This window comes from Bidens hawaiensis, unplaced genomic scaffold (genome assembly GCF_021521415.1).
Source record: "Bidens hawaiensis isolate Kalapana, Puna unplaced genomic scaffold, B.hawaiensis_p1.1 tig00012057_1, whole genome shotgun sequence".
NCBI lineage: Eukaryota > Viridiplantae > Streptophyta > Magnoliopsida > Asterales > Asteraceae > Bidens > Bidens hawaiensis.
This window is the reverse complement of record NW_027491968.1, coordinates 438,093-582,271: the sequence shown is the minus strand read 5'-3', so window position 1 is coordinate 582,271 and position 144,179 is coordinate 438,093. Positions and strand designations below refer to the sequence as shown.

Sequence of the window (144,179 nt, the reverse complement as noted above, 5' to 3'; positions counted from 1 at the left end):
CCAGCGGCTCACTAGAAATAATAATATTATTATTATATAATAATATTATGGGGAAAGTTAACGTACAAATGAAATTAACGTAATTACTCTATGATGTAATCACATAATTACTCTACTTGTATATATAATTACTCTACTTGATTCTCACGTTTAGCACATTAATTTCATTTGTATTTGATCCAAACCCATAATATTATTATATCTTATTTTGCTTTAAAATACACTAGTATGGCGTGCTGAGGCATGTAAAAATGTGAAATGCAAAATTCATATAGGAATGTTAAACAATATTTTAGAAAAGAAGAGTCAAGTCGTGATGGTAAAACCCTCGCAAAAAGGGAAAAAAGATTAAAAAGTTTTAATGACGTGTTCGTCCATACTTAGACGACATGTACACCATTATGCATAACTCTGTTTTGAACGAAACTTACATCACAACGTAGATAAAAATAAGCATGTGCCAATGTTATAGTTGAATTTTTATAAATATCACATATTATAAAAATTACAAGTGAGAAACTAGAAAGATGTTTTGACTTTTGAGAGTGACACTTGTTGGTTGGGCCTAAACACATTAAAAAGAAACTTCACATTTAAATTTTAAGGGTTATGTAGTATTGTTGTGTTGTGTGAGACAAATATAAATATAAATTATGTTTTTAGTGGGACAAACTATGACAAATGATTGGAAATTAAAAGAATTAATAATATAAATAAATAAATAAATATGTTCCAAATGAACGGTCAAATAACCCAAAATTGAAATATGTGTAATGAAAGTAAAGTGAGGTGGCATGATATCCCTCACCCTGAATGTGCCTTAAGCTTAAAAGTTGTAAAAGATAAACATTTACTCATACAGTCAAAACTTGCAAATCATGAGGGTCCTTACAAACTTGATTGTTTGGTTTACTGATTTAAGATTTAAAAATAACAATCTATACATCATTTTAAACAATGTTTATAAATCTAGACCCATCAAACTGGTCATACCGTGGACCACCAATGTGTAAAGTAGTCGAGTTTTTGATTTTGAGATTGAATGACAAACCATTGGGCCGGGTTGATATGAGGCTATGCAAATAATGTTTACAATCAAATATCGCCCCGTCGTTCTATTGTTTAAAACAAATGTTGCGGGTAACCCAATTTAAACTGGCCTGTTTTGACTAGTACCAATAATTGGTCTATTTTAATTCAAACTAATTTCGACCAGTTAGCCAGCCCAGCCATTTTGGCACCTCTAGTAAAAGCCAACCAGCCATTGCAGTCTTTTTAGACATCCAAACAATTGGCAATCAGGATACTAAGGTGGATTCTATCCAAATAGTGTCTAGTGGTTCTGCTATAACGAAAGCTATGAATGATGGTTGACCTACTTTAAACAAACTCGTTTTGACCGATTGACGATGCTTGCTTAGTTAATTTTTCCACATGATACGGTATATGCACGGTCCAACCTTGCCATCGACTATCCATGGTCAGTGCCGGTCCAACTAACCAACAGTCTTTTGACAAGTGAATGAACCAAACTCACTCAAACCACTCCCGACCCGCAGCAATACTTTTGATATAAACAAACAGAATATTTAAACATAGTTCAAAGGACAGCAAATGACCAAGCCATCAAAATTGTCTCGAACCAATTCTACTAGTTAAGCATCCTTACGTACAAAACAAGACTTCCAAGCATCTAAGATAACATTTGATACACAAAGTCAACAGAGAACAAACTCATCCTTCTGCTTCTCCGACATCAAAACAGCCAGTGTCAGTTGACCGAGCTGACAAAGCCTAGCCGGATTCTTAAATACAGTGACTCGAGCCTGTTTATCACTCAACAAAACTACACGAGCTATGCTAAAATATTCGCCTTTCTTGACTGCAAATTGCCACTCATTAACTGATATCTCAAACCAGTCCTTTGTTTCAGAATCGGTTGTTTTGACCTCAATGTATTCCTTTCGATTTTCATCATCACAAACTTCAATATCATATGGTAGCCCGGATTCACTAGCTTCATTTACCCATTTCACAACTTTCATACCCTTATTTTTATAGTAGTTAAACGCCAACTCCTCGCCCCGTTTCCCTGTAGGTAACGCTTGTTCCACATTGGCCAGACCATGAGAAAGCTGGTCCTTCTGGCTAAAACCCAACGAATCACCTTGGTCAACACTAGCCGCGTCAACAGTGTTGGTTCCCACATGACCCAATGAACCATCTTGGTCAACCAAGCCTGGTTCAACATTGACCAAGCCAACCGCGTTAGGAGCGGTTTCCCAACTAGCCGGTGGCCAGTTTCTAGTACTTTCAAATGACGAACTGGGCCTAAAGATTCTTTTAGTGCCACATTTTGTTGCTGATGTCATCGTATCCAATGACATGACATCCATAGATTGAATTGACCATACTGGTTCTTCATTTGATAGTTTTGGCACCTTTTGGCTATTTAAGACAAAAGTTTCTATTTGTTCCTCTGTGGAACCTGACTCGTTCATAGTTGTAACTAAGTGAAGAAAGTTTGCGAGGTGAAGTTCAGGATCACCTTTGACCAGGAAACGAGAAAGCTCCATGAATATGGAATGAGAATCTGAGTCACACGTTGCATACAAGATCTCATCCTGTAAGCATCAATACAGAAACGGATCAGGTCAAATTACTTGAAATTTACATTTGAAATGCATAAGTAAAATGTATGATACCTGAAGAAGGCAGATACTTTCATGTCTCTTATTTGACACCAAGTTGGATGCCTTAATAACATTCTTATAATACAGCATTTCAACTACAACAATCTGCAGTCGATTTATTTTTTCAAATCCAGCCACCTTCAGTTGATTATAGCTTTCAGGATATGTTTTAGAGATGTAACGTTGAGCATAAGGAAGAACCCAGTTCACCAATGAAGTTTCATAGTCATTGCCTATTGCCCCGTAATATATTGCTTTACAAGTAACAACCTGCAATAGATCACAAGTCATTTAAACCTCATAGCATCTACACTATCCACGTAAAATCATCTTTGGCGAGTGCACGTGTTTTCTTGTTACCAATGGTTGTTTAAAGCAAACCTATGTTATTTCTTTGGGATACTTTTGACCCATTTGACAGGATAAAACATAAACGATATTGATTCATTGATAAGCTAAACTAGAGATGACATGAGAAAAGTGACTACCTCTGAAAGAGCGGGAATTCCAAGATTTTTTATAAGAAAAGAAACCTTCACTTCAAGCATCTTCTTTTCTTCATCAGTTAGGTCACATAAACAGAAAAAAATAATATTATTCAACTCCTCAAATTCATCAGCAAGCTTTGCATCATCGCACCAACACACGAGCCCGAATGATGAATGTAATGAAACCCATTTATCTTGTGCGGTCGGAAGCACCTTCGTGTTCTTTTCTTCAAGATTTCCTTTTAACATTTCAACATCCACAAAACTCAAAGCCCCAGATTTGAGTCCATCACTCCACATTACAAAAACATCAAAAACCTGTCAAGATCAGAAATGAAACAATGCCATTAAGAAAACTTCTGCAATAATATTTGGCACACTTATTATTTAAAGTAAACTACTGTAACCGTCCCAGTAGTTTGGCAAAACTTACAGACTTCGTACCTAAACTTCGATTTTTTACATTGGACGTCCCTATTTTCAAAACTTTGTCTCGACGGTCCAAAGTAAAAAAAAAAAAATCAAACGTCACAAATAATAAATAAAATTCTCAAACGTCCAAAGTAATATATAAAACTCAGAGACCAAATTTATAACTTCTACCAAACGATAGGAACAATCTATAACTTGTTGACGGGTTTTACAACGACAGCCAATAGATGTTTTCATGCTTTAAACAGTGTTGCTTTATGGTTAAGAGTTATGGGCAGTTGATAATTGATTGTTAATGTGTCACTGCTTAAGCATAAAAACAGCCCTTAAGGATGTCATCATCAAAACCCTTTATAAAAAGTTCCATAAAACTCTTATGGTCAACTGAACCATATTGACCCCAAAAGCACCTCTATGTGACATTAACGTGAAGGGGTCTTACCTTTTTGGCGGCTTCCAATGGAGTATTTATAGTTGATAAATGGCGTAAAAACGCAAGGTAATCTAGAAGTGGTAGGTTCTCCTTTACTCCACATTCATTAACAAAAAAATCATGAAAACTTGGATACAAATGGCTTAACATTTTGCTCTTCTCACATTCTCTATTGATCATATTATCATGCCAATACACTTCCTGAGGAGATAGAAGTTCACCAGATACAACTTCACTTGAAGAAACTGAAGACAGTGGAACAACTATAAACGGTCCACTGCTTAAGTTTGCTATGCTTTCCTGATCTGAAGAAACCAATTCATCCCGTATGAATGAGTAGAATCTGGACATCTGTGATATGCTGGTGTGGAAAGCCATAAACTGTCAGAAAAGATTAATGGCAGAAAAACACATAATCCAATAAACACAACATACCTAGCTTTGAAAGATTTAGCAGATCTTTTCCATATTTCAAGTACAGATAAAGCATCATGAAGGGTAACACTAGTCTTGAAACCGATGCTAGTCACCAATTTCACACTTCAAATCTGTTGCATATACAAAAAAGGCACAATGTGACAACATTGAAGTTTTACAAGTTAAAATAATAATTTTATATGGGAAAAGGGATACACATATTGACCTTTGGAACGGCATAAGGAGCATTATCACCAAAATCAAGCACAACTCCTCACAATTATAAAACAAACATTTAGGACAATAAAGCCCATCATCCAAGCTAGAAACCACCCACTTAACATCATTGAGAACACTTACTAGTGAAGACTTGAAAGGTTTATTTTCTCCATCTATAATACAAAAAGCTTCAGCTTTATCACTAAAACAATCATCCCATAACTCATCAAAAACCTCCAACAAATACTTGCACTTTTCACGATCACCACTTAGTGACACTTTTGCTAATAACTCAATCAACTCTCGAGACTCCCAATCGATAACAGTTGATCCAGGTGGGAGAATCACTTTATCCCACATCATATTTGTGAGAAAAGCCTGAGACGAAACAGTTTTCTCAACTCTAACGATTTGCACAAAGTCAGTGACTCCAACTTCCTTCAAAAACTCCCTCCAGTGTTGCAGAGAACTATACTTCAAATAGGTTTGATCAACCTCATACCATTTTACATCAACACCACTAATCAGCCTACTGATATCGATATGATTCCCAAAATCATTATTGAAATGAATTGCAACCTCAGAAGGTATAACAAAGCCATGATTTGTCAAAATAACGGCTTTACTGTAAACCTTTGAGATTATGCGCTCCCTTTCTGTAAAGCAATCTGAGCAACCACTTTGTAGATGGACCATTATAAACGATAAGTACTCTATCATAAGATCTTTACTGACTATATTCTTTTTGTCACAAATAACTGGCAAAACATGTGCTTTTACTACTTGATGTGCAGATAACCGTTGAACACCAACTTTAGAAAGCATTCGAGTTAAATTACCAGTGACTGAACCGTCAAAAAGCGCAGGATTAACAATTCGAAGGTTAGCAAACAATCTTGTAGAAGCTTCTAGGCCGTTACATGAACCATCTGCATTCATCCAATTCACACCCTCGTTGATTGAACCGTAACTACCATCTAGAAGAGGAATGAAGGGTGTGTTTGCCAAAGTGTTCAAAACATCAGAGCCAACTTTAAAATCAACAGGATTTTGATGGGACATTAAATATAACTCGTTAAGCCAAGAAGATAGCCAGTTAAGGCCCATTGATGCTAAACCTTCTTTTGTACGGCATAAAGAAGACAAAATATCAACCAAAACTTTAGACCCGTAATTCTTGATACCTAAAGCGCGGGCGAGTGAATCAAATATAGCTATTTCTTTATTCAAGTACCCGAGACCAAGATGCTTGTGAATCAAGCTATCAGGCAAAAGAGTTCGAGCTTGCTCATTCCAGTTTCTTAAAACCCGACACGGTGGGACCCACTTGTCATTTTCCCCTTCTAGAAGCAAACAATTTGAGGTGCACAGCTTTGATATGATCATTCTGGGCAGTGGAGCAAAAAATCCATGCACTTCACCTACAAGAGGAACATAGCTTAAAAAGACGGAAACAGCCTTTCCAAGACAATTGTTAAAACCAGGAAGGCGGCAGAATGACAGCTCAGCACTAACAAACAAACTTGGAAACTCAGATAACAACCATTGGTTCCACGGACTATCACCGTCAACTTCTTCTCTTGAAGAAGGAAGAATAAAATCCCCTTGGATTATAAACTTCAAACCATATGTTCTAAGAGAAAGAAATGCAAAAACATATTGTTGATCTAACTTTGGATTGCAACTGCCATTTTCTAAAACTTCAAGAGCCATAGCAATTGAAATTTCAGTGAAGTTTACATCTTTTCGTATACCATTAGCCTGCAACTTCTGGGAGTCAACAAACCAAGTCAACGTTTCATTCCTAACAGAAACATTGGTTAAACCATTACCAATTATTTCTTTTCTCATGATGATGAATGAATCAGTAATCAAATTTCTGAATTTGATACACTGAAGACGATGAAGAAAAAGTAATAAAGATGGATGAAGATCTGAAAACATAGAGGTGATGGTGTCTACAGTGGAAGTTTCAGCTGGCTTTGACTTTGACATTGACTTCAAGGGAAGCACAAGGCATGTATTGTAGTGTGTATTCATTTGATTAGTGGTGTTTGATGAGACCAAGTTTGTGAAGAAATTCGTGTCACAAGGAGGCACAATTGTTGGCAAAACAAAACCAATTTGACCATCGGTTAAGTCAAACTTGATATGAAATCCATTAGAATGAACTTCTGGAGCATCGGTAACCTGCATATACATAAAAGAGATGTTTTCAGCAGATCATATATGAAGCAAATACTCACAAAATTAAATATCATGATAACAAGCTTAGTTGGTTATATCAAAGATTTGGTTCCAATCATCATGCAAGCAAAAACACAAGCTTCTATCGGTTGCAAAGTTGAATCGAGATCACACAAAATTTCCAACATACCAGCTGTCAGTCATCATCTTAGTGGTTGTAGTGAACAATTACATTTAATATGGCCTTATATTAGATTTATAAAACTTTGATAGATGTTTCATGCTGACAAAAATATATTGGTTATCTAAAATAAAAGTTGGACGAAAAGTTTAACAGAAATACCCGAAATACTGATTTGAATCCAATCCCTTTCTTGCCAATGTATCCGGCACTAGATGCTTTCTTGGTAGAATTCCCAACATCACAGATCGCTCTAATGTTATCAGCAGAAAAACCGTTTTCGTTATTCAATACAACAATATTTTTTCTTGAAGAATGAATGCCAAAGTGGGCTCCACATTTGCCGAATATGAATTATCATCAGCATTTTGAACCTACAAAATGAAGATAGAAAAAACATGTCATTGTTGCAAGAAGAAAGAGGATTATATGAAAGAATAAAACTATAAACTTACAAGCTCAAGAAGAAAATGTGAGTCTTGAGAATATAACTCTTGTGAAAGACAAAAAAGTGCTCTTCCTAAACGAGCATGTTGCTTTTTCAAAATGATATTTTCAGTGGTTGAAATATTAGAGTCCAAACCGAATTCTTGAACTCTAATAGACTCAATAATACTGGTTTGCATTTTTCTCTGTCACGGAGTCTAAAAATGGCTTTACACAGTCGTCTCTAAAACCACACAATTTATGAGGCATCACACGAGGTAGGTTGAATTCAGCAGACCGAGTAACTTCATTTTCTGAAACTGATCTTTTATTGTCAACTGATTCTTTGGACTCAGATAGAAGTAAAAGATGATTATTATCTGAAAAGGACATTTTATTTTCAACTGTTTCTTTGGACTGAGATAGAAGTAAAGAATGATTATCAAACCATTCCACTATGCCCAGTGATAATCCAAGTTCACGAATCATCATATGATCCTTTGCACTTTTGCATTCACCCAAAATCACCATGTAAGCATCTTTAGTAATCGAACGAAACGCAGAAACCAATAACTCTCCTGCAAAACTTCTGAACTCTTTGGGCAAGTATCCGAGACAATCAAGAATAAATCTTGAAGCAATTTGTGAGGAAGTCTTGAACGTTATTTCAAAACCATGTTTTGCATGACATTTTAAAAGCGATAGCGGTACGTTTCGTTTACCACCATATAAAGAAATCAAAGAAACAAGCTTTAAAGCTGTTTCAAAAGAAGACCCTTGAAGAAAAGCTTCTAGAAAGGAATCAATGGTTGCTAACTGATCAATCCGTAAAACTTTTCCATCTTTTGTTACTAAACAAAGCAACTCCTTGGTGGTTACATAACTTAATAACCACCCTACAAGAGGACCTAATGAAGGTTCAAATTTATAGTCCCAACATGACCATGAGGTTAAATCTACCAACATTGGAGCCCTGAGTAACAGTTCAACTGCGTCATTTGCACAAACATGAGTATCCAAGAGATCCTTTTCTGCCCGAAAGTCAGTTAAAGTCGAAGAAAATAACACAATATTTGAGTTCAGATTATCACTAATCTCTCTCCTGGGAGTCAAAAGATCTTCTGTAACATCACTTCTAGTAATGTCAGACCAGCAGAAGGAAATTGCATTCTTAACAGCTCAGAAACCATTAACTTATTTAAAGTTTCATTTTCCCCTAAGCTATTAGCAGCTTGTGATAATAACTCAAGCATATAATGTTGACTCATGCAAACCTTAACCAAAGGCTTCTCGGGTTTTTCAGTAATTATGAAAAACTTTTGCCATGCGGCAGGCAGTAGAGAAATATGGTCTGCTAAGAATGTGAAAATATCTCCAAGACCAAGGGTTTCACAGTCATTAACAGAAAAATATTGAGTTAGAGAACATTCTAACTTGCAGATCTACCTTAAAAAGATCATGTGGATTCTTGGATTACTTACATTGTCTGGAACAGAATTAGAAGACACAAAATACCGCTCAACATATTTTAGAACATCTTCAAGATCAATTCCTGTGAACGAACAGAACGAAAGAAAACTCACAAAAAGTTCAATAATAAATCATTTTGAAAAGCAGAAAGAAACATTAGATTTTTTAATCGAATTAAAATAAGAAAAGAAAAGGCTAAGTAAATCCCTTAGGGCTACATTTAACAGCTGATTTTTGTGACCGCTTTGAGATGTTCATGGTGATCTGACTGTGTATGATTAATCATACTAATTTTCAGATATGTTTTATTTTAAAATCGGTTATTAATCATAGCCCTATAAACATATTGTTGACAAACCCTAGAATGAAAGCCCATAATCCTTATCAAGAAAGACTCAGAACTGATTACAATCAGTTTATACTCAAATCCTAGCACCCCTTTTGGAACAGAGAAAGAAAACGAGAGAGATAGAACAAATAGCAAATAACAATATTTAGAAAGATATAGCACACAAAGGATGCAAATTACCAACACTACCCTCCAAAGCATGCTTATTGACAACTAAAGTGTTCTTTTCAGTTGGATGGACTTCTGTGTTAACATCAGCAGCACATGTATTTATAGCTACCTCTTTGTTGTTCACTTGAGAAGTAGAACTTATGCAGTCCCACAAACCAAGCTTTATAGATGCAATCTGTGAAAAAATTAATTTCAGATCCTTGTTTCACTTCAAGCGAAGCAACACAATCCCTTTCAGTATCCAGACAAACTTTTGATGTTTGTGCAGTATTTTGAGATGCAAAAAGTTTAGAATCTTGTACATCATTAGTTTTATCATTTTCATCATCTTTTGCTGAATTTCCATCATCATCCTCGTTGTCATCAAGAACCGGCCTTGCATCTAATCCATCAAGACACTTCTTAAGAATAGTGCTTCCAGATTGCCTTCCACGTATGATATGCCCAATGTGCATACTGTAAATGTACATCAGCAAAAAAATCAAGGTTTTTATAATAGTCTAAATTAAAATAAGTTTTTTTTGATAAAAAAAAACAAGCATGCTGAAGAGGAATCTTTGTTAATGAGGGTGCTTTCATTAAACACAATTACTTTGTCATTCACAGATTATGTAAGTCTCTTTTAGCTAAACCAGTAAGCATGTAATAATCAAATTATAAAAATCGTACCCCAGACTTTGAATTCGTACGCATAGATTTTCTCGGCTTATATTCCTCTTCTTTGCTATAAAATCCAATAACTCATCTGGTGTGGTCTTTCCTTTTTTGCGGGGGAGTTTGCTGAGGTAAGCAACAATTTGTTCGGTAGTAATTTTGCAGACTTATGTGACCTCGGGCTCTAGAGAAAAATAATGCACAACCAGTGGATGCTTCAAAATAGGTCCCAACCCAAGTTCTTCAAAGCTCCTAACTCCCTCACTTTCACAGATTGCCATCTCCAAGTCATGTAATGATGTGATCTTTTGAACTCCAACAAAGCAGTGTACAAATGAGTTGGCCTACAACATCAAAACAAGCTGTCTGTTGACAATCGGGCCCACAAACACGGAATTTGATCTCAACCAAGACCAACTGGTCCAACTCCATCTGCTTATTAACTTCTTGGCACACTTGCAATGACCCCTAACCTATCTATATATACTAAACTAAACAATACTAATCCTACTCAACTTTCTTTTAACTCGTCTCAATATTAATCTCCAACAATCAATGAGCTAACACAAGTGTGTTAGTTAGAATAATAAATATCTAACCAACTCAAAGTCAACACACTAACTATTTCAGGTCAACACACTAATAATGTGAACCAATTACAAAAATCATCAAAACACCAAAAACTGATTAAATAAATAAATAAAAAGCGTTGATCAGTCATCATAAAGTTTACTTACTACCTTTGATTCAGTGAGCATGAGACGATAGAGTGATGGAACGTTCTGCATATGAAACCCTAACGATTCAAACGAAACAGCGTTGAGCGTCGCCAATGCTGACTGTGAGATGCTCCACGCGGATACGGTTTGGCCGGTGGCCAGAAGATCCGAGTGAGCTTTCACTACTGCACGATCCACCGGAGATACCGCGTTGCGACTGCGTTCGCCGTACTGTTGACGACGGCCATTATTATTATTATGTCCGTACATTTTGGAAGTTCGCCGGAGAAACCGCGAGTTTTTGAAGTGGAAAGTAAATAAAAGGTCTCTGTTATTTGGGCCTGATGTGGAACCCACACTTTGTGCTACTGTGTAATCAGATTATGCCACGTGGATATTTTCTTTCTTTTTTTCAATTTACTGAATTGCAATTTGTGAAATTGCTGGTGGGTTGTATGTTTGAAAGCTAACACGCAATCCATCACTACCGCCACCATCCACCACCACCCACTGTTCGCCGCCACCACCACTATCCACCCCCACCGTCCGCCACTACCATCGATCACCACTCACCACCATCGTCCGCCACCACCATCCATCACCACCACAGACCACCACGTCTGTGGTGGTGATGGATGGTGGTGGCGGACGATGGTGGCGGGTGGTGATCGATGGTAGTGGCGGACGGTGGGTGGGTGGTGGGGGTGGATGGTGGTGGTGGCGAACGGTGGGTGGTGGTGGATGGTGGCGGAAGTGGTGGTGGTAGAAGGCGAACGGTGGGTGGTGGTGGTACAATCTCGTCTCTCAAGACGAGATTTATAAATTTTTTTTCAAGAATTTGAAAATATGGACGGATAAAGTATGAAACATAAATAGCAGTTTCTCAAGAGGGTATTTTGAGATAAAAAGTTTAGAAAAAATTTGAACTTTTGCTCTAACATTTCAAAATTATTTGGACTTTACCTTCAATATTTTCTCAAATCTGGTCTGCTTCCTAACTTTCTTTAAAGATTTGGCATGCTCCCTCATCTTTATTATTTTTTCCCAATGCGTTTGAAGAGTCCAAATTTTAAAAAATTTTGAGGAAAAAATAGCTATTTTGGGCTTTCTCTCTCTAAAAAGGGCTATTTTAGGAATTTTCCCTATTACCTTTTATATTTACAGACCAGTATAGTTATAGTCATATATTCGTATCGCATGGTAAGACTAAAAACCTGCAAGCACATGCAGATAAGGGTGAGCAAGAAACAGTTTGGAACTTGGAAGCCATAACCGAGGAACCAACACCTAATACCAAAACCATCAAAGTGTGTTACCTTACAGTTTATGGTTATCGCTTTTCGTACTAAAAGGTTTCTGCAAGGCGTGGAGCTGAAGAACTTGACTAATCAAATTCCTAATTATAATCCCTATTTTTAAATGGGCTTTTCTTATTCAAGAGCCAAAATGAAGAGACAAACGGTTTGTTAACAAACACTGATGACCTAAATAAAACCCCAATCTAATCTTCTCTTGCAACTGTTTGATCGCAAGTCTTCAGTTTTTGCAATCTCAAACCGTATGCAAGTTTGATTTAAATTTTTTATTGTTACAATTTGCAAAGTTTGGATTTAATAATAATTTACACAATGCGTTTTATTAAAACTCAAACTTGTGGCCATTTGATTTGAACTCAAAGTTGTGGCCCATTTGATTTGTGCAGCCATTTAGTAACATAACCGACAGAATCGGTTATAGCGCATAACCGATTTTAGCATTGTGTTTTTCTAAAATTGTGTGGGTCTTGATGAACAATTGCCTTTTCGTAATAAAAATGATGTTCTTTCACAAAGTATTCTGTTTGCGTGTTCATTTGACTTTGAGATCAAATGTATTAGTTTCATCGTCGAAAATAATATGAGAATTTAATGGAAATAGACATGTTAATATTCATATATGCCCAAATAAACATTGAATTTACCTTTCACTAATGATAATAACTAAATGGACCCTTTAAGAAAGTGGCACGTGAAATCTTTTACACTGACCATGTCAAAAACTTAAAAACATGTCATGTGACGACTTTTGATAACATGAACATTGATGCTTGTTTGCTTGGTTATCTATAAAAATGTTTTTATTAATATATTTTAACTTTTATCTACATATTACTCGCTCATGTTATTTGTTGGTTTATATGTCTTAAATTTTGATGATTGTTTGCGGTTTAAAGAATGGGCAAACACATGTTGTATCAATGATCCCAAAATCGGAACCTTCAATTCGTATTCACCTGCTTTACTCATAATATTCCATTTTCAGGTTATTTTAAAAGGTTTTTTTATTTTATCTCCAGTTTTAGCATTTTTCTTTCAATTTTTTAGCATATATTTTTTGAGCAAGAAATAAGGTCTGCAGTTGTGATTCAAGTTTAGGTTATACATATTGTTAGTTTGTTACCTCTTTATTTCCACTTTATAGTATGCGAGTAAACCCTTATCAATAATAGAATGATTTTACCAAAACAATTACTTGAGATTATAACAAAATAGTAAGTTTTTCCTCAGATTTGATTGGTATTTTCTCATTTTCCTAATGATAGATGATATAGCATGTCACGGTTTAGATGCATACATTATGAACCGGGGTTAGATATTTGGTTTTTGATATTGGCTATCTTTAGTAATCCAAGGTGAAAAATAACCAGGCATGTATATATAGAAGTGATTCATCAAATCTTGGTTTATGTGGTGAATTTACGGACTTAGATAAATTACTTGCATACGTGGCAATATATTTGGGTCGGCCCGTTAGGTTTTATTCAAATTGTGTTTTTTGTAAATTGAAAATGTAAGCATTTATGTTGTATCTAAAGAAGTTTTTAGAGATTTATATTTTATATTTGCAGTTATACGTTAATATATTAATTTTACTTTTGTTAAAAAAAATTGCGTTTAAAGATGACTTGTTTTAAATTTTGGCACAAAAAAATACTCATACGGTTCAAGTTTTTACATATAAACATTTTAAAATAAATAATAAATAAACAGGTCAACCCATGAACCTGTCAAGTTAACACGAAAACAACCATTTTAGCTAAGCGTGTTTATGGTTTGACCCAAATTTCACCCAACCCCCTTAGACTAAACCCAAACTGCAGAATATTGTGCTAGTATTGTCATCTCAGACATTCCACCTAATATGGTCACTTCTATATCTGTGTCATTTGGAGAATTAAAGGCCATAAGCATGCTCTAAGTTTTGATTTCATATGGAGATGAGGTAAAAATCAAAACAATTTAAGTGGTTAATAATAAGATGCGAGAGTGTTTTCACGTTCAAGGATGATATCGCAATTGATAGCGTGACTTTCTTTAAGTAGCCTGTTTCAATAGAAATCAGAAGAGATTCTGGACATTTTAGAATACTATATGTTTGTAAGTTGTAAATGTAATATAAATTGCAAATGCAAGTATTCAAATATAATATGTTTTATTTGTTATTAAATGTCCTTAAATTCAACTTTTTTTTGTACCCAACCACGTGTACATGTTTATAACCTAGTCAAATTTATAAAGAACATCAGGAATGACCAAGTGTAGGCTCCCGCTCATCTACAAGTTGTTTAGGCGATTTAGAATGTATCCAATCATATTGTTTAATCCACACTCGAGCGTGATTATCAAAGGAATAAAAGCCGTTAACTTGGATCCCCCAATGGCATGTATTACCATCATGATAACCTTGATAGCATGTCCTAAACATGGTGCGGTTGAACACCTGAAATGATTGATGATCAATGGATTCTTTGCGCCAAAAGTTACAGTGAAACATGGTGCTTTCTAAAACATTCTCACAAAAGGAAAAAGTATATTTCAGGTTTGAAAAATTAAGTACATGAACTCCAAGATCGTCTTCTCTCGATTTACAATGAACCATCACGTTGTCCCATTGGATTCCGGTTAACATGTGTACATTATAACCCTTTACTACAAAACAACCATCAACTGTAGAATAATTAACAAGATTCAACAACACATATACAAAAATCAAGACATAAAGATTTCTCATTGTGAAATACATTTCTTAAGAACGTACATACATGCAGATACATATATATACACGATGCATATCGTACATGTGTGTGTAAATATGTATGATAATTGAATATGTATTTATGTATTCACGTAATACAATTCGAATAATATTTTAAAAAAAAATCAATTTCTCATGAATATTTAATACAAATAGACATGTTTGATAGTTATATTCAAATGTTGAATTCAAAAAAATTATTAGCGTTGAAAATAGTAAAATACTATCTATTAAAAATAAAATTTAAGTATGTAATGCTGAATTTATTAACTATAACATTAATTTTATAATTGTATTAATTGTGTCTTAAATATATATAAACAAAAAATAAAAGCTTTTTGTTTGTTCCTTACATTCTCTCAGTCCTTAGATTGCTTTATTTGTAAATAGAGACTTCTTATGGATTTAACCCGAATTCGCGTGTATGTGTCTCACCAAATCTAGATAGCCTTTAAACGGGTTATAATATCTCATTAAATTAAAAATTAATCTTACCAAATATTTGATATGAAAATCTTATAAAATAGAGATATACTAAAAATTAATATCCGATTATTTAAAAAATATATATATTATTTACTATTAACTTTTTCATCATCAAACCGTAAGTATACTATTAATTTCCTTACAATAAATAAAATTAAAATCTAATATATATACATATATTAGAAATGAAAAATATAAAACCCTCTTTTAATACGGGAGATAAAAACTAGTTATTTATATATAACATTTATTCCTGTCAAAAATAAGATTCTTAACTCCTAGAGAAATTAATGTTTAGGAGTTAGGACATCTATGATGTTTGAATATCTTAATACCTGTACGTTATAATTAATAAATTAAACATTAACTTTAGTTTGTTATGTAAAATGCTAATTTAATTACATTACTTAATTGGTCTCTCATAATTGATGTCAATCCGTTATGACACATTTAATCAATTTATTATAACATGTAGGGCCGGTTGGGACATAGGGTAACGTGGGCAACCGGTCGGGTCACTTAATTTTCGGGGGCACAAAACTTTTTTATATATATATATTTTTATGAAAAAAAATATGTATATTTAATGTTTTACCCTAATTATATAATAACTAGTTTGGTTAGTGGCAAATGGGTATGATTTCCAACCAAAAGGTTGTAGTTTCTAGTCTCACTTGAAACATTTTTAAGCTTATTTTTATACAAAAAAATTTTTTACACAACCTAAATCATAACTAAGTAGGCTCATTTAAAAATTTAATTGTTTAAACCAAACAAAAAACCATTTACATAAAGCCTAAAATTTTTTTTGCTTATATTATTTCGTTACTTGTTAGAGTCTACGGGCCTTTTTATTTCAGCTCGGCCGATGCATATAAATTCTCAGAGACGGCCCTGATAACATGTTAACTTATTTGATTAATTTAGATAAATATTTAAGTGCTTTACCACCTGCAACCAAAACGTTGGGGGTTCGGATCCCGAAAGGTATAAATTATGCTATATGCTTATTATATAAAATCTGAAAATTGTTGTTAAAAAAAAAAGACATGGTTACGATAGTCGTGTTCAAGTTTCATGATTGTGCATCTATATCAACTGTATTAAATAATAAATCAGTCATCATAAACTTTACTTTGGCTTCAGTGAGCATGAGACGATTAAGTGATGGAATGTTTTGCATACGAAACCCTAATGATTCAAACGAAACAACGTTGAGTATGTATGCTGGCTTTGAGACGCTCCACACAGATACGTTTTCGCTGATGGCCAGAAGTGAGTTTTCACTAGTGCATGGTCGACCAGAGTTACTGCGTTGCTGCTGCTTTCGCCATACCAGTTCGCTCGAGAACGTGGCCGTCTCTTAGCCGGCGACTACTTTTGCCATATAGTGGGGGCAAATTGGGTTTTAATAATACAAAATAATCATAATTGAAGAGTAATTCTTCTAGCGGTTCTGCCTTTTAAATTTTTTTCTTTATTATACCTTCGTTAAAAACAATTTAATGGCATCAACTTCAAATTTTAAATTGATATTTTAGGACTTTTAATTGGAAGGGGACCATTAATCATCAATCCATAACGTCCTTCGCATTATTCCTCATCATTGTCTTGCAATTAAGGGTATTACGACAATTATTTGACCATAAACTATCAAACCAAAACCAACCATAAATCCTTATCAATTGACTCATTTTACTTCAGTTTGATTCGATTAGAACCTCTTAGACGATCCTCATATCATTTTGTGAGCACCATTGTACTTTAGCAAACAACATCATATCCTCCCCGTCCCCGTCGTTTAGTGAGTTATTTTAGTCAAGCCGAACGGAAGAGAGGGAAGCGGAGATGGGAAAGGTTTCGGTATTTGGCAAGTTTGCTTCCTAGAGTTTATTAGCTCAAAGTTTAATAAAACTTGATAAAACCAATAACAAATAAAGGATTAAACCTCTATATTAACTTAAGTAATTTAATTGAACGCTACAAATGGGACAGTCGTTTTGGATTTTTCCATTGAGTTCATGTTTCATTGCCAGCCATATACAATAGGTTATAGTTTCATATGTCTGCATAATTAGTAAACCATGTGCCAAGCTAACCGTCATTTTAAAAATGTAAAACACTCACATTATTTAGCCTTGAGTCAAAGCATTCTCATCCCACTCTCTATCTTCAAATCAAAAATTACACTAAAACTCACTTTATTTTCTCTCTCCATTTCAATTAAATAATACTTTTTATACCTTTTATCATTACCTTTTCTCTTTCCTTCACTCACAACCACTTTCAAAATATATTAAAAAATTATATGGGATGAACAGTAACTTTTCAAATATACAGAAAAATCACTATTTTTTCTAAAATATAAAAACCTTTCACTCACAACACCCGAAATCACTCTCTAAATTATAAAAACATCCATCACATAATATGAGGGGTTGGATAAGAATGCTCTCATTAAATGACAATATATATGTGACTAGTTGAATTCTTGAACTAGTGAACAATGCTTTCGTAACCGGATCGGACAACAAATCGGATGGGAAACCGGTTCACCGATCGGTTAGACCGGCCGAACAACTCTTCCCCCAAAAACGATGATTAAGGTTGAAAAATAGAATTTTCAAAAAAAAAATATTTTTTTTCATAATAAACTGGTTCAAGCGGTCCGGTTTCCCGGTTGAATTGGTGCAACACCATGACCCGGGGGGGAGGGGGGGTTCAGTCCCCAAGTAGTAACCATATTATTCAACGGCTTACCATGAGTTAATTGTTTGTGTTTATTGATGGATTTATATTTATGGTATTTAACATTTAATAAACATATTGCATTTACTTCTCAGTATAAATGCATAGCCCCTTTTAAGTCTGCCGACAATTTGGTTTGCTATGACTTATTTTTGTATTAACACAAAACAAATTTTTAACCCATAGTTTTTCCCTATAATTATTATTATATAATATAAACAAGAACTTTGGTGTCGCAAGTGGCCAATTGGGCCACTTTGTGGCACCGTATTGTTCGATAAATTTTGTTTTTTAGTTCAGTTATCGTAATAGAAACCGACCAAACGTCAATTTTTTTTTGTTTTAGTTCTGGTACCAAAACAAACTTGAAAAAAACCAACCGAGTTCACGCAGACTCGCGACCTTATTTAAAGACCATGACCGACAATGCTAGGGTTTTTACCAATGCTAAAGTTTACCGACCCCCCCCCAACTCCCTCAAAACAAACAAATAAATAAATAAAATTGGTTGTTGGTCCACCTCAATTTTTATATTTTTTTTCGTTTTTTAGTTCCAGCACCATAATGTACGTAATCTGGCCGAATTCGTGTCAAGTTACCGCCTCAATGCTCGGGACCACAACGCTTGGGTTTTACCATCGCCCGGATTTGCCAACCAAATAAACATCGTCTTAAATATTTTGGTTTCTTATATGCTAATTTGACAAATTAATTTTTTTGGGTTTTAACGCAGCCGTTACTGATTGAATTTGTATCGGCTCATCGTCGTAACGCTCAGGTTTTACCAACGCCCATGTTTCAACATTGAGGTTTTGCCAGCTGCTCAGCGCAACGCGCCGAGTAGAAAAACTAGTTGAAAACAATTAAAAATGGGTCGTGATACTCAGTATTGAGATAGCCGGTGGTTGAACCGAACTTGAACTGAGATCGGGTTGGAATACTAAGATCCTACTCTCCAAATACGATATAATGAAGTTTTGGATCTATTATAAATCTCGACTCGAAAACGAAAACACGTAAATAACAAATACGACTCATTTTACGGTTTAAAACCCGATATGCGGACATGTATTGTTAATAGCCATCTGTCACACCCCAACCTAAGATGGAAATGCCAGACGTGAACTGTTAATTCATAGCTCACAAAGCACTAACACGACAATATTACAACAATATTAGTGACAATATCTAATTATTTTATAAAGTTCAAATCAAGTACACATCATCTCAAAAAATACAATTTAATCCAAAACAAATAATCAAAAACATCTAAACAAATTTTCTTTTTATTTAGTAACCTAAAGCCAAACTAAGTTTTTCATATCTTCACTTCAATCATGTAGATAACCTGCAATATGCGTACAAAATACAATATGTTTGTCAACATAAAGTTGAGCAAGTAATCACCAATTTTTTTGTTGTAATAATATAATATGAAAGAAATAAGCAAAACAATATTTGTGAGTATAAACAATGAGCAAGTAATTGATGTCATTTGAGCATTGTCTAGCGAATCGGGATTTGGCTACTAAGACGTCGTATGTTCATACTTTAATGATAGACTTCTTCTGGACCTCTACGAATGGGATAAAATAAACAAGCAAGCAAGTAAACATGTAGCATCTAAACATTCAATTGATCAACCACACAATAATCATGATTTGCTAGTTTTGGATAATATATAATATGAATAAGTATGCATAAAAATTCCCTAATAAGGTTTTAAAAACAGTAAAATAGTATAGGTCCCCTAACACTGGATTCGACACCGAACAGATTTTTTTCTTGATAAACGATCAAGATGGGTGCTGTAAATCAAACGAACGAGTAAATAATAAACGGATAATATAATAATAAAAGATCTCATTATCGGTTGTGAAAGATTAAATATATAATAAACGAACAGACCCCATCCAAGGTGAGCTCCCCTTGGGTGGGTGATTTACACCATACGAAACACATGTAAAAACTAACAATGAAGTCTTATTTATAGCTAAAACCAAGCATTCTAGAAGTTCTTCTCCCCGTTGAAGCTAAACGCGTGCACTGAAGCTCTCGTCTCGCATCCGGATTTTTCGCGCACTTTAATTATTTTCTTGACCATAATATATTTAGCGGGTTTCGTTCTTTTTATATCGTAAGTCATAATTTTTGGCCTTACAAATAGGGGAGTGATTACTCACCTTATTAATTAGGTGAGATAGAGATAATAATAAAGAATTAGCGAAGCTCGAGTCTTTAACGTGCTGACTGATCCAACACGAATGAACCTGAAACTTTGTTACAGTAAAGTAGAATTAAAAACAAGAACATAGCCGCTAGAATCAAGTCAAACGGATGAATAAAACTCAAGATATGAGATTTTTAACGTTTAAACGAGCTGGTACTGTTTAGAATCCTAAACTTCGAATCAAGGGTCGGGTTCTGAGCAGTGCACTCAAAATTAGGGGTGTCAATCATGTCGGGTTGGTGGGTTGACAGGTTGATAGGTTTCGGGTTGGCGGGTTAGCGTGTTGAGATTTTTCAACCCTAACCCAACCCATATTTTTATTCTTGTCATGTCGTATCGACCCATTTAAAATCGTGTCGTGTTCGGGTCGTGTTTCGGGTCAACCCATTTTACATTCATATACGAGTATGAGTAATACCTATTGACTTGGTAATAAATTAAACAATTAATTATTTTTATTCATAAAAACTTGCCAATAATTTGTGATAAATCTAACTTTTTTTGTGTATTTATATCTCATTCCCAATTAACAAACTTAGGTTCACATATTTATCCCAATATAAGAACAAACGAATGAAATAACTAGAGAATAGATAATTAGAACTAATAAAATGAAAATATTTTAAGTAAAAAGTAGATAAAAATAGTGTACAAAGAAATTAGTTTTACTTTTAAAAGTGTTAATGACAAATTCGAAACAAATAATCCCACTTTTTTTGTATTGGCCGATAATAATCTCACATTTAAAATCACTACCAATGGTCCTGCCTTTCAACAATTTTGTTCACAATGGTCCTTCGTTAAAAAATACTTAACACCGTTAAGTTTTTCCAAGTTTCAAATCGTTGTTTTAGGGCTTTTGATCAGAAGAAGGATGCAAGGCAACTGATGTAAAACTTATCTCAAAATGGTGATCCAAACGACGAAACAATGTTTCAGTTCGGGTGCTTGAATTTCCAATTAACAAAAATCAAGCCATTTGAATCACCGTTTCGAGATAAGTTTTACATCAATCGACTCGCATCGTTTTTCCGATCAAAAGCACTAAAACATCGGTTTGAAACTAGGGAAAAAACTTAACGACGTTAAGTATTTTTTTAACGGACTACCACTAAGACAAAAATAGTTGACAGGTGGGACCGTTGGTAAAGGTAAGATTATTATCGGCCAATACACAAAAGGTGAAATTATTTATTTCTAATTTTCCAAAGTTAATTGATATATGAAAATTAAAAATATATGTAATTAACTTTAAAATTTAAAACTTCTTATCTCCAAAATTAAAATATTAACTTCTCTAAAATTGTTAAACGGGTTAACAGGTCAACCCATTTTTAAACGTGTTGGGTTCGGGTTGACCAGTTTAAGAAAAGGGTCGTGTCAGCCGACCCAAAATCTATATTTTTTCGTGTCGGGTTTCGGGTCGTGTCAGGAATTCACACCCCTACTCAAAATATCAAAACAAACATAAAACTATAAAAATCTTCTGGCCCGAAAGCTAGTTTTGACCAAAAGACATAGTAATTGAAAACATACCAAAATTGATTTTTATAACCCTAAACGGGTCGAAGAGCAATAGACCAACAAAACCCCATCAATCTATACAATTGATTGAGGCTTTTGTTAGTTGGATGAAAACAAATGTTTTATCAGAAGACAACTTGCCCGGAAAGATAAAGGAACGATGAGAAAATACGAGTCAAGTGTCTTGAAGCTTGAAAGTCAGACCGTATAATGAAGTTTCTTGAAGAAAAGCACCATGAACACTATATGAACGAAAATTAAAGATGGAGGTTGAGGATACAGAAGTTTTTTAGGAGTTTATGTTATGTTAGTTTAAATAATAAAGTCCGTAAATTCGTTTATTTGGTAAACAGGCTCGTTTATGAAATAAATAAAACAATAAACCCGAAAGATTCAACCTTATTGAACAAGAAAACGAGTTAGAGAGTTGAAATGGGTCTATGTACATTTACTTGGAGCTTACATGTCGTTTAAATCGGTTATAAAGAGACTGGGAGGATTGAAAACGAATGAACGAACCAAAATCGATATTTTGTTGATCTGCACGTTCGTCGCGCTACACGACCAACTGAGGGGAATCCCGTTACGCTACGCGTCGGGTAGGATTCTATCAGATTTCCAAAAATGTCATTTTTAGTCCGTGTACTTCTATAAACGCGGTTTTTTAGCCATCTTAAACGATTTTAAGGGTTTCTAAGAGTTGTTTAACGAGTTAGAAAGTTATGAGAATATATAATAAGTTAAGCAAAGTTAAATATAATAAATGCAAATTTTTATTAATACAAAAAATCCGAATTGTTACACCATCTTTAATCCGTGGCATAATTTTTTTTTTTATAAAAATACCAGCCTTAATAGCTGGTTTTAAAGTTTTCGGTTCGGTTTAGCAGTTATAATTTTTATAAATAAGAATATTTAAATTTTATTTTGTAAAATAATTTAATTATTTTTGTTTAATAAAATTCAGTAGGTTTTAATATTATTTTATAAATATATATATTCTTATATATATATATATATATATATATATATATATATAACATAGTAAAACCACTTTTTATTAACTTTCAAGTTTATATAAATAATTGTTAATTCATGTAACAGCCCAGCTACCGCCGCATCATAATATTGTCCGCTTTGGCCGTGACGTACCACCATCGTCTCACGAATTTGCTTTTGGTTGCCCAAGTGAATACTTTCCAGGAGGTCACCCATCCTGATACTACTTTCACCTGGACACGCTTAATTGTGGAGTTCTCCTCTCATCCACTACCATTAAGCGCCCAAAATGCGTTATGATGGGGGGAAGGTATCCACCTCCTTATAAAGAAGGCTTAGTTCTCCTCCCCAACCAGTGTAGGATGTCACAATTCATTAAAAAAGTGCCCACAAATGTTTATAAAATTTTTAAAAACTTTATAGAGTCTTTTGAACTTATAAAGATTCTATAAAAATTATTTTTATATTATTTTACTTTTTATAAATTAACATGCAGGAATTGTGTATCAGCAGCTATCAAGGACAAAACTTAGAAAGCAACTGCAACTTTCATCGTTGACACATTATTAGTTTACCTAACGCTATGCTTTTGCATGTAACATTTTGGCAAAACAAGCCGCCTAACCTGGCGCAACGCGCCAGGTAAAGAACTAGTTAAACATAAAAATAAAAGTGAGAGAATCAATCCAAGATGGGTAGTTTTGGCTCCAAATTCTTTTGAAGTATTAAATGAGACGATTAACATAATTACATTTTATATTTTGTAAAGTGGAAATGCACCCGGGTTTGGGCAATTGAGATCCCACGCCTTATCTTATCGATGAGGCCGGATGGCAAGTAGCCAAAGACGACCGGCAACCAAAAAGTTGGAGTTAATGCCATCTTAAAACATGATTCAACTCAAGTGTAAGTACCAAACAATACCAAAATCCCAGAAAGAATCATTTTAAACTTACAGTTGTGGCTTGAAATACACTGATATATACAAATCAAACATCAAAAGAAATAACATTTCGGAAAACCTCTGCCAATGGTCTTTTAAACTAGCCAAACTAGCTTCTAATATAAACAGAAAACCATCAACAGAATATCTAAACATAGCTGAGAAAAGACAACAAGAGACAAAACCATAGAAATCGTTTCGAATCAATCCTGCTGGTTAAACATCCTCGTGTACAAAAGAAAACATCCAAGCATCATAGATAAAAAAAACACATTTGATACACGAGATATGCAAAAACATAAAGCTAATATAAATATCAACAGAGAACAAACTCATCCTTCTGCTTCTCCGACATCAAAACAGCCAGTTTCAGTTGACCGAGCTGACAAAGCCTAGCCGGATTCTTGAATACAGTGACTCGAGCCTGTTTATCACTCAACAAAACTACACGAGCTATGCTAAAATATTCGCCTTTCTTGACTGCAAATTGCCACTCATTAACTGATATCTCAAACCAGTCCTTTGTTTCAGAATCGGTTGTTTTGACCTCAATGTATTCCTTTCGATTTTCATCATCACAAACTTCAATATCATATGGTAGCCCGGATTCACTAGCTTCATTTACCCATTTCACAACTTTCATACCCTTATTTTTATAGTAGTTAAACGCCAACTCCTCGCCCCGTTTCCCTGTAGGTAACGCTTGTTCCACATTGGCCAGACCATGAGAAAGCTGGTCCTTCTGGCTAAAACCCAACGAATCACCTTGGTCAACACTAGCCGCGTCAACAGTGTTGGTTCCCACATGACCCAATGAACCATCTTGGTCAACCAAGCCTGGTTCAACATTGACCAAGCCAACCGCGTTAGGAGCGGTTTGCCAACTAGCCGGTGGCCAGTTTCTAGTACTTTCAGATGACGAACTGGGCCTAAAGATTCTTTTAGTGCCACATTTTGTTGCTGATGTCATCGTATCCAATGACATGACATCCATAGATTGAATTGACCATACTGGTTCTTCATTTGATAGTTTTGGCACCTTTTGGCTATTTAAGATAAAAGTTTCTATTTGTTCCTCCGTGGAACCTGACTCGTTCATAGTTGTAACTAAGTGAAGAAAGTTTGCGAGGTGAAGTTCAGGATCACCTTTGACCAGGAAACGAGAAAGCTCCATGAATATGGAATGAGAATCTGAGTCACACGTTGCATACAAGATCTCATCCTGTAAGCATCAATACAGAAACGGATCAGGTCAAATTACTTGAAATTTACATTTGTAATGCATACGTAAAAAGTATGATACCTGAAGAAGGCAGATGCTTTCATGTCTCTTATTTGACACCAAGTTGGATGCCTTTATAACATTCTGATAATACAGCATTTCAACTACAACAATCTGCAATTTATTTATCTTTTCAAATCCAGCCAGCTTGAGTTGATGATAAATTTCAGGATACGTGTTAGAGATGTAACGTTGAGCATAAGGAAGAGCCCAGTTCACCAACGAAGTTTCAAAGTCATTGTCTATTGTCCCGTAATATATTGCTTTGCGAGTAACAACCTGCAATAGATCATAAGTTGTTTAAGCCCCATAGCATCTACACTACCCACACAAAAACAAGTTTGGCGAGTGCGCGTGTGTTTTCTTGTTACTAATGGCTGTTTAAAACAAACCCATGTTATATCTTTGGGGTACTTTTGACCCATTTGACGGAGATTAAAACATAAACAATGTTGATTATTCATTCATAACCTAAACTAGAGAAGACGTGAGAAAGAGTGACAACCTCTGAAAGAGCGGGAATTCCAAGATTTTTCATTAGGAAAGAAACCTTCACTTCAAGTGTCTTGTTTTCTTCATCATTAAGTTCACATAAACAGAAAAAATTAATATTATTCAACTCCTCAAATTCATCAGCAACCTTTGCATCATCACACCAACACACGAGCCCAAATGATGGATGTAGCGAAACCCATTTATCCTGTGCGGTCGGAAGCACCTTCGTATTCTTTTCTTCAAGATTTCTTTTCAACATAATAACATCCTCAGAACTCAAAGCCCCAGATTTGAGCCCATCATTCCACATTACAAAAACATCAAAAACCTGCCAAAATAAAACTTGAATTTACGATAATACCATCTTGAACACTTTTGTAATTATATTTAGCGCATTTACTATTTGGAGTAAACTACAAAAAAAGTCCCTTATAGTTACAGTAATTTTTCACCCTAGACTTTGATTTTTCTGTTGGGCGTCCGAAGTCTAAAAACTATGTTGAATTCAGTCCATCATTCAATTAAAACTACTAAAATACACTCATCTTCAGTAAGTAAAAAATAAGCATTAGAAAAGACATGTTAGTTTTTGTGGTACTTGAAAGAAAGATTCCTTGAGATAAACTCTCAAAATTAGAGACAAAAATTGTAATTACTACCAAACCATAGGAACAGCCTTAACTTGTTGACGGGTTCTAAAAACGACAGCAAATATTTGTTTTCATGCTTTATACAATGGTACTCTGTGGTTAAAAGTTTTGGCCGGTTAATGGTTAAAGAATCAAGTTTCAAGCACAAAAGCAGCCCTTACAGTGTCATCATCAAAATCCTTTACTAAATAGTCCAATAAACTGGTTAAAGTATGATGAAAAACACAGATGAACAGATGGCAAATTTAATTGTAACTTGGATTGAAATTGAACTGATAGATGATAGGAAAGGATTGTTTCATTGAATGTAAAGGAAATACAAGGAAAAGAAAAAAATGACAAGGACATGTAACAATTCCAGGGTCACACCCTCTCTCTTGGCATGTGCCAGAGCCTACTCAATCTTAACAAAATTCATCCTATCTAATCACAATATTCCCTTCCTATTTATATTAACTTTCTCTTCAAGATAACTCTTAGCCACTTTGCACTTTACCCCTTTGAGAATAGACAAGTAACTCTTTGGAACCAACCCGATTTGTATCATTTCCCACCCCTTCAAAATCAGTCTTGTCCCCAAGACTGAAATCAGGAAATTGAGCTTTAACCCATTCAGCATCTTCCCATGAAGCATCATCCCTCGTATGACCCTGCCACTGCACTAACCATTGCCCTACCAAATCTGACCCTTTCCGAACATCACGAGTGGCCAACACAGAATGGGGTAGCAGATGCGGGGAATCTGCCATATCTAATTCAGGAGGAAGAGCAGCCTCAATTAGACCCGAGACCGCCTTTTTTAGCAAAGAAACATGAAAAACGGGATGAATTTTAGAAGTAGCAGGAAGAAGCAATTTATAGGCCACAGGCCCAACCTTTTCCACAATCTGAAACGGGCCAAAAAATTTTGCTGCTAACTTTTGGTGAATTCGACTAACAACGGATAGCTGACGGTAGGGTTTCAATTTAACATACACCCATTCTCCCACCGAAAATTGCACGTCCCATCTTTTCTTGTCTGCGTGCAACTTCATTGCACCCTGAGCAGTAGCTAAGTGATTTTTGAGTTGTTTTAGAGCTTCATCACGGTCCTGGAGGTCTCTAGCAACGGACTCCACCCGAATTTCGCCCGGAAGGAATTGAAACACCGAAGGAGGACGCCGACCATAGACGGTTTCAAAGGGAGTAACACCTGTAGAAGCATGAAAGGAGGAATTGTACCAAAATTAAGCCCAAGGTAACCAAACAGACCAAGTTTTGGGTTGATCAACTGCGAAACAACGCAGATAGGATTCCAAACATCGATTAATTACTTCAGTTTGACTGTCGGATTCCGGGTGGTAGGCAGAACTCATGTGGAGTTTAGTACCCATGGAACGGAAAATTTCTTGCCAAAACTTGCTCAAAAACAAGGGATCTCGATCACTTACAATAGTTTTTGGAATTCCATGGTGATGGATAACCTCTTTAACAAAAACCTCAGCCACTGTTTTAGCGGTGTACGGGTGTTTTAATAGAATAAAGTGAGCATACTTCGATAGGCGATCCACCACCACCAGGACCACCGTGAACCCTTTGGAAGCTGGCAGTCCAACGATAAAATCCATAGACAGGTCTTCTGTAACGTCCGACTTTTAGAAATAATAAATAAAGTAATATTTAAATAAAGTTTGTTATTTAATCGTCGTATAATAATAAGTCATAAATTAAAATGAGAGATGGTAGGCTTAAATGGATATGGACTTAAAAATAAAATATGGACTTAGTGAATTAATGGGCCTAAGGTCCATGAGATAAGGGTATAAGTACCCCTTAAACCTTCCCTAAAACCCTAGATCTCATAATCTCATACATTTCCATTTTTACCAAACACACACTCCATACTTTGAAACCCGAGAACGAGATCCTAGTCGTTTTAGTGTTTTCGCATCCAAACAACAAGAATCAAGATCTAGCTCGTGTCAAGACTAAAACTCTAAACCGAATGTCGCTAGAGGTACGTTTGTAGTGTAAAGATAGTCCTTTTGATGTCGGTTCTCCATGAAAATTGGTAGAACCATAGATCGGGGCCTAAAGGTTAATAAAAATATAAACTTGATGTAAAAAAATGTGAACTTTGAGAGTCGGGTTCGTTTGACTCGTTAGTTAAGTTTGAGGCGTTCATAGATCTAACGAAATTTGGGTAAAAGATTGGAACTTGAAACAAACCAAGTTGAGATTTTTGATTAATAATGGTAAAGGAAGTAATAATAATAATAATAATAATAATAATAGTAATAATAATAATAGATAAATAATAATAATAGTAGTAGTAATAAAATAATAAATATAATAATAATAGCGACAGCAACATGCCGTGCATGTTTAGTGATAACAAAAATAAATATAATAATAATACTAATAATAATATAATGATAATAATAATTCTCGTGAGCAAAGAAGAAAAGAAGAAAGAAGAAAGAAAGAAAAAGGGAAAATCAAAAGAAAAGGAGCTCATAATGACCATTTAATTTGTGTATAAAAGGTGGGAAAGATAAACATTAAACACAAGACCATGTTGGTGGAGTGGTTGAGACACAATATGGGTAGCTAGAGGTCATGGGATCGAATCCCGGATCTCGCACGAAATACTTTTTTAAGCGAAAAAGTTCATGCGAAGCGAACCAGCTCATGCGATGCGAACTAGGGAGTTCGTGCTATGCGAACTGAGCCATGCGATGTGACCTGGCCATTCCTAGTTAAGCCAAGATAATCCAACAAGATGAACCAAACCAACTAACCTCGTCACCTCTGTATGACCCGATATATTTTTAAGATAAAATAATCCGTTAAAGCAAAGAAATACATAATATTTAATTAAAAGAAAGGTATATATATATATTGTATATACACACATAATAATATATTAATGAAAAGGAACACATTGTTATAAAGGGGAGAAATACATATATATATAATAATTGGAGAATGTGAACGGGAAATAAAGATCGTCGTTAAACGAAGTAATCCCGTTTGATTCGTTAGCCCAAACAAACGAACCTAGCCTATCAAGTACGCTAGATTAATAAATACAAATCTAATTAATTATGTTAGTACGTGGTTAATTAATGAATATATGTGTTAAACAGTTAGCCGCGCACAACTCAGGAAGGGCATTACTATAAACGGTGAACGTAACAGGATCCAGATGAGTTCTAGCCCCTTTTGTGTTATGTTTTCGGGGTTGTGTGCATACTACGATGTGTTTAGATTTATACACTTAACTTAAATGGTAAGTGTATATTAGATACATGTTTGTGTATGAATGTGAACGTTATGGATTGATTAATTAGTATGCACGTAATGTTATATTAGTTATGATTGAAGGAATTAGAAGGAAATGAAATGAAGTTAGAATGGTATGGTATGTTAGAGGGCACCAGGCCCTAATAATAACCGAGGTATGTAGGGCACTGGACCCTTATAATATCCAAGGTAAGTAGGACACCGGATCCTTATAATTCCGAGGTATGTAGGGCACTGAACCCTTATAATATCCAAGGTAAGTGAGGACCGGATCTTTATAGTATCCGAGGTATGTTGTTAGTATGAAAGTATGAATGTATGTATGTATGTATGTACGTATGTATGATTGAATGATAGACGAATGAGTAAGTAACAATACGTATCTTCGGACTGTATTGGTAAGTAAGTGGATGTAATGTACGTTAATTAACTAGAACTCACTCAGCGTAGCTGACTCTTAGTATGCACACAGGCAAGTAGAATGAGACAAGTTGCTTGATGAGGACACATGGCAATAAGAAGAAGACCGGCATCGCTATGAAGAAGACACCGTGTCGTTTAATGTTTTATGGATTTATGTTATGATGTTTAAGACAAGATGATTATGTTATGTATGAACGAATGACTTTTAATTCCGCGAAAAGTTTTAGTTAACTCTGATTTTACGAATTATGTGAATGAGTAAATCCAACCAGCAAGAAAGTAGGGCACCCGGGTCGGGGGGCCTTACATCTTCCCAAACAGCATCGGGGATGGCTAAAGGTTGTAACAGACCCCAGGCAACACCGAACTAGCCTTACATCGCTGAGAAATATCGCATTCTCGGATAAACCTTTTAACTGTAGATGTCATACCCACCCAATACACATTAGCCGCCAACCGCCGATAAGTCCTATAAAACCCCGAATGTCCTCCCGAAGCGGTAACATGGAACTCGTGTAACAAAGCAGGAATAAATTTAGAGTGGCGAGATATAATCAGACGGTCGTGATAAAACAGAACATTATTCTTGAGTGAATACTCAGGATACTTTGTCGGTGTCGTTTCAAATTTAGCAATTAAGGTTTGAATTTCGGAATCTTGTTTGGCCTCCTCTATAAGCAAAGCACCATGCAACCATATAGGAGCAGAAACCGCTTGTAGAATCTGGCCCGAATCCGCACGACGGGATAATGCATCTGCTGCACGGTTTTCCCGATCGGGCTTGTATTGAATGTCGAAATCATAACCCAAGAGTTTAACCACCCAATTCTGTTGATCATAAGAAGAAACACGCTGCTATAATAAGAATTTCAAACTCTTCTGATCCGTACACACAGTGAACTTGGAACCCAACAAATAAGGACGCCAATGCTGGACCGCCAAGACTAAAGCCATCAATTCCCGTTCATATGCTGATTTTGACAAATTTCGATCACTTAAAGCTTTACTAAAATAAGCAATTGGTTTCTTGTGTTGCATAAGAACAGCACCAATACCACACCCCGAGGCATCACATTCTACAACGAAAGGAGTAGAGAAATTGGGCAAAGACAAGACCGGAGCTGAACTTAAGGCTTGTTTAAGTTGTTCGAAGGCTGCCTGAGCCACCAGGGTCCAACCAAACGCATCTTTTTCTGTGAGATCTGTTAACGGCCGAGCAATGCTTCCATAGTTTTTAACAAATTTACGGTAATACCCCGTCAACCCCAAAAATCCACGAAGAGCCTTTAATGTTGTAGTCGGCCAATCAACAACAGCAGCCACCTTTGCTGGATCCATGGACACCCCTTGACCATTGATTACATGACCCAAATAATCAATTGACCGTTGACCCATACTACACTTGGCAGGATTGACTTTGAAGTAATGAAGGAGTAAAATGTCAAAAACCTCCTTTAAATCAGCCAGATGAGCCTCCCAAGTAGGACTGTGAATAAGAATGTCATCAAAGAAAATAACCACCTTGTGCCGTAGAAGAGGACGGAAAATGTCATTCATCACCGCTTGAAATGTAGCCGAAGCATTCATAAGGCCGAATGGCATGACTAAGTACTCATAGTGTCCGTCATGAGTACGAAAAGCGGTCATGTCAATGCTGTCCAGGCACATGCGAATTTGATTATATCCCGAACTGAGGTCCAATTTAGAAAAGAAAGTGGAGCCATGTAACTCATCAATCAGTTCATCGACCACCAGAATGGGGTACTTATTTGGAATTGTGGCATTGTTTAGGGCACGATAATCAACACACATACGCCACGAGTTATCCTTTTTACGGACCAATATAACGAGACTTGAAAACGCGCTCTTACTCCCCATACTTAACAATTCTTGCACTTGACGTTCAATTTCTGTTTTCTGAATGTGAGGGTAACGATAGGGACGGACACAGATGGTAGTAGGACTAGACAACTGAATACGGTGATCATGAGAACGGATCGGAGGAAGAGAAGAAGGTGGTCGGAAAATCTCTTCAAACTGCTGCAATAAGGCAGTTAAAGTAGTTTGTTGATCAGTGGTTAATAGAGGTGAAACCGAAGGAGGTTAAGTACTCACTGACGAAGTAACCATAGTACCATCCATGGATAACCACTGGTGTAAAGCTGATAACGAAGGCTGACCCGTTTGAACCCCATGTATTGCACCGACACTCCATGATGTTCAAACCGCATCCAAGAGTGTTGCCAGTCATGTACAACCTCACCCAAAGACTTTAACCACTCCTAACCCAAAATAAAATCTAAAGAGCCGGTATCAAAAAACAAAGCATCCACCGAAAACAAACAAGGACCAATAAGAACCGGAAGAGCCACACATCTTTCATAAACAAAAACGAAATGTCCATCACCCAGTTTGATTTTCATACCCCGGAATTTAGAAGAAGACAAACCCATAGCCGAAACTAAACGGCATGAAATGAAATTATGAGAAGCCCCACTGTCAACCAACATAGAGATTGGAAAACCCATCAGAGTACCCTCCAATTTCATAGTGGCAGAAGGTGCTTGAGCAGCCACCGTGCCAGCGAACTCCAAGGCATTACAAGTACCAACCGTGCAATCTGAATCGATCTCTTGAGTAGGAGAAGGATCCGACTGTAAAATACATTGATCTCCAAAGGGAAAGTCATCCTCATCATCTCCCAACAACAGGACACGTAACTTTCCCTCGGGACACTTATGAGTTGGCCCATATTGCTGACCACAACGAAAGCAAAGTCCTTTTTTACGCCGGTCCTCCCACTCAGTTCTGGAGAGTGAGCGAATACCACGATCACGAGGAGAAAACTGACCATTGTCAGTCACCGAAAAAGACGATCTACGGTTTGCAACTGAACGGGGAGAGTCCAGTTTAGGGAAAACATGTTTATCACTGGGCCTGGAAGAAAACACAGATCTGGAGTCAGAACGGCCAATCACCGAAGGTCCATCTTTAAGCCCAAATGTTGGAAGCCCTTTAGGGTTTAAATAACGAAATCGGCCCAAAGCCTCTAGACCCGAATCTGGACGAAGCATCAACTCGACGTCCTTTGCCAGATACATAGCGTCTAAACGAGATTGAGGTCGATGAAGACGTACCCATTTCTTCACATCGTCTTTTAAACCAGCCACAAAATACCCGATTGTCTGTGATTCCGGTAAACGGGGAACTAGTGAAAGAAGGTACTCAAAATCGTCAATGTAATCATATATTGAATTGCCCTGTTTAATCGTAGCCAACTGCTCATACGGGTTCTGGATTTCCAATCCACTGAACCGTTGAAGCAGTTTTGATTGAAAATCAGGCCAAGAAATGGTAGGATGCACCTGAGTAATTATGGTAAACCAATGTTGTGCGACCCCAACCATACTTAATCGAGCCAATTGCAATCGAGCTATGATTCAAGTCGAAATACAGATCTGCTTTTTGAATCCATCCTTGTGGATCATAACTAGAAAATTCAGGAAGTTTTACCATCTTAACAGCCCACGAAAGGGATGAAGATGAACCGGTATTGTCGGACGGCCCCAAGCCAGATCCGGCACCGACATAAGCGAAACCACCACCGGAAACCCCTGAAGCCGGAGAATCGGGTACCGCTCTCTTATCTTGCTTCGCCATCCACGTCAAAACCACCTTCCTAAACTCCCCGGACTCAGCTCGTTCCACCTCCAAAGACTGTAACGAGCTACCAATAGATTATAACGAACCACGAATTTCATTCACATCTGACTGTAGCTGTTTGATCTGAGAATCCTAAGTATCTAATCGAGTGTTTGTGCGAGTTTCCATGGGCAAACGAATGGGAAAAACTGAAAGCAGGTCAACGGCAAGGTCGGACCAATGATGAAAAACACAGATGAACAGATGGCAAATTTAATTGTAACTTGGATTGAAATTGAACTGATAGATGATAGGAAAGGATTGTTTCATTGAATGTAAAGGGAATACAAGGAAAATAAAAAAATGACAAGGACATGTAACAATTCCAGGGTCACACCCTCTCTCTTGGCATGTGCCACAGCCTACTCAATCTTAACAAAATTCATCCTATCTAATCACAATATTCCCTTCCTATTTATATTAACTTTCTCTTCAAGATAACTCTTAGCCACTTTACACTTTACCCCTTCAAGAATTGACAAGTAACTCTTTGGAGCCAACCCGATTTGTATCAAAGTATCTCCACTTAAGCATAAAAACAACCCCAAAGGTCATGTCAACCTCACCAGACACAGTTGGAACCGATATCCAGCCTGCCCATTTTGCCACATCTACGTAAAACATTAACATTAATAGGCCTTACCTTTTTGGCGGCCTCTAGTGGAGTATTTATAGTTGATAAATGTCGTAAAACCGCAAGGTAATCTAAAAGTGGCGGATTCTCCTTTACACCGCATTCATCAACAAAAAAATCATGGAAACTTGGATACAAATTGCTTAACATTTTGCTCTCTTCACATTCTGTACTGACCATATTATCATGCCAATACACTTCCTGGGAAGATAAAAGTACACCAGATACAACTTCACTTGAAGAAACTGAAGACAGTGGAACAAATATAAACGGTCCACTGCTTAAGTTTGCAATGCTTTCCTGATCTGAAGAAACAAATTCTTCCCGTATAAACAAATAGAATCTGGACATCTGTGATATGCTGGTGTGGAAAGCCATAAACTGTCAGAAAAGATTAATGGCAGAAAAACACATAATCCAATAAACACAACATACCTAGCTTTGAAAGATTTAGCAGATCTTTTCCATATTTCAAGTACAGATAAAGCATCATGAAGGGTAACACTAGTTTTGAAACCGATGCTAGTCACCAATTTCACACTTCGAATCTGTTGCATATACAAAAAAGGCACAATGTGATAACATTGAAGTTTTACAAGTTAAAATAATAATTTTATAAGGAAAGAGGAATACACAAATTGACCTTTGGAACGGCATAAGGAGCGTTATCACCAAAAATCAAGCACAACTCCTCACAATTATAAAACAAACCTTTAGGACAATAAAGCCCATCATCCAAGCTAGAAACCACCCACTTAACATCATTGAGAACACTTACTAGTGAAGACTTGAAGGGTTTATTTTCTCCATCTATAATACAAAAAGCTTCAGCTTTATCACTAAAATAATCATCCCATAACTCATCAAAAACCTCCAACAAGTACTTGCACTTTTCACGATCACCACTTAGTGACACTTTTGCTAATAACTCAATCAACTCTCGAGACTCCCAATCGATAACAGTTGATCCAGGTGGGAGAATGCACCCCTAAAGTTTTAAAACTCTACAACTTAGTCAGCAAGTTACTCTCTCAAGAAGAGTATCTTGAGTTTGCTTAATGTAGAAGATTCTGACTTTTGGCTACTTAATGGAAAAGAGTTTTGACCTTTTGTTTTAATATTTACAAAAGTATAGTGTAACATACTTCTTTTTGATAGTTACTAGCAAAGAGCCCGCGCGTTGCTGCGGTGACACAACACAGATTCAGTTAGTAGGGGATCGGTTTGTTATATGTAATATTGATTATAAAAGTCGGATAAAAAACGCAAGTTGCGCCCTTAGTTTGGAGATGTTTTCGATAAAGTTTTAATCCTTGGATAAAAAAATGCAACGAGCATCAATAGTGATACAAATCTTAGGAGAAAAAAAATAAGAAACTAATTAAAATGGAACTATATATCTATAACTACCGATTTCAAATAACATAAAACCAAACCAAACCAAACCATCAAGAAAACTGGCATATGACTTTATGACAATAATGGAATTTTTTTATATACATTTGTTCAGTTTAAGTATCAATACGCGAAAAAAATTAAATTTATTGAGGTTAAACACATCTTGCTCATGTCAGCCGTCGAGTTCGTGTCGTGTTGGAGCACATATTTCTGTCACATTTTTCAGGTTCGTGTTGGGTTTGTGTCAGGTGGAACATGCCAGCCCGCGAACACCAGCAGAGATTGGCATTGATTATATCACCTGTAACAAGTAAGGTTGTTACTTGCATCATTTGTTCAGTTTGTTAATTTAAAATATAGAATGTGTTAAAGGTAACTCCACTTACCCATTCCAGTTTCTGATCTGTGTAGGGACGCGTTGAGATCAAGAAAAAGTCTATAACGATCATAATCTTTGCATTCAAAGTGATAACAAAACAATTGATCACAACCAAGTGATAACAAAACAACAAATGATCAGCATCAGTAAATCATTACAAAGTTTTCACATAAATTTACACTTCCCCGATTTTAATGTTAATGGTACCGTATCAACTCGGGTTAATATGGGTGACGGTTTATTGCCTAACAGGTCAAAGAAAATTTTAAAAAGATTTGAAAGGGAAACTGGTTAGTGTATTTTTAATGCACATCTTGTAGTTGAAATGTGAATTTCGTATTGCAATTATATTTATATTTAATTGATTAATTATTTTTCAAAAATGACCAAAAAAATGTGCAGATCAACCAAACCGTGCCCGACCCGCATTAAAGCAAGTTGTTCACCCAGATAGCTCAGCCACACATTTTGTCGCACTTGACTCGGGCTGAGCTGGATTGTTTTAATTTGTAACTTTTAATTTTGGCCCAGCCAATGAGCCCAATAAACCTTTCTAAAGTTCAAGCCAATTGGGTTAAATTTTTTCAGTTGTTTGTTTAGATTGCTTTCAGTGTTTTTGGTTTTGTTTCGGTTTTAGTTTGTTCAATTTTTCTTACGATTCGGTTTTTTTAGTTTTGTGTAAGTTCAGTTTCAGCTATATGTCTTTGGTTTCGGTTCGATTTTGGTTTTATAAGTTTCGTTTTGTTTTTTGTTCGGTTTCAGTTTATTCAATTTTATATTTTGTTTTTTGTTTATTTTCAGTTATTGGTTTCGGTTTCAATATTTGGTTTTGTTTATGTGTAGTTTCAGTTATTTGGTTTTTTGTTTCGGGTTCGCTCTCGTTTATGGTTTCGTTCTTGGTTTTGGTTTCGGTTTATGTTTCGATCTTTGGTTTCGTTTAGGATTAGTTTCATTTTTTTGCGTTTTGGTTTAGGCATTCGTTTTTGGTTTTGGTTTCGACTTTTGGTTAGACTTTTTCAGTTGTTCGTTTAGATAAAGAAAATGCTTAACATATTACCTAAATATAAGGTAGCGTTGATCCCTTACACTAAAGGCTGCCACAATGGTCAATATCGAGTCAATGCAGTTTGAAATGCTCCCATTACAAGCATCTTTCTATGTTTTTGCTCCATTAAAAGCATTGCCAAATAGCCACCTGCAACATCTCATTTCTTAAAATACACGAAATCAGCAAATGTTTAAATTACTTTTAAAGTTGCTTCAAATCAACTTAGTAGTAACAAAAAGATCAACATGTTAGTTGCTATTTGGATCTGCTACTTCTAAATCCTACTTTCTTAATTTGTATCAATCCCGCAAAGTTCAAAGGCCATATAGTTAAAAAAAGTTAACACATACTAAGAATATTATGGTAATCACGTGTGTTTCAGTTTTGTTTAAGTTCAGTTTGAGCTATGTGGTTTTGGTTTCGGTTCGATTTTTGTTTTATAAGTTCCGTTTTGTTTTTTTGTTCGGTTTCAGTTTATTCAGTTTTATATTTCGTTTAGGTTTATTTTCAGTTTTTGGTTTCGGTTTCAATTTTTGGTTTCGTTTTAGTTTTTTGGTTTTTGGTTTCGGATTCGCTCTCGTATTTGGTTTCGGTTTCTTTGTTGATTTTGGTTTCGGTTTATGTTTCGATTTTTGGTTGGTTTCGTTTGGGTTAGATTTTTTCAGTTGTTCGTTTAGATTGGTTCCAGTGTTTTTGGTTGTGTCGGTTTTAGTTTGTTCTGTTTTTTCTTACGATTCGGTTTTTGTTTTTGGTTTCGTTTTGGTTTTTGTGTGTTCGGTTTTTTGTTACGATTTGTTTTTTTAGTTTTGTGTAAGTTCAGCCTCAATTATTCGTTTTTGGTTTCGGTTCGATTTTGGGTTTTTTAGTTTCGTTTTGGTTCTTGTTCGGTTTCATTTTTTGGTTTCCTTTATGTTTAGGTTCAGTTTTTTGTTTTAGTTTATGTTTTTTGGTTTTTTGTTTCGGTTTCGGTCTCGTTTTCGTTTTCGTGTTTCGTTTTTGATTTTTGGTTTCGTTTAGGTTTTGTTTCAGTTTTCTGGTTTTTGGTTTCGGCATTCCCAACCCAAGTTCTTCAAAGCTCCTAACTCCCTCACTTTCACAGATTGCCATCTCCAAGTCATGTAATGATGTGATCTTTTGAACTCCAACAAAGCAGTGTACAAATGAGTTGGCCTACAACATCAAAACAAGCTGTCTGTTGACAATCGGGCCCACAAACACGGAATTTGATCTCAACCAAGACCAACTGGTCCAACTCCATCTGCTTATTAACTTCTTGGCACACTTGCAATGACCCCTAAGGCTGAGGGGTGTGGAGCGCGAGAAAGGGCGCAAGAGGACAGCCGCTCGCGCCCCGGGGCGCGAGCACCACACCACCGAGGCGCGAGAGGGGCGCGAGCGCGGAAAAAGAGGCAGGCGCAAGAGGGGTAGCGGCTGGGGGTAGCGTGAAGGAGGCTTGGGAAGCGTGAATAGAGCCGTTGGCTCATATTAATGTGTATTAAAAAAAAAAAAAAAAATTTCCGGCTGAGGGGGAAGCCGTAAACATCACCGATCTTGTTGAATCCCTCAATAAATTCAACAAAACCATGGAGGTGGTCTCTAATGACAAAAAGGAAAAAAAAAGAATGAGAGATTTGGACTTCCTTACAAGAGACTTCAGTAACCTAAATCCGGTCGACCAAATGCTGATGGAAAAACAAAAGGAACGTATCCGGAAGAGGTTGATCGAAGAAGACCAAGCCGAAGAATAAGAATAATGTTTTTTTTAGTACTTTAATTTTTTTTTAGATATTAATGTGTTTTTTTAATTAATGTGTGTTTTTTTAAATAATTTCTTGTTTTTTTAATAATACGTTTTTTTAATACATTTATAAAAAAATAAAAAAATAAACCGCTCGCGCCCCCTCTCGCGCCCCTCCACACCATGGCCCGGGACGCGAGCACCACAACCAACACCCATCTTATCAAGTTTCTCTCTCTGCCACACGTCACAATATTATTGGCTGGCGCCCCCACTCGCGCCCCCTCTCGCGCCCCCCACACCCCTCAGCCTAACCTATCTATATATACTAAACTAAACAATACTAATCCTACTCAACTTTCTTTTAACTCGTCTCAATATTAATCTCCAACAATCAATGAGCTAACACAAGTGTGTTAGTTAGAATAATAAATATCTAACCAACTCAAAGTCAACACACTAACTATTTCAGGTCAACACACTAATAATGTGAACCAATTACAAAAATCATCAAAACACCAAAAACTGATTAAATAAATAAATAAAAAGCGTTGATCAGTCATCATAAAGTTTACTTACTACCTTTGATTCAGTGAGCATGAGACGATAGAGTGATGGAACGTTCTGCATATGAAACCCTAACGATTCAAACGAAACAGCGTTGAGCGTCGCCAATGCTGACTGTGAGATGCTCCACGCGGATACGGTTTGGCCGGTGGCCAGAAGATCCGAGTGAGCTTTCACTACTGCACGATCCACCGGAGATACCGCGTTGCGACTGCGTTCGCCGTACTGTTGACGACGGCCATTATTATTATTATGTCCGTACATTTTGGAAGTTCGCCGGAGAAACCGCGAGTTTTTGAAGTGGAAAGTAAATAAAAGGTCTCTGTTATTTGGGCCTGATGTGGAACCCACACTTTGTGCTACTGTGTAATCAGATTATGCCACGTGGATATTTTCTTTCTTTTTTTCAATTTACTGAATTGCAATTTGTGAAATTGCTGGTGGGTTGTATGTTTGAAAGCTAACACGCAATCCATCACTACCGCCACCATCCACCACCACCCACTGTTCGCCGCCACCACCACTATCCACCCCCACCGTCCGCCACTACCATCGATCACCACTCACCACCATCGTCCGCCACCACCATCCATCACCACCACAGACCACCACGTCTGTGGTGGTGATGGATGGTGGTGGCGGACGATGGTGGCGGGTGGTGATCGATGGTAGTGGCGGACGGTGGGTGGGTGGTGGGGGTGGATGGTGGTGGTGGCGAACGGTGGGTGGTGGTGGATGGTGGCGGAAGTGGTGGTGGTAGAAGGCGAACGGTGGGTGGTGGTGGTACAATCTCGTCTCTCAAGACGAGATTTATAAATTTTTTTTCAAGAATTTGAAAATATGGACGGATAAAGTATGAAACATAAATAGCAGTTTCTCAAGAGGGTATTTTGAGATAAAAAGTTTAGAAAAAATTTGAACTTTTGCTCTAACATTTCAAAATTATTTGGACTTTACCTTCAATATTTTCTCAAATCTGGTCTGCTTCCTAACTTTCTTTAAAGATTTGGCATGCTCCCTCATCTTTATTATTTTTTCCCAATGCGTTTGAAGAGTCCAAATTTTAAAAAATTTTGAGGAAAAAATAGCTATTTTGGGCTTTCTCTCTCTAAAAAGGGCTATTTTAGGAATTTTCCCTATTACCTTTTATATTTACAGACCAGTATAGTTATAGTCATATATTCGTATCGCATGGTAAGACTAAAAACCTGCAAGCACATGCAGATAAGGGTGAGCAAGAAACAGTTTGGAACTTGGAAGCCATAACCGAGGAACCAACACCTAATACCAAAACCATCAAAGTGTGTTACCTTACAGTTTATGGTTATCGCTTTTCGTACTAAAAGGTTTCTGCAAGGCGTGGAGCTGAAGAACTTGACTAATCAAATTCCTAATTATAATCCCTATTTTTAAATGGGCTTTTCTTATTCAAGAGCCAAAATGAAGAGACAAACGGTTTGTTAACAAACACTGATGACCTAAATAAAACCCCAATCTAATCTTCTCTTGCAACTGTTTGATCGCAAGTCTTCAGTTTTTGCAATCTCAAACCGTATGCAAGTTTGATTTAAATTTTTTATTGTTACAATTTGCAAAGTTTGGATTTAATAATAATTTACACAATGCGTTTTATTAAAACTCAAACTTGTGGCCATTTGATTTGAACTCAAAGTTGTGGCCCATTTGATTTGTGCAGCCATTTAGTAACATAACCGACAGAATCGGTTATAGCGCATAACCGATTTTAGCATTGTGTTTTTCTAAAATTGTGTGGGTCTTGATGAACAATTGCCTTTTCGTAATAAAAATGATGTTCTTTCACAAAGTATTCTGTTTGCGTGTTCATTTGACTTTGAGATCAAATGTATTAGTTTCATCGTCGAAAATAATATGAGAATTTAATGGAAATAGACATGTTAATATTCATATATGCCCAAATAAACATTGAATTTACCTTTCACTAATGATAATAACTAAATGGACCCTTTAAGAAAGTGGCACGTGAAATCTTTTACACTGACCATGTCAAAAACTTAAAAACATGTCATGTGACGACTTTTGATAACATGAACATTGATGCTTGTTTGCTTGGTTATCTATAAAAATGTTTTTATTAATATATTTTAACTTTTATCTACATATTACTCGCTCATGTTATTTGTTGGTTTATATGTCTTAAATTTTGATGATTGTTTGCGGTTTAAAGAATGGGCAAACACATGTTGTATCAATGATCCCAAAATCGGAACCTTCAATTCGTATTCACCTGCTTTACTCATAATATTCCATTTTCAGGTTATTTTAAAAGGTTTTTTTATTTTATCTCCAGTTTTAGCATTTTTCTTTCAATTTTTTAGCATATATTTTTTGAGCAAGAAATAAGGTCTGCAGTTGTGATTCAAGTTTAGGTTATACATATTGTTAGTTTGTTACCTCTTTATTTCCACTTTATAGTATGCGAGTAAACCCTTATCAATAATAGAATGATTTTACCAAAACAATTACTTGAGATTATAACAAAATAGTAAGTTTTTCCTCAGATTTGATTGGTATTTTCTCATTTTCCTAATGATAGATGATATAGCATGTCACGGTTTAGATGCATACATTATGAACCGGGGTTAGATATTTGGTTTTTGATATTGGCTATCTTTAGTAATCCAAGGTGAAAAATAACCAGGCATGTATATATAGAAGTGATTCATCAAATCTTGGTTTATGTGGTGAATTTACGGACTTAGATAAATTACTTGCATACGTGGCAATATATTTGGGTCGGCCCGTTAGGTTTTATTCAAATTGTGTTTTTTGTAAATTGAAAATGTAAGCATTTATGTTGTATCTAAAGAAGTTTTTAGAGATTTATATTTTATATTTGCAGTTATACGTTAATATATTAATTTTACTTTTGTTAAAAAAAATTGCGTTTAAAGATGACTTGTTTTAAATTTTGGCACAAAAAAATACTCATACGGTTCAAGTTTTTACATATAAACATTTTAAAATAAATAATAAATAAACAGGTCAACCCATGAACCTGTCAAGTTAACACGAAAACAACCATTTTAGCTAAGCGTGTTTATGGTTTGACCCAAATTTCACCCAACCCCCTTAGACTAAACCCAAACTGCAGAATATTGTGCTAGTATTGTCATCTCAGACATTCCACCTAATATGGTCACTTCTATATCTGTGTCATTTGGAGAATTAAAGGCCATAAGCATGCTCTAAGTTTTGATTTCATATGGAGATGAGGTAAAAATCAAAACAATTTAAGTGGTTAATAATAAGATGCGAGAGTGTTTTCACGTTCAAGGATGATATCGCAATTGATAGCGTGACTTTCTTTAAGTAGCCTGTTTCAATAGAAATCAGAAGAGATTCTGGACATTTTAGAATACTATATGTTTGTAAGTTGTAAATGTAATATAAATTGCAAATGCAAGTATTCAAATATAATATGTTTTATTTGTTATTAAATGTCCTTCAATTCAACTTTTTTTTTGTACCCAACCACGTGTACATGTTTATAACCTAGTCAAATTTATAAAGAACATCAGGAATGACCAAGTGTAGGCTCCCGCTCATCTACAAGTTGTTTAGGCGATTTAGAATGTATCCAATCATATTGTTTAATCCACACTCGAGCGTGATTATCAAAGGAATAAAAGCCGTTAACTTGGATCCCCCAATGGCATGTATTACCATCATGATAACCTTGATAGCATGTCCTAAACATGGTGCGGTTGAACACCTGAAATGATTGATGATCAATGGATTCTTTGCGCCAAAAGTTACAGTGAAACATGGTGCTTTCTAAAACATTCTCACAAAAGGAAAAAGTATATTCCAGGTTTGAAAAATTAAGTACATGAACTCCAAGATCGTCTTCTCTCGATTTACAATGAACCATCACGTTGTCCCATTGGATTCCGGTTAACATGTGTACATTATAACCCTTTACTACAAAACAACCATCAACTGTAGAATAATTAACAAGATTCAACAACACATATACAAAAATCAAGACATAAAGATTTCTCATTGTGAAATACATTTCTTAAGAACGTACATACATGCAGATGCATATATATACACGATGCATATCGTACATGTGTGTGTAAATATGTATGATAATTGAATATGTATTTATGTATTCACGTAATACAATTCGAATAATATTTTTAAAAAAAAATCAATTTCTCATGAATATTTAATACAAATAGACATGTTTGATAGTTATATTCAAATGTTGAATTCAAAAAAATTATTAGCGTTGAAAATAGTAAAATACTATCTATTAAAAATAAAATTTAAGTATGTAATGCTGAATTTATTAACTATAACATTAATTTTATAGTTGGATTAATTGTGTCTTAAATATATATAAACAAAAATAAAAGCTTTTTGTTTGTTCCTTACATTCTCTCAGTCCTTAGATTGCTTTATTTGTAAATAGAGACTTCTTATGGATTTAACCCGAATTCGCGTGTATGTGTCTCACCAAATCTAGATAGCCTTTAAACGGGTTATAATATCTCATTAAATTAAAAATTAATCTTACCAAATATTTGATATGAAAATCTTATAAAATAGAGATATACTAAAAATTAATATCCGATTATTTAAAAAATATATATATTATTTACTATTAACTTTTTCATCATCAAACCGTAAGTATACTATTAACTTCCTTACAATAAATAAAATTAAAATCTAATATATATACATATATTAGAAACGAAAAATATAAAACCCTCTTTTAATACGGGAGATAAAAACTAGTTATTTATATATAACATTTATTCCTGTCAAAAATAAGATTCTTAACTCCTAGAGAAATTAATGTTTAGGAGTTAGGACATCTATGATGTTTGAATATCTTAATACCTGTACGTTATAATTAATAAATTAAACATTAACTTTAGTTTGTTATGTAAAATGCTAATTTAATTACATTACTTAATTGGTCTCTCATAATTGACGTCAATCCGTTATGACACATTTAATCAATTTATTATAACATGTAGGGCCGGTTGGGACATAGGGTAACGTGGGCAACCGGTCGGGTCACTTAATTTTCGGGGGCACAAAACTTTTTTATATATATATATTTTTATGAAAAAAAATATGTATATTTAATGTTTTACCCTAATTATATAATAACTAGTTTGGTTAGTGGCAAATGGGCATGATTTCCAACCAAAAGGTTGTAGTTTCTAGTCTCACTTGAAACATTTTTAAGCTTATTTTTATACAAAAAATTTTTTTACACAACCTAAATCATAACTAAGTAGGCTCATTTAAAAATTTAATTGTTTAAACCAAACAAAAAACCATTTACATAAGGCCTAAAATTTTTTTTGCTTATATTATTTCGTTACTTGTTAGAGTCTACGGGCCTTTTTATTTCAGCTCGGCCGATGCATATAAATTCTCAGAGACGGCCCTGATAACATGTTAACTTATTTGGTTAATTTAGATAAATATTTAAGTGCTTTACCACCTGCAACCAAAACGTTGGGGGTTCGGATCCCGAAAGGTATAAATTATGCTATATGCTTATTATATAAAATCTGAAAATTGTTGTTAAAAAAAAAAGACATGGTTACGATAGTCGTGTTCAAGTTTCATGATTGTGCATCTATATCAACTGTATTAAATAATAAATCAGTCATCATAAACTTTACTTTGGCTTCAGTGAGCATGAGACGATTAAGTGATGGAACGTTTTGCATACGAAACCCTAATGATTCAAACGAAACAACGTTGAGTATGTATGCTGGCTTTGAGACGCTCCACACAGATACGTTTTCGCTGATGGCCAGAAGTGAGTTTTCACTAGTGCATGGTCGACCAGAGTTACTGCGTTGCAGCTGCTTTCGCCATACCAGTTCGCTCGAGAACGTGGCCGTCTCTTAGCCGGCGACTACTTTTGCCATATAGTGGGGGCAAATTGGGTTTTAATAATACAAAATAATCATAATTGAAGAGTAATTCTTCTAGCGGTTCTGCCTTTTAAATTTTTTTCTTTATTATACCTTCGTTAAAAACAATTTAATGGCATCAACTTCAAATTTTAAATTGATATTTTAGGACTTTTAATTGGAAGGGGACCATTAATCATCAATCCATAACGTCCTTCGCATTATTCCTCATCATTGTCTTGCAATTAAGGGTATTACGACAATTATTTGACCATAAACTATCAAACCAAAACCAACCATAAATCCTTATCAATTGACTCATTTTACTTCAGTTTGATTCGATTAGAACCTCTTAGACGATCCTCATATCATTTTGTGAGCACCATTGTACTTTAGCAAACAACATCATATCCTCCCCGTCCCCGTCGTTAAGTGAGTTATTTTAGTCAAGCCGAACGGAAGAGAGGGAAGCGGAGATGGGAAAGGTTTCGGTATTTGGCAAGTTTGCTTCCTAGAGTTTATTAGCTCAAAGTTTAATAAAACTTGATAAAACCAATAACAAATAAAGGATTAAACCTCTATATTAACTTAAGTAATTTAATTGAACGCTACAAATGGGACAGTCGTTTTGGATTTTTCCATTGAGTTCATGTTTCATTGCCAGCCATATACAATAGGTTATAGTTTCATATGTCTGCATAATTAGTAAACCATGTGCCAAAGCTAACCGTCATTTTAAAAATGTAAAACACTCACATTATTTAGCCTTGAGTCAGAGCATTCTCATCCCACTCTCTATCTTCAAATCAAAAATTACACTAAAACTCACTTTATTTTCTCTCTCCATTTCAATTAAATAATACTTTTTATACCTTTTATCATTAACTTTTCTCTTTCCTTCACTCACAACCACTTTCAAAATATATTAAAAAATTATAGGGGATGAACAGTAACTTTTCAAATATACAGAAAAATCACTACTTTTTCTAAAATATAAAAACCTTTCACTCACAACACCCGAAATCACTCTCTAAATTATAAAAACATCCATCACATAATATGAGGGGTTGGATAAGAATGCTCTCATTAAATGACAATATATATGTGACTAGTTGAATTCTTGAACTAGTGAACAATGCTTTCGTAACCGGATCGGACAACAAATCGGATGGGAAACCGGTTCACCGATCGGTTAGACCGGCCGAACAACTCTTCCCCCAAAAACGATGATTAAGGTTGAAAAATAGAATTTTCAAAAAAAAAAATATTTTTTTTCATAATAAACCGGTTCAAGCGGTCCGGTTTCCCGGTTGAATTGGTGCAACACCATGACCCGGGGGGGGGGGGTTCAGTCCCCAAGTAGTAACCATATTATTCAACGGCTTACCATGAGTTAATTGTTTGTGTTTATTGATGGATTTATATTTATGGTATTTAACATTTAATAAACATATTGCATTTACTTCTCAGTATAAATGCATAGCCCCTTTTAAGTCTGCCGACAATTTGGTTTGCTATGACTTATTTTTGTATTAACACAAAACAAATTTTTAACCCATAGTTTTTCCCTATAATTATTGTTATATAATATAAACAAGAACTTTGGTGTCGCAAGTGGCCAATTGGGCCACTTTGTGGCACCGTATTGTTCGATAAATTTTGTTTTTTAGTTCAGTTATCGTAATAGAAACCGACCAAACGTCAATTTTTTTTGTTTTAGTTCTGGTACCAAAACAAACTTGAAAAAAACCAACCGAGTTCACGCAGACTCGCGACCTTATTTAAAGACCATGACCGACAACGCTAGGGTTTTTACCAATGCTAAAGTTTACCGACCCCCCCCCCCCCAACTCCCTCAAAACAAACAAATAAATAAATAAAATTGGTTGTTGGTCCACCTCAATTTTTATATTTTTTTTTCGTTTTTTAGTTCCAGCACCATAATGTACGTAATCTGGCCGAATTCGTGTCAAGTTACCGCCTCAATGCTCGGGACCACAACGCTTGGGTTTTACCATCGCCCGGATTTGCCAACCAAATAAACATCGTCTTAAATATTTTGGTTTCTTATATGCTAATTTGACAAATTAATTTTTTTGGGTTTTAACGCAGCCGTTACTGATTGAATTTGTATCGGCTCATCGTCGTAACGCTCAGGTTTTAGCAACGCCCATGTTTCAACATTGAGGTTTTGCCAGCTGCTCAGCGCAACGCGCCGAGTAGAAAAACTAGTTGAAAACAATTAAAAATGGGTCGTGATACTCAGTATTGAGATAGCCGGTGGTTGAACCGAACTTGAACTGAGATCGGGTTGGAATACTAAGATCCTACTCTCCAAATACGATATAATGAAGTTTTGGATCTATTATAAATCTCGACTCGAAAACGAAAACACGTAAATAACAAATACGACTCATTTTACGGTTTAAAACCCGATATGCGGACATGTATTGTTAATAGCCATCTGTCACACCCCAACCTAAGATGGAAATGCCAGACGTGAACTGTTAATTCATAGCTCACAAAGCACTAACACAACAATATTACAACAATATTAGTGACAATATCTAATTATTTTATAAAGTTCAAATCAAGTACACATCATCTCAAAAAATACAATTTAATCCAAAACAAATAATCAAAAACATCTAAACAAATTTTCTTTTTATTTAGTAACCTAAAGCCAAACTAAGTTTTTCATATCTTCACTTCAATCATGTAGATAACCTGCAATATGCGTACAAAATACAATATGTTTGTCAACATAAAGTTGAGCAAGTAATCACCAATTTTTTTGTTGTAATAATATAATATGAAAGAAATAAGCAAAACAATATTTGTGAGTATAAACAATGAGCAAGTAATTGATGTCATTTGAGCATTGTCTAGCGAATCGGGATTTGGCTACTAAGACGTCGTATGTTCATACTTTAATGATAGACTTCTTCTGGACCTCTACGAATGGGATAAAATAAACAAGCAAGCAAGTAAACATGTAGCATCTAAACATTCAATTGATCAACCACACAATAATCATGATTTGCTAGTTTTGGATAATATATAATATGAATAAGTATGCATAAAAATTCCCTAATAAGGTTTTAAAAACAGTAAAATAGTATAGGTCCCCTAACACTGGATTCGACACCGAACAGATTTTTTTCTTGATAAACGATCAAGATGGGTGCTGTAAATCAAACGAACAAGTAAATAATAAACGGATAATATAATAATAAAAGATCTCATTATCGGTTGTAAAAGATTAAATATATAATAAACGAACAGAGCCCATCCAAGGTGAGCTCCCCTTGGGTGGGTGATTTACACCATAAGAAACACATGTAAAAACTAACAATGAAGTCTAATTTATAGCTAAAAACAAGCATTCTAGAAGATCTTCTCCCCGTTGAAGCTAAACGCGTGCACCGAAGCTCTCGTCTCGCATCCGGATTTTTCGCGCACTTTAATTATTTTCTTGACCATAATATATTTAGCGGGTTTCGTTCTTTTTATATCGTAAGTCATAATTTTTGGCCTTACAAATAGGGGAGTGATTACTCACCTTATTAATTAGGTGAGATAGAGATAATAATAAAGAATTAGCGAAGCTCGAGTCTTTAACGTGCTGACTGATCCAACACGAATGAACCTGAAACTTTGTTACAGTAAAGTAGAATTAAAAACAAGAACATAGCCGCTAGAATCAAGTCAAACGGATGAATAAAACTCAAGATATGAGATTTTTAACGTGTAAACGAGCTGGTACTGTTTAGAATCCTAAACTTCGAATCAAGAGTCGGGTTCTGAGCAGTGCACTCAAAATTAGGGGTGTCAATCATGCCGGGTTGGTGGGTTGACAGGTTGATAGGTTTCGGGTTGGCGGGTTAGCGTGTTGAGATTTTTCAACCCTAACCCAACCCATATTTTTATTCTTGTCATGTCGTATCGGCCCATTTAAATTCGTGTCGTGTTCGGGTCGTGTTTCGGGTCAACCCATTTTACATTCATATACGAGTATGAGTAATACCTATTGACTTGGTAATAAATTAAACAATTAATTATTTTTATTCATAAAAACTTGCCAATAATTTGTGATAAATCTAACTTTTTTTGTGTATTTATATCTCATTCCCAATTAACAAACTTAGGTTCACATATTTATCCCAATATAAGAACAAACGAATGAAATAACTGGAGAATAGATAATTAGAACTAATAAAATGAAAATCTTTTAAGTAAAAAGTAGATAAAAATAGTGTACAAAGAAATTAGTTTTACTTTTAAAAGTGTTAATGACAAATTCGAAACAAATAATCCCACTTTTTTTTATTGGCCGATAATAATCTCACATTTAAAATCACTACCAATGGTCCTGCCTTTCAACAATTTTTTTCACAATGGTCCTTCGTTAAAAAATACTTAACACCGTTAAGTTTTTCCAAGTTTCAAATCGTTGTTTTAGGGCTTTTGATCAGAAGAAGGATGCAAGGCAACTGATGTAAAACTTATCTCAAAATGGTGATCCAAACGACGAAACAATGTTTCAGTTCGGGTGCTTGAATTTCCAATTAACAAAAATCAAGCTATTTGAATCACCGTTTCGAGATAAGTTTTACATCAATCGACTCGCATCGTTTTTTCGATCAAAAGCACTAAAACATTGGTTTGAAACTAGGGAAAAAACTTAACGACGTTAAGTATTTTTTTAACGGACTACCACTGAGACAAAAATAGTTGAAAGGTGGGACCGTTGGTAAAGGTAAGATTATTATCGGCCAATACACAAAATGTGAAATTATTTATTTCTAATTTTCCAAAGTTAATTGATATATGAAAATTAAAAATATATGTAATTAACTTTAAAATTTAAAACTTCTTATCTCTAAAATTAAAATATTAACTTCTCTAAAATTGTTAAACGGGTTAACAGGTCAACCCATTTTTAAACGTGTTGGGTTCGGGTTGACCAGTTTAAGAAAAGGGTCGTGTCAGCTGTAACATCCTAAAATTTATAATGTTGAATAAAGAAAGTTATGTTAGTGATTTCGCGTTTTTAATTATTAATATCGGGTAGGAGCGGGTCATGGACTTGGATTAATTGAGATAGGATAAATGAGAATGGGATTTCAGGGATATAAATACCCCCAAAATCCCAAAATATCTCATTTCTCACCAAACTCCACACACACTCCACACACTCCTCAAAACACACACATACTAACCGATCAAGATTCGAAGCCGAAACCCGAGATTTTGTTGATAGATCTGAGTTGGTAAGGTAAGAATGTGACAACCGGTAAATTCCCAAACCCATAAGCTAAGTAATCAACCTAATAATTAGGTGATTGTAAATATTAAGCGCGTGCATTTGTTATGTGCGCCCTGCGCGAGCGCGCCATGTTAGTCAGCGCGTGCAGTTGTTATGTGCAACCTGCGCGAGCGCACCATGTTAAGAACCAGCGTGAGCATTTATGCGCCATGCGTGAACGTTTTGGCCTTATGTTTTTCATGAAACTTTATGTTGCCTAAATGGGTTGACCGTCACGCATGGGGCTAAGGCGGGTGCATCCCAAAACCAATTATGCGCGTGCGGGAGGGGAACTAACCTACCCGCATGGCGGGAACGTTGAGAGCTAGTTTGTCTGAAGCTCCAAGATGGAATTGACTTCAACATGACTGATCACTATGTTGAAATACCAAGACCACCTGGAGAATCTACAAATGAAACTCAAATGTCCCTAACTACGAGAAGGTTACGTATCTACCCGCAGCAAAGAAATGTCCTACACGCAGAAAGCTATGCGCACAAAGTTATACGCGCAGAACACTTAGTCTATTCTCCAGTTATAAGGAGATTACTCCCGCCCGAAAGGAAACAGTAGCGTGTTTCAGAGATTTTCCACTTTTTACTGTACACTGACAAAAGTACCTGAAAAAGCACACTGTAACATGAAAAGTCAACTGTCAGCCACCCTATTCTCACCAACCCCAGACCTGCATGTTCTGTCCAAATCAAATCAAAATCTTTTATCCACCACTCCACTCTTAAGTAAATAATAATAACTTCCATACTTTATCATCATTACATTTAGATATGAAAAGATTTCAATCCCCTAAAGCAAGGGACTGTGTTCCCTTGAGTTTGCCTATAAATATGTAACCTAAATCATCACTCAAAACACACTTCAAAGAACTGCAAACTTGCACTAATCACCTCCCGAGCATCCGTTATTTTCGATTCCGATCCAGTTACTAGGTAAGCCGAGGTTATAAACTTGAGATCTACTTTCCAAACCTTATATTCTCCTATTTCTTGATCTTAATATATATACTTCTTGTTATTTAATCGTATTCTAGACCTTCGATTCCGGGGCCAACACCAAGAAAACCCGAATCTCGATTAATCCCTTAACAAGAACCACAGGTGAGTCTCACAGCCCCTATTTTCACTGTTTTCACTATTTTTAAACTGTTTTCGGGGCGAGGGACACGTACTTAAATAATGTTTTATCATGGTATACTTACAAGCTATGCAAGCGATTATGTGTTTAAGTTATGTTTCATGATGAGTAATGCAAACGGTTATCTAAGGTTTTCGATGTATGTGCGCTAGAACTCGAGTAAGTGATCACTTTACCATTGGAACTCTAAGGGTAGGGACTGCTGGTTTGATCCACCCACTCGTAGGGGTCGCACCTCTTTGCATGGACGAGTGCCTAGTATGGTCATGGGGCAGTACTATGGGTTTGAGCCCGCTCGTAGGGGTCGCGCCTCTTTGCATGGACGAGCGCCTTGTTTTCCGGCACAACGTCCGCGCGTAACCCGCGGGACAGAATTATTATTTTAGCTCGTAGTGGCAGCGCCACTTTGCATGGACGAGCACATGTTCCTGAAACGTTCGCGCGTAACCCGCGGGACGGTATTACTTATTTTAGCTCGTAGTGGCAGCGCCACTTTGCATAGACGAGCACAGTTCCCAGAAATGTTCGCGCGTAACCCGCGGAACGATTTATCAGAATATGTTGATAAAACTATGTTTTACCAAGCATGTGTTTTAATGATGCTATCAGAATTATGTTTCAGAATGATTTGTACCAAGATTATGATGCAATACGATTTATCAAGTTACTAAGACTTGTGAACTCACTCAGTTTATACTGATTCAAATATTTTTACGTGTCTTTCAGGAGATAACTAGGTAGCGCATGGAGTCACACTTAGAGCACCTCACGCTGAACATCTAAAACTAGCTTTTTGGAAGATTTTAGTTCTATCCCTTCGATGCGCGTGGTTGTACCCGCCGCGCAAAGGGGATATGGCGTGGAAATCTTCAACAGTTTTTATACTTGGATGTTTTTATGTAATCTTTAAACAATGTAATGTATTTGTATTAAACATTTCATGCGCAATGAAAATCTTTGAATACTTTGCAATGGCCCGTGCTTAATTATCAATCCCCACTCGTGCACGCCCGGCTGTTTCCGCCGCTCAGGGCCGGGTGTGACAGATTGGTATCAGAGCACTGGTTATAGCGAACTAGGAAAAGAAGTTTTAACCTAGACTATAACCGTTGGGGAATCGCATGAAATATTTTTCAAAGAAAATATTTTCAAAAGAAACTGTACACACACTTAGGAACACGGGTCACACTGTCTAGTAAATAATGATAACATAATGTACTCAGAGTACATGCGCTAAGTCTAATATATTTTCACCCTGTTTAAGCAAGAATGTCTCCAACCAGAGCCAAGGGAATTACCATGACGCCCGAGGAACTCGCGGAAATAATCGCGCAAGCGATCGCAACACATGAGGCCAGCAAGGCCGAATCAAGTCAGGGTCGTCAGAACGAGACCCCAGAACCCGAATCAGGAGCCTTGGACAAAGGATGCTCCTATAAGACATTCATGGCCTGTAAGCCTTGGCCATTCAAGGGAACCGAAGGGGCCATTGGGCTCTACAACTGGATTGACAAGATGGAGACAGTTCTCTCCATTAGCGGATGTAGTGAGAACCAGAAGGTCCTTTACGCGACCTGCATGTTCCAAGAGGCAGCTTCGTCTTGGTGGAAGCTTCAAACGAAAACTTTGGGGCGAGAAGTTGCTCTCCACAAGACCTGGGAGGAACTGAAGGAAATGATGATGAGAAAGTTCTGCTCTCGCGCAGAAATCCAGAGTCTGCAGCAGGAATTCTGGAACCACACCATGGTAGGAACGGATATCGACGCCTACAACAACCGGTTCAATGAGCTTTGCCAGTTGGTGCCAGACATGGCAAACACGGAGGAAAAGAAGATCGAGAGGTATATTTTTGGGTTACCTCCTGTTGTTAGGGTTCCGCTCAACGCCGCAGCGCCTCCAACCTTTGATGAGGCGGTAGCGCGGGCCATCACCCTTACAAGGGATACGGTCCGTGCGGGTATGTTAACTACGCGCGGAATCGAGCAGCGAACCTCTGATCCCAAGAGGAAGTGGAACTCTCACCACCGAGGGTCCGACTCCAAGCAGCCACCGTTCAAGAAGCAGGAAAGCGCAAGGGTTTACGCGATCCAAGCCGCGGAGCCATCAAGGAAAGGATACAGTGGCCCTTACCCATGGTGCAACAAATGCAAGTTTCACCACGAGGGTGAATGCGCGAGCGTCACGTGCGCCAAATGTAACAGGCCAGGACACAAGACGGTGAATTGCCGTGCTAAAGAAGCTGGAGCCAATGACAACTGCTACGCATGCGGAAAGCCAGGGCATTTCAGTCGGGATTGCCCGCAAAGGGGAAACCAAGCTCGCGGGAGAGCTTTTGTGATCAGCGCGGGTGAAGCTAAAGAAGAGCCGAATGTGGTAACCGGTACGTTTTTGCTTAACGGCCATTTTGCATCTGTCTTATTTGATACTGGCGCTGACCTGAGCTTTATATCTGCTGAGTTTAAAAACTCCCTAGGCTTAGCAACCAGTAGGCTAGACACGCCTTATACTATAGAACTAGCCAATGGTAGGCAGTTATGCGCGAACGAAAGAACTGAACAATGTGTAATAGTCATGGGAGGTCACGGGTTCAATATTAACTTGTTGCCAATAGACTTGGGAAGTTTTGACATTGTGGTAGGTATGGATTGGTTAGTCGAGAACCGCGCGGAAGTTATTTGCCATGAGAAGCAGGTTCGGATCCCACTGTTGAACGGAGAAACCTTGGTAATTCAAGGGGAAAGAAGGGGAGTTGCGACGAAACTGATTTCGTGCCTAAAGGCGCGAAAGTGCCTAAGGAAAGGGTGCTACGCCTTCCTGGCGCATGTCGTAGAAAAGAAAGGAGACGAGCGAAGAATTGAAGACTTACCAGTAGTGCGCGAATTTCCAGAAGTTTTTCCTGAAGATTTGCCCGGATTACCGCCGCCGCGACAAGTCGAGTTTCGTATTGATTTAGTCCCAGGAGCTGCGCCAGTAGCTCGAGCACCTTATCGATTAGCTCCATCTGAGATGCAAGAGCTATCCAATCAGTTACAGGAACTATTGGATAAGGGTTTCATACGCCCAAGCTTTTCACCTTGGGGAGCTCCAGTACTGTTTGTTAAGAAGAAGGATGGTTCGTTCAGAATGTGTATTGACTACAGGGAGCTGAACAAGCTGACAGTCAAGAATCGGTACCCCTTACCGAGGATTGACGACTTATTTGACCAGTTGCAGGGATCCAGTTATTATTCGAAGATAGATCTACGGTCAGGATACCACCAACTTAGGGTCCATGAGGAAGATGTGCCGAAAACAGCCTTCCGAACTAGATACGGCCATTATGAGTTCTTAGTGATGCCTTTCGGGCTAACTAATGCGCCGGCTGTATTCATGGATCTGATGAACCGCGTATGCAAACCATATTTGGACAAGTTTGTGATTGTGTTTATAGATGATATTCTGATTTACTCTCGGACCAAGGCCGAGCATGAGCAACACTTGAGATCGATTTTGGAATTGTTGAGGAAAGAAAAGTTGTATGCGAAGTTTTCCAAGTGCGAGTTTTGGCTTAGAGAAGTTCACTTTCTCGGTCACGTTGTAAACGAGAAAGGAATTCACGTTGATCCTTCCAAAGTCAAGGCCATCGAAAACTGGGAAGCGCCAAAAACCCCAACTGAGGTGAGGCAATTCCTAGGACTAGCTGGCTACTATCGACGCTTCATTGAGAACTTCTCCAAGATAGCTCTACCTCTGACCGCGCTAACTCAGAAAGACAAGAAGTTTGTTTGGGGCGAAAGTCAGGAAACAGCATTTCAATTGTTGAAACAGAAATTATGTAGTGCGCCAATTTTGTCTTTACCCGAGGGGACGGATGACATCGTCGTTTACTGCGACGCTTCACATCAGGGACTCGGATGTGTCCTCATGCAGCGAGACAAAGTCATAGCGTATGCCTCACGCCAACTCAAGACCAATGAGAAGAACTACACAACGCATGATTTAGAACTTGGAGCGGTTGTCTTCGCGCTAAAGATTTGGCGCCATTACCTCTATGGTACAAAGTGTGTAATCTTTACGGATCACAAGAGCCTTCAACATATATTTGATCAAAGGGATTTAAACATGAGGCAACGAAGATGGGTGGAGTTGTTGAATGATTATGATTGTGAAATTAAGTACCACCCTGGAAAGGCGAATGTGGTAGCAGACGCGCTAAGTAGGAAGGAGCGAATAAAAACGCTACGAGTCAAGGCTCTAAGGTTGACCATTCACGCAGATCTCTCTACCCGCATCCGAGACGCTCAGCAAGAAGCCTTGAAACCAGAGTTTGTTAAAAACGAATGCCTTGGGGGTATGGTTAAAAGTTTGGAACTGAAAGAGAACGGCAATCTATATTTCGCTAACCGCATATGGGTCCCTCTCAAGGGAGGATTGCGCGAGCAAGTATTAAACGAAGCTCACAAGACGCGGTATTCCGTACATCCTGGCGCAGACAAGATGTACCAAGATGTTAAAACGCTGTATTGGTGGCCCAATCTTAAAGGCGCCATCGCGGCGTATGTCAGTAAGTGCCTGACGTGTTCGAAGGTGAAGGCTGAATACCAGAAACCGTCAGGGTTGCTTCAGCAGCCAGAAATTCCCATGTGGAAGTGGGAACAAATCTCTATGGACTTCATCACCAAACTGCCAAGGACACCTGGGGGCTATGACACAATATGGGTTATTGTGGATCGGCTAACTAAGTCAGCGCACTTCCTGCCGATCAAGGAAACCGATAGGATGGAAAAGTTAGCCCGATTGTATATTCGAGAAGTAGTTTCAAAACATGGAATCCCAGTGTCCATCATTTCTGATAGAGATAGTCGGTTCACCTCAAGGTTTTGGAGATCGTTACAAGGAGCTTTAGGTACTCGTCTGGACATGAGTACGGCTTATCATCCTCAAACGGATGGGCAAAGCGAGCGAACAATCCAGACATTGGAAGATATGCTACGCGCGTGCGCAATCGATTTCGAAGGTAGCTGGGATACTCATCTTCCATTGGTTGAATTTTCTTACAACAATAGCTATCACACAAGCATTAAGGCTGCGCCGTTCGAAGCTTTGTATGGGCGCAAGTGTAGATCCCCACTATGCTGGGCTGAAGTAGGTGACAAGCAAATGACTGGTCCAGAATTGATCCAGGAAACAACAGACAAGATTTTTCAGATAAGGGATCGCCTTAAGACAGCGCGCGACAGACAGAAGAGCTACGCAGATGTGCGAAGGAAACCATTGGAATTTCAAGTAGGGGATAAAGTACTTTTGAAAGTCTCTCCATGGAAAGGAGTCCCCCGTTTCGGCAATCGAGGAAAGTTGAATCCACGCTACATTGGACCATTTGAGATCCTGGAAAGGATCGGTCCGGTTGCTTATAAGCTCCGTTTACCCGCCGAACTCAGTGGAGTTCATAATACGTTCCATGTGTCCAACCTCAAAAAGTGCTTATCTGACGAAACGTTGATTTTGCCGTTGGAAGAGATTCACATCGACAAACAGCTGCACTTCGTAGAAGAACCTATAGCAGTAACCGATTGGAAAGAACAAAAGTTACGCAGAAGCAAAATCAAGTTAGTAAAGGTTCAATGGAACTCGAGGCGTGGGCCTGAATTCACTTGGGAAAGAGAAGACCAGATGCGCACGAAATACCCACACCTCTTTCAGAGCATGGCTTCTGCCAGCAACGTCTCCTAAATTTCGGGACGAAATTCGTTTAACGAGGGGAGAATGTGACAACCGGTAAATTCCCAAACCCATAAGCTAAGTAATCAACCTAATAATTAGGTGATTGTAAATATTAAGCGCGTGCATTTGTTATGTGCGCCCTGCGCGAGCGCGCCATGTTAGTCAGCGCGTGCAGTTGTTATGTGCAACCTGCGCGAGCGCACCATGTTAAGAACCAGCGTGAGCATTTATGCGCCATGCGTGAACGTTTTGGCCTTATGTTTTTCATGAAACTTTATGTTGCCTAAATGGGTTGACCGTCACGCATGGGGCTAAGGCGGGTGCATCCCAAAACCAATTATACGCGTGCGGGAGGGGAACTAACCTACCCGCATGGCGGGAACGTTGAGAGCTAGTTTGTCTGAAGCTCCAAGATGGAATTGACTTCAACATGACTGATCACTATGTTGAAATACCAAGACCACCTGGAGAATCTACAAATGAAACTCAAATGTCCCTAACTACGAGAAGGTTACGTATCTACCCGCAGCAAAGAAATGTCCTACACGCAGAAAGCTATGCGCACAAAGTTATACGCGCAGAACACTTAGTCTATTCTCCAGTTATAAGGAGATTACTCCCGCCCGAAAGGAAACAGTAGCGTGTTTCAGAGATTTTCCACTTTTTACTGTACACTGACAAAAGTACCTGAAAAAGCACACTGTAACATGAAAAGTCAACTGTCAGCCACCCTATTCTCACCAACCCCAGACCTGCATGTTCTGTCCAAATCAAATCAAAATCTTTTATCCACCACTCCACTCTTAAGTAAATAATAATAACTTCCATACTTTATCATCATTACATTTAGATATGAAAAGATTTCAATCCCCTAAAGCAAGGGACTGTGTTCCCTTGAGTTTGCCTATAAATATGTAACCTAAATCATCACTCAAAACACACTTCAAAGAACTGCAAACTTGCACTAATCACCTCCCGAGCATCCGTTATTTTCGATTCCGATCCAGTTACTAGGTAAGCCGAGGTTATAAACTTGAGATCTACTTTCCAAACCTTATATTATCCTATTTCTTGATCTTAATATATATACTTCTTGTTATTTAATCGTATTCTAGACCTTCGATTCCGGGGCCAACACCAAGAAAACCCGAATCTCGATTAATCCCTTAACAAGAACCACAGGTGAGTCTCACAGCCCCTATTTTCACTGTTTTCACTATTTTTAAACTGTTTTCGGGGCGAGGGACACGTACTTAAATAATGTTTTATCATGGTATACTTACAAGCTATGCAAGCGATTATGTGTTTAAGTTATGTTTCATGATGAGTAATGCAAACGGTTATCTAAGGTTTTCGATGTATGTGCGCTAGAACTCGAGTAAGTGATCACTTTACCATTGGAACTCTAAGGGTAGGGACTGCTGGTTTGATCCACCCACTCGTAGGGGTCGCACCTCTTTGCATGGACGAGTGCCTAGTATGGTCATGGGGCAGTACTATGGGTTTGAGCCCGCTCGTAGGGGTCGCGCCTCTTTGCATGGACGAGCGCCTTGTTTTCCGGCACAACGTCCGCGCGTAACCCGCGGGACGGAATTATTATTTTAGCTCGTAGTGGCAGCGCCACTTTGCATGGACGAGCACATGTTCCTGAAACGTTCGCGCGTAACCCGCGGGACGGTATTACTTATTTTAGCTCGTAGTGGCAGCGCCACTTTGCATAGACGAGCACAGTTCCCAGAAATGTTCGCGCGTAACCCGCGGAACGATTTATCAGAATATGTTGATAAAACTATGTTTTACCAAGCATGTGTTTTAATGATGCTATCAGAATTATGTTTCAGAATGATTTGTACCAAGATTATGATGCAATACGATTTATCAAGTTACTAAGACTTGTGAACTCACTCAGTTTATACTGATTCAAATATTTTTACGTGTCTTTCAGGAGATAACTAGGTAGCGCATGGAGTCACACTTAGAGCACCTCACGCTGAACATCTAAAACTAGCTTTTTGGAAGATTTTAGTTCTATCCCTTCGATGCGCGTGGTTGTACCCGCCGCGCAAAGGGGATATGGCGTGGAAATCTTCAACAGTTTTTATACTTGGATGTTTTTATGTAATCTTTAAACAATGTAATGTATTTGTATTAAACATTTCATGCGCAATGAAAATCTTTGAATACTTTGCAATGGCCCGTGCTTAATTATCAATCCCCACTCGTGCACGCCCGGCTGTTTCCGCCGCTCAGGGCCGGGTGTGACAAAGAACAATCCAACAAATCTATTATTACTGTAAATGGTTAGGATTGGATGGGTTAACCGGACCCGAAACCCAAACTGCCCAAATCGGACCCCTAAAACGTCGATTTTAGGCCGATTTGATGGTTGGGATTTGTAGGCGCCGATCATACGATTCCGTGGGTACCAAAATCGAGTTATTTGGCTAAGAAACGAAGGAGTTATGGGCAAACAGATCTGCAGCGCGATAACTTCGCCTGCAAGATTAAGTTCGCCTGATGAACTTCGCCTTCAAGCGTAACTTCGCCTTCAAGCGTAACTTCGCCTAAGGATAACTTCGCCTACGGCCAAGTTCGCCTAAGGTATAACTTCGCCTGAAGCCAAGTTCGCCTAAGGTTTAACTTCGCCTGAAGCCAAGTTCGCCTAAGGTATAACTTCGCCTGAAGCCAAGTTCGCCTAAGGTTTAACTTCGCCTGAAGCCAAGTTCGCCTAAGGTTTAACTTCGCCTGAAGCCAAGTTCGCCTAAGGTTTAACTTCGCCTGAAGCCAAGTTCGCCTAAGGTTTAACTTCGCCTGAAGTGAAGTTCGATTATAAAATAAATTAAAAACCTAATGGAAAATGTGGTAAGGCAGTTATCGAAAATAAAATTTTTCCAAGCTGACCTGGCAGCTTAACCCCAGCCAGGGGCTCTGCCCCTTGGACCCCGCTAGGGGCTGCCGCCCCTAGAACCCCGCTGCCAGGGGCGCTGCCCCCGGACCCCCGTTCGTTGTGGGTCATATATAGATAGAAATACAAAACGAGTAGTAGTAGTTAATTGATATGTGTAAATATTATACAGTTAGCCGAGCCCAGTTAAAGAAAGGAATTACGATCAACGGCGAACGTAACAGGATCCAGGTGAGTTTCTAGCCCCATTCCTTGTTATATTTTCGGGGCTGTGTGCATACTTGATGTGTTGTTAATACATTTATCCTAAGTGATAAGTGTATGCCATATGTGATATATGTGATATGTATGAATGATTGCTTGATGGTTCGTGAACGATCTTCGGATATTGCACGTACTGTCAGGTTGTAACGTTATAAAGCCATATGTGATATATGTGATATGTATGAATGATTGCTTGATGGTTCGTGAACGATCTTCGGATATTGCACGTACTGTCAGTTTGTAACGTTATAAATATGGCAAGTATGATATGTATGTTTATGTGTATGAACGTAATAAAGTTAATAAAAGAAGGAAATGACGGTTGTATGGTTGTATGGTTACGAAAAGGGTACCGAGCCCTAATAATACTCGAGGTATGATGTATGGTTGTATGGTAACGAAGAGGGAATCGAACCCTACTAATATTCGAAAACAAGGGACCAGACCCTAATAATATCTGTGATGTTAGGGACCAGACCCTAATAATATCTGTGATGTTAGGGACCAGACCCTCATAATATCTGTGATGTTAGGGACCAGACCCACATAATATCTGTGATGTTAGGGACCAGACCCTTATAATATCTGTGAGGTTATAGGGCGAAAGGCTCTTTAAAACGTATGATTATGAATGAAAAGAAAGTATGTAAGTAAGAAAGAAAGTATGTAAGTAAGAATGAAGGTATGAGTACTTATGTGTGTATGAAAGAAAGTTATGAGGTTAAGTACGTATGTATGTAATAAGGTATTGTATGGTATTGTATGATTAACTAGAACTCACTCAGCGTAGCTGACTTTTAGTATGCACGCAGGTGAGTAGGTTGAGACAGCTGGCTTGAGTGGAGGACACATGGCAGAAGACTAAAGCCTGGCATCTGAAGATCTGATATGTTTTATAAGTTATGTTTTGATTTTGAAAGACAAGAGGAATGTTTTAAGACATGATTATGAATCGATATGTAATGTTTTATGAAAGTTTTATATTCCGCGTAAAGTTTTTAATTAACTCTGATATTTAGAACTGTGTTTATGAGTAAATCCAACACGAAAGTAGGGTTACCGGTAACGGGGCCTTACATCAGCCGACCCAAAATCTATATTTTTTCGTGTCGGGTTTCGGGTCGTGTCAGGAATTCACACCCCTACTCAAAATATCAAAACAAACATAAAACTATAAAAATCTTCTGGCCCGAAAGCTAGTTTTGACCAAAAGACATAGTAATTGAAAACATACCAAAATTGATTTTTATAACCCTAAACGGGTCGAAGAGCAATAGACCAACAAAACCCCATCAATCTATACAATTGATTGAGGCTTTTGTTAGTTGGATGAAAACAAATGTTTTATCAGAAGACAACTTGCCCGGAAAGATAAAGGAACGATGAGAAAATACGAGTCAAGTGTCTTGAAGCTTGAAAGTCAGACCGTATAATGAAGTTTCTTGAAGAAAAGCACCATGAACACTATATGAACGAAAATTAAAGATGGAGGTTGAGGATACAGAAGTTTTTTAGGAGTTTATGTTATGTTAGTTTAAATAATAAAGTCCGTAAATTCGTTTATTTGGTAAACAGGCTCGTTTATGAAATAAATAAAACAATAAACCCGAAAGATTCAACCTTATTGAACAAGAAACCGAGTTAGAGAGTTGAAATGGGTCTATGTACATTTACTTGGAGCTTACATGTCGTTTAAATCGGTTATAAAGAGACTGGGAGGATTGAAAACGAATGAACGAACCAAAATCGATATTTTGTTGATCTGCACGTTCGTCGCGCTACACGACCAACTGAGGGGAATCCCGTTACGCTACGCGTCGGGTAGAATTCTATCAGATTTCCAAAAATGTCATTTTTAGTCCGTGTACTTCTATAAACGCGTTTTTTAGCCATCTTAAACGATTTTAAGGGTTTCTAAGAGTTGTTTAACGAGTTAGAAAGTTATGAGAATATATAATAAGTTAAGCAAAGTTAAATATAATAAATGCAAATTTTTATTAATACAAAAAATCCGAATTGTTACATCATCTTTAATCCGTGGCATAATTTTTTTTTTTATAAAAATACCAGCCTTAATAGCTGGTTTTAAAGTTTTCGGTTCGGTTTAGCAGTTATAATTTTTATAAATAAGAATATTTAAATTTTATTTTGTAAAATAATTTAATTATTTTTGTTTAATAAAATTCAGTAGGTTTTAATATTATTTTATAAATATATATATTCTTATATATATATATAACATAGTAAAACCACTTTTTATTAACTTTCAAGTTTATATAAATAATTGTTAATTCATGTAACAGCCCAGCTACCGCCGCATCATAATATTGTCCGCTTTAGCTGTGAGGTACCACCATCGTCTCACGAATTTGCTTTTGGTTGCCCAAGTGAATACTTTCAAGGAGGTCACCCATCCTGATACTACTTTCACCTCGACACGCTTAACTGTGGAGTTCTCCTCTCATCCACTACCATTAAGCGCCCAAAATGCGTTATGATGGGGGAAGGTATCCACCTCCTTATAAAGAAGGCTTAGTTCTCCTCCCCAACCAGTGTAGGATGTCACAATTCATAAAAAAAGTGCCCACAAATGTTTATAAAATTTTTAAAAACTTTATAGAGTCTTTTGAACTTATAAAGATTCTATAAAAATTATTTTTATATTATTTTACTTTTTATAAATTAACATGCAGGAATTGTGTATCAGCAGCTATCAAGGACAAAACTTCGAAAGCAACTGCAACTTTCATCGTTGACACATTATTAGTTTACCTAACGCTATGCTTTTGAATGTAACATTTTGGCAAAACAAGCCGCCTAACCCGGCGCAACGCGCCAGGTAAAGAACTAGTTAAACATAAAAATAAAAGTGAGAGAATCAATCCAAGATGGGTAGTTTTGGCTCCAAATTCTTTTGAAGTATTAAATGAGACGATTAACATAATTACATTTTATATTTTGTAAAGTGGAAATGCACCCGGGTTTGGGCAATTGAGATCCCACGCCTTATCTTATCGATGAGGCCGGATGGCAAGTAGCCAAACACGACCGGCAACCAAAAAGTTGGAGTTAATGCCATCTTAAAACATGATTCAACTCAAGTGTAAGTACCAAACAATACCAAAATCCCAGAAAGAATCATTTTAAACTTACAGTTGTGGCTTGAAATACACTGATATATACTAATCAAACATCAAAAGAAATAACATTTCGGAAAACCTCTGCCAATGGTCTTTTAAACTAGCCAAACTAGCTTCTAATATAAACAGAAAACCATCAACAGAATATCTAAACATAGCTGAGAAAAGACAACAAGAGACAAAACCATAGAAATCGTTTCGAATCAATCCTGCTGGTTAAACATCCTCGTGTACAAAAGAAAACATCCAAGCATCATAGATAAAAAAAAACACATTTGATACACGAGATATGCAAAAACATAAAGCTAATATAAATATCAACAGAGAACAAACTCACCCTTCTGCTTCTCCGACATCAAAACAGCCAGTTTCAGTTGACCGAGCTGACAAAGCCTAGCCGGATTCTTGAATACAGTGACTCGAGCCTGTTTATCACTCAACAAAACTACACGAGCTATGCTAAAATATTCGCCTTTCTTGACTGCAAATTGCCACTCATTAACTGATATCTCAAACCAGTCCTTTGTTTCAGAATCGGTTGTTTTGACCTCAATGTATTCCTTTCGATTTTCATCATCACAAACTTCAATATCATATGGTAGCCCGGATTCACTAGCTTCATTTACCCATTTCACAACTTTCATACCCTTATTTTTATAGTAGTTAAACGCCAACTCCTCGCCCCGTTTCCCTGTAGGTAACGCTTGTTCCACATTGGCCAGACCATGAGAAAGCTGGTCCTTCTGGCTAAAACCCAACGAATCACCTTGGTCAACACTAGCCGCGTCAACAGTGTTGGTTCCCACATGACCCAATGAACCATCTTGGTCAACCAAGCCTGGTTCAACATTGACCAAGCCAACCGCGTTAGGAGCGGTTTGCCAACTAGCCGGTGGCCAGTTTCTAGTACTTTCAGATGACGAACTGGGCCTAAAGATTCTTTTAGTGCCACATTTTGTTGCTGATGTCATCGTATCCAATGACATGACATCCATAGATTGAATTGACCATACTGGTTCTTCATTTGATAGTTTTGGCACCTTTTGGCTATTTAAGACAAAAGTTTCTATTTGTTCCTCTGTGGAACCTGACTCGTTCATAGTTGTAACTAAGTGAAGAAAGTTTGCGAGGTGAAGTTCAGGATCACCTTTGACCAGGAAACGAGAAAGCTCCATGAATATGGAATGAGAATCTGAGTCACACGTTGCATACAAGATCTCATCCTGTAAGCATCAATACAGAAACGGATCAGGTCAAATTACTTGAAATTTACATTTGTAATGCATACGTAAAAAGTATGATACCTGAAGAAGGCAGATGCTTTCATGTCTCTTATTTGACACCAAGTTGGATGCCTTTATAACATTCTGATAATACAGCATTTCAACTACAACAATCTGCAATTTATTTATCTTTTCAAATCCAGCCAGCTTGAGTTGATGATAAATTTCAGGATACGTGTTAGAGATGTAACGTTGAGCATAAGGAAGAGCCCAGTTCACCAACGAAGTTTCAAAGTCATTGTCTATTGTCCCGTAATATATTGCTTTGCGAGTAACAACCTGCAATAGATCATAAGTTGTTTAAGCCCCATAGCATCTACACTACCCACACAAAAACAAGTTTGGCGAGTGCGCGTGTGTTTTCTTGTTACTAATGGTTGTTTAAAACAAACCCATGTTATATCTTTGGGGTACTTTTGACCCATTTGACGGAGATTAAAACATAAACAATGTTGATTATTCATTCATAACCTAAACTAGAGAAGACGTGAGAAAGAGTGACAACCTCTGAAAGAGCGGGAATTCCAAGATTTTTCATTAGGAAAGAAACCTTCACTTCAAGTGTCTTGTTTTCTTCATCATTAAGTTCACATAAACAGAAAAAATTAATATTATTCAACTCCTCAAATTCATCAGCAACCTTTGCATCATCACACCAACACACGAGCCCAAATGATGGATGTAGCGAAACCCATTTATCCTGTGCGGTCGGAAGCACCTTCGTATTCTTTTCTTCAAGATTTCTTTTCAACATAATAACATCCTCAGAACTCAAAGCCCCAGATTTGAGCCCATCATTCCACATTACAAAAACATCAAAAACCTGCCAAAATAAAACTTGAATTTACGATAATACCATCTTGAACACTTTTGTAATTATATTTAGCGCATTTACTATTTGGAGTAAACTACAAAAAAAGTCCCTTATAGTTACAGTAATTTTTCACCCTAGACTTTGATTTTTCTGTTGGGCGTCCGAAGTCTAAAAACTATGTTGAATTCAGTCCATCATTCAATTAAAACTACTAAAATACACTCATCTTCAGTAAGTAAAAAATAAGCATTAGAAAAGACATGTTAGTTTTTGTGGTACTTGAAAGAAAGATTCCTTGAGATAAACTCTCAAAATTAGAGACAAAAATTGTAATTACTACCAAACCATAGGAACAGCCTTAACTTGTTGACGGGTTCTAAAAACGACAGCAAATATTTGTTTTCATGCTTTATACAATGGTACTCTGTGGTTAAAAGTTTTGGCCGGTTAATGGTTAAAGAATCAAGTTTCAAGCACAAAAGCAGCCCTTACAGTGTCATCATCAAAATCCTTTACTAAATAGTCCAATAAACTGGTTAAAGTATGATGAAAAACACAGATGAACAGATGGCAAATTTAATTGTAACTTGGATTGAAATTGAACTGATAGATGATAGGAAAGGATTGTTTCATTGAATGTAAAGGAAATACAAGGAAAAGAAAAAAATGACAAGGACATGTAACAATTCCAGGGTCACACCCTCTCTCTTGGCATGTGCCAGAGCCTACTCAATCTTAACAAAATTCATCCTATCTAATCACAATATTCCCTTCCTATTTATATTAACTTTCTCTTCAAGATAACTCTTAGCCACTTTGCACTTTACCCCTTTGAGAATAGACAAGTAACTCTTTGGAACCAACCCGATTTGTATCATTTCCCACCCCTTCAAAATCAGTCTTGTCCCCAAGACTGAAATCAGGAAATTGAGCTTTAACCCATTCAGCATCTTCCCATGAAGCATCATCCCTCGTATGACCCTGCCACTGCACTAACCATTGCCCTACCAAATCTGACCCTTTCCGAACATCACGAGTGGCCAACACAGAATGGGGTAGCAGATGCGGGGAATCTGCCATATCTAATTCAGGAGGAAGAGCAGCCTCAATTAGACCCGAGACCGCCTTTTTTAGCAAAGAAACATGAAAAACGGGATGAATTTTAGAAGTAGCAGGAAGAAGCAATTTATAGGCCACAGGCCCAACCTTTTCCACAATCTGAAACGGGCCAAAAAATTTTGCTGCTAACTTTTGGTGAATTCGACTAACAACGGATAGCTGACGGTAGGGTTTCAATTTAACATACACCCATTCTCCCACCGAAAATTGCACGTCCCATCTTTTCTTGTCTGCGTGCAACTTCATTGCACCCTGAGCAGTAGCTAAGTGATTTTTGAGTTGTTTTAGAGCTTCATCACGGTCCTGGAGGTCTCTAGCAACGGACTCCACCCGAATTTCGCCCGGAAGGAATTGAAACACCGAAGGAGGACGCCAACCATAGACGGTTTCAAAGGGAGTAACACCTGTAGAAGCATGAAAGGAGGAATTGTACCAAAATTAAGCCCAAGGTAACCAAACAGACCAAGTTTTGGGTTGATCAACTGCGAAACAACGCAGATAGGATTCCAAACATCGATTAATTACTTCAGTTTGACTGTCGGATTCCGGGTGGTAGGCAGAACTCATGTGGAGTTTAGTACCCATGGAACGGAAAATTTCTTGCCAAAACTTGCTCAAAAACAAGGGATCTCGATCACTTACAATAGTTTTTGGAATTCCATGGTGATGGATAACCTCTTTAACAAAAACCTCAGCCACTGTTTTAGCGGTGTACGGGTGTTTTAATAGAATAAAGTGAGCATACTTCGATAGGCGATCCACCACCACCAGGACCACCGTGAACCCTTTGGAAGCTGGCAGTCCAACGATAAAATCCATAGACAGGTCTTCTGTAACGTCCGACTTTTAGAAATAATAAATAAAGTAATATTTAAATAAAGTTTGTTATTTAATCGTCGTATAATAATAAGTCATAAATTAAAATGAGAGATGGTAGGCTTAAATGGATATGGACTTAAAAATAAAATATGGACTTAGTGAATTAATGGGCCTAAGGTCCATGAGATAAGGGTATAAGTACCCCTTAAACCTTCCCTAAAACCCTAGATCTCATAATCTCATACATTTCCATTTTTACCAAACACACACTCCATACTTTGAAACCCGAGAACGAGATCCCAGTCGTTTTAGTGTTTTCGCATCCAAACAACAAGAAGAATCAAGATCTAGCTCGTGTCAAGACTAAAACTCTAAACCGAATGTCGCTAGAGGTACGTTTGTAGTGTAAAGATAGTCCTTTTGATGTCGGTTCTAAATGAAAATTGGTAGAACCATAGATCGGGGCCTAAAGGTTAATAAAAATATAAACTTGATGTAAAAAAATGTGAACTTTGAGAGTCGGGTTCGTTTGACTCGTTAGTTAAGTTTGAGGCGTTCATAGATCTAACGAAATTTGGGTAAAAGATTGGAACTTGAAACAAACCAAGTTGAGATTTTTGATTAATAATGGTAAAGGAAGTAATAATAATAATAATAATAATAATAATAGTAATAATAATAATAGATAAATAATAATAATAGTAGTAGTAATAAAATAATAAATATAATAATAATAGCGACAGCAACATGCCGTGCATGTTTAGTGATAACAAAAATAAATATAATAATAATACTAATAATAATATAATGATAATAATAATTCTCGTGAGCAAAGAAGAAAAGAAGAAAGAAGAAAGAAAGAAAAAGGGAAAATGAAAAGAAAAGGAGCTCATAATGACCATTTAATTTGTGTATAAAAGGTGGGAAAGATAAACATTAAACACAAGACCATGTTGGTGGAGTGGTTGAGACACAATATGGGTAGCTAGAGGTCACGGGATCAAATCCCGGATCTCGCACGAAATACTTTTTTAAGCGAAAAAGTTCATGCGAAGCGAACCAGCTCATGCGATGCGAACTAGGGAGTTCGTGCTATGCGAACTGAGCCATGCGATGTGACCTGGCCATTCCTAGTTAAGCCAAGATAATCCAACAAGATGAACCAAACCAACTAACCTCGTCACCTCTGTATGACCCGATATATTTTTAAGATAAAATAATCCGTTAAAGCAAAGAAATATAAAATATTTAATTAAAAGAAAGGTATATATATATATTATATATACACACATAATAATATATTAATGAAAAGGAACACATTATTATAAAGGGGAGAAATACATATATATATAATAATTGGAGAATGTGAACGGGAAATAAAGATCGTCGTTAAACGAAGTAATCCCGTTTGATTCGTTAGCCCAAACAAACGAGCCTAGCCTATCAAGTACGCTAGATTAATAAATACAAATCTAATTAATTATGTTAGTACGTGGTTAATTAATGAATATATGTGTTAAACAGTTAGCCGCGCACAACTCAGGAAGGGCATTACTATAAACGGTGAACGTAACAGGATCCAGATGAGTTCTAGCCCCTTTTGTGTTATGTTTTCGGGGTTGTGTGCATACTACGATGTGTTTAGATTTATACACTTAACTTAAATGGTAAGTGTATATTAGATACATGTTTGTGTATGAATGTGAACGTTATGGATTGATTAATTAGTATGCACGTAATGTTATATTAGTTATGATTGAAGGAATTAGAAGGAAATGAAATGAAGTTAGAATGGTATGGTATGTTAGAGGGCACCAGGCCCTAATAATAACCGAGGTATATAGGGCACTGGACCCTTATAATATCCAAGGTAAGTAGGACACCGGATCCTTATAATTCCGAGGTATGTAGGGCACTGAACCCTTATAATATCCAAGGTAAGTGAGGACCGGATCTTTATAGTATCCGAGGTATGTTGTTAGTATGAATGTATGTATGTATGTACGTATGTATGATTGAATGATAGACGAATGAGTAAGTAACAATACGTATCTTCGGACTGTATTGGTAAGTAAGTGGATGTAATGTACGTTAATTAACTAGAACTCACTCAGCGTAGCTGACTTTTAGTATGCACACAGGCAAGTAGAATGAGACAAGTTGCTTGATGAGGACACATGGCAATAAGAAGAAGACCGGCATCGCTATGAAGAAGACACCGTGTCGTTTAATGTTTTATGGATTTATGTTATGATGTTTAAGACAAGATGATTATGTTATGTATGAACGAATGACTTTTAATTCCGCGAAAAGTTTTAGTTAACTCTGATTTTACGAATTATGTGAATGAGTAAATCCAACCAGCAAGAAAGTAGGGCACCCGGGTCGGGGGGCCTTACATCTTCCCAAACAGCATCGGGGATGGCTAAAGGTTGTAACAGACCCCAGGCAACACCGAACTAGCCTTACATCGCTGAGAAATATCGCATTCTCGGATAAACCTTTTAACTGTAGATGTCATACCCACCCAATACACATTAGCCGCCAACCGCCGATAAGTCCTATAAAACCCCGAATGTCCTCCCGAAGCGGTAACATGGAACTCGTGTAACAAAGCAGGAATAAATTTAGAGTGGCGAGATATAATCAGACGGTCGTGATAAAACAGAACATTATTCTTGAGTGAATACTCAGGATACTTTGTCGGTGTCGTTTCAAATTTAGCAATTAAGGTTTGAATTTCGGAATCTTGTTTGGCCTCCTCTATAAGCAAAGCACCATGCAACCATATAGGAGCAGAAACCGCTTGTAGAATCTGGCCCGAATCCGCACGACGGGATAATGCATCTGCTGCACGGTTTTCCCGATCGGGCTTGTATTGAATGTCGAAATCCTAACCCAAGAGTTTAACCACCCAATTCTGTTGATCATAAGAAGAAACACGCTGCTGTAATAAGAATTTCAAACTCTTCTGATCCGTACACACAGTGAACTTGGAACCCAACAAATAAGGACGCCAATGCTGGACCGCCAAGACTAAAGCCATCAATTCCCGTTCATATGCTGATTTTGACAAATTTCGATCACTTAAAGCTTTACTAAAATAAGCAATTGGTTTCTTGTGTTGCATAAGAACAGCACCAATACCACACCCCGAGGCATCACATTCTACAACGAAAGGAGTAGAGAAATTGGGCAAAGACAAGACCGGAGCTGAACTTAAGGCTTGTTTAAGTTGTTCGAAGGCTGCCTGAGCCACCAGGGTCCAACCAAACGCATCTTTTTCTGTGAGATCTGTTAACGGCCGAGCAATGCTTCCATAGTTTTTAACAAATTTACGATAATACCCCGTCAACCCCAAAAATCCACGAAGAGCCTTTAATGTTGTAGTCGGCCAATCAACAACAGCAGCCACCTTTGCTGGATCCATGGACACCCCTTGACCATTGATTACATGACCCAAATAATCAATTGACCGTTGACCCATACTACACTTGGCAGGATTGACTTTGAAGTAATGGAGTAAAATGTCAAAAACCTCTTTTAAATCAGCCAGATGAGCCTCCCAAGTAGGACTGTGAATAAGAATGTCATCAAAGAAAATGACCACCTTGTGCCGTAGAAGAGGACGGAAAATGTCATTCATCACCGCTTGAAATGTAGCCGAAGCATTCATAAGGCCGAATGGCATGACTAAGTACTCATAGTGTCCGTCATGAGTACGAAAAGCGGTCATGTCAATGCTGTCCAGGCACATGCGAATTTGATTATATCCCGAACTGAGGTCCAATTTAGAAAAGAAAGTGGAGCCATGTAACTCATCAATCAGTTCATCGACCACCAGAATGGGGTACTTATTTGGAATTGTGGCATTGTTTAGGGCACGATAATCAACACACATACGCCACGAGTTATCCTTTTTACGGACCAATATAACGAGACTTGAAAACGCGCTCTTACTCCCCATACTTAACAATTCTTGCACTTGACGTTCAATTTCTGTTTTCTGAATGTGAGGGTAACGATAGGGACGGACACAGATGGTAGTAGGACTAGACAACTGAATACGGTGATCATGAGAACGGATCGGAGGAAGAGAAGAAGGTGGTCGGAAAATCTCTTCAAACTGCTGCAATAATGCAGTTAAAGTAGTTTGTTGATCAGTGGTTAATAGAGGTGAAACCGAAGGAGGTTAAGTACTCACTGACGAAGTAACCATAGTACCATCCATGGATAACCACTGGTGTAAAGCTGATAACGAAGGCTGACCCGTTTGAACCCCATGTATTGCACCGACACTCCATGATGTTCAAACCGCATCCAAGAGTGTTGCCAGTCATGTACAACCTCACCCAAAGACTTTAACCACTCCAAACCCAAAATAAAATCTAAAGAGCCGGTATCAAAAAACAAAGCATCCACCGAAAACAAACAAGGACCAATAAGAACCGGAAGAGCCACACATCTTTCATAAACAAAAACGAAATGTCCATCACCCAGTTTGATTTTCATACCCCGGAATTTAGAAGAAGACAAACCCATAGCCGAAACTAAACGGCATGAAATGAAATTATGAGAAGCCCCACTGTCAACCAACATAGAGATTGGAAAACCCATCAGAGTACCCTCCAATTTCATAGTGGCAGAAGGTGCTTGAGCAGCCACCGTGCCAGCGAACTCCAAGGCATTACAAGTACCAACCGTGCAATCTGAATCGATCTCTTGAGTAGGAGAAGGATCCGACTGTAAAATACATTGATCTCCAAAGGGAAAGTCATCCTCATCATCTCCCAACAACAGGACACGTAACTTTCCCTCGGGACACTTATGAGTTGGCCCATATTGCTGACCACAACGAAAGCAAAGTCCTTTTTTACGCCGGTCCTCCCACTCAGTTCTGGAGAGTGAGCGAATACCACGATCACGAGGAGAAAACTGACCATTGTCAGTCACCGAAAAAGACGATCTAGGGTTTGCAACTGAACGGGGAGAGTCCAATTTAGGGAAAACATGTTTATCACTGGGCCAGGAAGAAAACACAGATCTGGAGTCAGAACGGCCAATCACCGAAGGTCCATCTTTAAGCCCAAATGTTGGAAGCCCTTTAGGGTTTAAATAACGAAATCGGCCCAAAGCCTCTAGACCCGAATCTGGACGAAGCATCAACTCGACGTCCTTTGCCAGATACATAGCGTCTAAACGAGATTGAGGTCGATGAAGACGTACCCATTTCTTCACATCGTCTTTTAAACCAGCCACAAAATACCCGATTGTCTGTGATTCCGGTAAACGGGGAACTAGTGAAAGAAGGTACTCAAAATCGTCAATGTAATCATATATTGAATTGCCCTGTTTAATCGTAGCCAACTGCTCATACGGGTTCTGGATTTCCAATCCACTGAACCGTTGAAGCAGTTCTGATTGAAAATCAGGCCAAGAAATGGTAGGATGCACCTGAGTAATTATGGTAAACCAATGTTGTGCGACCCCAACCATACTTAATCGAGCCAATTGCAATCGAGCTATGATTCAAGTCGAAATACAGATCTGCTTTTTGAATCCATCCTTGTGGATCATAACTAGAAAATTCAGGAAGTTTTACCATCTTAACAGCCCACGAAAGGGATGAAGATGAACCGGTATTGTCGGACGGCCCAAGCCAGATCCGGCACCGACATAAGCGAAACCACCACCGGAAACCCCTGAAGCCGGAGAATCGGGTACCGCTCTCTTATCTTGCTTCGCCATCCACGTCAAAACCACCTTCCTAAACTCCCCGGACTCAGCTCGTTCCACCTCCAAAGACTGTAACAAGCTACCAATAGATTATAACGAACCACGAATTTCATTCACATCTGACTGTAGCTGTTTGATCTGAGAATCCTAAGTATCTAATCGAGTGTTTGTGCGAGTTTCCATGGGCAAACGAATGGGAAAAACTGAAAGCAGGTCAACGGCAAGGTCGGACCAATGATGAAAAACACAGATGTAACTTGGATTGAAATTGAACTGATAGATGATAGGAAAGGATTGTTTCGAATGTAAAGGGAATACAAGGAAAATAAAAAAATGATAAGGACATGTAACAATTCCAGGGTCACACCCTCTCTCTTGGCATGTGCCACAGCCTACTCAATCTTAACAAAATTCATCCTATCTAATCACAATATTCCCTTCCTATTTATATTAACTTTCTCTTCAAGATAACTCTTAGCCACTTTACACTTTACCCCTTCGAGAATAGACAAGTAACTCTTTGGAGCCAACCCGATTTGTATCAAAGTATCTCCACTTAAGCATAAAAACAACCCCAAAGGTCATGTCAACCTCACCAGACACAGTTGGAACCGATATCCAGCCTGCCCATTTTGCCACATCTACGTAAAACATTAACATTAATAGGCCTTACCTTTTTGGCGGCCTCTAGTGGAGTATTTATAGTTGATAAATGTCGTAAAACCGCAAGGTAATCTAAAAGTGGCGGGTTCTCCTTTACACCGCATTCATCAACAAAAAAATCATGGAAACTTGGATACAAATTGCTTAACATTTTGCTCTCTTCACATTCTGTACTGACCATATTATCATGCCAATACACTTCCTGGGAAGATAAAAGTACACCAGATACAACTTCACTTGAAGAAACTGAAGACAGTGGAACAAATATAAATGGTCCACTGCTTAAGTTTGCTATGCTTTCCTGATCTGAAGAAACAAATTCTTCCCGTATAAACAAATAGAATCTGGACATCTGTGATATGCTGGTGTGGAAAGCCATAAACTGTCAGAAAAGATTAATGGCAGAAAAACACATAATCCAATAAACACAACATACCTAGCTTTGAAAGATTTAGCAGATCTTTTCCATATTTCAAGTACAGATAAAGCATCATGAAGGGTAACACTAGTCTTGAAACCGATGCTAGTCACCAATTTCACACTTCGAATCTGTTGCATATACAAAAAAGGCACAATGTGATAACATTGAAGTTTTACAAGTTAAAATAATAATTTTATAAGGAAAGAGGAATACACAAATTGACCTTTGGAACGGCATAAGGAGCGTTATCACCAAAAATCAAGCACAACTCCTCACAATTATAAAACAAACCTTTAGGACAATAAAGCCCATCATCCAAGCTAGAAACCACCCACTTAACATCATTGAGAACACTTACTAGTGAAGACTTGAAGGGTTTATTTTCTCCATCTATAATACAAAAAGCTTCAGCTTTATCACTAAAATAATCATCCCATAACTCATCAAAAACCTCCAACAAGTACTTGCACTTTTCACGATCACCACTTAGTGACACTTTTGCTAATAACTCAATCAATTCTCGAGACTCCCAATCGATAACAGTTGATCCAGGTGGGAGAATCACTTTATCCCACATCATATTTGTGAGAAAAGTCTGAGACGAAACAGTTTTCTCAACTCTAACGATTTGCACAAAGTCAGTGACTCCAACTTCCTTCAAAAACTCCCTCCAGTGTTGCAGAGAACTATACTTCAAATAGGTTTGATCAACCTCATACCATTTTACATCAACGCCACTGATCAACCTAATGATATCAATATGATTCCCAAAATCATTATTGAAATGGATTGCAACCTCAGAAGGTTTAACAAAGCCATGATTTGTCAAGATAAAGCCTTTACTGTAAACCTCTGAGATTATGTGCTCCCTTTCTGTAAAACAATCTGAGCAACCACTTTGCAGATGGACCATTATAAACGATAAGTACTCTACCATAAGATCATTACTGGCTATATTGTTTTTGTCACTAATAGCTGGCAAGACGTGTGCTTTTACTACTTGATGTGCAGATAACCGTTGAACACCAACATTAGAAAGCATTTGAGTTAAATTACCAGTGACCGAACCATAAAAAAGTGCAGGATTAACAGTTCGAAGATTAGCAAACAATCTTGTAGAAGCTTCTAGGCTGTTACATGAACCATCTACATTCATCCAAATCATACCCTCATTGACTGAACCGTAACCACCATCTATAAGAGGAATGAAGGGTATCTTTGACAACGTGTTCAAAACATCAGAGCCAACTTTAAAATCAACAGGATTCTGATGGGACATTAAATATAACTCATTAAGCCAAGAAGATAGCCAGTTAAGGCCCATTGATGCTAAACCTTCTTTTGTACGGCATAAAGAAGACAAAATATCAACCAAAACTTTAGACCCATAATTCTTGATACCTAAAGCGAGTGCGAGTGAATCAGATATAGCTATTTCTTTATTCAAGTACCCGAGACCAAGATGCTTGTGAATCAAGCTATCAGGCAAAAGAGTCCGAGCTTGCTCATTCCAGTTTCTTAAAACCCGACACGGTGGGACCCACTTGCCATTTTCCCCTTCTAGAAGCAAACAATTTGAGGTGCACAGCTTTGATATGATCATTCTGGGAAGTGGAGCAAAAAATCCATGCACTTCACCTGCAAGAGGAACATAGCTCAAAAAGACGGAAACAGCCTTTCCAAGACAATTGTTAAAACCAGGAAGGCGGCAGAATGACAGTTCAGCACTAACAAACAAACGTGGAAACTCAGATAACAACCATTGGTTCCATGGACTATCACCGTCAACCTCTTCTCTTGAAGAAGGAAGAATAAAATCCCCTTGGATTATAAACTTCAAACCATATGTTCTAAGAGGAAGAAATGCAAAAACATATTGTTGATCTAACTTTGGATTGTAACTGCCATTTTCTAAAACTTCAAGAGCCATAGCAATTGAAATTTCAGTAAAGTTTACATCTTCTCGAATGCCATTGGCCTGCAACTTCCGGGAGTCAACAAACCAAGTCAGTGTTTCATTCCCAACAGAAACATTAGTTAAACCATTACCAATTATTTCTTTCCTCATGATGATGAATGAATCAGTAATCAAATTTCTGAATATAATGCACTGAAGACGATGAAGAAAAAGTAATAAAGATGAATGAAGATCTGAAAACATAGATGTGATGTTGTCTACAGTGGAAGTTTCTCCTGGCTTTGACTTTGACATTGACTTCAAGGGGAGCACAAGGCATGTATTGTAGGGTGTATTCATTTGATTAGTGGTGTTTGATGAGACCAAGTTTGTGAAGAAATTCATGTCACAAGGAGGCACAATTGTTGGCAAAACAAAACCAATTTGGCCCTCGGTTAAGTCAAACTTGATGTGAAATCCATTAGAATGTACTTCTGGAGCATCGGTTATCTGCATATACATCAAAGAGATGTTTTCAACAGATCATATATGAAGCAAATACCCACATAAATTAAATAGCAAGATAAGAAGGTTAGTTGATTTATATCAAAGATTTGGTTTCAATCATCATGCAAGCTAGAACATAAGCTTCTATTCTTTGAATTACAAAGTTGAATCTTGATTCCACAGCATACCAGCTGAACTCATCATTTGAGAGGTTAAAGTGTCTGATTACACTTAATCAAAATTTTAAAAGTTGGCCTTAAATTAGATTTTATAAAACTTTGATGGTTTTTTCATGCTGGCAAAAATATGTTGGCTATCTAAAATAAAAGTTGGACGAAAAGTTTAACAGAAATACCCGAAATACTGATTTGAATCCAATCCCTTTCTTGCCAATGTATCCAGCACTAGATGCTTTCTTGGTAGAATTCCCAACATCACAGATCGCTCTAATGTTCTCAGCAGAAAAACCGTTTTCGTTATTCAAAACAACAATACTTTTCTCCTGAAGAATGAATGACAAAGTGGGCTCCACATTTGTGGGATATGAATTATCATCAGCATTCTGAACCTACAAAACGAAGATACAAAATACATGTCGTTATTGCCAGAAGAAAAAAGATAATGTGGAAGAATAAAACTATAAACTTACAAGTTCGAGAAGAAAATGAGAGTCTTGAGAATATAACTCTTGCGAAAGACAAAAAAGTGCTCTTCCTAAACGAGCATGTTGCTTTTTCAAAATGATATTTTCAGTGTTTGAAATATTAGAGTCCAAACCAAATTCTTGAACTCTAATAGCCTCAACTATATCAGCTGCGTTTCTCTCTCTCTCAGGGTCCAAAACTGGCTGAACAGAACTGAGATCAAAACTATGAACTCTGTGAGTCACCACACTGGGTTGATCGAGTTGATCAGTAGACCGAGAAACATAATTTTCTGAAAATGATCTTTTATTGTCAGCTGATTTTTTGGACTGAGATAGAAGTAAATGATTATCAAACCATTCCACTATGCCCAGTGATAATCCAAGTTCACGAATCATCATATGATCCTTTGCACTTTTGCATTCACTCAAAATCAGCATATATGCATCTTTAGCAACCGAACGAAATGCAGAAACTAATAATTTTCCAGCAAAACTTCTGAATTCTTTAGGTAAGTATCCAAGACAATCAAGAACAAATCTTGAAGCAATTTGTGAAGAAGTCCTGAACATGATTTCGAAACCATGTTTTGCATGACATTTTAAAAGCGATAGCGGTACATTTCGTTTACCGCCATATATAGAAATCAAAGAAACAAGCTTTAAAGCTGTTTCAAAAGAAGACCCGTGAAGAAAAGCTTCTAGAAAGGAATCAACGGTTGCTAGCTGATCAATTCGTAAAACGTTTCCATCTTTTGTCACTAAACAAAGCAACTCCTTGGTGGTTACATAACTTAATAACCACCCTACAAGAGGGCCTAAAGAAGGTGCAAATTTATAGTCCCAACATGACCAGGAGGCTAAATCTACCAACATCGGAGCCCTGAGTAACAGTTCAACTGCGTCATTTGCGTAAACATGAGTATCCAAGAGATCCTTTTCTGCCCGAAAATCAGTTAAAGTTGAAGAAAATAACACAATATTTAAGTTCACATTATCACCATTCTTGCCCCTAGTAGTCAAAAGATCTTCTGTAACATCATCTTCTAGTAATGTAAGACCAGCTGAAGGAAACTGCATTCTTAACAATTCAGAAACCATTAACTTGCTTAAGGTTTCATTTTCCCCTAAGCTATTAGCAGCTTGTGATAATAACTCAAACACATACTGTTGGCTCATGCAAACTTTAACCAAAGGCTTCTCGGGTTTTTCAGTAATTATAAAAAACTTTTGCCAAGTGGCAGGTAGTAGAGAAATATGGTCTGCTAAGAATGTGAAAATATCTCCAAAACCAAGTGTTTCAAAGTCATTAACAGAAAAATATTGAGTTAAAGAGCATTCTAACTTGCAGATCTCCCTTGTGAAGATCATTTGTTTTCTTGGACATGAAGTTACATTGTCTGGAGCATAATCAAGAGACACAAAATATTTCTTGACATATTTCAGAACATCTTCAAGAACAATTCCTGTGAAGTGAAAAATAATGGATCTGAAAATAAAGTCTAAAAAAATAGAAAATGCTAACTAAATCCCTTATGGCTACCATTAACAATCGACTTTTTGTAACGTCTTTGAAATGTTCATGGTGATTGACTGTTTATGATTAAACATACTACTTTTTCATAAATATTTCATTTTTTAATCGGCTATTAACCATAGCTTTATAGGAATATTGTTAGCAAAACCTGAAACAAAACCTCATAAACCAAACACCTCTTTTGAAACAAAGAAAGAAAATAAAGAGAAATAAATGTTAACAAATAATAATAATATTGAGAAATAAGTAGCACAAAAAGTGTGTATATTACCAACACCACCCTCCAAAACATGCCTATTGGCAACTGAAGTGTTCTTTTCAGCTGGCTTAACATCTGTGTTGACATCAGCAGCACATGTGTTTACCAGTGTCTCGTTACTGTTTGCTTGAGAAGAAGAACTAATGCGGTCCCACAAACCAAACTTTATGGATGAAATCTGTAGCAAAAAGAAGACACTTGTATTCACAAAATACAAGCAGTGCTTAAATAATAAAAGTTTTAAGAAATTGCAACTATCCCCCTCTATACTTGCAAAATTATATGTTCCCCAGAGCATAACTTTTAATGCACAATGTACAATGTGCTTTAAACATGACTTGGGAAAATATGTAAAATTAAGTTTAGAGGGAGATATATGCATGACGTCGCACAATTGAATAAATGACCATAATGTTATGTTGTGGTCTCCGATCCATCATGGGTCGGGTCCGGTTTAGACGAATAGACAGAATTAGGAGATTAAGCTGTTTGAGTTTTGGCCAAGCCCAAAAGCTCTAATCAGGCCCAGTTTAGTTAAAGGGTTAAACCCTAATTGTCTAGTCTATATATTCTCTCCTGTACTTGTAAGTTTGTATCACTCAATAATAAGAAAACCCTAGTTATCGACAGTGGACGTAGGTCATACACCGTGACCGAACCACTTAAATCCTTGTGTCTCTTTCGTTTATTCTTTTGGTTTTACTATTGTATTCGTGTTTGTATGTGACTCCGAACCTAACAATTGGCATCAGAGCCTGGTTCTCGATTATACACACAGTTCCGCCGCCGCTGCTCCGCTGCCGCTGCTACAGTACCGCCGCCGCTACAGTACCGCCGCCGCCGCTACAGTACCGCGCCGCTGCTACAGTTCCGCCGTCGCTACAGTACCGCAGCTGCTGGTTCGTTTTTTCTGATCAGTTTCCAGTCCTTTTATTCCTTGGGTAGTTTGGTTGTTTGCTGTAATCAAAACTCAGTTTGGATAATGGCTGAGGACGGAAAGATCAAGATTGAGAAGTTTGATGGTCAGGATTTTGGATGGTGGAAAATGCAAATTGAGGATTTGCTATGTCAGAAAGATTTAATGGAAGCACTAGAAGAGAGGAAACCGGAAAGTATGAAAGATGATGAGTGGAAGGTACTTGACAGAAAAGCCATAGCTGTTATTAGACTCTCACTAGCTAAGAATGTGGCATTCAATATTGTAAATGAAACTACCACGTATGGTCTTATGAAAGCCTTGTCAAATATGTATGAAAAGCCTTCTGCATCAAACAAGGTATTTCTGATTAGACAGCTAGTTAACACCAGAATGAAGGAAGGGGCATCTGTTACCTCTCATGTTAATGACTTCAACACTATTATTTCTCGTTTGTCTTCTGTTGATATCAAGTTTGATGATGAAGTTCAAGCGTTACTCTTGTTATCCTCGTTACCCGAAAGTTGGTCAGGGACTGTTACTGCAGTTAGTAGTTCTTCTGGGAATACTAAGCTTACTTTTGAAGGAGTCCGGGATTTGATTTTAGGGGAGGACATAAGAAGAAGGAATTCTGGTGAGACATCTAGTTCTATATTGAGCACCGAAGGGAGAGGTAGGAGAAGAGAGAAAGGTAATGGCAGGGGTAGGTCAAAGTCTAGAAGAAGAAGTCAGTCAAAGCCCAGAAAAGACATTGAGTGTTGGAATTGCAAAGAAATGAACCAATGCCCTAACCCCTCAATTTCAAAAGAAAAGAAAGAATCTAAGAAGGAAGTTAATCTGGCCACCGGTTCAGATGATTCAGAAGGTTCAGAAGAGACTCTTATCTGTTGTATTGAAGAATCAACAGATTCATGGATTATGGATTCTGGTGCATCTTTTCATGCCACTTATAGCACGAAGAAGATGAAGAATCTCCGAACAGGTAATTTTGGTAAAGTTCGTTTGGCTAATAATCATGCTGTTGATATCACGGGGATGGGGGATATTGAACTAAAAATTTCATTGAGCACCTCATGGACTCTAAAGGATGTTCGGGTCGTTCCTAGCCTTAGAAGAAAGCTAATTTCTGGTGGGCAGTTAGATGACCAAGGATATGATGTTATGTTTGGTGGGGGTAAATGGAAAGTTGTGAAAGGGAATCTTGTGATCGCCAGAGGTAAAAAGAAAGGCACTTTATACATGGTTGAAATTCCAGCTGATGGGGTAAATGCAGTGACCAGTGGACCGAGTCAGTCTAGTTTGTGGCACCAACGACTCGGCCACATGAGTGAAAAAGGGATGAAAATGCTCGTTGCTAGAGGAAAAATTCCAGAACTGAAGAAGGTTGAATCTGAATTTTGTGAACCATGTGTTTTCGGTAAAAAGAAGAAAGTATCTTTTGTGAAGACCGGAAAACAACCTAAAGCTCAGAAATTGGAGCTTATTCACTCTGATGTCTATGGACCAACTTCAGTCTCTTCTTTGGGAGGATCGCACTATTATGTCACCTTCATTGATGATTCGACACGCAAGGTATGGGTTTACTTTCTTAAAAATAAATCCGATGTTTTTTGATACTTTTAAGAAATGGAAAACTGCTGTTGAATTGGAAACTGATTTGAAGGTGAAATGCTTGAAGTCGGATAACGGTGGTGAATACGTTAGCAAAGAATTCCGTGATTATTGTGAAGAGTACGGTATTCGGATGATCTTTACAGTCCCTGGCACTCCTCAACAAAATGGAGTGGCAGAACGAATGAACAGGACGTTAAATGAAAGGGCAAGAAGTATGAGACTTAATGCCGGGCTTCCAAAGACGTTCTGGGCAGATGCAGTTAACACTGCAGCTTATTTAATTACCGGGGATTGTCAGTACCGTTGGGTTTCAAGACACCAGAAGAAGAGTGGAAAGGTAAAGCTGCAGATTATAAGCATTTGAAAGTCTTTGGGTGTAGCGCTTATGATCTAGTGAAAATGACAAGCTTGATGCTAAAGCTAAAAAATATGTTTTCATTGGATATGGGTCAAACGAAATGGGCTACAGGCTTTGGGATTTAGAAAGCAGAAAAGTAGTCAGAAGCAAGCATGCAACTTTTAATGAGGCTGAGTTATACAAAGATAGAAACACTTCAAAATCAAGGGTTCATAAAGAGCAGGTTGAATATGAAATTGATGCTCAGAAAAAGACAGTTGAGTCAGCTACCGAACCCGAGACAGAAACTGAAGAAACCACAGTTCCTGAATTTGAAGATGATGATATTGGTGGAAATGAAGAGTCAGAGGGAGTCTCTGACAGTGGGAGTTCAGAGTCTGAGGATGAACAGTCTCCACAAGAACCTGACCCGCCTCAGCACTGGGTTAGGAGGTCCACCAAAGTTTCTAAACAGCCGGTACGTTACAAACCTTCAGTTAATTATCTCCTTTTAACTGAAAATGGTGAGCCAGAGAGTTATTATGAAGCACTTAAGTTGAAAGATTCGCTCCAGTGGGAGCATGCTATGAAGGAGGAGATGAACTCTTTGAGTAAAAACCAGACATGGGTTTTAACCAAGTTTCCACCAGATAAAAGAGTTCTACAGAATAAATGGGTCTATAGAGTCAAGGAAGAACATGATGGGTCTAAACGATACAAAGCTCGTTTAGTGGTCAAGGGTTTCCAGCAAAAGAAGGGAATTGATTATAATGAAATATTCTCTCCAGTTGTGAAGATGACCACCATCAGATTGATCTTAAGTATTGTTGCTGCAGAAAATTTACATCTAGAGCAATTAGATGTTAAGACAGCATTTTTACATGGTGATCTTGACGAGGAGATCTATATGGCACAACCTGAGGGATTTCAGGTTGCCGGGAAAGAAAAATGGGTCTGCAAATTGAAGAAAAGCTTGTATGGTCTGAAGCAGGCACCTAGGCAATGGTACCTAAAGTTTGATGATTTTATGGTGAGAACTGGGTACAAGAAATGCGAGGCCGACCATTGCTGCTACTTAAAGAAGTTTAAAGGCTCATATATCATTCTACTTCTTTATGTAGATGATATGTTAATTGCAGGATCTGATATGAAGGAGATTCGCAAGTTGAAGAAACAGTTGTCTGATGAATTTGAGATGAAAGATCTTGGTCCAGCCAAACAGATTTTGGGGATGAGTATATCCAGAAAGAAAGATGGCTCCATAACACTATCCTAAGAGAAATACATAGGGAAAGTGTTAGAAAGATTCAGGATGAATGATGAGAAGACTAAACCGAGAAACACACCTTTGGGAAGTCATTTCAAACTTACCAAAGACCAGTCTCCCAGAACAGAGGAAGAAAGAACAGAGAACGCTAAAGTTCCGTATGCATCTGCTGTTGGCAGTCTCATGTACGCCATGGTTTGTACACGGCCAGACGTTGCTCATGCTGTCGGTGTAGTTAGTCGTTTTATGTCGGATCCGGGAAAGGAACATTGGGAAGCGGTGAAATGGTTACTCAGATACTTAAAGGGTACTTCCAGTTTGGGGTTATGTTTTAAGGGGAAGGATACAATTCTCAGGGGTTATTCAGATGCTGATCTGGGTGGATGTAAGAAGACGTTTAAAAGCACTACTGGTTATGTTTTCACAGTTGGGGGAAAATAACCTTTTGGTATTTTGTATATTGATTGTATATTGATAATGAAGATTACAAAGGATTAAATAGAGAAACTAGTTACACATAGCACCCTCTAATATAAACAAATTTAAATAGAAACTTAATCTATCTAATATTCCCCCGCAAGCTAAGGCCGGGAGTCGACCTGTAGCTTGGATCGTAACTGCAGAAATCGTTGTGATGGTAATGCTTTGGTAAACACGTCAGCAATCTGATCTTGTGTGGAAATGAACTGAACATCAAGCTTCCCTTGAGCAACCTTTTCTCGAACGAAGTGAAAATCCACTTCAACATGTTTTGTTCTAGCATGAAATACAGGATTAGCAGACAGATAAGTGGCTCCCAAATTATCACACCACAATGTGGGAACTGATGTGACCGGAACACATAGTTCACGTAAAAGAGTCTCAAGCCATGTAAGTTCAGCAACAGTATCAGCAAGCGCCTTATATTCAGACTCCGTAGATGACCGAGAGACAGTCTTTTGTTTGCGAGCAGCCCAAGAAACAAGATTGTTACCAAGATAGATAGCAAATCCCCCAGTGGATCGACGGTCATCTGGGTTCCCAGCCCAGTCAGCATCAGAGAAGGCCGTAAGGGAAGCATTAGTGTAAGCATGAAGTAAGGAGCCGGAATCATGTCGTAATATTAGACCATAGTCAGCAGTGCCTTGAAGGTACCGTAGAATACGTTTGACAGCTGACCAGTGGTTAACCGTAGGAGATTGCATAAACTGGCAGACTTTGCTGACTGCAAAAGTGAGATCCGGCCGAGACAAAGTGACATATTGGAGCGCCCCAACAGTTTGACGGTAACGTACCGGGTTGTCAAAAGGAGAACTATCATCGAGAGACAGATTGGTGGTAGTAGTCATGGGAGAGGGAACCGGATTTGCCTTTGAAAGGCCGGCTCGATAAAGTAGTTCTAGGATGTATTTCTTTTGAGATAAAAGAATATCCTTTCCACGGGGAACAATCTCAATACCCAAAAAATATGATAACTTACCCAAGTCTTGTACAGCAAATGTTTTACTTAGGCTGTGAACCACTCGTTCTATGGCCGCTGGATTGTTGCCTGTGAGTATAATGTCATCCACATAGACGAGCATATACAAAAGTATACCATGGTGTGAATAAATAAACAGTGAAGGATCCGTTTTGGACCCTCTGAAGCCGAGAGCTAGTAAAGTGGTGGAGAGCCGATGAAACCATGCCCGAGGAGCCTGTTTAAGTCCATAGAGGGACTTATGAAGAAGGCATACATAATCAGGTTTCTGTGGATCAACAAAACCAGGTGGTTGCTTTAGATACACGGTTTCCTCTAAAGTGCCATGTAAGAAGGCATTCTGAACATCCAGTTGTCGCAGAGGCCACCCTTTCATTGTGGCGAGTGATAAGACTAATCGAATAGTCGTCGCTTTTACAACAGGGCTAAAAGTGTCATGATAATCCACACCTGGTTGTTGACGAAAACCTTTGGCAACAAGACGCGCTTTGTAACGCGTGACAGCTCCAGATTGATCTCGTTTAATCTTGTATACCCACTTGCAATCAACAAGATTCGTGTTAGGTGGACGTGGTACTAGAGACCAGGTGCCGTTGCGCACAAGAGCTGAGTATTCATCAGCCATAGCCTTTTGCCAGTGAGGGTCATTGTTAGCGATGGTAAAGGATTCAGGTTCAGAAATGGGAGCAGTGTGAGTGTGAAAAGCTGAAGGATCATAACGATCGGGCTGTCGTGGGTTCGGACGAAGGTTGGGTGGACGGGTACGAGGTGGTGGTGGTGGTGGAGGTGGTGGTGGAGTAGGTGCCGAAGATGTAGAAGTAGTTGTGGATGTAGATTGGGCCGAGTTAGGTGAAGATGTTGTCGTGGATGGTATTGGTGAATCAGGAGGTGTATTTGGTGAGTTGTGGAGGTGTGTTGGGTAGGAAGAGTAGAAAGATGGTGTCTGGTTAGGGCATGGTGGAGTAGGAGAAGAGGATGAGTGAAACGGAAACTGGAATTCGTTAAAGCGAACATGACGAGCAATATAGATACGCTCGGTTTGGATATCAAAGCACCGATATCCGTGATGAGAGGTGCTGTACCCAAGGAAGACGCATGGAATGGAGCGAAAGTCTAGTTTGTGTGAGTTGTAGGCGCGGAGATGAGGGTAGCATTGGCACCCGAAGACTCGAAGAAAGGAGAAGTTAGGTTTGCGGTGAAAAAGGACTTCAAAGGGTGAAAGATTAGAATTGTTGCGAGATGGCATGCGATTTATCAAATAAACAGCAGTGCCAAATGCAAAGTGCCAGAATTTTTGTGGAACATGAGATTGAGCGAGCAAGGTGAGTCCAGTTTCAACAACATGCCGGTGACGTCGTTCAACAACGCCATTCTGTTCACTGGTGTATGGACAGGAGAGTCTGTGAATGATGCCATGTTCTAGGAAAAACGGGGAGAGTTTGCGAAATTCACCCCCCCAATCGGTTTGTACAGATTTAAGTTTTGTTTTAAATTGTCGTTCAGCCATTGTGATAAATTGTTTGAATGTAACAAAGACATCCGATTTAAGTTTCAACGGAAAGAACCACATAAACTTAGAAAAATGATCAACACATAACAGAAAGTAATAATGACCATCAAACGAAGGAATAGAAGCAGGACCCCATACATCACAAACAACTAAATCCAAAACATGAGAACTTTTATAATCGGATAAAGGTAATGATAGTTTAGAAGATTTTCCTACAAAACAAGAATCACAAACAAAACTACCAGAAGGTTTATTCGAAACAGGTAAACAGTACTTAGAAAGCATAGAATTTAAAAGCTGATGATGGGGATGGCCAAGCCGTTGATGCCAAATTTGAGAAGAAGCACGAGTGGTTGAAAAGACAACTTTTGGAACTCCTTGAATCTTTGGAACGCAGAACGAGTAGAGTCCATCATGGCTTGGACCCGTGAGGAGGGTAGTGTGTGTAGACTCGTCCTTCACAAAAAAGAAATCAGAATGAAATTCAAGGAACACATTATTATCATGACAAAATCTTTGAACAGAGATTAAATTTTGTTTAAGGGTTGGAACGTGAAGAATATTTTTAAGGTGGAAAGTTTTGTTTGGAGAGTAGAAACGAGATGAACCAATATGAAGAATGGGAAGTGCCTTACCATCGCCTACATAAAGACTGTCACTGCCTTGGTATGGTTCTGAATAATCAAAAGTTGAGTGTTCCGGAGACGCATGATCAGTAGCTCCAGTGTCCCATGTGTAACGTTGTTGGCTGGCCCGAGAGTCTACATAGTTTGCAGATGGTCGCCCCCCGCGAGAACTAGAGGCACGGTTAGGACAATGGGAGGGGATGTGACCAATCCCACACCTAGTACAAGTCCCAAACACAGTGGTTTGAGTAGAAGCCCAAGGAAAGTGACTTCGATCTCCCCCATGAGTGTTGCGGTTGTTGTTGTAAGACCCGCGACCGCGTCGGTTGTTGTAGTTACCACGACCCCGGGTTGGTCCTGGACGGTTGGTATAAAATGCTTGGGGTTGGGAGTTGTTTGCCTGCTGTTGAGCAGGTTGTAGTGATAGACCAAGTTGGCTAACAAGGTGTTGTAAAGCTTGGACAGTGGGGCTGTCAAAAGGCCCACTGTCAAAAGGTGAATTAGGGGCTGCCGAGGACGGTGTAGAGCTGGAAACAGCCGAGAAAGCTTGGGTTGGTGTAACCGTGGGTGTGTGTTTGCGAATCATAAAATCATAATCAGACAATAAAGCTGCTAGGTCACAAAAGGGTGTGGGTGATTGTCGGGTAAGAATGTTACTCTTGAGACCATTGTATTCGTCCCGTAAGCCAGAAACCACCAACATAACCAAGTCCTTGTCCTTGAAAGGCTCACCAATGTTGGCTAAGGCATCAGCATACTGTTGTGCACGTTCCAGATATGCTTCAGCCGATTCATCACTCTTCATCTCGATTTTCAGCAACTGTTGTTTGAGTGTAAATTCCCGGGAAGCCGTGTTCGGAGCATAAGCCTGTTCGAGGGCTGACCAGAAGGCTGCTGATGTGTTGCTGTGTAAAACATGTGCAAAAGCTGATTCGGAAATAGTGGAGATTAGAAGCATGCGAATATGAGCATTATTCGAAATCCATGTCGCATAGTTGGGGTTAACCTGTGGTGACGGCGCAGGACCAGAATCTGATGGTGAGGATGGCTGGATCGTGGCTGCTGGACAAGGTATAGAACCATCAACATAACCATACAGATTGTTGGTGATTAAGAACGGTTGAATCATGGCTTTCCAGAAACCATAGTTTGTAGGGGTGAGTTTGAAACCAAACTTGTGAGAGTTGTGTGTGGTCTTGGCAGCATCGGAAAAGAGACTCATCGTGGCCATGATAAGCAGCTGTTGGGTTTGTTGTTGATCGGCAGAAGAGCTGTTGTATAGCCGGAAATTGAATGGCCGGAAAAAAAAAGAAGACGGCTGCTAGGGTTAGGGCCGGCAGACAGAGACTAGGCTCTGATACCAAAATAACCTTTTGGTATTTTGTATATTGATTGTATATTGATAATGAAGATTACAAAGGATTAAATAGAGAAACTAGTTACACATAGCACCCTCTAATATAAACAAATTTAAATAGAAACTTAATCTATCTAATAGGGGAACAGCAGTATGTTGGATGTCCAGACTTCAGAAAAGTGTTGCTTTATCAACCACTAAGGCAGAATATATGGCAGCAGCCGAAGCAAGTAAAGAATTAGTATGGTTGAGAACTTTTCTTGAAGAGTTGGGAAAGAAACAGGCAGAGTTCTTCTTATATTGTGACAATGAGAGTGCAGTGAAACTTGCGAAGAATCCAGTCTATCATTCGAAGACTAAGCACATCGGGAGGAGATATCACTTTGTCAGAGATTTGATCAGTGATGGTGTTTTCAGTTTGAAAAATATCTCAGGTGCTAAGAATCCAGCAGATATGTTCACCAAGCCGGTGATGCTGGATAAGCTGAAGCTGTGCAGAGCTTCAGCAGGCCTTCAGGAATAATGTTGAGAAGGCGAAGGGTAACTAGGAGGTGCAAAACCAGATGGGTTTTATTTTACATGTACAAGGCAATGCAGGTGAAGACATTTGACGTCTCCAAATGGGAGCAGGTTGAAATGTTTGACGCATCCAAGTGGTGGTTTAGAGAAGATGTCTCGAAGCCCAAGTGGGAGATTGTTATGTTGTGGTCTCCGATCCATCATGGGTCGGGTCCGGTTTAGACGAATAGACAGAATTAGGAGATTAAGCTGTTTGAGTTTTGGCCAAGCCCAAAAGCTCTAATCAGGCCCAGTTTAGTTAAAGGGTTAAACCCTAATTGTCTAGTCTATATATTCTCTCCTGTACTTGTAAGTTTGTATCACTCAATAATAAGAAAACCCTAGTTATCGACAGTGGACGTAGGTCATACACCGTGACCGAACCACTTAAATCCTTGTGTCTCTTTCGTTTATTCTTTCGGTTTTACTATTGTATTCGTGTTTGTGTGTGACTCCGAACCTAACACATAATTAACTTACCGCAACATTTAGCAATCCAACATGTGGATATGAATTACTCATTTTGTTTAGAGCTTTAAACTTTTTCTTTGGCTTCATGTAACCATGATAAAGATCAAGCATCTTGCCAAATACCTACAAGCAAAATATACCAGTTAGGACACAATACTAATGAGACCTACATATAACATCATCATCACATCATCATCATCGTACTCAGTATATCCCACCAATAGCAATGCTATGGTAGGGTCTGAGGAGGGTAAGATGTAGACAGCCTTACCTCTATCCCATAGGGATATAGAGACTGCTTCCGGTGAGACCCCCGGCTCGATAGTAGTTTTGCATCAAGCCTTGGACATAAGGCACATAGCACCCAATCATCGGGACACCGGCTGATTGGTGCATGTGCCCTTGTCTTTCGGCTATCAACGCCACCACATGATGCCTGATTAACCTTCCGCCACTTTTAACGTTATTTTCATGAGATTAGTAAAATAATGTCAAAATTAGTGCAATTTTACTTTTGCCCACCTGAGGGTTCACGCATATATACATTAAATGCGCGCACCGCAAGCAGGGCGTTACATATAACATATGCAGAAAATTAGAATATGTAAGCTAATCTAGCTGTCCTTCCAAGTGTGTTAAGATTAAAAGCTGCCGGTCAGTAAACACTAAACAAAACCACAAGTAATCTACTTCGTAAAAAAATGACAAAACATAAGTGTGGCATTCATTATATATACCAGTAAACACAGAAAATGAAATGAATACAATTTGCTAAAGATCATAAAAAGTTTGCTTTATTGTATATGTCTTTGTCCAGATCTTAATGAGTTCACGTACAACGTAATATAGTAAAAAGCTTCAGCATACCTCAACTACATTCTCTTCTTTATCACACGAGTCTTTGCATATCTTAATGAACTTCCTTGTAAGGTCATCGATTCCCTTGTCATCTATAAATCCTGTTTCCACATCCACACTTTGAAACTTAAATTTAAACATGATCACAATAGCAGATAATAACGTTGAGATAATTTATAATTACACTCAAATTGAAACAAAGAAAGAATAGTAGAAAGACATAACCAGTAAGAGATAATAACACTAAAAAAATTTACCAACACTACCTTCCATTTCATGCTTTTTGGCAACTGAAGTATTCTTTTCAGCTGACTCGGCTTCGGTGTTAATATCAGCAGCACACGTAGAACTCACACGGTCCCACAAGCCAAACTTTATAGATGCAATCTGTAACAAAAAGAAAAATAAAAGAGAAAAATATTGTGTGTTCAAAAATGCAATTAAAAGGCAGTGCGTGTATTGTAAAAATTTTAGTAATACATTGACATGGCAAAAAAAAAATAATTGTATGAAAATGACTACGTTAACTTACAGAAACCGTTAGCAATTGAGCATGTAGATTGGAATTAATCATTGCATTTATAGCTTTAGTTTTCGTCTTTTGCTTCATTTGACCGTGATAAAATTCAAGCATCTTGCCAAATACCTGTAAGACGGTAAAACATTGATTTAGTTCCATTCGATAGAGTTACAATATATAGAAACAAACCGAGCTTGTGGGCTCGACACTAAAACCCTAAATACTATATTCCAATAATACCTACAAGCAAAACATACCAGTTATGACACTATCAATAGTGTAACTGTAACAAACAATATAACATATGCAAAAGATTATAAAATATAAGCTAACTTGATAAATTTCACTTTTGCAAGAAGTCAATGCAAAAAAAAAAAGAAAATAATATGTAAACGTTAAAATAATCATACATCATAAATCGCCTGATACGGATTACTTAACGATTAAAAGTAGAATCCATAGTACCAGTCACTAAACAAAAATAATGTATTATATTTGACAAAAAAAATATGACACAGCCGTTCTTTTTCATAAGCTTGGCATTCTTTAACTAAGCTCATAGAGAAAGAAAAGTGAAATAGATATAACTGTCAAATACTATAAAAACGTGTATAACTTTTTATATGTCTTTTGTCCAGATCTTAATGAACTCACATACAATGTAAAATAGAGAAGAGCTTCGACGTACCACAACTGCATTCTCTTCTTTTTCACACGAGTCTTTCCATATCTCAATGAACCTCCATGTATGCCCATCGATTGCATTATTACCTATAAATCCTGTTTCCACGTCCGAACTTTGAAACTTCGGTTTAAAATTGATCCCATCCATCCATAATTTAGGTGTTCTATGAGTTACGCATTTTGTGAAAAAATTAATTTCAGATCCTTGTTTCACTTCAAGCGAAGCAACACAATCCATTTCAGATCCTAGGACATCATTATCTTTATCAGTTTCGTCATCTTTTGCAGCATTTCCATCATCATCCTCGTTGTCATCAAGAATCGACTTTACGTCCAATCCATCAAGGCACTTCCTTAAAATAGTGCTTTCAGATTGCCTTCCACGTATGATATGCCCCATGTGCATACTGTAGACGTACATCAGCAAAAAAATCAAGAAATGCACATCTTCGAATGCGCAAAGGTTTTTGCAGTAGTCTATATAAATTTATTTTTTAAAAAACAAGCATGCTTAAGAGGAATCTTGGTTAATGAGGGTGTTTATGTAGTTTTCATTAAACACAATCACATTGTCATTCACTGATTATGTAAGTCTCTTTTTAACTAAACCAGTAAGCATGTAATAATCGAATTATAAAAATCATACCCAAGACTTTGAATTCGTATGCATAAATTTTCTCGGCTTATACTCCTCTTCTTTGCTATAAAATCCAAAAATTCATCAACTGTGATCTTATAATAAGTCTTTCCTTTTCTGCGAGGGAGTTTGCTGAGGTAAGCAACAATTTGCTCAGTAGTTATTTTGCAGACTTCTGTGACCTCGGGCCCTACAGAAAAATAATGCACAACTAGTGGATGCTTCAAAATAGGACCCATTTGAAGTTCTTCAAAGCTCTTGACTCCCACACTTTCACAGATTGCCATCTCTAAGTCATGTAATGATGTGATCTTTTGAACTCCAACAAAACAATGTACAAAAGAGTTGACCTACAAGATCAAAAATAGTGAGTCAAGAGAGAATTGTACTTTCGTTATTTGTGTTTGTTGAGTTACAAAGAATCTACAAACTATCTGCTGACAATCCGGCCCAAGAACACGAACACGGAATTTGATCTCACGGATGATCAACTCTTTCTGTTTATTAACTTCTTGACTCACTTACCAGTCTATTTATACTAAAGTAAGTCATACTAGTCCTACTCAAACTAAACATAAACTCAACATACTCAAACTCCTGACTTCTAAATATTAAAACAAACAAGACAAACTTGCAAAAATATTCAAAAACTAAACATATAATCTAAACTTTCAAAAAGTAATAATCAAAACCTAACTGGTTAAAGTAAGCGTGCCACTTACGCCCTTCAACTTTCTTTTAACTCACTTCATGATTCACTTTCAACAATCAATGAGCTTAACACAAGTGTGATAGTTAGAGTAACAAATATCTAACTAACTCAAAGTCAACACACTAACTAACTCAAGTCAGCACTAATCAAAAGTCAATAGTCAACACACTAATAACGTGACCTCTTACAAAAATCAAACACTAAAAATTGATCAAATATAATCAACTTTTACTAAAACCTAAATATAATGTACTTACAATTTAATCATAATCGTGAAACATAATAAACTTAATTAAATAAATTAAAATTAAAAAGTTGATCAATCATGATAAACAACTTTACCTTGGCTTCAGTGAGCATGATACGGTTGAGTGAGGGAATGTTTTGCACCCGAAACCCTAGCAATTCGAAAGAAACAGCGTTGAGTATCACCAACGCTGATTTTGAGACGCTCAACGCAGATACGGTTTGGCCGGTGGCCAGAAGATCAGAGTGAGCTTTCACTACTGCGCGCTTGACCGTCGCAAACGCCGGAGACTCTGCGTTGTTGCGACTACTTTCGCCGTAGCGTTGCCGCCGATTATGTCCGTACATTTCGGTTGTTTGAAGTGGAAGCGTACTAACTGAAAGGTCGTCTCTTGGTCTACGTACAAGCAGCCGGGAAAGATGGTAATATAAATAAGCAGAGGCCTTTTGTACTACTGCAATCGCATTCTGCCACGTGGATACTCGTTATTTGTTTACGGTTTAAAAGGTGTTTGTTTGAAAAAGTGTTTCGGTTTTGGTACTAAACTATTTCGATGTGTTAGAATGCACCCCTAAAGTTTTAAAACTCTACAACTTAGTCAGCAAGTTACTCTCTCAAGAAGAGTATCTTGAGTTTGCTTAATGTAGAAGATTCTGACTTTTGGCTACTTAATGGAAAAGAGTTTTGACCTTTTGTTTTAATATTTACAAAAGTATAGTGTAACATACTTCTTTTGATAGTTACTAGCAAAGAGCCCGCGCGTTGCTGCGGTGACACAACACAGATTCAGTTAGTAGGGGATCGGTTTGTTATATGTAATATTGATTATAAAAGTCGGATAAAAAACGCAAGTTGCGCCCTTAGTTTGGAGATGTTTTCGATAAAGTTTTAATCCTTGGATAAAAAAATGCAACGCGCATCAATAGTGATACAAATCTTAGGAGAAAAAAATAAGAAACTAATTAAAATGGAACTATATATCTATAACTACCGATTTCAAATAACATAAAACCAAACCAAACCATCAAGAAAACTGGCATATGACTTTATGACAATAATGGAATTTTTTTATATACATTTGCTCAGTTTAAGTATCAATACGCGAAAAAAATTAAATTTATTGAGGTTAAACACATCTTGCTCATGTCAGCCGTCGAGTTCGTGTCGTGTTGGAGCACATATTTCTGTCACATTTTTCAGGTTCGTGTTGGGTTTGTGTCAGGTGGAACATGCCAGCCCGCGAACACCAGCAGAGATTGGCATTGATTATATCACCTGTAACAAGTAAGGTGTTACTTGCATCATTTGTTCAGTTTGTTAATTTAATATATAGAATGTGTTAAAGGTAACTCCACTTACCCATTCCAGTTTCTGATCTGTGTAGGGACGCGTTGAGATCAAGAAAAAGTCTATAACGATCATAATCTTTGCATTCAAAGTGATAACAAAACAATTGATCACAACAAAGTGATAACAAAACAACAAATGATCAGCATCAGTAAATCATTACAAAGTTTTCACATAAATTTACACTTCCCCGATTTTAATGTTAATGGTACCGTATCAACTCGGGTTGATATGGGTGACGGTTTATTGCCTAACAGGTCAAAGAAAATTTTAAAAAGATTTGAAAGGGAAACTGGTTAGTGTATTTTTAATGCACATCTTGTAGTTGAAATGTGAATTTCGTATTGCAATTATATTTATATTTAATTGATTAATTATTTTTCAAAAATGACCAAAAAAATGTGCAGATCAACCAAACCGTGCCCGACCCGCATTAAAGCAAGTTGTTCACCCAGATAGCTCAGCCACACATTTTGTCGCACTTGACTCGGGCTGAGCTGGATTGTTTTAATTTGTAACTTTTAATTTTGGCCCAGCCAATGAGCCCAATAAACCTTTCTAAAGTTCAAGCCAATTGGGTTAAATTTTTTCAGTTGTTTGTTTAGATTGCTTTCAGTGTTTTTGGTTTTGTTTCGGTTTTAGTTTGTTCAATTTTTTCTTACGATTCGGTTTTTTTAGTTTTGTGTAAGTTCAGTTTCAGCTATATGTCTTTGGTTTCGGTTCGATTTTGGTTTTATAAGTTTCGTTTTGTTTTTTGTTCGGTTTCAGTTTATTCAATTTTATATTTTGCTTTTTTGTTTATTTTCAGTTATTGGTTTCGGTTTCAATATTTGGTTTTGTTTATGTGTAGTTTCAGTTATTTGGTTTTTTGTTTCGGGTTGGCTCTCGTTTATGGTTTCGTTCTTGGTTTTGGTTTCGGTTTATGTTTCGATCTTTGGTTTCGTTTAGGATTAGTTTCATTTTTTTGCGTTTTGGTTTAGGCATTCGTTTTTGGTTTTGGTTTCGACTTTTGGTTAGACTTTTTCAGTTGTTCGTTTAGATAAAGAAAATGCTTAACATATTACCTAAATATAAGGTAGCGTTGATCCCTTACACTAAAGGCTGCCACAATGGTCAATATCGAGTCAATGCAGTTTGAAATGCTCCCATTACAAGCATCTTTCTATGTTTTTGCTCCATTAAAAGCATTGCCAAATAGCCACCTGCAACATCTCATTTCTTAAAATACACGAAATCAGCAAATGTTTAAATTACTTTTAAAGTTGCTTCAAATCAACTTAGTAGTAACAAAAAGATCAACATGTTAGTTGCTATTTGGATCTGCTACTTCTAAATCCTACTTTCTTAATTTGTATCAATCCCGCAAAGTTCAAAGGCCATATAGTTAAAAAAAGTTAACACATACTAAGAATATTATGGTAATCACGTGTGTTTCAGTTTTGTTTAAGTTCAGTTTGAGCTATGTGGTTTTGGTTTCGGTTCGATTTTTGTTTTATAAGTTCCGTTTTGTTTTTTTGTTCGGTTTCAGTTTATTCAGTTTTATATTTCGTTTAGGTTTATTTTCAGTTTTTGGTTTCGGTTTCAATTTTTGGTTTCGTTTTAGTTTTTTGGTTTTTGGTTTCGGATTCGCTCTCGTAATTGGTTTCGGTTTCTTTGTTGATTTTGGTTTCGGTTTATGTTTCGATTTTTGGTTGGTTTCGTTTGGGTTAGATTTTTTCAGTTGTTCGTTTAGATTGGTTCCAGTGTTTTTGGTTGTGTCGGTTTTAGTTTGTTCTGTTTTTTCTTACGATTCGGTTTTTGTTTTTGGTTTCGTTTTGGTTTTTGTGTGTTCGGTTTTTTGTTACGATTTGTTTTTTTAGTTTTGTGTAAGTTCAGCCTCAATTATTCGTTTTTGGTTTCGGTTCGATTTTGGGTTTTTTAGTTTCGTTTTGGTTCTTGTTCGGTTTCGTTTTTTGGTTTCCTTTATGTTTAGTTTCAGTTTTTTGGTTCAGTTTTTTGTTTTAGTTTATGTTTTTTGGTTTTTTGTTTCGGTTTCGGTCTCGTTTTCGTTTTCGTGTTTCGTTTTTTATTTTTGGTTTCGTTTAGGTTTTGTTTCAGTTTTCTGGTTTTTGGTTTCGGCATTCGTTTTTGGTTTTGGCATTTAGCTTCGTTTTGGTTCTTGTTCAGTTTCGTTTATGGTTAGTTTCATTGTTTTGGTTCAGTTTTTTGGTTTCGTTTATGTTTACTTTCAGTTTTTTGGTTTTTGTTTCGGTTTCGGTGTCGTTTTTGGTTTCGGTCTCGATTTTTGGTTTCGTTTCAGTTATTTGGTTTTTGGTTTCGGTTTCGTTCTTGTTTTTGGTTTTGGTTTATGTTTTGAGTTTTGGTTGGTTTCGTTTGAGTTAGATTTTTTCAGTTGTTCGTTTAGATTGGTTTCAATGTTTTTGGTTTTGTTTCGGTTTTAGTTTGTTCTGTTTTTTCTTACGATTCGGTTTTTGTTTTTGAGAAGTTTCAATATGAGATTATAATGATCCACGCGAAGTGCAGGAGTATGTTAAACAATTCCCGCGTTTAAGAAGGAAGAAACGAGTTACACATATAAATGATATACGTTTTTTTATATATATGAATAACGGGCCAGTCTGGTAGAATCCAGCAATTACAATCATTACACAAATAAATGATGTGTTAAAAAAAATCTTTTTCACATCCTCTGCAGATTTCACTTTTCCTGAGTCATAGTTGGTTTGAAGCAACAGTTGACTTTTATGGTTATAAATGACCAAACACACATAACCTGGTTGTTCAAGGTTCAGGCAATAAGCGCGCAGGGCAGTGGCAGCAGTACTCAAGGCCGCGATGTCACAAGTTGTGCAAGAACAACTGGCGCATTGTTTTTGGTATTAATATTTGTTGTTTCTTTTTTTTTTTTTATAACCCTGTACGCGTAATTTTTTTTTATAATCCTGTATGCATAAAACACTAAACTTGAATCAATTGTAGTTCATTACGTTTATTATTTTGTTATTACTTTATGCGTACCCGCCGCGAAGCGCGGGCAAATGGGTAAAAAATTATGATATTTTCAGTTTTTGGTTTCGGTTTCAATTTCTGGTTTCGTGTCAGTTATTTGGTTTTTGGTTTCGGTTTCGGTTTATGTTTCGATTTTTGGTTGATTAGTTTCAGTTTAGTTGAAGTACCTTTTTTGTAAGCCAACAATGGTAACTGAAACTCTTCTTAAAGTAAGATAAGAAGCCTTAGAACAGTAATGAGTGGCTTCTGTTTATAAATCATTTTGTCAATGTGCTCAAAGGATCTGAAAACATAATATGATAAAACCTCAATCTAAATTAAAAAACGTTATCCTTACCAACAGTTCAAGGTAACCTGAACTATCCAAACATGTTTTGTTCCATGATACCGACCGGCCATTTTGGCATCACTGACATAAAGAGGGACATAATGGTTGTTCCCACCAGCTTACTTTTGCTCGTGCTGCAAAGGAAAGACTATGGTTATCTCTATCTTTCGGGGTTTGTATGATTCAGCGATTCGCAATCCAAAAGAGTGAAGTTCTAATAATTGGAAAAACTAAAGATAGCAACTATTTTGATGCATCAATTACCTGACACAAAAATCAATGGTACTGCAGCAGCCTACTTTCACCTTTTAATAGAAGCCTTCCAAAATCGCAATCTTCTCAAAAATCTCAATCAGCCGAAGAATATTAGCATTGACAAGGTTACATTTGCTGCCATATTCAAACAACAATTAGTCGTTATGATAATTCATAATAGAGTAAATCAACGGATGACAATTGATGTGCAATGGAATATATATCTTACATCGATGTAGGACGATCCCTAATCAAAGATTATGTGTGACCCTATCAAATTGGCAATCAAAACAAAAACTTTTAATTGTTACAGCAATTTTGCTGACAAGAAGTATCAAACAAAATTAACTCAATGCTTGGATGCATCTCTTGAGAATTTGTGGGAGCTTTAGTAGAGGATAGGCGACGGATTTGGAGGGCCTTTAATTAGGTGTTAGTGCAATTGAAGATAAGGGTTTAATGGTAGAATTGAGGGTTACAGGCAGATGAAAGACAGAGAGATAATTGAAGAGAGGGTTTAATCGTATGATCGGGGGTTACAGGAAGATGTAGTGACGCGAATTAAATTATTACGGCATCTCACCGTAATACAATAGTGGGATCTTAATTTTTCCAAATTATCATTTTGTGCCCCTTAAATCTTTTATATCTAATATAGATACAGATATTGATATTGATACTTCCGTTTTTCCAAAGACATGATTTAATGTCTCGTATATACACAAACAAAAACACAACGGGAAATTTGTATATATGAAAACAAATAATCGTCGAAGGTTATTAACAAGGAACGAAAACATATAGGAAAAATGATTATGACAAACAGGTGCAACAAATAAACGTAAAAAGGTTGTAAAAATAATAAGTAAATGTAATGATAACAAAAATCTAAATATAATCTCACGAGTTCGTTATAAATTTATGCTAGATACAAATTTGGGCTTAAAACATATTAGGCCTACTACTTTCTTAATGAGTTTTAGATACGTGGTTATACAATACAACTCTTATTTTAGCAATAACGAAAATATAAATGTTCAATACAATATTGAAAACGATTCAAGTCAATAATGAGCAAATGATTAAACTATAAAAAGAGCGTTGATTTTGAATTAACTGTAAGAATAAGTTTGTCCAACCAGAGTTAAGAGTTAAAGAACTTGAGGCAGTCTATGCATGGGGCAACCGTAAGTTGACCGCACCCGTGAATACATTTTATAGAGTTAAGCAATTGAATAACTACAATTGATGGAGGGTTCAACTAAGGGTGTCGATTGTGTAAGGTTTGTGAGTTAAAAGAGTTATAAACTTTATCGCCTCCCAGAGACAAAGGTATAGTATGCCAAAGACATACTAGCCAACTGTCGATAACAATATTAAATGAATAGATGTCATAATTAGACATGGAATGTGTATACGTGATATCGTCAGTCATGAGTATAACTTATGTAAATTGTGTCATTGTCGTGTCACTTGACAACAAACAACGTGCCGATCATGCGTATAGCCTATGTAAATAAAGACTTAGCAATACAGTTTGTACCACCTCATAGGGAGGTAATAAAGTATGTTGCTATTGGAATCTCGTCAAAAGACAAATAGATATTGTCACATCATCACGTCAAATAGTCTATGTCGAATGTTAGACGAAGAGTCAGTGCACAAATCTTAATTAAAATCTGAATAAAGTTTAGGTGAATCTTTGTTCACAATGTTAAACTAAAATAAGGTAATACCCAGATTGATCAATCAAATGATCGATAGTCCTTGTTTGACCATAAATCCTATGTATTGTTTAGTCAGGTAACATTCACATGAAGAACGTTCACAGTGATGTTTACAATTTTATCATTTGACTAACTTACTTTTAAAACATTAAATTTATTAAACAATTAAACAAGATAAATGTGATTTGGACGCTTTCATGTTTTTTACACTCATTGACTGCTATAGTGAAAACTGCTATCTTTCAATCGTCGAACTAAACTGATGCCTATCAAATTTTCGTCGCTTTCTCATCGTAACACATTAGTTGAATCCCACTAGCTAATCCTTAAATAAAAAGGCTTAAAATTTATTTATTATAAAATGGACAAAAAGGTATGAAAAAGTTATGCTTTATTTTACTAAAACAAATAAAAGTTAAGTGATTCTATAAACGGGGACAAAAATGAGAATGGTGAGAATGATTTATAAGAACACAAAACATCCCTGAAAAATAAATTAAAAAAACCAAAACTCAAAATTTAATAAAAACCGAAAAAATAAAAACAAAAAATTTCCACCGGCTTCATAGTTAAAAAAAACCACAATGTTGAAGGAAAAATATCGTTGTGTCTTTTTGTTTATCATTGTGTTTTGTGTTTATTTTCGTAATTAATTGTGTTTTTTCTTTATATTGCGCTATATTACTCAACATTATCTTATATTTTGTTCAACATCGTGTTATAATTTGCGATCTATCGTGTTTTTTTAGTTGTAACTATGTATTTTGTAAATTTTCGTTATTGTGTATTTTTGTCGTCTTTTTTGGAACGAGAATGATGGAAGAAACATTTGAATTTTAAATTTGTTTAGGGGTTTTCTTCTAACACTTCTCATTTTTATTTTCTTTTATATTTTTATAGCTTATTGGCATAGTAATGTTATGACTCCAAGATCAGCAAATATAGTTTTTAAAAGATTGGGTTTTGCGATTCAAAAAGGAGTAGTGACGCAGCTTGTTGCCCGCTTGCCTTCTGTTTCGATGTAATCCAATAAGCTATTTAACTCTTAATTATGAAAAAATTATTTCTTGGGAAATTTATATTTTAACATTTCCCAATAATCCCACATTTGTATATTAGTCGATAATAATATCATATTTAAAAATCATTACCAATGGTCCAACCTTTCAACTATTTTTGTCTCAACGGTCCTACGTTAAAACACACTTAACGCCGTTACATTTTTTTCCGAGTTTCAAACCGATGTTTTATAGCTTTTGATCGGAAGAAGGATACGAGTCAACTGATGTAAAACTTATCTATAAATGGTGTTCCAAATGACGAAACAGTGTTTAAATTTGAGCGTTTGAATTTCCAATTAACAAAATCAAACAATTTGAATCACCGTTTTGAGATAAGTTTTACATCAGTTGAATCGTATCCTTCTCCCGATCAAAACCCTAAAACATCAATTTGAAACTCGGAAAAAAACGTAACGGCGTTAAGTGTGTTTTAACGAAAGACCAGTGAGACAAAAATAGTTGAAAGGTTGGACCTTTGACAGTAATTTTTAAAGATGAGATTATTATCCGTCAATACACAAAATGTTGGAATATTATTAATTATAAATTCATAAACCATTATAAAAGAATTTAAAATCATAAACATATTTCAATAATTCAATCTCTTAAAAATACCCCCAACAAATTAGCCCCAAAACAAATTAGGGCAGAGCATAAGCATAAACATAAACATAAACATAAACATAAACTCTTCTCCCGGGGTTTTTCCACACGCAGCCCTCATGTACGGACAATCACCACACTTCAACCGTCGTGGCGGCGGCCGTGGCCAGCCTCCACCACCACTGTAGGGGTATGGTACTAAACCCCCTCAGCCCAATAACATTGTATTAGTCCATATAATAAAATAAGCCAAACATGATAAATTTAGGGTTGTAAAACCGGGTTTAGTACCATACCCCTACAGTATTCTAATCTATTTAGTGTGACTCAATTGATGCTAAAAATCTAAACTAACTTTAAAATTATCTATTTTGTGCTTATGACTCTGTTTGAAATTATGCTCTGTTACTATTGATCTGTCCAGTGTTTTAAGCATGCCTAGGCGCTAATCAGTGGGTGGGGTACTTACTAGCGATTAATAGAGATTAATCATATATTCGGATTGGAATTTTTATATGTAAATTTTGCAAAACTATATATGTGTGTGCATATATATATATATTACATATAAATGTTCACATATTATAGTTCAAACATAAACAATTAAGCACAAAACATAACAAATTGATGAGAAAAAAAATCAAACATTAACGTATTAGTTCATGGAACATATATTCGGATTGGAATTTTTTTATGTAAATTTTGCAAAATTATATATTTTTGTGTGTGTATATATATTACATGTACATGTGCACATTGTATAGTTCAAACATAAACAATTAAGCGCAAACGTAACAAATTGATGAGAAAAAAAATCAAACATTAACGTATTAGTTCATGGATCAGGTTGGTAACTCGGTTAACATGTTAAAACCAAGGTCCATTTTGGGTCGAGTTTGACTGATTACTGATTTGTTGGTCTGATTAGGTGAGATTGCAGTGCCGAATCGCGATTATAACAACACTGGATTTGTCATATCTGATTTTTTTTTAATTTATCTCTTCAGATAAATGCATTCATTAATTGTTTTGTTGGAGTATGGAAGATTACCACATTATCTGATTTGGAGACAGCAATATGCAAAAATGAGGGAGTTCAGCAATTTGAAGAGCTTGAGTTGGGACCTCTCATTAGACATCCTCTTGTAAATCATTATTTTTGTGTGAGTTCTGATTCAGCTGGAGTTTTTAGAATATCCAGCCAAGAGATACTTAATTTTCTTGTAGAGTTTATGGATACTCATAAAGGGGAAGAAGTTAAAGCTGATGAGTTATTGGATTTTATTGCTGAAAAGCGATCAGTAGATAGTAAGGAGAAGCTTCATGTTCGTATCCAAAGTTTGGGGTATGGTTTTCAAGTTTTGTGTAGTATTGCATGCATTAAAATCTTGGTAATGGTAGTCTGTGTATAGTGCTTTCCATAACATTGAAATCAGTTTTTAATTTCTTTTACAACTGTTTCTTAGTACAATAGTTTAGAAATAGGAAGCACTAACTTTAACTTAAAAAACACCCATATTTTCTTTTCACCTAACAGTTCAACTGAACAAGTATTTTCTAGTTAGTTATATAACATATTTTCTTAACCACATGCAAGACATGGTATAATTTGGAGCTTAAAAAAGTTGTGTTTTTTTATTTATATCGTACCTCGATTTTGTTGGATACAGTCCCCAAGAGAATATTGCTCTATACTAAATAGACATTTTTTTTGTTTTAGATTGCATATTTCTCTTATTCTAAAAGCCAGGCCAGTGGAAAATGCTACGATAAAAAAATATCTCTCGGCTTCCGTAAAGAAAAATAACAAGCGCCCTTTATTTACATCACAGAAAAAGCAGCTAGATGAAAATTTTAGTGTCATATCTGAACGCATGAAGTCATTTTCTCTCGGGCATGGCAAACACATACGATTTCTATCATCAAGTTCAGAAGACGATGACAATGATATTGATAGTGATGATGAGGATGAAACATGTTTGACTAGTCAAAGCAAAAACTCATCTCAAGATGCTAAGAACTCTGATCGAGTTAGCAGTTGTCCATATCCTTCTGCAACCGAAGAGAAGACACGACTAGGAATTAATGATAAGGAAGACACAACTTGCAATGAAGGTGCGAATAAATTAAATAAAAAGAGAAAATCAGATGCAATAGACTGCACGTCTCATGCTAGCTGTAAATTCCCTAAAAGAGATGGTATTAGAAAGGGCTCTGTGGGTATTAAACTTAATAAGAAGCTTAGAGATTCTGTGGTATTGAAAAGGAAACATGTGTTACTGGACTATGATTCTATGATGGCATTCATTGCATTGTGGAAGGATGTATGCAAAAGGAAAAATGTTTGTGAGGTTTGTTTTATATCTGTTTGTCTCTCTTTGCGTGTAAATCTTTACACTTTAGATTATTGTGATAGTAGGATAAATCTTTCGTGTTCTTCATTGATCAGTTGAACCCATATAAATAGATATAATTACGAATTTGACCTAATCTATAAAATTACACTTTAATACCAAATATTTTGCAATAATACAAGATAGGCTAATGTTTGGTTAGTTCTTATTTTCTATTTCCAGTTATTTATATACCTAACATCATATTCTGTTGATACTCATGGTAGGTCCTGATGCAGTTAATTAAGTTCTACAAAGTCAAATTGCCTAAAGAATTATACAAATCTTATCCTTTTATTGGATTGATTAATGTTGCGGTTAGTCTATCATCACACTTAATTCTTTTGTTTTCCATGGAAGCCAAGAAAAATCTATAATATATAAAAAGAAGATTGGTGATTAAACTTAACTATTTTCAGATAAGATCTATTAAACAAGGAATGTGGGATAGCATGTATGATACATTTCAAACATGTGAGCAACAAGAAGAACCGGTAACGGATCCTGAGGGTCATGCTGAAAAAGTAACCATTCATACTGAACAAGTTGTTAGTCCCCTTGTCACTAAGCCTGTTCTGAAACAACAGTGTGGTGAGTGTTCTTCTAACATTTTGACTAATGCTTGATTGAACCTACACTTGAGATATGCAGTTTAAGATTATTTTGTTTTACCAGTTCAACCATTTTATGGAGTAGACTTCATATACCATGCTATTAGCCAATTATATTCATGTCATTCTTTTAGAGGTGGCAAATTGGAGGGCGGTTTGGGTTGGTCACTACTCTTTTCTGTTCTGTAATTCTTATAAATATTCTTTGTATTGAATATGCTTACAAAAACTATGCTATTAATATATTGGTCAAAGTTATTTAGGAGGTTGTATGCATTTGGATACTCTCGGGGTGACTTTTTAACCCCTTTCATTTTGGCTTTTATGAATTTTAACCATTTGACTAGTTGCCTAGTTGGAGATAATATATAAACTAAAATCTATTTATTTACTTTTTAGTGATTGTCTGATTGTTAATCCTTACATTTTAACTCTTTCTGTTTGCTTCTACGCACATGCAGAAGTCAGTCATGAAGACATCTTGAAGAAAGTTTCTGAATTTCTCAAAGATAATCATGATGCCATGGTTGATGTCAGCACATCTCTTGGTAAAAATGCGACCTTTCTTAGAAATCTTTACAAATGTGAGGCATGGCTTACTCAACAGTTTGCTGTTGAAAACTTTGAGTCTTTTGGATATGGTGACTTTCTTACGTTTCTCGAAAGAAACATTTCTGCATTACCTTCTTCATGCCAGAAGTACTTTGTAGCTGATGGGGCCCACAATAAGTCTTCTGTTAATGCTTGCATGTCTCATGAGTTATTAGACCTGCTAATAGCACAAGCTTCACATAACTTATCAGAAAATGATAATATAACTATTCAGAATGTCGTGGAGTTGTTGGCACGGCAATTCCCTTTAATACCCTTCAAGATGGAAAAAGAAGTTTCTTTGAAAATTCTTGAGGATATTGTGAAGGCTAACAAAAGCAATCCAGTAGCTAAAAGTGTACTATTTTCAGCTGCTTTGTTGTCACATTCAAATGTAAGCAGTTCAGAAACACATATTTCTTCTAAAAATGCAATTGAAGTCTTACTTGGTGCTCCGATGTTGACTGATTTAAATAAGTGGTCACATTGGGATGTTTTATTTGCACCTTCTCTTGGCCCTCTTTCCATATGGTTATTAAATCAAACAAACACAAAGGATCTGCTTTGTTTGGTGACTAGGAGTGGGAGTGTGATACGCATTGATCAAACCGCCACAGTGGATTCGTTTCTAGAAGCTTCTATTCGAGGGTCTTCTTTTCAAACAGCAGTAAAGTTGCTTTCCCTCTTTGCATTCTATGGTGGTGAAAAGAACCTTCCCTCATCTCTTTTAAAATGCCATGCGGAGAAAGCCTTTAAAGTCATAGTCAATGATGATTTATCTAAAGACAAAAGTCAATTCAATAGTGGGATATCCAGAGCATCAATGCTTATTTTAGAATGTTTGGCTTATCTGCCAAAAGAATTTCACTGCTTTGCCACTGATTTGTTGCTTTCGGGATTTCGGTCCATTGTTAAAGAAGCTCCTTTATCCGTTTTAAGCCAATGCAGAAACACAGAAGACCGTCTAATGCTTCATGAAATAGGGTTTTCTCTTGGTATAATGGAATGGATTGATGATTACAATACCTTTTCGTTTACTGAATCCAGTAAGCAAACTGATTTTGTTCAAGAAAAGGTAAATTCAACCAGCTTTTCACATTTAAAAAGGAAAGAGATATCATCAACCAAGGATCATGATGTGGAAAAAGAGGAATGTAAGGTAGTCAGTTTGATTGAGCGAAATGTGGGTTTCAAACAGAATTTATCTACAAGTATTAATGAAGACGAATCAACTAAGATCATTGAGCGTATTAGGCGAGAAGAATTTGGGCTGGATTCAAATATTTCCGCTAAAGAGGATAGCATTCTGAAGAAACAGCATGCTCGTTTGGGTAGAGCACTACATTGTCTATCTCAAGAGTTATATTCTCAGGACTCACATTTTTTACTTGAACTTGTAAGCGCATCCTTTTCATGTTTCATTATTTTCAACCATTTGAGATGACACACGCACACGTGTGTGTGCATGTGTATAGGCCAACCAAGTTTTTAGAATTTTCAATAAGGCTACCTAACTAGTTAAATGATTTTAGCGGTCATCCAATTACAGCTTTGTTTTTGTTTATGCTAAAAAGACTAGCTGTAAAGTTTCAAATGACAAAATGCTCTTTAATTGAAGGCATTCGTCACATTTAGAGTTGTAAAAGTGACAAAAATGTTTCTAAATCAACTCAAAAAGGATCAATTTTAGATGGATTGTCAAAATTTCTTTTGAGTAGATTCACATGTAATTTGTCATTTTGTATCTATAGAAGGGACAAAAGCTTTAAATTTGAGGGACACTTTGGGAAATTTTCTAGCAAAATTTTGGCCTGAGTACGCATTAACAAAAGTACAAAACCGAATTTTATACTTGGTTGGTCTTAATGAGAACTTTTGAAAACTCTGGTGACCTATGTACAAGTTATCTCTTTTCTTATGCTGTTGATCTTTTTTTCCCTTTTCATGCTTATTTTGTGACATGCAACACTCTCTTCCTTCTGGCTTTAGGTTCAAAATGCTGATGACAATGTGTACCCATGTGGTGTGGAGCCTACTCTGACCTTTATTCTTCAAGAAGAAGGTGTTGTAGTCCTGAATAATGAGCAGGGATTTGCTGTTGAAAACATTAAAGCACTTTGTGATGTTGGCAATTCAACAAAGAAGACACCTAGTGCTGGATATATTGGTAAAAAGGGCATTGGCTTCAAATCAGTATTTCGGGTATAGTTGTTATGCTCTTAACTGCTTGATACGCATTTCACTTATTCTTGCATCTTGATTTAATTGTTTATTTGTTCCACTTCTAGGTTACTGATGCTCCTGAAATCCATTCTAATGGATTCCATATCAAGTTTGACATAACTGATGGTCAGATTGGTTTTGTTTTGCCAACAGTAGTTCCACCTTGTGATGTTAAGCTGTTCAGCAAATTGGTATCTATGGATAACGATCCTACAAGCGAGAAACTTTGGAATACATGCATCGTTCTTCCTTTCAGATCAAACAAACATGAATCTTTTTCAGTCGAGAATCTTATTTTCATGTTTTCTGACCTCCATCCATCTTTATTGTTATTTCTTCATCGTCTTGAATGTATCAAGTTCAGAAATCTTATAAATGATTCTTTCATTACAATGAGGAAGGAAGTTGTTGGGGATGATATTGTGAGTGTTTCTCTCGGGAAAGAGAAAATGACATGGTTTGTTAAATCTTGTAAATTACAAGCTAATCATATTCGTCACGATGTTCAAACAACCGAGATATCATTGGCACTCATGCTAGAGGATTTGAATAATGGAAATTACATCCCAAAGCTGGAACACCAACCCGTTTTTGCTTTTCTTCCTTTAAGAAATTATGGCTTAAAATTCATAATTCAAGCTGATTTTGTTCTTCCTTCATCACGTGAGGAAGTAGATGGAGATAGTCCATGGAACCAATGGTTGCTATCTGAGTTTCCAAATTTGTTTGTTAATGCTGAGGCGCCTTTTTGTAATCTTCCTTGTTTTAAGGAGAATCCCGCGAAGGGTGTTTCAGTGTACATGAGTTTTGTTCCTCTTGGAGGTGAGGTGCACGGCTTCTTTTCTTGCCTTCCACGCATGATTATTTCCAAGTTGCGAATGTCTAACTGTCTGCTTCTAGAAGGTGACAACAATGAGTGGGTCCCACCATGTAAAGTATTAAGAAACTGGACCGAACAAACCCGTTCTTTGTTGCCTGAGAATTTGATAAAAGAGCACCTTGGTGTCGGGTATTTGAACAAGGATACAGTTTTAACAGATTCATTATCACATGCTTTAGGGATCGAGGAGTGTGGGCCCAAAGTTCTTATTCAGGTTATGACATCTTTATGTCGAGCTGGTTCTCTGAAGTCAATGGGCTTCAATTGGCTATCCTCTTGTCTAAATGTATTGTATTTGATGTTGATTAATGGAACCCAGTCTGATGTCATAAGTTCACTTGCTGAATTGCCATTTATACCCCTCTTGGATGGTACTTATGCAGCGATAAGTGATGGTGCAATATGGTTACATACTGATAACCATGGTCTTGAGGCTTTTGGTAATTTGTATCCCACGCTTCGAGTTGTCAATCCCTCACTTTTCACTGATTCTTCTATTGAAAATGTAACCAACATGCTTTATAAAGTTGGGGTACAACGTTTGTCTGCACATGAAGTTTTAAAAGTGCACATTTTACCGGCCATCTCTAATGAAAAAGTTGAAAAATTGGAGTTGATGATTGAGTATCTTTCTTTTGTAATGTTTCATCTAGAATCATCTTGCCCTGAGTGTGCTTTAGACAAAGAGCACATACTCTTAGAGCTGCATAACAATGCTTTTATTTCCACAAATCACGGGTACAAACGGCTTGCTGATGTGTCAATTCATTTCAGTAAAGAATTCGGTAATCCGGTTGATATGAGCAAATTGATTAATGGCATTGATATGGAATGGTTTGAGATTGACATTGGTTATTTAAATCACCCTGTTTACAAATCGGAAACTCTGAAATGGAGAAAATTTTTGCAGGAGCTGGGAGTGACTGATTTTGTAAAAATTTGTAAAGTTGAAAAGCATATTTCAGACATCCCTCACGCGGTTCTTAAGAACATGATGTTAGATGGTGATTGCATATCTTCAGGATCTGCTATCATCAAAGATTTTGATTCTCAAGAGTTAAGAGATTTGTTGTCTCGTGTTTCTTCAAATGGTGATAGGGAAAAGGGTAAGTACCTTTTGGAGGTACTTGATACATTATGGGATGAAGTTTTTATTGATAAGATTACGGGCTTCTGCAACATTAATGGACAAAATAAAGCTTTTAAGTCTTCTGTAATAAGAATCCTTAATAGTGGTCAATGGTTGGCTTCTAGCATTGATGATAAACTTCATTTTCCTAAAGATTTGTTTCATAACTATGAAACTGTGCATGCAGTTCTTGGTGACACTGCACCTTATGCTATTCCAAAGGTTGGTAATTTTAGTTGTTTTTTTTTTGCAATTGTATTACTTCATTGAGCTGTTATCATGGACTAACAAACTTCTATGTACTTGTATTTGATGCTAATTAGGTTAAGAATGTGAAGTTATTAAATGATATCGGCTTGAAGAATACAGTCACTCTTGAGGATGCTTTGTCAGTTCTGGAAGTTTGGAGAAGATCTGAGAAATCTTTTCGGGCCAGGTATTGCTATTTTATTTCTTCTAGAGTATTTTGTTTTTTGTGCGTGTGTGTATAGGGTGAGAACATCTTACTTCAATTTGTTATTAGATATGTATGCATACATTTTAGAGGATTGGAATAAATAGTATGTATTTCAATGTGAGGCAATCACCTAATTTATTGACAATAAACCTAAACTTGAAAACTAAATCAATCTTAATTTTGGTTACAAATAAATCAAGAATTTCTAATACAATTAATATTCTAATAACATTATTTGCTACAATTAATCTATATTCTCTTCTTGTGAAATGCGAATGGAGTGAAAAAGTATATGATAGGGATTTTTTTTTTGCATATGAAAAAATGGGCAGGTTTGGCGAGATGGTTAATAAAGTATTATTTTATACATGTTTAGCGTGCTACGTATGATTACAAGAAAATGTACTATTACACTAAGAATTTATCCTTTTCAATGAAATGGTTTAGAAGGTTTTATGCCCAAAAACCCTTTGGGTAACTTTTGACTCTGTTAAGCTACTTTTTTTGGGTTTTACTCGTTAAATATACAACATAAACCGAGTCTACCCATTCATAAGTACATGGGTTCATCATTCCCTAAACGTATTTCTTACTTCACTTGGTGTTTGTGTGCCATTTATATAAGGTTACCATATCTGTGTCAGATTTTTTTGTTTTTAAACTGTAGCATTCTTTATTTGGCTATAAGTTCATTTACTGTAGTGTCTTGGTTATTTATAAGTTTATTTTTATGATATCCTCTTACCAGCATATCACAAATGTCCAAGTTCTACACATACATATGGAACGAGATGAGCAACTCAAAACAGAAAATAATGGAGAACTTGCATTCTCAAGATTTCATCTTTGTTCCTTATTCATTTAACTCCACACATGAAGTTGCATCTGGTTCATTCTTATCTCCCAATGAAGTATACTGGCATGATTCTACCGGTTCAATGGAACAAACAAGGTCAACCTTTCCTCAGTTTAACCGACACATGACTCATCATTCTTTCAGCAAGATGTTATGCAATGTTTATGCTGGCCTTCATTATTTCTTTGTGAAAGAGTTTGGAGTTGCTGAGAATCCCCCTCTTCTAAACTATCTTCAGTCTTTGCTACAGCTATCAACTACAAGCTTACCATCACAAGCAGCGAAAACAGTGAGTACTAAAATTTACCATCACATTTAATCTGTTTGCAGTAAACTACAACTTATATTTGTTTAATGTGTGTAAGGTTTTTCAAGTTTTTCAAAAGTGGAGTGATGGATTGGACTCAGGGTTACTGAGTTCTGATGACATGGACTGCTTGAAGAAAAATATGGAGGAAAAGGAGACGAGGATTCTTCCAACTGTGCAAGATAAATGGGTTTCTAATCATCAATCATTTGGGCTCATATGTTGGTGTGATGATGAGGAGCTAAAAAAGGAATTCAAGAATTTAAATAATGTTGACTTTTTGTTTTTTGGGGAGCTTGATACTAAAGAAAAGCAAATACTCGAGGATAAGGTTTCTGTGTTATTTCAGAGACTGGGAATCCCTTCTCTTTCTGGGGTACTCTCTCTCTCTCTCATGCACATACACACACTCACATATTTGTTGATAAAAAACTGTTCCTGCAGGTTGTGACATGTGAAGCAATATACTACGGTCCCACAGATAGTAGTTTCAAAACTTCACTGGTTAGTTGGGCTCTCCCTTATGCACAACGCTACATTTATAATATTCATCCAAATGAATATTCTGAATTCAAGCTCTCCGGATTCAAAAACCTAAATTGTCTGAAAATTGTTGTGGTTGAGAAACTGTTCTACAAAAATATCATCAAAAAGTTTGGCATCGAATCTAATAAAAGATACGAGTGCAGTTGTCTTCTACAGGACAACATTCTGTATGCAACTCGTGAATCTGATACTAACTCGTTATACATGGAGCTTTCTCGTTTTCTAGTTTCTAGAATTCCAGAATTGCCCTTGGCAAATTTCCTTCACATGATTACAAAAATGGCAGAATCAGGCTCCACAGAGGTACAGATGGAATTGTTCATCACAAATAGCCAAAAGTTACTAAAGCTCCCGAGTGAAGAATCACAGTGGTCAATAATATCAACGGCAGCACCGGAAGAGGATAAGGATACACCAGCCACAAGCTCTGGTTTCTCATTGGATGATTCATATCCTCCAAAACCTAGTACTTCCAAGAAGTTTGGAAGCAACTCGAGTTGGCCACCTGCCAATTGGAAAACCGCACCTGGGTTTGAATATGCAGTAAAAACAAGGGCATTCACTGGTCCAATTAGACAGGATGCTACAGAAGGGTTTATCGAGATGGATGCTGACTGGACCATTGAAGAAAATCCAGCCTCAACAATACCTTCAGTGATATTGGAAGAACATGAAGCAGTAATAGACCAATCGGATCCCATAACCAATATGACTGTTGACTTTAAAAGTCAACCAGATCATGCAAAGAACACGGTTTCTTCTTATATGAATGCTTCTAAACCGTGTACGAGTGCATCTAATCTAATTGAAAAAGATCAGCTGCATTTGGGTACGGTCACCCCACAACAGGTCATAACCGGACGGACAGGAGAATTTGTGGCTTTTAAATATTTTTCATCTAAAAGTGGTGATAAACGTGTGAAATGGGTGAATGAGGTTAAAGAATCGGGGCTACCGTATGATATTGCTGTTGAAGGTAATGATAATAAGAAGGAATACATTGAAGTTAAATCAACCTCAAATGCAAGAAAAGATTGGTTCGTTGTAACTGTAAGAGAGTGGCAGTTTGCTGTTGAGAAAGGTGATTCATTTAGCATTGCACGCGTTGTTTTATCAGAGGGGAAATCAGCTCAGATTACGACTTATAGAAATCCAGTGAAGTTATGCTAGTCGGGTAACCTTCAGCTGGCTATTTTGTCATCAAAGCAGTAAAAAGTTTAGTCTCGAAAGTTTTGGTCTGTTGTATATGTAGTCAGATTTTTAGCGTTAATTGTTCAGGCTTACAAACTTTACCAATACTTGATGAAATTTTGTAGATGAACATTCTGCTTAGTATTCTATCTTTAATGTTTTACCGTAAGATTTTGACTTTGACTAAGATACATGAACTGGTGAGTTTGAATGATACTGTTGTGGAAGGTAAGATGATCTGTTGAAATTATATTTATGATAATACAATGTTACCAGTGTATATATATGGAAGAACTAACGGTCTTACCTAATTGGCTTTAATTCCATATGTAAGAGAGGAGAAGAAAAAGATCTTTATTTGAGCTGATAGTGACAACATATCTCGTGGAAAGAACGATCGGAGCTGAAAAATAAGCTCATAGATGCCGTTTCCGACATGAAATCCGTGACTGAACTCATTTTGATACAATGTACGACCATTAATTGCTTCAAAACCCCTTATTTCTGCATCGTTCTGGTTTGGTACTTTTATAAACAATTTTGAAAGTATCCCAATTTAATTTACGTTTTGATAAGTATAAAAAATATTATTATTTTATTTGAAAGTGAAGGGAATCAAATTTGAGTATCTGATGTGACGCTGACATGACATAAGCCTATTAATAAATTGGAGAGTTTGTTTTTAATATTATATCTATATTAAATAGATATAATACTGTTGAATTTTATTTATCTTATTTTATTTTCTTCTTTCATTGGTAATCATATGTTTTTTATTGATCTCAATTTTACTTGTTTTAGTTTCCTCAACTTTACTAAATTGCGCTCATTTCATTTTCACTTTTGTTTTAGTAGCATAACTCATCATTTTCTTCATAGATCTTGTCTTTTAATTCTTTATGGTTTATATAAAAAGCAACTTGTGTTTGTGATGGTAATACACTATTCCATTTTATTACAAATTTTAAAGCTGGTTGTACCATCTTTCAATGCACAATAATGATATACTTAGATTTGGTTTCTCTATTTATTTCCATTAGTTCATTACATACAAACTTTTGCTGACAAGAATAGCATATAGGTTTTGTTTTGGGGACAAGAATTTATTAAGATTCAACTTTTCTAAACTAAACTTCGAATTAATTTTTTTTCTTTTCTAAATTAATCATCATAAACTTATATTCTTTTTAATGACTATTTGAATCACTAACAGACTACTGACCTACCAAATCATCTCTATTTCATTTTTAGGAAGAAACCCACTATACGTGAGAAACTTTATAGCTCAACCTGAAACCTCCTATTTTTGTCACATGTGAGAATTTGACCCAATACCTCCTCTTAGTTAGGCATACTAAAGCATGAAAAGGTTATATGTTTTGCGGTGCTGTACAAATACACATGTCTTATGCTTTTAATAAGAAACAAGGTTTTTGACCCTGCGTTGCCGGGGCGGTTAATTTAATAATTAACAATAGACGACAATTGGTAAAGCCATTGTGACTCCAACGCCACCAGGGTTGAATCCAACTACGATAGATGATAATACTGAAACGTAAATTAAAATAAGCATATCCTAACTATATATTCAGAATTTAATAAAACATAGCATTTTAAAATTTGTAAGAGAAAATAATGTATGCTAAAAATTAATTACGAAAATAAAAAGGATATTAAAATCAAACTTGAAATTGAATTGAATTAATCTTGAAAATGAATGTTTGCTATAGAGAGGTGTCTAACTTGAAAATTAGTTAACTACAATTTAAAAAAGCTTTATACATATGTGAAGAACTAATTGGTTTATTTCATGAATAGTGTTTATTGTGAGATAACTAACATTTAGTTTTCAATATATTAATGCCATTATTTATATTATTTTTAGCATAAAAATGTTTCTTCACGTTTTCACGCATGCCTTTTTGTTTGGTTTAGTGGTTCCGTTGCGAAGCAGGGTCTTAAAAACTAGTTGTAATATAATAAAAGACGAGGGATATAATTGTAACTGAAACCTAGTGACGTTGTTCACCGATACGAGAAACACGTCACCGAATACTTTGCCTCCAAGGCTCGATCACTTCACTTTGGTAGTGACGCTCCAACTAAACGATGGAACTGTGACGCAATAAACAACCATACGCTCATAATCAATCTGCAAAGCAAAACAGTAGACAGTAACATTAACATGCAGCCGAAGGCAATTCTACTTTGGCTGGCTACGGCGTTGCTGATTGTAACCGCCGCCGGCGAGTACTTCAAGCCGTTCAACGTCAGTTATGACCACAGAGCACTTATACTTGACGGTCAACGGAGAATGCTTATTTCCGCCGGAATTCACTATCCTCGAGCAACACCTGAGGTTTATTTATTTATTTATTTATTTATTCAATTTTACTTGCTATATATTTTTGACAATCGAATTTTGCTACATACTTAATTAGCGATTATTAATTTGGAATTTGGGGGGTACTGTATGTGAACTTAACCGCACTAGTTAGTCAGTCTAGCTAATTAATTAATTAATTATTTGTTTATTTATTTCATCAGATCATATTATTAATCTGAATCATAACCTAACCTCTTTCTATTTCTATTTCTATTCCTATCCAGCACCTAATTAATTAATTAATGGAGGGAAAATCCCCATAATGTCCATTTTGACCACTTAACTTTTTAAAATTCCCTAAGGGCGCGTTCGTTTCACATAATTGGTGGAATTCAAAGGAATTGGCATTAAAATCCCATGACATGGCTTGTTCGTTTAGTTGGAATTGGAATCTTAATTTTCTTTTGATGCGTTCGGTTGTCAAGGAATTGAAATCCAATTCCTTCAAATTTCTTTAAATAATGGGATTCTAAATCCTTCCAATATGTGGAGGATTTCAAGTGAATTCGTTGGAATCTTTTCTCAAGTTTTTTTTTTAACGAGAACAACGAATAAAATATTTTGGTTATTTTACTTTTTTTTGTTTTCAATTTATATTTTGAGTTATTAATTTTTTAGTATTATTTTTGAATATTTTTTTGAGGGGTTTTTGATCTTAATAGAAAACCCTTAAAAAATTACAAAAAATAATAATAAAAAAAATCATAACACAAAATATAAATAAAAAACAAAAAATCTAAAAAAACTAAAATGTTTTCTCCGTGAAACGAACGCATCAAGTATGGAATTGGATTCATGTCAAACGAACACATCAAGTATGGAATTGGATTTCAATTCCTTCAAATTCCAATTCCTATTGGAATATTAAGATTCCAAATCCTATGCAAATTCCAATTCCAATTCCATTCCATTCTGTGAAATGAACGCGTCCTAAATTTCCACTCCAAACTGGTCTCGCCCCGCCGTTTGTTTTGTCAGCTGACGGTTTTTCTAACCCAATAAAAACGCGCCAAAAATTTGGTCGAACCGACCAAATTTGAGTGTGATCTGACCAAATTTGTTTGTGAGTTCCAAGTAAGCTGTTTGCGAGGACCGACGTAATTTGAACTTATTTGTGAGGAAAGACAGAATTTGTATTTATGTAACACTATTTAATTTGAATATTTTTAAAATAAAAATAGAACAAACTTTTTTTATAATAAAAGTTTATAATAAATTATATTGTTATAATAAAGTTTATATAATAACACAACATTTTCCATGTATGTTTTTTTGTAGTCCAATCTCATTACTTTTACCTAGGGTTGACGATTGACTCGAAAATAATCAATCTTTGTGTTGGCCCGTTTACCAAGTGGGTCGTTTTCGGGTTGACCTGTTTAATTATATGGTTGTGTTCAGGTTAACATGTTTAATTGTCTAACCAAACATGTTGATCCACTGACCCGTTTTGACCCACTTAACCCAAATTTTACAACCCACCAACGGATTAACTTGCTTACAACTGATCAGTACCCGTCAGCTCTTTTGTCATGTTTAGATTAATGTGTTAAACGAATCGTGTTCAGGTTACATGATTTTAAGTTTGCGTGAGCTGGGGTTGAAATTATTGACACTATGGGTCATGTTCGGGTTGAACAGTTCAACCCGCCAACCCGAAATCCATCAATCCAACACTATTGACACCCCTACTGTTTTACCTGATCTCAGATGTGGCCTGATTTGATTACCAAGAGCAAGGAAGGCGGGGCTGATGTTATTCAAACTTATGTATTCTGGGGTGGGCATGAGCCAGTTAGACAACAGGTTGTAATTTCCCCTGTCTTTGCTGATTGATTTCTTAAAAGTGTTTTAATTTCCCCTGCTTTTTTTGTTTAGTATAATTTTGAAGGAAGATTTGATCTGGTGAAGTTTGTAAAGTTAGTGGGAGCCAGCGGGCTTTATCTTCATCTCCGAATAGGTCCATATGTTTGTGCAGAGTGGAACTTTGGGTCTCAACTTTCCCCTTTTTAGTTTGGTTTTCAGTTTTAGAATTAATTAAACACTAATACAAAGTTCATGATATTGCAGGGGTTTCCCGGTTTGGCTTCGTGATATTCCTGGAATTGTGTTCCGTACAGACAATGAACCATTCAAGGTGCAACCGGACTAGATTATATATAGTTTTACTTTATACTGCAAGCGTATTATTATTTCTTTGTGTTAAGATTATGATTGATAATCGTCATAAATTTCTTATTTCAGGATGAGATGAAGCGTTTTGTGAAAAAAATAGTAGATTTGATGCGAGAGGAATCTCTCTTCTCTTGGCAAGGTGGCCCAATCATCATGCTGCAGGTTGTATTTTAAGCTTATTTTGACCAGTATTCTTTTTATTATTAGATTTTGTTGACTGGATTTGCTGTATCAGATTGAAAATGAGTATGGAAATATTGAAGGATCTTATGGGCAAAAAGGAAAGGAGTATATAAAATGGGCTGCAAATATGGCTGTTGGACTTGGAGCAGGTGTACCATGGGTTATGTGCAGGCAAACTGATGCTCCTGAAAACATTGTACATTCCTTACTCTGTTTACTATGCATTCACAAATCACAGGTGACATGATTGACCCACTTACTTGTGGTTGATGTGTCGATTCTGTTAAGTTTCATGTTTAATGGTAAAACATTTGTTACCATATTTGGCACACTAGTTATTTATACAAAGTTAATAATTTTGGACATCAAGTGTATCGGGTCAAACCCATATGGCCAATACAAAAATGACCCTTTTTGACTGGAACCAACCCATTTGGACCAGCCACCTCTATTCGAACAGCAACCTAATTTGACAATTTGGTTTTGTTTGGATTCGGGTTTTTAATAATTAAATGTCTTGGTTTGGTATCTAAATGGAATGTATATATTTGTTTGGCATCTAATTGTCTCTCCGCCTTTCCTGCAGATAGATGCTTGTAATGCATACTATTGTGATGGTTTTAAACCCAACTCCAACAAGAAACCAGTACCGTGGACTGAAAATTGGGATGGATGGTATGCATATTTTTATTTACTTTCTCAAACTTTAAACATCTAAAGCTTTTGGAGTATAATGTGCTTAATACATATCACCCCGTTTTATATGCTTATTGACAAGGTATACAAGTTGGGGAGGAAGATTGCCTCATAGGCCTGTGGAGGACCTTGCATTTGCAGTTGCTCGGTTTTATCAACGCGGAGGAAGCTTTCAGAATTATTATATGGTACGCTAAGCTACTCTTAACTGCCTTTCTGCAAAGATAATTATTAAAACATTTAATCAAAGCATTTATTTTATCTACTTTTAGTTTGTTATTTGTTCGCAACCTACAAGTTTCTTAAAGAGCTATTGATCATTGAGGTATTGTATTCTTTATGGATCAGTTTTTTGGTGGGACTAATTTTGGACGAAGTTCTGGAGGCCCTAATTACATCACTAGTTATGACTATGATGCTCCAATTGATGAATATGGTATGATCAATATTTGTGTGTGTGTATGTATGTTAAGAGAGATTCAGGAGCAAATAAGAAGGTTTTTTTATTTATAGTGAGAATGCATTAATTTATGATTTTTATGCATTAAAATCCTCTTATATTTTGTCTTGATCGCATTTATATACAAAATTGTGAATCAACATTAAGAACTGCAACTTCTATTCACAATTTTGTAAATCCATGCAAAATTTAAATCCGAGATCAAAATTACAAATTTAGCGCACCAATGTCCCCCTACTGCTTCCAATTATCCAATTAGACGTTGGATTAGTTCGCGAATCATGACAAGAATTATATCTCTATATAGAGAAAGAAAAAAATCTATTTTTTCTAGTGCAATTTCATTCAGTCTTTCTATTTCTTTTTTTTTTTTTTCATTCCTATTCTCCTTTCTCAAAAACAGGGGACCTTAAACAAAGTTAGAGGATTACTTCGTTCTTGATAGTTATTATAATCTGATTAGGCCTTTTAAGTCAGCCTAAATGGGGGCATCTAAAGGATCTGCATGCTGCTATAAAGCTTTGTGAGCCTGCACTAGTTTCTGCTGACTCAGCTCAATATATAAAATTAGGAGCTATGCAAGAGGTTTGCTCAAGTCCTTAGCTATAACATTGTTAAGCTTGTAATGGTTCTACAAGTAGCAGTTTCGACTCATTTACTTATGAATGGGTTAATAACTCAATATGGGTAATGCTTTATTTCCGAATGGTCAGATGCGTAAAACCACAAAAGTTGCTTTTAATAAAACAAGTGGTTGAAAAGTCACCTGGGGTTTATTTTTAGTGCAGAAAACCTCTTAAATCATTTTGTTGACAAAATTAAGGTTGTTACTGAAATAATATAGCAATTTAGGTTGTTGAATAATCATATTCGGCACCTCTATTTGTACCTTTTAATAGTTTTTAATAGCCATAAAACAAATTTTGAATTTTTTCTTGTGGCTCAGGCACATGTGTACGGTGATGTTAACACAAGTATTTGTTCAGCATTTCTTGCAAATATTGATGAACATAAAACAAGCACTGTACAATTTCTAGGTCGATCATACAGTTTGCCACCATGGTCTGTGAGTATACTACCAGACTGCAAGAACACTTTATTCAACACTGCAAAGGTTTGATTATTCTAGTTATGCATTTCTACACAAGCTTTCATTTCTTCAATTTATTTCTATTGTCTTTCGGTAGCTAATAGTGTGGGGGTGTTTGGATATGAGGGTATGGGCTTGATAGTATTTGAGTCTGTATGGTTTAAGTGTGACTGGATTTGCTGATATGTATCGATTATCATAGATCATCATTGCCATGTCAGCACGTTCTTTTAAAATTGTATTTCTATTAAATTATGGAATAGGTTGGGGCACAAACCTCCATTAAAAAGGTGGATTTTGAGGCCATGTCATCTGCAAAAGGTTCTGGTCCTGAGCACTTAATGATTAAGACAGAACTACCCCTTATTTCTGAATCATGGATGACACTTAAGGAGCCCATTGGTGCTTGGGGTGATGATAATTTCACTGTTCAAGGCCTCCTCGAGCACCTAAATGTGACAAAAGACCAAACGGATTATTTATGGTATATCACCAGGTACCCATCCTCTGAATAAACACACACACACACACACAGACATAAGGTTTTGTTTTTTTGTCTCCCTAATAGTCTTCTTTGTATCATCATTTGGTAACTGCCTAGTTTCACTCTTGAGGGAAATTCAAAATACGATTTTTTACACATATTATTCACTGAGATGCAGAGTACATGTTTCTGATGAGGACATTACATTCTGGAAAGAAAATTCAGTTACTCCATCACTTAAAATCGATAGCATGCGCGATATTGTTCGTATCTTCATCAATGGAGAACTTATTGGTAGTTTGTTATAGTTGTTTAATCTGTAAATCATGTCATTACCAACTTATGGAAATCAAATCTAGCCCTTATGTGTTGTTACATGTGTATTGAACATAAAGGAAGTGCAAGAGGCAAATGGGTCAATGTCGTTCAAAAGGTTGAACTTAAACAAGGATGCAATGATGTCATGTTATTATCACAGACAGTTGGTTTGCAGGTAATTAAGCACAATATTTAATTCATTAATTATATTATAACAATACAAAAGTGGAAAAAAAATATGCGTTTGGTCAACCTAATCACCTGTTTTGACCAGTTACTCAATTTGCCAACTCTGATCTCTAACTCTATATAATTCAAATGTAGCATACTGTGTCCTAATGTTGTAAACCCTTCAGAACTATGGAGCCTTTCTTGAGAAAGATGGAGCAGGATTTAAGGGTCAGATCACTCTAACAGGATTCAAGAACGGGGATGTTGATCTCACACATTCACCATGGACCTATCAGGTACTTAATTACTTCTCAAATATTAGGTTTAAAGATGTATTTTGCGTTGGTCAGAGTATGGAAATTGTCTATTTAAATACAATGTCAATATATTTTCAACTTTCACTATTAAGTATTAATATCTACATCTCTCGATAGCACATCATAATATTGAAAAGAAAAATGCTTCAAAAGTTTTAAGATTTTTTTTTGTTTTTGTTTTTACATCTATTGTGGTCAAAGATTTGCTTCATAAACCAAACTGATATCATTTTTCCCCATAGATTGGGCTTAAAGGTGAATTCCAAAAACTATATGCAAATGACAATGACGAAAGTTTGGGTTGGACTAATTTGACAGATGACAATGTCCCATCAATCCTTTCATGCTACAAGGTAAGGTTAATCTGCAGATGGATTTATTTCAGTCTTTGTCTATAAGTTTATTTTGCTCATTCTGGAAAACAAGAAATAATAATAATAATAATAATTATTATTATTATTATTATTATTATTATTATTATTATTTTTGGTTGATGGCAGACCCGTTTTGATTCCCCGGGCGGTAAAGATCCAGTGGTGGTTGATATGAGCAGTATGGGTAAAGGTCAAGCTTGGGTCAATGGACATCATATAGGAAGATACTGGACTCTTGTTGCTCCAAAAGATGGATGCCAAGAACCTTGTGATTATCGTGGAACTTATAGCTCAAACAAATGCCAAACCAATTGCGGCAAACCTACTCAAATTTGGTAAATATTCTTTTAAAAGAGTTCTAATAAAAGTTGAAGTCACTAAAGAAACATATTGATTTTGATAAAAAAAAAAACAGGTACCATGTACCAAGATCATGGTTACAGCCATCAGACAATCTGCTTGTTGTATTTGAGGAGACAGGAGGAAACCCATTTGAAATTTCTGTCAAGACAGTATCTGTTGAAACCGTCTGTGCTCACGTGTCAGAGGATTATTATCCACCTGTAAATACGCGGGCCCACGTCAACGGGAAACTTATTGCAGGTCAGAGAAAACCGGTGATGGAACTGCAGTGTGAAGATGGTTATACAATTGCATCCATAGAGTTTGCTAGCTATGGAACCCCTCAAGGTAGTTGCCAATCATTCTCCACAGGCAACTGCCATGCACCGTCTTCGTCTTCCATCTTATTCAAGGTAATATAGACATACACACACATATTGGGATGATTTCATGTGCGTTACACAATTCATACAAAGTTCATGAAGTTACAGAGCTAGATATCAACTGGGTGTTCATCGGTTCGGTTTAAAGATTTTTCTGTTGAAACCGGAAACCCAAACTCAGGTAGCACAGAACCGAATTGAAAACCTGATTCGAATTCAGTTCGGTTTTGTTTCGATTGAACAAAGCAAATAACTTTATTAGTTTATTTATTTATTATTTTATTCTTTAGCTGTTATTGGATTGGGTTGGGCTAAATAGTAACGGGATATCTGGATTGGGATAAATGACAAAACTTAAAAAACCATTATTTGTTATTTGGTTTGGACCGAATTCAGGTTTTGTGAATCTGAATAAACCTAATTACCAATTCAGTCTGTTTAAAACCAAACTGAACACCACATTTGTAATTCAATTCGGTTTTACCGGTTTCGGATTGATTTGGTTTAATCGATTCCAAACCGAATGAATAACGAACACCTTAATGCATAGGAGGTCTGTTAATTAGTTCGTATTCAGCATGATTGTTGTTTCACTTAATTATCATGTAACATATGGGCCATGATAGGTGGCAATTTTGGCCCATTTACTTAACAACTGGTCGATTTAGGTCATGTTTGTGTTATATTAGGAGAAAATAACCCAAAAAGAAGCAGGTTAAACGGGTTAGAAATCGCCCGAAGTATACATTGTTTTCCATATGTTAAGAAAAGTGATTATATCATGAAAGCTTCTTGAATTTGTTTATAAATTATTAACAGGCGTGCGAAGGAAGAAATAAGTGCAAAGTAGAAGTCTCTAATTCTGTATTTGGAGACCCATGCCCCAGAACTTTAAAAACCTTGGCTGTTAAAGCAACATGCAAATCATCATCGCCTTCATCACCCGGATTATCAGAAATATGAGACCAAGAAACAAGACAGGTTGCAGTGTTTGATGGTTCAAAACTTCAACAATGTTGTCATGTAAACTTTGATCAGGTACTTACTGGGTGTTGTACAATAATTTCAATGCTTTTAACGGCAAATGTTTGTTGGTCAAACATGTTCCCTCTTCTTTCCTGTTATTTCTCTATAGACTATAAATCCTATTTTGCAACAGATCAAAATGGGTAATTTTGTTGCTGAAATATTATTTACAATGAAGAGGAATATGCAAATAACCAAAATGTATCGACATATTGAGAATCCCCTAATTGATTTTATCAAAATACATTAGATTACTATTGTACCGACATCTCTGGTATCATACTAAGCATAGCAATTATGTAAATTTTAAACTTAAAATTCTTATTTTCGACCAGACCCAACACGCATGGCTATATTGAAAACTATGTCATTGTCAAATCCCCGTTCAGTTCACACAACATAATCACGATGATATTAAACCCAACAGATTGAGATGCATAATTCGCATAACATATTCCTCAAGACAATACCGAACTTATCCGTCAGTGTTACACTTACCATCCAGCATAAAATCAAAAAACGTGCTCTTTTTCACCAAATTTGCTACTAAAAACAAATATCGACACAAAGTTTGCTTGTACTAAGAATCATATCTTTATTTATCGCAATATAACCGTTGACCATCGTTTGCTCAGTTCAAGCTAGGAACAATAACCACCAAAGTAGCCATCAGAGCCTGAATTAATAGCAACAAAACCACCAAGTTAGTTACTTGTTTCATTAATAACTGTTTGGTCTCTAACAGTCCACAGGAGCCATGCAAATTGCAAATCGAGCCAAACCTAAGATGTATAATAGTTTCATTCCCTCCATTCTAACTTCCTTTGCAAAACTAAAGAAATATATTTGTTCAATGTAATCATTACAGATTAATAAGTAACAGAATTCTTTTATATTATATGCCAAAGTTACCATCATTACAGAAATCAAGTATTGTTCCTACAATAGTAGCCAACAAATATGTCCTCATTGCAGGTAATTTCGCTACACAATCTGTATGCAAACTTCAGACAGTAATCATGGCTTCTTCAGAGGACAAAAAGAAGTAGACAACGTATGGTTTATAATTACAACTAACAGCAATGGAAAATTTAGCAAGTTAAAAAAGCAAAAATTACCTATATATCTCCAAGACCTGCTGCAGGAATAGGTGAAACCAAACTCTCAACAAAAGTACAAGCTTCAAGACATTTATCTAACTTCTGAATCTCTGAATCTGAATTGTTCTTTGAATCATAGACAACCAATCTATTCCTCCTGATTTGCAACAAAAGTTTTCCATCATTGGAAATACACAAAGGCATCGAAGAGTGATCCCTCCAAGGAACATTCAAGTACGGAACAGAAACCAATTTAGTCCAAGAATCCTTCGCTCCATAAACCTTCATCACCCATAAATCTGCACGAATTCCACGATAGCTACAAAGCACACACAGCCATTCTTTTAGAGACCCCAATCTCAAATCCTTATGACCTGCATCATACACAGGCTGCAAAACTTCCCCACAAGTCTCCTTCGCTAGATCGAAAGAAACTACAGTCATTGAACAAGACGCTGATCCATGACCTTTACTAGCAGGCCAATGAAGCGCCCCATTACATAACTTAGCATACCCGGACGGAAAACCATGAGAATAAGCCACACCAATTTCCTTCCAATTTCCGTCTTTTAACGAGTATATCCTGACCAAGGCTTCTCCATCTTTAAGATTAGGAGATAATTCAACAACTTTGTAATCATCAGTAGACTCTTGGTACCCAAAACCGTACACCACATACCAACCAAGCGGCTTACAACCGCTGGGTGGTAACCTGTATGATTTTCTAATACTAGGGTTCCAAATAAACAAAGCTTTGGACATAACATATTCCTCAACAGCTATGCATACCAATCCGTTACAAGAACCGACAATCGAAACAGAATTAGTCTGGTGCTTTGATGGATAATCAACCTCTAAAGCATTATTAATGGAATTATCAAACAAAACATCGTGAAGATCACAAGCCTTAAGTTTTATTATTGAGCGACCGCGAACACTTGGAAAATACTCAGTACTATAAATTAGTGTGTGGTGAGCATAGTCGGTGTTTCTGGTTGATAGTGTAAGATGAGAATTGACAAATTGAGGATCGGAAATTAAAGAGCGCCATGATTTGCAAACAGACTTACACCGATTCAACCGGAAGCCTCAGCAGAATCCGGACAACGATATCCGTCGGAAGCGTTGTTTGCAATGTTTCGTCGTCGAGTGCCATTGATTGCAGTTGCTGGTAGGGTTTTAATTTGGGGACTGACATATGTTACAGGGGTATATCCGTTTAAAAACAAATACTAGGGACTTGGTATTAGTCAACTTCACTATGAAACGGACACTAAAGATTAAATTAGTAAACGTCCAGAATACTCGCATAACTTATTATACCAAAAAGTAACTAAAAAAACGATGTTTATTGGGTCGGTAAAACTCGGACGTTTCAGCGACAAGTCGACACGAATTGGTTTAAGTTACGCTCGTTACGACATAGGAACTAAAAACAAATCATTGGTCGGTTTCCGGGCAAACGGTGGTGAGTAGACGCGAATTGGGTTGGTGTCGATTACGTTCGTTGCGATACTGAACTAAAAAATCTAACTACAATATTAAAGCAAGACAATGCTTCCACTTGTCATTCAATTAGACCCTCCACATAGCCAAGTGCATAAGTTTCCATTTTTACAATTTCCCCTTCATGAATGATAAACTGAAGAATGATAAACTGAAAAGAAATCGAACTCACTATCTTGCTTTTTAAAACGTTTGTGACTTACCAACTTAACTAAGATGAATTGATGTTAACCTTCTCTTTTTCTTAATTGTTATAGATTCACAACATTCCATTTTGTTTTATTTTTTAACCACCTGTGTATCACACGAGCTCTATACTAGTAATCAAAATATTGTATGAAGCATCACAAGGTGGTGCTGCCACGTGGACCAATGATGTTTGTTACAGTTGTAGAGCAAAAAAAACACAACGATCGGTAAAATCCAGGCATTACGGAGAGAGTCGATCTGAATTGGGTTGGCTTCAATTACATTCGTTACGATATTGGAGCTGAAATTAAAAACAAAAAAAAAAGTTGGATGATGTGTCAGAAGCTAGTGCCGCTACGTGGACCAATTAAGGTCTTACGACACCAAACTTCTCAAATATTATATATAAATATAATAACATCTATATCTTTCAAATACCCAACCAAACCAAACCAAACCCGACCCAACGTTTCACACTAATTAGCAACCCAAACTTCATTATTTTTTTTTGTTAAATAAATATAATTTATAATTGTTGTTTTTTTTATTATACGTGACTAAAAATATAAAATTAGTTTTTTTCATAAATAAACAATATATTTAATTTAAATATTTATAAACAATTAAAAAATATATGTATTTATCAAACATACTCAATACGTAAATAAACAAAATTATAATCGTAGCATGAAATATGAATTAAACTTACAAATGATACAAACTACGTAATTATCCATCGCCAACTTTTTGTCATAAATTATAATCGTTTCCCCCGTCATTCCAGTTAAAAAAAAGCGTCGAAAAAACACAATGCCGAAAAAAAGACACAATGACAAAAATAAACAAAAGATACAATTATAACTAAAAAAAGACAAAATAGATAACAAAATATAACACAATGCCGAACAAAATATAACACAGTGTTGAATAATATAACACAATATCAAGAAAAAAAAACACAATGTCAAAGAAAAAAGACACAATCAATGACGAAAATAAACATAATGATCTTTTTTCCTCAACATTGTTTTTTTAATGAGAAATATGGTGGAAACATTTTTGTGTTTTTATTTTTTTTTGTTTTTTTATTAAATTTTGAGTTATGATTTTTTTAATGACTTTTCTATGAGGTTTTTTTGTGTGGCTACAATCCTTCTCATTTTTGTCTATTTATAGAATAACGGACCCTAAATATGATTTTGTCCTCTTCTTTCTTAGTTATTTCTCTATAAGAGTATAAGTCCCTAATTTGCGACGCATCAAAATGGGTAATTATGCCATGAGTTAAGTTGACCAAAATACGATTACAATGAAGAAGGATATGATAAGTTAACAACCAAACTGTATTAACAGATTGAACATCTCCTAATCAATTTATCAAGTTCCATCAGATTACTATTTTCCCGAGATATTGAAAACGATAATTCTTTTTTTCAACTCAACCCGACCCAAGTGTATATATTGAAAACTACCTATCAAATCCACATTCACTTGAATATCATTTTGGAGTCACACAACAACATCACGATAACGTTAAAATCAACAGCTTGAGATGCATAATTTGCGTGCATGCCATATTTCTCAAGTCAATACTAAACATATCCATAACAATGTTACGCTTACTGTGAAGCATAAAAGGCACAAAACATGTTGTTTCTCATATGAGCACAGAAGGCTATAGATTTCAGCATCCATAAACATACCACCAAATTTGCTACTAAAAAAAAGAAACATACCACCAAATTTGCTACTAAAAAATAAACGGACACAAAGTTAGTTTGTATTAACAATCATCTTTACTTATAGCAATATATAACTGTTGACCATCGTTCGCTAGGTTCAAGCTGGGAGCAGTAACCAATATAGTAGCAATCAGAGCCTGCATTAATAGGATCAAAACGACCAAGTTAGTTACTTGTTTTTTTAAACAACTGTTTGGATGCAAATTGAGTCAAACCTAAGGCATAATACTTTCATTACCGTGGTACTATATAAACTACTTACGCACTCCCTCCTATTTAACTTCCTTTTGCAAATTTTCAAAATCTAGTAACATATTCTTTCAATGTAATCATTACAGAAAATAAGTATTGGCCTTCTCTTATATTATGTGTCCAAGTAACATAGTAATTATTTAATGATTTGGAATCAAATGTAGCAAACTTGTATTTCTCTTGATGACAACATCTTTTTTCTTATTGGAGCACGCAAATCCATTTATAAATGTTCCTACAATAACAGCCGACTAATGCGTCCATTGCAAGCAGATTGGCTACGCTATATGTATGCAAACTTTAAACAGTAAACATGGCTTCTTCAGGGAGTAAAAAGAAGTAGACAACATAAGTTTATTGCAACAGACAGGAAAGAATGGCAGGTTAAAAGAGCAAAAACTACCTATATATCTCCAAGACCTACTGCAGGCATAGGTGAAACCAAACTCTCAACAAAAGTACACGCTCTAAGAAATCCATCTAACTTCTGAATTTCTGAAAATGAATTGTGCTTGGAGTCATACACAACCAGTCTACTCCACCCGAATTGCAACAAAAGTTTTCCATCATTTGAGATACACAAAGGCATCAAATATCGACACGTCTCAGGTTCAGTCATATGCGGGATGGAAACCAATTTAGTCCAAGAATCTTTCACTCCATAAACCTTCATCACCCATACATTCGCACGAATTCCACGATAGCTACAAACCACACACAACCATTCTCTCAAAGACCCCAAACTCAAATATTTCTTACGACCTGCATCATACAGAGGTTGCAAAACTTGCCCATAAGTCTCCTTTGCTAAATCCAAAGAAACTATAGTCCACGGATAAGATGATGATCCATGATCTTTATATCTAGCAGCCCAATGAAGAGCCCCATTACAAAAATTACCATGCTTTGGAAATGGAAAAGCATGTGGATAAGCCACACCAATTTCCTTCCAGTTTCTGTTTTTTAACGAGTATATCCTGACCAAAGCTTCCCACTTAGTTCTATCTTGATCAACAATATGAGATATTTCAACAACTTTGTAATCATCAGTAGACTCCTCATACCCCAAAACCATACGACACATAACCACCAAACGGCATTTTACAACCACCCATGGATGACAATCCGTATGATTTTCTAGTACTCGGGTTCCAAATAAACAGAGCGTCCTTCTTAACAACTATGCATACCAATCCATTGCAACAACCGACAATCTTAACAGAATTACTCAGGTGTTTGAATGGATAATCAAGCTCTAAAACATTATTCATGGAATTATTATCATAAAGCGCATCATGAAGGTTACAAGTCTTAAGCTTCCCAGTGCTAAAAACTAGTCTATGTTGTTTATAGTAATTGTTTCTAGTTGACATAGCAAGATGCGACTTGAAAAAACGAGGATCGGATATTAAAGAGCGCCATGACTTGCAAACAGACTTACACCGTAACACCGATTCAACCGGAAGCCTCAGCAGAATTTCGTCAACGATATCCGTCGGAAGAGTTAATTGCAATGTTTTGATTCTCTTTGGTTCTTGGTTGTCGTCGTCGAGTGCCATTGCAGTTGCTGGTTAGGGTTTTTGGGGAAACATGGTCGATCAATGGTTTAACCTTTTATATATATATATACACACACACTAGCTTTTAGCCCGCGTAACAACGCGAGTTGCTTTAATTTTTTCTAATGTACATAATATTACGAAGATTAGTGTAGAAATCAATCAATAACATCACAGTAAAATTACAATTAAATTTAGTTCAAGTAAGAAAAGATCTCCTTGAAGACGACATTTGTTGTCTTGTTAGTTTATCTGTCATATTTGTCTAGAATAAGTATCTTCAAACCCTTTTTGTTCGTAACTATTGATAAGGCGACATATAGTTGTTCGTGTAACTGTGTAAGAAGACATCGTTCTTTAGGTAAAAACCAACCCTATTTAATGAATGCCCTTGGCTTTTGTTTATAGTCATAGCGAAACAAATTGATAAGGGATATTGTCGTCTTGTAAGTTTGAATGTTATGTTCTTGTCAGAAGGTATTAAAGCGATTCTAGGAATAGATATTCTTTCACCAGTATTAGTTCCTGAAAGAATTTTCACTTCAATTACACGGGTACGTGAAGAAATAACCTGAAGCCTAGTGCCGTTTCATAAGTCTTTCTTTTGATCAATATTTCTTAGAACCGGCACTCCCACTTTTAGTACAAGGCTATGGTTTGGTAGGCCCGCTATTTTTAGATTGTTTAATAGCTCGATAGAGTATAAAGTTGGATCAACATTCCTGTCTATATAATCAGACTTCGACACATAATCCGAGCTTAAGTATTCAACTGGTTCACCAGGGAAGCTTTCGATCAGACGGCCATTTATTTCATGTGTGACCTCATTTGTTGGTGCAAGTAATGCTCTTTGTTGAAAGTAATTAGGGTCTTCCTTGTTGTTTAAATTGTCTGGAACACAAACTGAACTAGCTTTGTGATAGGGTCATTACATTTTTCGATCAGTAAATCAGTTGGTATCTCTATTTTAGTAAATCAGTTGGTATCTCTATTTTTGTTGTACAGTCATTAGGCCCACCGACTTTACCTTCTCCGATGTTTATCAACCATTGTGCAAACTTTTTTGTTTCCTCTATATCAGGAGATGGTTGACCAATTTTTAACCTTATGTTTCTTGTTAATCTAAGGACACGACATTCATTCCAAAAGTATGAAGAACATAAAGATGCATTTACTATTTGTTGTCTGCTTCCTTTCTGAATTACCAGGTGTGGTTTGGAAGACATTGACGGGTCATAATATTGGACTATTATTTATATGTAAGAATAATAATATTAATATTAAACACAATTAAATATATTAACATATTTTAGTTTAATTTAGTTGTTTGCGGATCGTTTCTTTTCAAATATATTATTAGGGTGATTGAAATGTCTACTGGTTTGGTTTTTGGGTTATTCGATTTTCCAATTTTGATTTGAATTATTCGGAATGTAATTTTATTTGTTTATAACTGAAATCCGAAATGAACTGTCTTCAGAAAGGTAATGCTGAACTCTAGGTCGGTTTGGTTTCCGGTTATAATGGAATAAACAAATAATTTTTTTAAATATTTTTTGAAAGTAACCGTTATAATTTATTGTATTGAGTTGGGTATAAATGAGATTAAACTAAAATTGTAACCGGATTTGCTAAATTAATTACAAAACTTAAATACCATTATTTGTTATTATATTGGTTTGTTGGTTCATTCGGGCGATTTGGTTTGAACCGCATTTAGATTTTGTAAAACAGATTAATAATTTGGCTCGTTAATCGGTTTCAGTTCGATTAATTAGTCGGTTTCAATCTAAACAGCAAACACCCCTAATCTGATTATCATACTGTGATAAAGTTACTGAAACTTGTTAGCAAGAAGGAAATTCAAAGGATCTTTCTTTAACATCAAAACATTAACTGCTTGCAAGTAACAATACAATATGTTATATCTAAACAAGTAAATATTATAATATGATATTACATGATCCAAAAACTATCAACCAGTTATTTGTATTAGTGATATGTAAGACCTTGTGAGTTGACCTATTGAGTTGAAGTTAACATTCTTACGCTCTATGGTGCAGGTCGATCCCTCGTCTTTAGTTTGCGGGGGTATATTATTAGATCATGTAATGACTAATGATATTAGCAGGTGGTAGTATTATGTGAATAGTTGTTCATATATAACCCCATTTGTGACCCTATTCTAACTACAATCATCCTCCTTATGTTTGCATAAAGTCAAATCTCTTAACAATTTTGACTTTTTGTTAAAGTAAAAAAAAACATGGACTTTTCCTTTGGATTTGAAAGTTTATGATCTCATTCCAATCAATGGTTATGCTAATTGGGTTGTCTTGGTGTTTATCAACTAACTAAAGAAATCAACTTACTAACCTACACCCAAAGTACAACTCTCACCACAAATAGTTAAAATGTTACGAAATGGTTTCATGAAGGTCATATCGGTGAGTAATTAAACTATAATTAATTGCACCATAAACCAATATAAATAATTTCTACACAGCTCTATCGCTCTCATATTATAGGAAACTAATAGCAGATTAATTAGAAACCATACTTTGCCAATGTTAAAACAAAGTTTAAAGTTCGATCATAAAATTAAAAAAAGTACTAAAACATTACAATTGCAGAAATGACAAACCTGTTATACACAAGAAATAACAGATGGCCATCTGATATTTTGTCAAAGTTTCCACAAATTTCTACCAAAACCTGTATGTAGTAACCATGTTGACTAGCCGTTGACAAAGAATCCGACCATATACAAATAACATCATGGTGAAGAAGATATGCCTGAAACTGACGCAAATGATTAAAAACTTCATTATAAAGAATAACATTACCAACATGTTATAAATTTTCATACCATTCTAGTTGGCTGTATTTTTAAGAAAATAGTAATTAGTTTTGACTTCCGACATTTCTTTCACAAACATTTGTGACATCCTGTGTGCATGGGTCGCTTTGGGCTCAAACCAAACCAAAAACTGAAAATTCAAGTTTTGATGTTTTAAAAATCACAATGAGTTAAGTTCGGTTTTGCCATTTGGTCTTCAAATTTTAGGTCCGAAAAGAAAAAAAAACTGATATAAAGTAATGAAATTGGACCTTATTTTTTTCTTAGTTAATGAGTAAGTCTGCAAGTGATTATTACACATATGCATAGTTATCAAATGCGCTAGGCGCAAGGCGCAAAAAATAGCAAAGGCCCGAGAAAAAAATAAGCGCACAATGAAACAAGAATAAAAGACATGCGGGCCTAAAATTTTTCGGCTACACCATTTATTATGTTTTTATAAATTACATAACTTTTGTAAAATAAAGATTATAATCCATTAATTTAATATCAAAACTCGGTTTTTTCGTCGGGTTTGGTTAGGTTTTTACGATTTGGTTCGAGTTTTTCGGTTTTTGATGCATTCAAGAGATAAAACCAAAACGTTGGTTTTGGGTCGGGTTAGGTTATTTCAGTTTGGTTATGTTGTCTCTTTCAGTTACGGGTCTGTTATTTTGGTTTCACGCACACCCAACATCCTAGGGTTTCAAATTATCAAACTTTAACATTAGTGCATACCAATTGCATCCGAGCGCGTGTAGGCCCATTGCCAAGCCACTATGCACATCAATTTTTACAACGTTATGGTTTTCGGACGGAATGTCATGCCCGGCTGCTGCTGCGAGCTCTGGTGGGAGATCTGGAACATACTCCTAAAATAAAATTAAAATTAAAAAAATAACAATATAATAATGCTTATATATCATCAGTATCATGAGTTGTCTACTGCATGCTACATAAACATTGCATACCTGTTCAGTCCTCCCACTTTCATAGATGCGACTTTTGCTTTGCATTGTAGCCTCCAATCAATGTTGTTCCTACAAACAAAAATATAACTTTTATTTCACAAAAATATACACAATTGCGGGAAATCTTTGTATCATCACTCACCAGCTGCTTGCAATATTCCTTCCAGCTTCTTCATTCATGCCAAAATTAAAAAAAAATATAACTTTTTCTTTGATATTAGTGAGAATTAAGTGTTTATAACCCCCTTAACACAGGGGACAAAAATCTGTTTATATCAAAATGATATTTATATGTTGTTTCCACATATAAAAATTTTTATGTGTTACTCAACAACTTGAGGATTAAAAATCTTCTTAGTAATCAACTGCGTAATTCGATCACCAGCTTTCACTTCAAAATCAACATCAGAATAGTTAAAACAGTATCACCCCATTCGGTCCCCTGTAATCGGCGTCAATCACACCCGCACCAACATCAATCGAGTGCTTCCATGCCAGACCAGACATTATAACAAATTATAATTCACAAAAGTTCAAAACTCTACCTAAATGGAACAGAAAATGATTAAAACAAGATTATCAATTCGAGCATAAGTTCCTTTGGGTACTGCAATGCTTAAATCCGTTGCAACCAGTGCTTTACCCCTGGCAGGCACTTTAGTCTCGATTTCACTGAATCAATTAAACCACAAATAAAAAATAAACAATCAAACCAAGTATGAACTTTAATTTGGGGTTCATTTAGGGTACCTTGAAAGATCACTGATTTTACCATGTTAAATAAAACTTTAATCGTGTACACTATTTTAGCATACTACAGCTTCTCAACACCTTGCAAAATCTCCAAAATTCTTCCCGGCAAGTATCTTCAAAAGTCACACAACAATATCAGACATGTTAGTCAAAACTCATTACTACAAAATAATGCTCTTTTTGTTGACATGACATAATTTAGACACGAAGATAACCAGGTTTTCGGTAAAAATATGTCACACCCCGACTAGCACAATGCGGAAGCGTAAAACGAGAATGTAACAGACACCTCTGGTATCAACACATTGTTTATAAAGAAACATTACAAACTAAGTTACATTATATTACATTTCTTCGTTCTATCATTGTTTTGCAGTCTAGGTGGTACAAACAACACTAGTTCGTTAACTAAACGTTCTTACTACTAACATCCTTGCCTCTATTCACATAGCATCAACCGCACACCTTGGGCAAATAACAGATCACCAAATCATTCAAATTTAGGTATACTTGAAAAACAGTTTAAAACGGGTCAACTACTAGAGTTGGTGAGTTTCACGAGTTTCAAGAAAACAGTAATGAGTATTCACAAGTCAGCACTTGTAATCATGAAATAAGTATGTATGTATGTAAATGATGTTGTGATGTAATTATGATAAGATACAGTGAAGCCTGGACTGTTCGTGCTGCGTGCCTCCATTTCCCACGCTCAATCAACCACTGTGGCCCCTTTCCGCCCACATCATGCCCCCGTAGCTATGTCTAACACTACATAGCTGGTTCGTAAAAATATGGACATGTGCAAACGGGATAATGTCTCAGCAACCATGGTGGCCCCGCCTGGGTTTGTCAAACCAATAGTACTATTCACAAGCCACCGGCTCGAAGTTAATCATTGTGATCGTGGGGACTTTCGTGTGTTAGCACTTAGATAATTCACATCATCACATGTTTCAGATAAGTATATAGATATAAGCAAACATGCTTTTCACCCCAAAAGTTCGTAAAACAGTTTAGAAGTGGGGTCATGAAACTCACGGTTTAGTAGATATTCAGTATTGTATCAGCCCGTGGTTTGTTCGGTCCGTTATCAGTAGTTCCTATAATCAATATTATAATAATATTAATATTTTAATATTATTATAATCTCAATACTAAACTGGGCTGTATAACTAATCTGGGTGTAGCTGGAACGCCCAGAAAGTGGCAATAGGCTTAGGTTGTGATGTTGTTCAATGTCTAATACTTAAAACTGAACTTGGCTCAGATTCTCGTTTTCCCAGCTGAGCCAAGTTGTTCGTTTACGCGTTCAGAAAACAGTTATGGGAAAATAAGCTTGAGTAATTGTATTGGTTAACAAAGCGATTAAGTTATAAAGAAAGATCACATACTGGGGTCCCGGATTAGCCAGGGGGCCCGTTTCCGTTTATTCAGTTTGATTTAAGAAGAAACGCGCACAATCCATCCGGATTGTCCAAGTTTCTCATAGAAAAGTTCGTTTTTACATAATTAGTCCAAAAATATGATTTTTGATCACTCTTGGTGTTTTGATATTCCCGCAGATTCGCTAGTCGCAAACTTGCCGTTTTTTATAAAAACTGAATTTGTGTAATATTCAGATTAACATAATTAATTAACCGTTAATCATTAAATTATGAAAATTTAACCACTTATCAGTTAAAATATGTAGATTTTTATAAAAATATTTCTGGAATTTATTTACTGATTTATTAATTTATAAAAATTCATTTTATCAGCTATATTTCGCTTGAAAATCGTTCGTTTACCCCAAAAAATTTCCAAAAATTCCACAAAAATTCATGAATGCTTAATTCATGTCCCAAAACAACCTGTATCAATTTCAAAATGTAAAAAGTTCGTGCGATATTCTTTTCGGCCCAAATTCGGCTGTAAAAATTCACACGAACGCAAATAAACAAAACACCTTTAAACTTCTCCAAATAATCCCATAATTCATATGTGATCAAAATACATCAAATATGAGTTCCCAGAAAATTTTCATAATTTTTGAAGTATTTTAGCTATTTTTCCCAAATAAATGTCCCAATTCGGTAATAAATTCGCCAAATATTCTCGGATGGTTGAAAAATTACCAAATTTAAACAGGGACTCATTGACATGGTCCCTGATATTCCTGAAAAATTTCAAGTCCTAAAAATTTGCACATCACAGCCTTAACCTAAATAGCCCGTAAGCGAGTGTTTCGGCATTACCTTAGCGGGTTTGGCTCGTTTCCGACTTTTTAATCAAGTTTTCAGGTTCTTGTGCTTCTAAGAAAGCTAGGTACAAGTCCTATATCACAAACCAAGCAATTTTTTATCAACATAACAGCCCTTAACTTAGGGTTTCGGCTAGTGCACAAAAACGAACTTTTGAACCGTAAAAACGACGTTTCAACCCTTTAATCAGTGTTTATGGCCAAAAAAACTATCAAAACAGGTTCCTTACTGTGTTTATGATCAAAACATGTTTATGGACCATTTTTAGGATTTTTACACGGTTAGGAATGATTTTTAGTAACCAAGACATGTTTTTATGGTATTAATCAAAGTTAAACAAGTACAAAAGCTACTTGTTTAAGCTCCTTACCTTAGGGTTTGAAGGTTTTCTGGAAAATCAGCTTGCAGCTGCTTGGACCTCAGTTTTTATAAACCAAAATGAATAACCAAGCTTCCAAAACAAGTTTTATTAAAAAAATGGGGGGTGGGGGTGGGCTGGCCGATCGGAACCCATGGGCCTCCCCCTTGGGCTGTTTTGGCCCAATAATCTGGTTTCTCAAGCCCAAATACGAAAAGCCTAGTCCAAATTTAGTTCGGGTTCGGTTTTTGGCACGAAAAACTTATCGGATGCGTTAAACAACGCGAAAATGAGTGTTTTTCGGCTAGTTTTGTGTAAAATTATAAAAACATACTATATGTTTGTAAAAATCAAAAATATTTTCACAGATCACCTAAAACATTTCAAGTAAGGTGCTGTTTGTTTTTCCTTAGAAGCACTTCTCCACATCTTGTGTCTGCACTGAGAAGAGGGCGCGCAGACGTTGGGCTCTGCAGTGTGTTTGTTTTTTCGAAGACGTTTCATTAAAAAACGTCTGCGCGCCCTCTTCTCCCAGAAGTGTTGGTATTATTACTTCTTTAACCTCTTCTCCCAGACCGATCATCATCCTCCTCCTAACCCTAACCACTCCTCCTCCTCTCCACTGCCGCCGTCCGCTCCACTCACCAAGCCGGCTACCTCCACACCGCCGGCCGCCGTCCGCTCCACTCACCAAGCCGGCATCTTCTTGAAGGTATGCTTTCTTTCTATTCTTTTCATTTTAGTGTTGTACGACATCTGTCTTTTCAATTTTCATCTCATATTAATATTATTATAATAATTATTATTTATTATATATTACCTAGCTTCTGCCTATCGCCACCACCGTCCGCCACAACCGTCGGCCACCACCGCCACCGTTCGATCCAAATCCACCATAACCAGATCATCGTTCCAAATCCTTAACCGATTTCACATTCCATTTCGCTAAAACGAACGAACCTTCACCAACACGTTACTCAACCTAGGGTTTTAGAACGTAACTATAATTAGGGTTTTCTACTCGTTATTTTCATACACGCGGTCTAATTTCAATCGATTAACCAGATCAATTTCGCTAATCCAAACTGTTAATATTTGATTTGATTGATTTCTAAACATGCGAGGGCTGCAGAAATCCAAACGAGTTTCCTGGGCCTCGGATTTAAGTCTGTGTCAGGTATACATAATACGCGGTTACGATCGATTTCGGTTCGGTTGTTGGACTGTTAATTAATTAAGTATTACTTCTGCAATCTAATACAGAGCTGCATGTTGACTCTATTGACTTAAATATATTGATGATATAAAATTTTAAAACTTATTTTGATGAAATGATTGTCATCTGTGTTAAATAACAACTTATAATGCTGAAATGAAATGATATAATGTTAGTGTTGAATTTGCATTATAGTTTAAATGGTTTCGAAATTGAAATACTTGCATTATCTGTGGTTGAATTGTTTGCTGTTGGATACTGTGTTTTCTGATATTGATGATGCATTGTGACTTCACAATTTGTGATGAAATGAGTTAATAACTGTCATCTGTGTTAGAAATCTATAATACTGAAATGATAATATTGGTGGTGAAATGATAATGCTGGTGTTAATTTGCGTTAACGTTTAAATGTGGTTGTTTAAATGTGGTTCTTGGCATGCATTAGTTTGGCTGAGGATGAAGTGGTTTCTGAATTGAAGTACTTGCGTTATCTGTGAATGAATTTTTTCATATTGTTTTTTGTTGTAGTGATGATGCTTTGTGACTTAAGATTTTTGTTGGATGATAAGTTCACTTTATAGGTTGTATTTATATAGTGGGAGGATGATTTTCTTCGAATGTATACATAATGCTTGTTTTACTTGAATATCTTGAGTTAATGAATGAATTATACATTTGAATGTGGTTCTTGACATGCATTAGTTTGGTTGAGGATGAATTTGTTTGCTGCTGGAAATGTTCTTTTTGTGTTTCGTTGGATGATAAAGTTATCACTTTGTAGGTTGCATCAAGCTTTGTGACTTCACATTTTGTGATGAATTGAGTTAATATCTGTAACCTGTGTTAAAGATGTATAATACTAAATGATAATGTTGGTGTTGAATTTGGTTCCTTTATTTTTTCGGATGTGTGAGGTTGTAATGTTTCTTGACATGCATTATCTGTGATTCTGTGAATGAATTTGTTTACTGATCTCTAGGTCAAAAAGTGGAATGAGATGCTAAAATAAACATTGAGAATACTTGGGGAAAGGTTGCTCTGTTTTGACATTTGCTAACATAAAGACAGATTTTAGCTACTAATCATTTAATAACTTTTTTGAAGAGTCAAAATGGGTTTTTTTTAACAGAATTGTTGTTTTAATAGAATTGTTGTTTTAATAGAATTGTTGTTTCTTGTTAGTTGATCATAAAAATGGTAGAGAAACAACATTGGTCGAATGAGCAAATAAAATGTTTATTAGAAACATGCATTGAAGAGAAAAACGCTGTGGGTAAAAAAGGGTTGAGTTTGCACAAAGAATCGTGGGCTAAGGTAATACGGGTTCTTAAGGAAAAGTTTGGATTGGATTTGAGTCAAAAACAAGTCAAAAACGCCTATGATAATCTTAAAGCCAAATACATAGGATGGTTGTATTTGAAAAACAAAACCGGCAACATCTACAACCCTCAAACAAATACCTTTACCTTAACGAACGAGGAATGGGAAGACTTTAAGAAGGTATGTTCATATATTTTTATTTTTTAACATCTACCTCTACCTTAAAGTCCACCCCTAGTTTATTTTTTAACATCTACCATTATTTTTTTAGGGGCATTCGAAAGCGGCATCCTTAAAAACAACTCCATTAGCATTTCCTGAACTTCATGCACAACTGTTTGATGAGAACATTGCCACGGGGAATCGCAAGTGGACCTCAACCCAAACATCAGTGGTTGGATCATCCTCTTGTCATCGGCTCCAATCGGTCCAACAACTGATGATTATAGACAACACAGAAGATGATGCCTGCACTAGTCCTACTACCGGGCCTACTACCGAGCCTACTTTTGAGCCTACTTTTGAGCCTACTCCTGAGCCTACTCCCGAGCCTACCCCCAAAAGGGCTAAAACCTCAAAACCATCATCATCTGTCACTTTTGAGGATTTAGCACTTCACATGAAAAATGCTTTGTTACATTTGACTAGGGAAAAACCTGAAAAAAAACGCCCGGTAGTTACAACAGTTGTTGAGTGTTCTGAGAAGTTAAGTTTGGTTGGGTTAGAGCCGACGGACCCTCTATATTTGGTTGCTTTTCATATTTTTGGAATGTCCACGGACATGAGAGAGGCGTGGATGGCATTGCCAAATGTTCCCGTCGTGTTAAAAGGGTGGATCGAGATGACGGCTAAAAATTTAGGACTTTTGAAGTAGTTTTTGTTTTGTTGAAAACATTATTTGTTTTTGGTGTATGTTTTTTAGTTATGTTGAAAACATTCTATGCTTTTTGGTTAAGTTTAACACATTGTATGTTATTTTATGGCTATGTGACATGGTTGTTTATGCTTTATGATAATGGTTGTTTATGCTTTATGACATGGTTGTTTATGTTTTATTAACAGGTTCATAATGAATAATGATGAGAAAATACTTCTGGTAGTTGTTATGTACTTCTATATCCGCTTTTTTTGGAAGAGGGGTTTGAAACGAAAACGAGACAATGATTCGTCAATGACGGGACATAAATACACGTTAGAGTTATTGCAAGGAAATCCCAAACAATGCATTGAATTGTTACGCATGTCCCATGAATCATTTGTTCGACTATGTGCACATTTTAGAACAAATTATTCGTTAAAGGATAGTAAACATGTTTCGGTTGAGGAAAAGATGGCTATGTTTTTTATGATAATCGGCCATAACCAACGTTACGTGGTTATCAAGCGTAGATTTCAACACTCAAAGCAAACAATTCATAAATTCTTTCATGAAGTGTTAGATAAAATGATGCTTTTCGCCAAAGATATGATAGTACCAACTTCTTTCAATCCGAATCCAAACATTCCGGGACATAACAAGAGGCTACGAAAGATTTTTAAAGGAGCGGTTGGTGCACTTGATGGGACCTTGATACATGCTGTTGTTCCTACTAGGCAACAAGATTTATATAGAGGAAGGGGAAAGGGTGATTGTTATCAAAACGTATTAGCAATTTGTGATTTTAACATGATTTTTACTTTTCTTGTGGCCGGATGGGAAGGGGTAACACATGATTCTAGAATATTATCAGAGGCATTATTAGATCCACACGCGCCATTCCCATTTCCACCATCAGGTATTTTTATTGTTTGTTAATTATTTCTATGTTAGTTTAATATTGTAATTAATTGAAAATATTTACAGAGAAATACTATCTTTGTGACGCCGCGTATGCACACATACGAGGATTTATGGCTCCATATCGTAATGTGAGGTATTGGCTTGGAGATTTTCGTCGGAGACGTGCGTTAACCAATAAAGAAAAATTTAATCATGCACATGCAAAACTTCGAAACGTCATTGAGCGTGCTTTTGGTGTCTTGAAAGCAAGATTCCCTATATTGAAGAGGATGGCACCATTTCCATTGGAAACACAAAGGAACGTTACCGTTGCATGTTTCGCACTACATAATTTTATTAGGAAACAAGGTTTGGACGATGAGTTGTTTACACAATACGATCAACCCAATGTGTCGATTGGAAATAGTCGTGGGCAAATTGATGCTGATGAAGACGAGGTTGAAGCACTTGGCACTGCATCAGATCGGGAATATATGACTCAGTTAAGAGATGAAATTGCTGAGCAGTTAATGCAAAATACGGAATAAATGATTTAAAAAATGTTTGTGGTATTATGAATATTATTTCAGTGTTGTTGACTATTATTTAAATTTTGATGTTGAAGACCTTTTTTATTTATATTTCAGTTTATTTAAATTTCAGCTTATTTTAGCAGTCTGCAGATGTTAAAAAACAAACAGTCTTCTTGTTGCAGACTGCAGAGTTTTGGTCCACCTCTTCTGCTACAGATGTTGGCAGATGTGGTTTCGCAGTCTTCTGACATTTTACCTCTGAAAAACAAACAGCACCTTAGTGTTCATGACTTCAGTTCGTATTGTAAGTTTCATATTTTTAATCACATTGACCAGTGCAATAGTTAATGTAATATACTTAGAGCTCTTATAATAATTATTTAGTATTCAAAGTAGCAACGATAATTGTGATAAAGTTGTTATGATACACGTATATGTGTTTGTAAAGACACTCCTTGTCTTAAGTTACGATAAGCAAGATAAGCCATTAAACCAAGCACGAATATTTAGTCTTGTCTTAAGTGATGGAAGGAAAGACTCAAATAAATTGTGTAATGTGTGTTAAGTAGCACACTAGCTCTAAAATGACATGTTAGAAAAACTTACGTTTGAAAATAAACTAGCTAGCGAGCCATGACTCATGTGGGGAAATAAAGGTGCGTAATAACTTATAGAGAGAATGACCTTTTAAATAATTCCCTTCATAAACTTAAAGCTTTGGTTTAAAGGATAGATAGCACGAGTGTATTAAGTAGAGATTTAAAATGATAGTTCCGACTAAAATCTAGTAATCAATTGGAAAGTCCAAACTAGATTATCTAAAGGTGTTATTATGATTCCACGACTTTAAATTTAAGGTGTTATTATGATATGAAACCAAACCAAATTGGGTAGTTTGGTCAAAATTTATACTATGATTCCAAGTTCAGCTCTTTTGGTGTTCCATCTATTCATGATTTTGTTTGTTTACGCTTTTGTTATCGTCGTGGATCTCATTAATTCACGCCTTTATTTAGCAATTTAATATTATAACACTTATTGCTTAACAAAACTCCTTAAAACCATTACTTTTATATTGAAATAAGTGGGAGAGCGACACACGCGGTAAACCAAAAACAGGTTTGGTACCCCCGGCCCACGATGAGCATCACCGCCGTGGGTTTATGATACAATTGGGGTATCACAAATCGTAGGCTACTACCCGATTTATAAAGGTGGAAAGAGAGAGCCATGAATGTGAGTAAAAAAAATGATACTTGAGGAAATGTGTATTTTTAAATGTTTTTAGAATAGTTCATAACACAACATTATACTAACCATAGTATAACTTTTAACTATTAAAACATTTAAAATTTGTCTGCTTCATCACCCCATTCTCAAAAAGCAAATCCTTAAAACTTAAAAAAATAAAAAAAGTTGGTAAATATTAACTTTTTATATTTTTCCTAATCATATTTCATAACTATCAATTTAAAAACCAAAATGTGGTTAATATAAAAAAAAGCCCACCAATTTAGACCCAAACCAGGGTTTTCAATTTAGCCGTTGTTTATTCACAACTAACCTATCCAGTATCCACACGCCGCCGTCCCGCCGCCGACAACCACCATGCAAACATCCTTATTCTCCCACATTCTCCCCACCACCACCACCCATTTCCGTTCCACCCGCAAACCCACCTCCTTCTCCGTCCGATCATCCACCACCGAAACAGTCCGACCACCGCCGCAATCCGTACAACCCACCACACCAAAACTAAACAAATTCAGTTCAAGAATCACCGAACCCAAGTCACAGGGGGCGGCTCAGGCCGTGCTCTACGGCGTGGGACTCTCCGATGAGGATCTTAAGAAGCCCCAGGTTGGGGTTTCGTCAGTCTGGTACGAGGGTAACACGTGTAACATGCACCTGTTGAAGCTGGCTGAGGCTGTGAAGCAAGGGGTTGAAGAAGCTGGGTTGATTGGGTTCAGGTTCAATACTATTGGGGTGAGTGATGCCATCTCTATGGGGACTAGAGGCATGTGCTATAGCCTCCAGTCAAGGGATTTGATTGCTGATAGTATTGAGACTGTCATGTCTGCTCAGTGGTATGATGCCAATATATCCATCCCTGGTTGTGACAAAAATGTAAGCTCATTTCAGTTATATATATATATATATATATATATATATATTAATTTTATTTTTTTGTGGAACATTTGTAGAAAAATGACATATTTGATCTGCTTTTTATGTTGTTATTTGCATCTGATAATGTAAAGGTGCAGTCTTTTATGCTGTATGTTTTAACTTGTTAAGATACGTGGAATACATTTTTAATTTGTCTATTTTATTGTTAATGGTTTTCTTTTCTAGTTTCGATAGATTTTCGTTGAATATTTCTATGAAATTTGTGACAAAAATGTAAGTTCACTTCACTTAGTTTTTTAATTTCATTTTTTTGTGGAGCATTTCTAAAAAAATGACATATTTGATCTGCTTTTTATGATATTGCTTACATCTGAAAATGTAAAAGTGCAAGTGCAGTCTTTTATGCTGTGTTATATGCTATTAAGATAATGTGAAATAAACTTTTTATTTGTCCATCTTATTGTCAATGTATATAT

The 144,179-nt window shown here is 36.4% G+C and overlaps 5 protein-coding genes and 2 pseudogenes across 6 annotated transcripts in view; 3 read left to right on the top strand and 4 right to left on the bottom strand.

Annotated features, from left to right (window-relative positions):
- Positions 1-1,718: 1,718 nt before the first annotated feature.
- LOC143539812 (protein NO VEIN-like) lies at positions 1,719-11,109 on the bottom strand (annotated as a pseudogene). Its single transcript, XR_013136499.1, has 12 exons — positions 10,861-11,109; positions 10,136-10,464; positions 9,691-9,922; positions 9,476-9,641; positions 7,506-9,028; positions 7,213-7,424; positions 4,690-6,872; positions 4,482-4,594; positions 4,056-4,407; positions 3,182-3,499; positions 2,706-2,963; positions 1,719-2,624 (listed from the first exon to the last, which is right to left on the bottom strand). The product of XR_013136499.1 is annotated as a protein NO VEIN-like (transcript).
- Positions 11,110-24,159: 13,050 nt separating this feature from the next.
- Positions 24,160-39,708, bottom strand: LOC143539811 (protein NO VEIN-like). The gene is made up of 7 exons (XM_077033017.1): positions 39,460-39,708; positions 34,958-35,302; positions 34,750-34,862; positions 34,324-34,675; positions 25,631-25,948; positions 25,147-25,404; positions 24,160-25,065 (listed from the first exon to the last, which is right to left on the bottom strand). Exons 1-7 carry the CDS (start codon positions 39,706-39,708, stop codon positions 24,160-24,162), a joined length of 2,541 nt encoding a protein of 846 aa, XP_076889132.1.
- A 24,281-nt stretch (positions 39,709-63,989) lies between these two features.
- LOC143539826 (protein NO VEIN-like) lies at positions 63,990-93,662 on the bottom strand. The gene is made up of 16 exons (XM_077033029.1): positions 93,411-93,662; positions 92,366-92,706; positions 91,724-92,126; positions 91,048-91,161; positions 90,834-90,902; positions 90,525-90,641; positions 89,667-89,780; positions 79,555-79,720; positions 77,753-79,212; positions 77,459-77,671; positions 74,923-77,106; positions 74,715-74,827; positions 74,289-74,640; positions 65,633-65,950; positions 65,149-65,406; positions 63,990-65,067 (listed from the first exon to the last, which is right to left on the bottom strand). Exons 1-16 carry the CDS (start codon positions 93,660-93,662, stop codon positions 64,162-64,164), a joined length of 7,380 nt encoding a protein of 2,459 aa, XP_076889144.1. The 3' UTR covers positions 63,990-64,161.
- Positions 93,663-103,472: 9,810 nt separating this feature from the next.
- LOC143539823 (protein NO VEIN-like) lies at positions 103,473-112,850 on the top strand. Its single transcript, XM_077033027.1, is given in 10 exon segments — positions 103,473-103,996; positions 104,266-104,355; positions 104,458-104,629; positions 105,111-106,636; positions 107,230-107,442; positions 107,529-109,694; positions 109,796-109,908; positions 110,678-111,074; positions 111,151-111,468; positions 111,537-112,850. Coding segments are annotated over 10 exon segments (6,786 nt in total). The 5' UTR covers positions 103,473-103,519.
- A 2,164-nt stretch (positions 112,851-115,014) lies between these two features.
- Positions 115,015-123,171, top strand: LOC143539824 (beta-galactosidase 9-like). The gene is made up of 19 exons (XM_077033028.1): positions 115,015-115,188; positions 116,926-117,021; positions 117,094-117,206; positions 117,286-117,352; positions 117,460-117,552; positions 117,626-117,769; positions 118,160-118,248; positions 118,352-118,457; positions 118,618-118,705; positions 119,193-119,314; positions 119,676-119,843; positions 120,083-120,315; positions 120,482-120,597; positions 120,699-120,796; positions 120,978-121,088; positions 121,352-121,462; positions 121,610-121,818; positions 121,899-122,238; positions 123,028-123,171. The coding sequence occupies exons 1-19, from the start codon at positions 115,015-115,017 to the stop codon at positions 123,169-123,171; spliced, it is 2,622 nt and encodes an 873-aa protein (XP_076889143.1).
- A 1,522-nt stretch (positions 123,172-124,693) lies between these two features.
- On the bottom strand, positions 124,694-129,582 carry LOC143539810 (F-box/kelch-repeat protein At3g23880-like; annotated as a pseudogene).
- Positions 129,583-143,181: 13,599 nt separating this feature from the next.
- LOC143539799 (dihydroxy-acid dehydratase, chloroplastic-like) overlaps positions 143,182-144,179 on the top strand; it is a 5,888-nt gene continuing 4,890 nt past the window's right edge. Inside the window, exon 1 of the mRNA XM_077033009.1 lies at positions 143,182-143,700. Within this exon, the coding sequence (XP_076889124.1) occupies positions 143,182-143,700 (519 nt within the window). The remainder of the gene's footprint in view (positions 143,701-144,179) is intronic.

Excerpts from the sequence above, each read along its gene's own strand:
- LOC143539811 (XM_077033017.1), bottom strand. The coding sequence starts at position 39,708 with ATGTACGGACATAATAATAATAATGGCCGTCGTCAACAGTACGGCGAA. Across the intron at positions 34,863-34,957 it reads CTCCTTATGCCGTTCCAAAG|ATTCGAAGTGTGAAATTGGT; the intron begins GTCAATTTGTGT and ends TATATGCAACAG. Across the intron at positions 34,676-34,749 it reads GCTAAATCTTTCAAAGCTAG|CATATCACAGATGTCCAGAT; the intron begins GTATGTTGTGTT and ends TTTCCACACCAG.
- LOC143539824 (XM_077033028.1), top strand. The coding sequence starts at position 115,015 with ATGCAGCCGAAGGCAATTCTACTTTGGCTGGCTACGGCGTTGCTGATT. Across the intron at positions 117,353-117,459 it reads CAGACAATGAACCATTCAAG|GATGAGATGAAGCGTTTTGT; the intron begins GTGCAACCGGAC and ends TTCTTATTTCAG. Across the intron at positions 118,249-118,351 it reads ACTGAAAATTGGGATGGATG|GTATACAAGTTGGGGAGGAA; the intron begins GTATGCATATTT and ends CTTATTGACAAG.
- LOC143539826 (XM_077033029.1), bottom strand. The coding sequence starts at position 93,662 with ATGTACGGACATAATCGGCGGCAACGCTACGGCGAAAGTAGTCGCAAC. Across the intron at positions 92,707-93,410 it reads TCATGCTCACTGAAGCCAAG|GTCAACTCTTTTGTACATTG; the intron begins GTAAAGTTGTTT and ends TTGATCTTGTAG. Across the intron at positions 74,828-74,922 it reads CTCCTTATGCCGTTCCAAAG|ATTCGAAGTGTGAAATTGGT; the intron begins GTCAATTTGTGT and ends TATATGCAACAG.